At 37.4% G+C, this 144,179-nt stretch overlaps 8 protein-coding genes and 2 long non-coding RNA genes across 11 annotated transcripts; 6 read left to right on the top strand and 4 right to left on the bottom strand.

The window, feature by feature from the left end:
• Nucleotides 1-19,979: 19,979 nt before the first annotated feature.
• LOC138126283 (fork head domain-containing protein L1-like) lies at nt 19,980-33,090 on the bottom strand. The gene is made up of 2 exons (XM_069042017.1): nt 32,535-33,090; nt 19,980-20,250 (listed from the first exon to the last, which is right to left on the bottom strand). The coding sequence occupies exons 1-2, from the start codon at nt 33,009-33,011 to the stop codon at nt 20,089-20,091; spliced, it is 639 nt and encodes a 212-aa protein (XP_068898118.1). The 5' UTR covers nt 33,012-33,090; the 3' UTR covers nt 19,980-20,088.
• On the bottom strand, nt 27,624-28,623 carry LOC138126295 (uncharacterized). Its single transcript, XR_011157733.1, has 2 exons — nt 28,521-28,623; nt 27,624-28,467 (listed from the first exon to the last, which is right to left on the bottom strand). It is a non-coding gene; the product is annotated as an uncharacterized lncRNA (long non-coding RNA).
• LOC138126289 (uncharacterized) lies at nt 28,866-30,109 on the top strand. The gene is made up of 2 exons (XR_011157732.1): nt 28,866-29,005; nt 29,055-30,109. It is a non-coding gene; the product is annotated as an uncharacterized lncRNA (long non-coding RNA).
• Nucleotides 33,091-51,448: 18,358 nt separating the features above from the next.
• Nucleotides 51,449-53,429, bottom strand: Gmd (GDP-mannose 4,6 dehydratase). The gene is made up of 3 exons (XM_069036427.1): nt 53,229-53,429; nt 52,625-53,060; nt 51,449-52,571 (listed from the first exon to the last, which is right to left on the bottom strand). Exons 1-3 carry the CDS (start codon nt 53,280-53,282, stop codon nt 51,991-51,993), a joined length of 1,071 nt encoding a protein of 356 aa, XP_068892528.1. The 5' UTR covers nt 53,283-53,429; the 3' UTR covers nt 51,449-51,990.
• Nucleotides 53,430-53,445: 16 nt separating this feature from the next.
• LOC138122262 (uncharacterized protein CG1161) lies at nt 53,446-54,730 on the top strand. Its single transcript, XM_069036432.1, has 4 exons — nt 53,446-53,639; nt 53,695-53,819; nt 53,869-54,109; nt 54,160-54,730. Exons 1-4 carry the CDS (start codon nt 53,586-53,588, stop codon nt 54,307-54,309), a joined length of 570 nt encoding a protein of 189 aa, XP_068892533.1. The 5' UTR covers nt 53,446-53,585; the 3' UTR covers nt 54,310-54,730.
• A 700-nt stretch (nt 54,731-55,430) lies between these two features.
• LOC138122260 (ADP,ATP carrier protein 1) lies at nt 55,431-59,621 on the top strand. The gene is made up of 4 exons (XM_069036430.1): nt 55,431-55,658; nt 57,910-58,171; nt 58,227-58,461; nt 59,031-59,621. Exons 1-4 carry the CDS (start codon nt 55,502-55,504, stop codon nt 59,271-59,273), a joined length of 897 nt encoding a protein of 298 aa, XP_068892531.1. The 5' UTR covers nt 55,431-55,501; the 3' UTR covers nt 59,274-59,621.
• Nucleotides 59,622-59,874: 253 nt separating this feature from the next.
• On the top strand, nt 59,875-61,098 carry LOC138122261 (protein lin-7 homolog C-like). The gene is made up of 3 exons (XM_069036431.1): nt 59,875-60,241; nt 60,288-60,688; nt 60,737-61,098. The coding sequence occupies exons 1-3, from the start codon at nt 60,196-60,198 to the stop codon at nt 60,890-60,892; spliced, it is 603 nt and encodes a 200-aa protein (XP_068892532.1). The 5' UTR covers nt 59,875-60,195; the 3' UTR covers nt 60,893-61,098.
• A 152-nt stretch (nt 61,099-61,250) lies between these two features.
• On the bottom strand, nt 61,251-141,149 carry LOC138122256 (angiopoietin-4). Of its 2 annotated transcripts, none has more exons than XM_069036426.1 (7): nt 140,803-141,149; nt 77,745-78,981; nt 70,866-70,997; nt 65,372-65,559; nt 62,398-62,541; nt 62,222-62,346; nt 61,251-62,118 (listed from the first exon to the last, which is right to left on the bottom strand). In XM_069036426.1, the coding sequence occupies exons 1-7, from the start codon at nt 141,012-141,014 to the stop codon at nt 62,027-62,029; spliced, it is 2,130 nt and encodes a 709-aa protein (XP_068892527.1). In that variant the 5' UTR covers nt 141,015-141,149; the 3' UTR covers nt 61,251-62,026. The 2 variants fall into 2 exon arrangements, with proteins under 2 accessions (XP_068892527.1, XP_068892525.1); XM_069036424.1 differs by lacking the exon at nt 140,803-141,149 and adding an exon at nt 114,161-114,506.
• Nucleotides 114,799-116,141, top strand: LOC138122258 (coiled-coil domain-containing protein 42 like-2-like). The gene is made up of 5 exons (XM_069036428.1): nt 114,799-114,970; nt 115,018-115,219; nt 115,266-115,439; nt 115,491-115,643; nt 115,698-116,141. Exons 1-5 carry the CDS (start codon nt 114,855-114,857, stop codon nt 116,073-116,075), a joined length of 1,023 nt encoding a protein of 340 aa, XP_068892529.1. The 5' UTR covers nt 114,799-114,854; the 3' UTR covers nt 116,076-116,141.
• On the top strand, nt 134,330-142,748 carry LOC138122259 (coiled-coil domain-containing protein 42 like-2-like). The gene is made up of 6 exons (XM_069036429.1): nt 134,330-134,427; nt 141,484-141,622; nt 141,671-141,872; nt 141,919-142,092; nt 142,144-142,296; nt 142,351-142,748. Exons 2-6 carry the CDS (start codon nt 141,507-141,509, stop codon nt 142,726-142,728), a joined length of 1,023 nt encoding a protein of 340 aa, XP_068892530.1. The 5' UTR covers nt 134,330-134,427; nt 141,484-141,506; the 3' UTR covers nt 142,729-142,748.
• Nucleotides 142,749-144,179: the final 1,431 nt, after the last annotated feature.

The following is a 144,179-nucleotide window of genomic DNA, read 5'->3' as shown; positions in this document are numbered from 1 at the left end:
TTTTACCTTCGCGGTTGTGGGACAACGTAGAAGACTAAAAGCAATTAAAAAAAATGCAGCTCAAAAATGAAATGACAATTTTATTTTTTCGACATAAAATTTTTTCAATATTTTTTCCGAGTTCTACATGAAGCCTAGTAGCTCGTGGTTAACATGTTGCCGCGCATTTCAGGGACATCCTGTATTAAAGAGTGTTTTAAAATAACAGGAGTAATATATGATATTTGTTATTGTTGTATTTAAAATGTGCAATTTACAAAAATGGTGCAGGCGCCGGGAGATTTTTAAAACACAAATTGAGATGTTCCAATTGTCTTTCTACCTCGATGAAATTTGTTGAGTCGCGAAAACACTAAAAAAAATTGCTATATCTTGTAAAACCAAGTTGGAAATTAAAAAAAAAAGTGGTGAAGTGGTTGTCTTGCAAAAGAAGTGACAACTTTGATATAATTTTGTTAACTATTTTTTTTTTTTTTAACTTTTTGATGCTTCTCCCTTAAATGTCTTAAATCATAGAAATTAAAAACAATCTGTTTAACGTTAATTTTTATTTACATCATATACAACATTTTGACATGTACAAATTATCATCCTTAACATCTAAGAGATTTGTAAGGTCTTGACCGATGACTCCTGGATTTAGTCCTCATGGGTCCAGCAACACTCCGCTTCTTGTTTTCTGTTCGGAGGAACCCATCAGGTGTTTGAGGTACGGTAGGTTCTCTCCATCGAACAATTTTTCGTCGATTCGTTTGGAATACACTGCCAGGTCCTTCTCGTTGTACAGTAATTGACAAGCCGGGGTTCAACATCTCGTCTTGGTAACGTTCGCGTTCCACCATGATCTGTCGTCGAACGGTAGTCCTCAAGACTGGATCTCCTTTGCAAACGGAACTCCAATAGGAACTGGTTCTAGCAGCGGTCAGTAACGAAGCTGGATCCAAGAATCTGAAACAAAATAGATTAGTACAAAATAACAATAAAAAATTATTGAAACTTACCTCAAAATCAAGGCCCACAGCTCCACCGGAAGACTGTTACGATTTGGTAAAACCAAATTGGAAACAGCAAGGAACGGTAAAATTTGGAACATCTCGAACACTTTATCTTGCAGAAGCAGAGGATAAACTGACGTCGGGGCGATGTGTCGCGGTTTATATAGCTCTGGAGGTACCCCCTCCTACTATACGAAAGAGTGGGAAAATTTGGGGGGTGGGGTGGGGGTATAGGCAACCGGTAAGTGTCTTCATGGTAATAATTTTTCCATTTAAATCAAAGGTGTTATTAATTTATTCTGGAAAAGAGTAAATCTACAAATTGCAAAAATGGTGGAGGCGCCGGGAGACAATGATTTTTGAAAATTGACAAATTGTAGTATCATTTATGTAGAAGAGGGCTGCTGAAGAGGAAAATTGCTTATTAAATATTTTGAATCTCTCTTGAAACATAGGAAAGATAATAAATAACTGTTTTTTATTTAATTTATTCTTAGGCAAAACTTTAAAGTGTTTGTTATATGTGACAGGATTTAGTTATTTGTACAACTAGTTATGAAAGTCATACTTTTTTTCACGAATTTGAATCAAGCAAATCAGGGAAAAAAGAAACTTGCATAACGTGTTAAACACACTATTTTTTTGCATATCAATGTACTCGTAAGGTGAGAAATTTAGTCTAAACGGATTTATGAAAAATTAAAAAAAAAATAGGTATGCTTTGAAAATCATCTCCTAAGAGATGGAATAAAATGATGCAAAAAAGTACTAGACTACGTCCACTGATAGAATGCCGCTTTTTAAATATCCTTAGATAACAAAATCCACAAACCACAACTTTAAAAGATTAACAAAGTATCATAGACTGTGTTGGTAATATTATGAAACATTCGCGCCACTGATTCTCATTGGTTGTTATGAAACCCACGCCAAAAATAAATTATGACATTTCAAATTTGAAATTGTCAGTGCTGTCAAGTAGTTTAAGCATTTAGATTTGCGGTTTTTCATCTTTAGAGCTTTATTTTGCGTTTCTCTGGTTTTAAATAGTTATTAGTTTTAATCGTGTTGCTGTTTTGATCTGTTCCATTACGAATTTTTGTTGATTTTTTTGAATTTGTGAAGTGAGTGCGTGCCTCAAGAATCTAGCATAATGAACACTTTAAGTGACATTACATTATTGTTTGTGTTTAGCCATTTCCGAAAAAAGCTGGATATTTTAATTTCAGTAGCCAGCTTTTTTCGGAAATTCGAAATATTGTGGGTTGCATTTTTAATTCCGTCGGGCACATCATCACTGGTGAAATACCCTGTATTAACAAAACCCAATATACAGGCTGTCTCAGCTAAGACTTTTGAGCTTAATAACTCAGTTATTTTCCAGCGGATTTTTGTGAAACTTAAAATTCAGATATTTTAGACGGTGAAGAATAAAATCCCATTAATGCAATCACCCAAATCTTAAAAACAGAATTTTTACATGCCTTTTTAAAATGTTGGATCAATTAAGATTTACCTACATAAAAAATTGATCGTCAATAAAAAATGCTGTAGGGAAAAACTCGTCCCTGAAAGACGTCTGGTTTGCAAGAAAAAAGGAAGAAACCGTGTTAAACCTAGCTGCAGATGCGAAAACGTAGAAACAAAAGCGCAATTTTGCAGAATTTTGGTCATCCCTTTTCGCAGAAGCGCAGGTGACATATTTGACGTTTATCTTGCTAACCTTACAAACACTTACAAAGTTAAAGACAACATTTGGACGTAATTTATTATACTGGATGCTTTAATTCTTCCATAAAGGACTAAAACGCGATCGGGATATTTTAGCAAAGTAATTTAGTTCACGTACGCTTCCTGTGTCTTCAAATAAATTGACGACTCTCTTAAGCCTGGATTATAGTGAGCATAACAGAACCGTAGCCGGATCCGCTTTCCGTACCGTAAAGTTAAACTCTGTGCCAGGCAATGAAAGCTATTATAGTGACCGCAGACCGTGCCGCATCGTATTGTTACCGTCCGAAATTTCGCCAACTTTTTGAACGCAACAGAACGGTAGCCGCATCCGCTTTCCGTACCGTAAAGTTAAACTCTGTGCCAGGCAATGAAAGCTATTATAGTGGCCGCAGACCGTGCCGCATCGTATTGTTACCGTATGAAAGTTCGCCAACATTTATCTTATATGGGACGGGTACCTACGAAAATGGCCTTGAGCTGTAACAAATAGCCAATCAGAATGCAGAATGTGAGAGTGGAGTGGCAGTGCCTATGGCATATAATGAGTAATCTGTCCTATGGTGCCGACAGCACAGCCCACAGCCCGACAGTTGTTAAAGAAACAAAGGGTAAACTGTTTGACATCGGAAATTCCCGTCAAAATTTCTAACCTAGTAACCAGTAATCTATTAGTTATTTATTTAACGAGTTCGTGTGTAATTTTGGCTTTTTTTGGCATGAATGGACCAGTTTAAAACTCGAGTGAAACGAGAGTTTTAAAGGTCCACGAGTGCCATAAAAAGCCAAAATTACACAAGAACGAGTTTAATACAACGTTTTTTTGTTCGACGAACCCCTTAAAGGTTCCAAATCGCTAAAAATCTTTAAAATTAGCTTGACGTTTCGTTTTGACAAGTTGTCAAATTTATCAAAATCCGTTCACACAGGAGAAAATTCTCAAATTCTGAGAGTGTTGAACCAAAAAATAATTTTATTGCCACGAGGTATATTTGTGGCTATAACAAATAACTAAAAAAGCAGGTTACTTTAATTTAACATGAGTCGTGGTAAAATTGTGGCAATATTGTTAGAATCTATTATCTTATATTATTTACGTTTTTTTTTTAACTTTTATAGAACAACCAAACCTGGGCACATTGATTAATCTAGTTGCGCTCGTTCCGAAATCTTGCCTTCTCTCAAAATAAAATCTTACTTTTAACACTTATATCACTAAACTAAACTATATTTTGTACCTAATTTAGAATTTGTCATACTCTCGTGTCAAAAATGGATTACTCCCTAGGATTTAGGGATCCAATCAGCTTTAATTAGGTTTTCATTTCCACAATGCAAGATGTTGTTTCTCCACAGTTGGGTTAAAATCAGAAACGTTTTTTGTTGAAGGGATGGCTTTATAATATAATAATTTGTTATGGCCCTTTTCTCTCGCGCCAATAGAACCACCACAGTTCGTTCGAACTTTCCATTTTAAACTTTTTACAAAATGCACTTAAATAATTTTGCAATTTATTTGACAATGTCTATTTAAACAAATGAATAGTTTGAAAAATCAAAAAAATAATAGATATCAACCGGGCAATATGAAAATAACTAGTGATTTAACCAACCTAACAACTGCAATTTTGATTTTGACAGTCCAAATGTTTTTTGAATGGACTTTATGCGAGAACAGGCATGGGACGAAATAGGAAGGACCCTATCTACTGAATATAACATTTTAGTGGGAACGCCTCATCAGCAACAATGACATACGGCAATTCTATATCTGTTCCTGGAAGTTTTTCACTTCCCAACATTTTTATTTGCTTTGCTAAATCTGTCAAATATTTACTGGTATTAAATAGGTATTACATAAATTATTATTAATATTACTTTATGTCTTCTGGGATCTCTCTGGCTTCTCAACAAAATACGAATTGGAATAGCATAACCTACAATATTTAACATGAAATCTGTCAATAACTTAGGGGTACGGCAACGTTACGGGTCACTATAACTAGCAACGCATTTTTGCGGGGACGTTGCGATTGCGGGGAAGGGCACGGTTCGGGATACGGAAGCGTTCCGGTCACTATAATCTAAGCTTTAACCTTATATTTTGTAAAGCCTACATTTGGATAGTGTTCCACGAGAAAACGAACTGTGTCATTGAAGTTCTTACGACACTCTCCATAGGCAAATTTTGAAGTGAAACTTTTTATGGGAGGGTCTTGAAATTCTGATCGGCAACCTTTTTGTGTGACGAAAAGTGGTGGGGGAAACACTATTGGGTGGAGTGGGAGCAGTGTCTCTGTCTTTGTCACACTCACGGCATTTATCGATAATGTCCTCTCTTTGATTAAAAATGAACAATGAGTTACGCATTTCGATATTGTTTAGTGTTATCGTTGTTTATAATTTATTTTCTTCATTAAAATATACAATTTTGTTGTGAATATGCTATTTAAAAGTGATTGATGAATAATTACAATGTTTCCCTGTAATACAAAAGTTTCACTTCTATCGTGCGTCTTTACGACACATTCTGTTTTTTTTTTCCTTTTTCAACAATATTGAAGTTTCTGCCGCTGTAGTCTATTTTTAGAGTATTTTCAATAAATTTTCACAATTTCACGTTTCTAATAAAGCGCGCCCAATTTTGACAGACCTTAAAGGTATACAAAATGTTTTTTAATTATCAATTGTTTGAAAAGGTAACTGCTCAAATTTTATATTAAATTTTTAACGACAAAATCTAATCTTTTCGTTGAATCAGACAAGTGATTTACTTAATTGTTTGTGTAGACCCCTATTTTTTAATGTTTAACAATCTAATAATAAATCGCGCATAAATTTCGATAAATGAAACATGTGTTAAAATTACATTTTTTAACTTGAAGTAATTTTATTATTACTAATTGAACCTTCACGGTCTAAAATATCTGCATTTTAAATTTCATAAAAATCCGTTGGCAAATAACCGAGATATTAGGCTCGAAAGTCTTATCTGAGACTTCCTGCAGTGCAGTATTTTATTTTTGTTTTGTTTATTATACAAAGTAACCTCTAGGAAATATGCTTTAAAACAAGGAAACCGCATTGGTGTACATTTTATAAAATATGATATACAGTATTTTTAAAATATGCCGAAATTTTACCTACGCGGTTGTGGGACAACGTAGAAGACTAAAAGCAATTAAAAAAAAATGTAGCTCAAAAATGAAATGACAATTTTATTTTTCGACATAGAATTTTTTCAATATTTTTTCCGAGTTCCACATGAAGCCTAGTAGCTCGTGGTTAAAATTTTGCCGCACATCTCAGAGATATCCTGTATCAAAGAGTGTTTTAAAATAACAGGAGTAATATATGATATTTGCATTGTTGTATTTAAAATGTGCAATTTGCAAAAATGGTGGAGGCGCCGGGAGATTTTTAAAACACAAATTGAGATGGTCCAACTGTCTTTCTACCTCGATGAAATTTAAAAACAACATTTGTTGAGTTGCGAAAACACTAAAAAACATTTGGTATACCTATTTGAAAGACTAAGTTGGAAATACAAAAAAAGTGGTGAAGTGGTTGTCTTGCAAAAGAAGTGACAACTTTGATATAATTTTGTTTACTATCTTTTTTTTAACTTTTTTGATGCTTCTCCATTAAATGTCTTAAATCATAGAAATTAAAAACAATCTGTTTAACGTTAAATTTTTATTTACATCATAATATACAACATTTTAACATGTACAAATTATCATCCTTAACATCTAAGAGATTTGTAAGGTCTTGACCGCTGACTCCTGGATTTAGTCCTCATGGGTCCAGCAACACCCCGCTTTTTATTTTCTGTTTGGAGGAACCCATCAGGTGTTTGAGGCACGGTAGGTGCTCTCCATTGAACAATTTTTCGTCGATTCGTTTGGAATACACTGCCAGGTCCTTCTCGTTGTACAGTAATTGATAAGCCCGGGTTCAACATCTCGTCTTGGTAACGTTCGCGTTCCGCCATCACCTGTCTTCGAACGGTAGTCCTCAAAACTGGATCCCCTTTGCAAACGGAACTCCAATAGGAACTGGTTCTAGCAGCGGTCAGTAACGAAGCTGGATCCAAGAATCTGGAACAAAAAAAGATTAGTACAAAATAACAATCAAAAATTATTGAAACTTACCTCAAAATCAAGGCCCACAGCTCCACCGGAAGACTGTTACGATTTGGTAAAACCAAATTGGAAACAGCAAGGAACGGTAAAATCTGGAACATCTCGAACACTTTATCTTGCAGAAGCAGAGGATAAACTGATGTTGGGGCGATGAGTCGCGGTTTATATAGCTCCGGAGGTACCTCCTCCTAGTATACGGAAGAGTGGGAAAATTTGGGGGGTGGGGTGGGGGTATAGGCAACCAGTAAGTGTTTTCATGGTAATAATTTTTCCATTTAAATCAAAGGTGTTATTAATTTATTCTGGAAAAGAGTAAATCTACAAATTGCAAAAATGGTGGAGGCGCCGGGAGACAATAATTTTTGAAAATTGATAAATTGTAGTTTCATCTATGTAGAAGAGGGTTGCTGAAGAGGAAAATTGCTTATTAAATATTTTGAATCTCTCTTGAGACATAGGAAAGATAATAAATAACTGTTTTTTATTTAATTTATTCTTAGGCAAAACTTTAAAGTGTTTGTTATATGTGACAGGATTTAGTTATTTGTACAACTAGTTATGAAAGTCATACTTTTTTTCACGAATTTGAATCAAGCAAATCAGTGAAAAAAGAAACTTGCATAACGTGTTGAACACACTATTTTTTTGCATATCAATGTAAGGTGAGAAATTTAGTCTAAACAGATTTATAAAAGAATTTAAAAAAACATAGGTATGCTTTGAAAATCAGCTCCTAAGAGGTGGAATAAAATGATGCAAAAAAGTACTAGACTACGTCCACTGATAGAATGCCGCTTTTTACATATCCTTAGATAACAAAATCCACAAATCACAACTTTAAAAGATTAACAAAGTATCATAGATGATTGTGTTGGTAATATTATGAAGCATTCGCGCCACTGATTCTCATTGGTTGTTATGAAACCCACCCCAAAAAATAATTATGACATTTCAAATTTGAAATTGTCAGTGCTGTCAAGTAGTTTAAGCATTTAGATTTGCGATTTTTCATCTTTAGAGCTTTGTTTTGCGTTTCTCTGGTTTTAAAAGTTATTAGTTTTAATCGTGTTGCTGTTTTGATCTGTTCCGTTGCGAATTTTTGTTGATTTTATTGAATTTGTGAAGTGAGTCCGTGCCTCAAGAATCTAGCATAATGAACACTTTAAGTGACATTACAATACGGATGTATTTTTTGTTAATGCATTAAATATTAAATAATCTCTTGTTTGTGTTTAGCCATTTCCGAAAAAAGCTGGATATTTTAATTTCAGTACCCAGCTTTTTTCGGAAATGTATTGTGGGTTGCATTTTTAATTCCGTCAGGCACATTATCACAGGTGAAATACCCTGTATTAATAAAACGTAATATACAGGCCGTCTCAGCTAAGATTTTCGAGCCTAACAACTCAGTTATTCTCCAGCGGATTTTTGTGAAATTTAAAATTCACATATTTTAGACGGTGAAGAATAAAATCCCATTAATGCAATCACCCAAGTCTTAAAAACAGAATTTTTACATGCCTTTTTAAAATGTTGGATCAATTAAGATTTACATAAAAAATTGATCGTCAATAAAAAATGCTGTAGGGAAAAACTCGTCTTTGAAAGACGTCTGGTTTGCAAGAAAAAAAGAAAAAAACCGTGTTAAACCTGGCTGCAGATGCAAAAACGTAGAAACAAACGCGCAATTTTGCAGAATTTTGGTCATCCCTTTTCGCAGAAGCACAGGTGACATATTTGACGTTTATCTTGCTAACCTTACAAACACTTACAAAGTTAAAGACAACATTTGGACGTAATTTATTATACTGGATGCTTTAATTCTTCCATAAAGGACTAAAACGCGATCGGGATATTTTAGCAAAGTAATTTAGTTCACGTACGCTTCCTGTGTCTTCAAATAAATTGACGACTCTCTTAACCTTATATTTTGTAAAGCCTACATTTGGAAAGTGTTCCACGAGAAAACGAACTGTGTCATTGAAGTTCTTACGACACTCTCCATAGGCAAAATTCTTTTCCTTTTTCAACAATATTGAAGTTTCTGCCGCTGTAGTCTATTTTTAGAGTATTTTCAATAAATTTTCACAATTTCACGTTTCTAATAAAGCGCGCCCAATTTTGACAGACTTTAAAGAGTGTACAAAATGTTACTTGGCAATTAATCATCAATTATTTCAAAAGATAACTGCTCAAATACGTTCAAATTTTACATTAAATTTTTAACGACAAAATCTAATCTTTTCGTTGAATCACACAAGTGATTTACTTAATTGTTTATGTAGATCCCTATTTTTTAATGTTTAACAATCTAATAATAAATCGCGCATAATTTTCGATAAAGGAAACATGTGTTAAAATTACATTTTTTAACTTGAGGTAATTTTATTATTACTGATTGGACCTTCACGGTCTAAAATATCTGCATTTTAAATTTCATAAAAATCCGTTGGCAAATAACCGAGATATTAGGCTCGAAAGTCTTAGCAGAGACACCCTGTGGTGCAGTATTTTATTTTTGTCTTGTTTATTATGCAAAGTAACCTCTAGGAAATATACTCTAAAACAAAAATACCGCATTGGTTTACATTTTATAAAATACGATATACAGAGTGTATTTTTAAAATGTGCCGAAATTTTACCTACGCGGTTGTGGGACAACGTAGAAGACTAAAAGCAATTTAAAAAAATTGTCGCTCAAAAATTAAATGTCTTGTATTTTTGACAGAATGTTTTAAATATTCTTTCCGAGTTCTACATGAAGCCTAGTAGCTCGTGATTAAAATTTTGCCGCGCATTTCAGAAACACTCTGTATTAAAGAGTGTTTTAAAATAACGGGAGTAATATATGATATTTGCAGTGTTGTATTTAAAATGTGCAATCTGCAAAAATGGTGGAGGCGCCGGGAGATTTTTAAAACACAAATTGAAATCTATCTATCTTTTTACCTCGATGAAATTTAAAAACAACATTTGTTGAGTCGCGAAATCACTAAAAAAATTTGCTATACCTATTTGGAAAACTAAGTTGGAAATAAAAAAAGTGGTGAAGTGGTTGTCTTGCAAAAGAGGTGACAACTTTGATATAATTTTGTTTACTATTTTTTTTTTAACTTTTTTGATGCTTCTCCATTAAATGTCTTAAATCATAGAAATTAAAAACAATCTGTTTAACGTTAAATTTTTATTTACATCATAATATACAACATCTTAACATGTACAAATTATCATCCTTAACATCTAAGCGATTTGTAAGGTCTCGACCGCTGACTCCTGGATTTAGTCCTCATGGGTCCAGCAACACTCCGCTTCTTGTTTTCTGTTCGGAGGAACCCATCAGGTGATTGAGGTACGGTAGGTTCTCTCCATTGAACAATTTTTCGCCGATTCGATTGGAATACACTGCCAGGTCCTTCTCGTTGTACAGTAATTGATAAGCCCGGGTTCAACATCTCGTCTTGGTAACGTTCGCGTTCCGCCATCACCTGTCTTCGAACGGTAGTCCTCAAAACTGGATCACCTTTGCAAACGGAACTCCAATAGGAACTGGTTCTAGCAGCGGTTAGTAACGAAGCTGGATCCAAGAATCTGGAACAAAAAATAGATTAGTACAAAATAACAATCAAAAATTATTGAAACTTACCTCAAAATCAAGGCCCACAGCTCCACCGGAAGACTGTCACGATTTGGTAAAACCAAATTGGAAACAGCAAGGAACGGTAAAATCTGGAACATCTCGAACACTTTATCTTGCAGAAGCAGAGGATAAACTGATGTTGGGGCGACGAGTCGCGGTTTATATAGCTCCGGAAGTACCCCCTCCTAGTATACGGAAGAGTGGGAAAATTTGGGGGGTGGGGTGGGGGTATAGGCAACCGGTAAGTGTCTTCATGGTAATAATTTTTCCATTTAAATCAAAGGTGTTTTTAATTTATTCTGGAAAAGAGTAAATCTACAAATTGCAAAAATGGTGGAGGCGCCGGAAGACAATGATGTTTGAAAATTGACAAATTGTAGTATCATTTATGTAGAAGAGGGCTGCTGAAGAGGAAAATTGCTTATTAAATATTTTGAATCTCTCTTGAAACATAGGAAAGATAATAAATAACTGTTTTTTATTTAATTTATTCTTAGGCAAAACTTTAAAGTGTTTGTTATATGTGACAGGATTTAGTTATTTGTACAACTAGTTATGAAAGTCATACTTTTTTTCACGAATTTGAATCAAGCAAATCAGTGAAAAAAGAAACTTGCATAACGTGTTGAACACACTATTTTTTTGCATATCAATGTAAGGTGAGAAATTTAGTCTAAACGAATTTATGAAAAATGAGAAAAAAAGTAGGTATGCTTTGAAAATCATCTCCTAAGAGATGGAATAAAATGATGCAAAAAAATACTAGACTAAAACGAAAATTCGCGAAAACTTCTTACCTAACAGAGTCTTTGATCACTGGAATGGACTATCAACTGAAATAGTAAATTCGACAACAGTAAACTTTTTTAAAAATAAACTAGATGTGCTCCCCAGATAAGTAGACCTACGCCACTGAAATTTTACCTATCGAACACTTTATAAAACAATTTTCCTAGCTGTCACACTGTCTCCCGTTACTAGGCATAATAGGTTTTATAAACCTCTGCCTTTATTTTCTTTCAATAATAATAATAATAATTATTATTATTATTATTTTAAATAAACAACAAAAGCAAGCATATCTTTTAGATATAGCTGTTCCAAATTCACATAATATAACACAGACATATAACACAAAAATTAATAAATATTTAGAGCTCTCCGTTGCTATGAGAAATCTTTGGTGTTTAGAAAAAATTTCGATTTTACCACTTGTAATTTCAGCAACGGGAATAGTACCGCAATCTCTTTTTAAAAATTTAAAAATTCTGGATTTAGATAACACATTGGTAGTTGAAATTCAAAAAGGTATATTATTATACTCATGTCACATCGTGAGGAAGTTCCTTAACATTGACACAGAACATAATACACAACAAAGTCAAAATGCGGAGGCGAGACGCCGGTAATTATGTTGATAAGCACTGCACTATTACTTGATAGTAATATCCGTAATAGTGTATGTACTCCGGCAAAATTGCCGTGCCGCCGGGTGGAGGTGGGATAGTAGTATAATAATAAACTCGGTACAGGTTGCAAAAACACACTTGTCATTTGCAACAGCATTTTTTTCATATTTCTGAACCAAATAAAAGCACAAAGGGATCAGAAAATCATAGTTTGGGTTGAATATTTTCCATATAAGTACAGTTTTAAAGTAATTTCAAATGACTAATGCCATTAAAGTGCTGTTGAAAATGACAAGTGTGTCTTTGCAACCTGTACCGAGTTTACGTCCACTGATAGAATGCCGCTTTTTAAATATCCTTAGATAACAAAATCCACAAACCACAACTTTAAAAGATTAACAAAGTATCATAGACTGTGTTGGTAATATTATGAAACATTCGCGCCACTGATTCTCATTGGAAATTAAAAAAAAAGTGGTGAAGTGGTTGTCTTGCAAAAGAGGTGACAACTTTGATATAATTTTGTTTACTATTTTTTTTTTTAACTTTTTTGATGCTTCTCCATTAAATGTCTTAAATCATAGAAATTAAAAACAATCTGTTTAGCGTTAAATTTTTATTTACATCATAATATACAACATCTTAACATGTACAAATTATCATCCTTAACATCTAAGAGATTTGTAAGGTCTTGACCGCTGACTCCTGGATTTAGTCCTCATGGGTCCAGCAACACTCCGCTTCTTGTTTTCTGTTCGGAGGAACCCATCAGGTGTTTGAGATACCGTAGGTTCTCTCCATTGAACGATTTTTCGTCGATTCGAATGGAATACACTGCCAGGTCCTTCTCGTTGTACAGTAATTGATAAGCCCGGGTTCAACATCTCGTCTTGGTAACGTTCGCGTTCCGCCATCACCTGTCTTCGAATGATAGTCCTCAAAACTAGATCACCTTTGCAAACGGAACTCCAATAGGAACTGGTTCTAGCGGCGGTCAGTAACGAAGCTGGATCCAAGAATCTGGAACAAAAAATAGATTAGTACAAAATAACAATCAAAAATTATTGAAACTTACCTCAAAATCAAGGCCCACAGCTCCACCGGAAGACTGTTACGATTTGGTAAAACCAAATTGGAAACAGCAAGGAACGGTAAAATCTGGAACATCTCGAACATTTTATCTTGCAGAAGCAGAGGATAAACTGATGTTGGGGCGATGAGTCGCGGTTTATATAGCTCCGGAGGTACCCCCTCCTAGTATACGGAAGAGTGGGAAAATTTGGGGGGTGGGGTGGGGGTATAGGCAACCAGTAAGTGTCTTCATGGTGATAATTTTTGAGTAATCTTTTCCATTTACTGAGAATTACTATTAGATACAAGGTGTGGATATATGAATATTGCATAGGAAAAAATTAGATGAAGGGACTTAGTACAAAGCTCTATTTCTTGTTTTATTAACAATTAAACAAAATATTGAACCAAGTTTAAAATAATAAGATTATCTAATAATCAAAAGTATTATTATTTATTCTGGAAAAGAGTAAAGCTAAAAATTGCAAAATTGGTGGAGGCGCCGGGAGGCAACAATTTTTGAAAATTGACAAATAGTAGTATCATCTATGTAAAAGAGGTTTGCTGAAGGGAAAATTGCTTATTAGATAATAACTGTTTTCAAATTTTGTATTGGCAAAAACAGCGAAGAAAAATTGTTGTTCATTGTGTTTAGCCATTTCCGAAAAAAGCTGGATATTTTAATTTCAGTAGCCAACTTTGTTCGGAAATTCTAAATGTAATATGTGTTGCATTTTTAATTCCGTGGGACAGATTATCACTCGTGAAATACCCTGTATTAATAAAACGTAATATATTACTACATACTACTATACTGAAGTTTTCTTTCGTTTTTCCTAAGTGCAAACATCCAGAATAATAATAAAACATCACGTGTAAACCTACTCTTTCCATTTTTTTCAAATTTCGCGCGGGATCTATTTGTTGTAGCGTAGAGTGAACATTTTTAGTATCATTTATGTCAACCAAGATAACCAATCTATGAGTGGACAGAGTTTTCGTGTAAAAAAAAGAGCTACTTTCACTACGATTTTGCGTGTATAAAAAAGTGCCAGTTTCATTACGATATGCAAAAAAATGATTATTATTTGTTCTTGAAAAATGCACGATTAGATGTTACACAAATGGTGGATGCGTCGGGAGATATTTTACTTGATATTATAATATGTAGATTTTGTAGAAGATAATCGATTGCTAACCTGGCTTACAATTGGTCGTAACTATTAGACAGCCTATTTCTGACCGTATCGCGTCATGAAATTTTTGTTAAAACTTTAGCTCAATTTATTTTTAAGTCTCCGATTTGACAAATACGGCCAATTTATTTCCCCGACTTGAGTGGAATTTTAATGTTTGTTAACCCGAGTGGGTCACTCAGTAAACCGTGCGAGTGCAATATTTAACGCAGCGCCTAATAAACTAAGTTCCGTCGACATTTTTAATCTCTTCCGCCTCCACTCGGCCTCATTTTTCCCGCAACCCTTCCACTCTCCAGTTGCACTGTTGCACTAATCCGGCCGTAATTGTTTAAACCCGGCATCATGAAGTTAAGCCCGCTTTACGAGGTAATAAAGATGTCAGGCTGTGTAGCGACCCGGACGACGTTAACCTGACATGTTCACCGTTGCATCCGGCCTATGGAGGTGGCGGCGCTGATGGTCACAACTTCCGCACTCGTACACACTCCTGCAGTTAACATTTAATTATCGTCCTCGCAATTAGTCTGAGTCCGCTCATGCGGCATCATATTTCCACGAGCTGTCACGGCAACCTGCCCCCGGCCAAGACATCCCTTCGTTTTATCGCGAACACCCTGTACCGATCCGCTTCATTTCCGATTGTCAAAACTTTCCCAGTCGGCTCAATAAAACCTAATGGAACTTTCAAAAATTAGTTCGGACGGCACGCACACCAACTTTCATTACTGCCGGCGGCGGGATCACGTGCGAATAACGCCGCCCCCAAGTCGATATAATATAATAACTCGGCTGCGTTCGCAGGTGAAATCATTCGAGTTATGCAACCAGTAATACGCGTTAAAGAGATTTGACCGCCCCGGTGGCGGTTTTTTGTCGCGTCGTAAATAATCGTCGATTAGAGCGTCCTCTGCTGATATTGTCTTGCGTAATGGAGGGCTCGCCGTCCCTTTTCGCAGCGGTGGGACGCCGGCGGTCATCCGCAAACTAGCAAGTGTCAGTTGGACAGCCGCAAACTAGTTATTTATCACCGTCTTCGGGGCCCGGCCATTAGCTACACCGCCGCACGGTCAACTGCCCTTAATAAAGCTATCATAGCTGAATTACTGGCCGCGCCGACACTGCCAGAAATACACACACGCCGCCTCCAGGTCGACAAATTGCGTCACCGAAACTGTACAAGAAATCACTCGGCGGCGGTCCTTGATTGCTGCGGTTATCGCTGATTGCTTCCGCAAAAAAGGGAGAGGGTTGTGGCGGCGATTTATGACGGAATGGCCGAGATGGGATCGATACGACGTAAGACCCCCACAAAAATCCTCCCCTCCAGCCGACCCCAAAAACAATCACGACATTTTCACTCGTGCCAACACTTTTTCACCGATGTCAATTTTTGTCAAATAAAATAATTTGTGTTGTTGCAGTTGCATCCGGGGGTGGTGCATGAATTTGGACAATATTGGTGTGATCTGTTGCGGCGATAGCGTCCTAATTGAAATAAATTCGTGTTCGCATAAATACCGCCCCCGATAAGATCTCCAGCGCCTCCAATAAATACAGTGGTGGGGGGCAGCCCGCCGCCCCAATTCAGCGATTTGCAATTTCAATTGCGCCACATTTCGTTAAATAATGCCCGTGTACCTGGGCTTATCTCTCGCAGATAATGTATTCTGGTGAATAACAATCGTCCACGTCGACGTCTAGGTTATGGCGGGATCGCATGCACGGCCCCCGGCGGCGGTGTCAACGGCGCGCATATTTCACCACCGGCGGCGGCATCAAAGCCGGCCGCGAATGGTACTGAAAACTGTTGCTAAGAAACTCGTACCACGCCGTTCGAAGCCTAATTAGCGGGTTAGGTGGCCGCCCCCGACGGGGGCCTTAAAGCGGATGGAGCGCTTCCGGAATGATGGATGGGGCCGATGGCGAGGAAATGTTTACGATAAAAGTGAGGAATCGCCGGCTACTTTCACCGCCGCCGGAATTCGTCGACGGCGGATTTGAATTTCTGGGCCGGGGACGGGGCGCATAAATTTCACATGCACGGGCCGTTGCCTCGGCCCTAACGCAATTATTTATTGCGAAGCCGCACACTTCCAGGGTGGGCTTTGACACGGTATGCAGATGCACTTGAGCGGAATTTAAACCGGCCCGAGGGGGGTGTTCTACATGGAGGCACGGGGAAAACAACAGATTAAGTGGGAGTGACAGTTGGAGGAGATTTAGACCGATGCGGGGAAGCACACTTTTCAACAGCGATGTCATAAATACAATTTAAAAAAAACAGTTTAACAAAAATAATTTTTGAATGGTGGATGCGCCGGGAAATTTTAGAACGAAATGTATTAAAGATATCTCAGGTGTTGTGATAACAGATTCAAATGAAATCCTGGGCTGGGCAGGCGTTGAAAACCGTCAATTGTTGTGCTTTTTTACAGCGTGGATTAATTGAAGCATCTTGACAGCTAACCTAAAATTTAGAGCCAAAAAAGTTTTCTTTTTCTCTTTCTTAGCAATGTTTTAGATTAAAAATAGAATAACTTAACGATTCCTATTCTCGAAGCAAATATCTAAGGGCACCCTTTGCTGAAAACAAACATGTCCCAATTAAACATAAATAAATGTCATTCGTGTCAAACGGCGGGAAATTCAAACTTTACACTGTTCTAAACGGCTTCCTTTTTTCAACGCGCGAAACTTTAAATCACTGCGAACCATATAGTTATGTTATTTTTGGAAAAAAAATGAATTTTGTAAAAGTGGTGGAGGCGCCGGGAGATAGTTTAAATTAAAAAAAATTGGATACCTCGATAATTTCTCAACAAATGTTAGATCATTGTCTGCCAAAAAAAAGTTGCACATCTCTTGGTATAACAGTAAATTGTCTTAAACTATAGAAATAAAAAACAAAATATCTTTTACGAAATATTTATTTACATTATATGAATACAAAATTAGTAAATTCAAATTACCACCCTTAACATCTTAGGGATTTATAAGGTTTCGACCGCTGACCCTTGAATTTATTCCGTAGAGGTCCACCAACACCTTTTCTGTCTTGGAAGAACCCATCAGGAGCATGACTTCATATCCTTCCCGTTTCACAGTTATTAACCGACCTGGGTTCAACATTTCTTCTTGGTAACGTTGGCGTTCAAGTGCCAACTGTCTTCGAACCTTGGTCCTCAACACTGGATCCCCTTTGCAAATGGAACTCCAATGGGTGTTGCTTCTAGCGGCGGTAAGAAGCGAGGCCGGGTCCAAGAATCTGGAACAAAGTAGATTAGTACAAAATGGCAATGACAAAAATTGTTACTTACCTCAAAATCAGGGCCCACAGCTCCACCGGAAGACTGTTACCATTTGGCAAAACCAAATTGGAAACAGCAAGGAACGGAAGAATCTTGAACATCTCGAACACTATCTTGCAAAAGCAGAGGATAAACTGACGTTGCGAAGACAAATCGCTGTTAATATACGCCCCGAGGTACCCCTCCCTACCATAAAGAGGTGGGCGTGGAGTTGAGGAGGGGGATGAAACATTCCATCAAATCTACTGCTATGGTTCAACTCCTTCTAATCTGCTTCTATTTTCACATATTTCTTCATGTATTACCTTTCCTTCTGCTGCTATGGAAAGCTATAGCGATTTCTTCTCTGAAGGCGGATTACTTTCCAGACCAAATTTCTGTAGATTCAAAATTGAAAATCTGCAAATAGTGAAGAACAACTTTTCTATTTAATTTGAGATGACATATTGAAAAAAAATCTTGCAAATGAAGACTTGCAGAAAGTTGTGACTAGACTGGCATGAACTGAAGAATTTGAAGATCTCCTGGACACCATGGTGTCATGGAATTGTAGCTGTTTATGAAAGGAGAAATAATCAAAAATAGTGAAAAGAAAACACCGGTCGAAAGAAGATATGGTGTCACATTTGACATTATTTAATATGAGTTATTAGATCTCAAATTAATGGCTCATCCTCCATGTCGTCCAGACTTAATCCCACCAGATTCTCATTATTACAGAAATGAAGATATGAAGATGAAAAAACTTTATGGAGAGCGTTTTTTCAGAGAAAAGGATTATTGCATTGTGATTCTAGATTAGATTTTTCTTTCATCACTGAAACTAGAAACCCTTAGGGCAATTTTGCGCAACCTTCGCTACCAATTTAAAATTCCTCATCGAGCCAATTATTAGATGATAAATTAATCTGCAAAGTGTACCTTTCTAGCATTCCTCTCGCCCTTCGACGCCCCAACCACCCTCTCCACCCTCACCGTGTCGCAATAATTCGCAACTCTCACCCGCCACTTCATCCGCCCCATTTTTTGCCGCCCCTGACAAACCGAACACGAGTGGTTTTCGCTTAGATAATTAACCCAGATAAGCGCAATAAATATCGAAATGACGAATATCCCGGATCGAAGTAGCTGCAACATGTGTCAGATGTCGGGCGTCGCCCGCTCCCCTCGCGGTTACTGGCACAGCCGTCCCCCGGAGGCGGCCCCTCCAGCGAACAGGTGAGACTATAAAGCGCCGATCGCACCCTTCAATGCCGCCGAACAATAATCCGTAATTTCGACGCCCTTTCACCACGCCGATTAATCAACGGCGGTAATTTCAAGGGGTGAGAATTTTTTCGGGGGTGTTGGCACCTCGCGCAGAATTCGAACTTTTCCACGTAAAACATCTAGAGGAACATGCGATAGAACGATTCGGGAGGGGTAGAAGGCGATTCAATCGAAGGGGTGGAAATGAGGAAAATTGGGAATAATTTCGATTTGGGGTGGACTTATTTCAAAGAGTTTTTTTTTAGATTTTCACAATTGGGAAAGTTTGGAGAGTGAAACTGGATTGCGGAGGCCTCTAGTGGTCGAGGGTGGAAAGTGGCGCAGCTAGTAAGGGTTGTCGGCTCGAATTTAGCACAAAACTGAACTTCACAAATTTATTTCTGTTTTACATTTTTCGTATTCTTTTAATCTTCAACGATTGATTGGTGTTCGTGCTATGTGAGCAGCAGCTGAATCTTGTTGAAAATATCCGTTTGTTATTCCAAATCATCCAGTTCTATCATTTAGAGAGTCAACGAAACCAGAAAGAAAAGTGAAACCAAGCCTCGTCACTAAAAAAGTTATGTCTTGCATGTCACTATTGAGTAAATTGTTGTAATAATGACAAAACTGATTGTGGAGATAAGAGTTGTTGACCCAAGGAAGGATGAGGACATAAATATATTTTTTTTTATGATCATGCGTGGATTTTGTTGAACAATTTGGTGAACATTTTCCTCAACATCTGGTGTGGCTATTTTAAACATCAGCTTTACCAAAGGAGCAGCCTAACAAAAATTGTGACAAACATTTATAGTACAGTGTAGTGTCAAATTTTCCGACTATAGGTCCAAAATTAAATAAAAGTATCAAAGTTGTTTGTAATGTTCTAGGAGTGTTTACAGAGTTATTAAAAATAATTGTAGAATTTTTCCCACGTGTAACCTGAATAACTGAAGATTGTTAATATTGAAAATCGTTTGAAAATAAATAAAATCATTCTAAAATTAGTGGAAATGCAATAAACATTTTTATGGTGATTTCGCAATAAACCGCAAAATATGTATTTGAAATTTTATTGGCGTGCAGACTGACTTTTGTAAATAGCCACCTGTTTATTTACCGGAGTGTTGATCACTTTGTTTTTGTGCAGAAAAATGTCTTTCTGGAGAAGCGTCCGTGAGGGATGTGGAACATCGTTTCGACTAATATTAGATGGTACACACATAAACGGCATTTATATAAACATCTTTATTTGTTGAGAAATCCTCAAAAACTAATACAAATAATTTAAATCACAAAAAACATGGTAACATCAAAGAAAAGCTGGCAACCTCGTATTTATTTAACCAATTTTATTACTCGAGTCGTTACTTTTAATTAAATTCTCGATGGTAAATAGACTGGAATTCTTGCTTTTCCTCTGCGATTCGGCCGTCCGTCCCTCGTCCTGTGCCTGGTCGCCGCCTCCGTCCGCCGTCCTCGTCACCAGGCTGAGGGCCTGCTCCTGCAAAACGAACACGATTATTTACGAAATAGTAAACGGGCCGTTAAAGTCCGGCTCCAGATGGCGCACCCGAAAAATCACGCCGCCGATTCATGAATCAATCGATCCATTCAGAGAAATCGGTGGCGAAACGGCGTTCGCTGAATGAAACTGCCGAAGCGGAAACGGCCGTCCGTCATTAATATCGGACGTAAAATTTTCTAATACGGCTTTTATTGCCGCTTGCAATAACAGAGGGAACAGTAAAAATGGAATGCGGCGTGGGCGGGGTCACCGATACGGGGTGGCGACAAAAATTGCAAGCTTTTGCAAAATACTAACATTTTTCTCGTTTCCTGTTTCCGGGATGGTCGGGAAAACAAGGCAGCTCCGAGGAGCGTTTACAGTTGGTCTTTTTGCGATGGACAGTCACGTGGTAACATTCTTGTCAAAGACGTTCGATCAAAACGAAGATGCCACTGACGCCATCGAAGAAAATTAAATTGCGCTTAAGCGAGATACAATACTGAAAATGACATAACACTGTAATGAAGTTTATTTCTCTTATAATATTATATCAGATGTTCATTTAAATTTATCCTCAAAGTAGGCGTTGAAGAGTCGATTGTGATCGCATCACGGATTACAGATCACGGATTAGCTATCTAAATCTAACCTCACTTTTTGCGTTGTTTATGGTTTTACTCTGCAGACTGACGAGTGGTGCGTTCACAATCAACTCTTCAACGCCAACTTTGAGGATACATTTAAATGAACACCCGATATGTTAGCATCAAAGTACAGTATGTTCTTAAAGAAATTTAAGTTATCTTTATTAATTTAAAATTTAAAATAACAGGAATTGTTTGTGAACAAAATATATCGGGTGTTCATTAAAATTTCCGTCAAAGTTGGCGTTGAAGAATCGATTTTGAACGCACCACTCGTCAGTCTGCAGTTTAAAAACATAAACAACGCAAAAAGTGAGGTTAGATTTAAACAGTTTTATTAGAGTTGTAATCCGTGGTGCGTTCACAAGCAACTTTGACGGGAAATTTTAATGAACACCCCATATTGTCTGAATGTAAGTTATTTTAGTTGAGAAACATTGAAAAAATCAGGATACCATTAATGTTTCATTAGAAATATTCTTTTTGGGTATATCCCCAGAAATATTTAATAAAAGATGGTTTTTATCAAAGCTGAAAAATATTTCTGTGACATTCTATAAGAAAGCTTCTTGATTACGTTTTATGAGATCTCATAGATGTCATGTGTTGTGAGAATTTATGAATATTATTTTTTCATTTACTGCACCTCAATTAACATTATGATCTGAATAAAATATGGTAAATACGTTATTTTAGTAAGATTTAGGAATATGGACTATTCTTATAAACTACTCGTGCTCTACCTCCATTTCAATTTTAAAAATTTTTATCCTGTCAAAATACTTTTGTTTCTACTGAAAATTTAATAACAGGATAAGATGTAAAAAAAAATTCATGATCACTCATATTAATGGCAAAAGTGTCACTTTGTTGTAGAATGCAACAGTTTAAGCCTTGAAAACAATAATAGCTATTTATGACACTAATGTGAAAAGTGTGTACTTAACGCACTTGTGTGAGACTTAGCAATTCAAAGTGTCTTAACAACACTTTAGGCGAGAATATCATACACGTTTTTTTTTTTTTCTAGGAACTATTAAGAGTTAGAAAGAACTTGAATATTAAATATATAATTAATTCTACAAAATGTCAAAATAGTACGAAAAGAAGTTGTTTTTACACGAGTGCGCCAAAGTAACATTTTTTAAACTAAAATATTTTAAAATCCGATTTTTCAATCATAAGAAAAAGTAACTTTTATCGTTCAACTTTATTTTTATAAATCTAATAATTTGAAATTACCTTGTTTTGCCATAATAGAAGGCCATGGAAATTTTGCATTTAATTTGGTAGTAATTAGGTTATGTTTTTCTAAGTTGGAGGTTATAAATGGCGTTAGTGCATTGTTGTCAGTTTTACTAGATCGGAATAGAAAAATACTCAGACATCCCGGGAAATTCAGCAACATGTTTTGTACATTTTGATAGGTCCGCATGTCAGGCACTTTAGTGACAGTGTATCCAACGTTAAAAAAATAAATCATGGCCTCCCATCATGCCAAAACAACGTGAACGTTGTTTAAGTGTCAAACCCTTGCAATGAATAATAATTATTCATCTTGAGCTCATTGAAAAAATTATTTTCTGACGTAAATAATCTTCGTTTTGATTAGATATCAATTAGTTTGGAAAGAAATTTAGGGATTTTTGTGGTGGTTGGCAATGTCTTAATTTTAAACGTAAAGATTTGATCTAGTCGCCTTTTGTTTTATCCAGATTCTGTCACAAAACACGAATATGGAAGATAATCAAGATAATCTTGCATGTACGCCCCTTGAAATACGTAAAATTGCTAAAAATACATGACAAGATAATTCCGCATCAAGCTTTGCCAACCTAAAAATTTTCGTAAAATGTTCCGTGAATTAATAGCTATAATGGCATCGCAGATGATGACGTCGCGTTCGTTAATATGTCTATTAGAGAATCAAAATGGAGGCAAATTACAAAAAAAAGAATTTTTAGAATTTGCGTATCTAATAGGTTTATTATTGTAATCAATTTGGAGTCGTTTATGGCTATCTATTAAAGCACTCGTGGTTTAATAGATCTCTAAGAAAAATTTTATCAATATTTCAGTGTATTATTGTCATTTACACCAAAAAACTTCCAATTTTAATGTTCAAACTCTACTTTTTAACATCTGTTGCAGATGTATTTGCATCTGTTACCTTGAATTAGCAATTAATACAAAATTCCCTAGAATTTGAAGATTTAATTTTTTTATTTAAAAATTAAAACAAAGGTGCAAATTCTAAAAAATAACATAAAAAACTCGTTTTATAAGAGCATTGACGCACTCGTCCCATAGAAAACTTCCCTACGGCTCGTTTTCTACAGTTGGGACTCGTGCGCCAAATCAACCCTTATAAAACTCGTTCTTTAATATACATACTATTATGACACCACGTACTTGACCAGATTTTGATTCAGAAAACCGATAAGTGCGAAATTACCCATATTTTAAAAACATTTTTAAAAACTACAATTTGCATCAAAATTAATAGACTTCGAATTTTTACTAAAACAAATATTTTTCACAAAGAAACATTCAAATTGGTGCTCGTGGTTATCGTGAACGAAAAAATTCCATAAAATTGCCTACATTTCAAAAACATAAGGTCTATTGACACCAAAACGGGTCTGACGCTCCAACAGAGACAAACATTTTATACAGGATATCTATAAATGATTGTCGGGTCAAACCAGCTTTGTAGAAAAATATTATTGTGCCGCCTTTTTGAAACAGATGGCCAATTTTAATTTATTATTAACTGTCACTTCCGACATGGCATTTTATTGGCACTTTTGAATCCAGTCAGTTTTCGTTCCTTATGTTCATTTTATCGCAGTTAACAAACACCAAAAATCTGTATTTTTCAATACAAATTGCAAATATGTCCGGTTTTACAACAAAACAAAATTTGTGAGGGCAGGATTTTGCCAACAACCTAACCTGAAAATGTGACATGCAGAATTTGCCGAATTTTACATACATATAAAGCGGCACATTCAAAATTTGACAAATTTTCATAGCAAGCTGGACCAGACAATTATTTATAGATATCCTGTACAATTATTAATTAATGCCAACAAATAGACACAGAGACAGACCAGAAAACAAATAAAGGTAAGTAATTAAAAAAATTGGTTTATTGCAATTATATTTGTTTAAAATATTTGAAGCAACCAATACCTTTCGAATAATTGCTACCTTAAGAGTGTGGTCTGCTTCAAAAATAATGATTACATTGTTCTTCAGAGGATCCCAACAGAAACATTTCATTATGGAGAATTATGTGACTAATCTGATATTTGTTAAATTGTGGTTTCCAGCTTGAAAACTTTTCCAGTAATAAACATTTATGTAAACGTAAATTATTTGTTACAAAAGATCATCCGATATTATCGATACATTTTCCATTTTTATTTTTAGAAAGTCAATGATCCGGGAACACACGATTCTGCAAAGAGTTAATTTAATTTTCCTAAAACAATATTTTTGAATGTTTTTCTACCCAAATATTTTTCGATTTATGAACATCCCAAGTGGCATCTTGTTTATTTGCTCTGATAGATTCATTTTCAGTTCTTTATAGGCCGGAAACTAATCCAGATAAATTTATTCCTCAATAATACGTAGAGAATAAATGTGGCACTTTTCTCAGTTTGCCATCGACAAAAACGTGCTTCCTCTTTTTACAGCGATAAATACATCTGCTGAAAGTTTACCACAGCAACACCATTTGTGTCAACGAGTGATCAAATAAATATCGTAAAACAAAACTAATATTTTTTAATCCAAAATTATCTGGTCTGAACTTGGAACGTGTCGAGACTGGTTGGAATTTGCCTTCGAACAATGTAATATTTCAACAAAACGGTGCGCTCGCTCGCACGACTCATCTTCGTGTTTAAACCTTTCTGTCAGGTGATCTCTCGACATTTAATAGTTAAAATTTCCCGGTTTGTGGAAAATATGTTCGATTTTGGAAGCGGAATCTGTAAACAAGAGCGACAGCAGTGGCATTCACCGAATTCGTAAATAGAGAGTTTTCAGTGTAAAAACGATGATTCAGTGCGACACCCGGTGTTGAAAGTTTACGAATTTGTCTAACAGACACTGTATTAGAGAGCACACATTGCTCCAGCGAAAGCCAACAAACACGCCGAATTTATTTGAAAAAGAGCTCGACTCCTCTGTATATTTTCGATCGTTTCGGCAAACTTTTTCCAAATAAATTTCGCCCAAACAAGGTAAAACCGTTAAAACGTCGAAAACAAACAACTTTCGCCATATGGGATCTGTGTATATATTAAAAATGTCATAAAATTAAGTTGTTGACACTTTACGGCCATTTTATTTTACGGCCAGCACATGTTTTTTGTTTGAAAAGTGTAAAATTTTTTAAACAAATCGCTCCGTCCGCCGCGTCCGTTTTGTTCGTTTTCGGCATAAATTTCAATAATTCCCAGTATTTGTTTATTTGGAACGTTTATGCCGACATAAAGCGGTAATTGGTTATGAGCGCGCTAAATCACCGCTCCTTGCACAGATGTTCGCCCCCGATGGCGGCCGCCCCCGCCGCCACTTTTTCCGAAGCTCCAAGTCGATGGGTTCGCTGCGGCGTTCGAAAAAGCACGCTTAACAAGCTAACGGAGCTTTCGGTTACACACGGAACCGGCTAATTTGTTTTATATTTGCACCTCATTATTTCAGCGGCGAAAGTCAGCGAAAAAACTTCTAACGAGGAACTTTGGAAAATTCCAAAGCAAACTGCCCTCGAATTATTAGCGTCGCTGGAGCGGCGCGTTCTCTTCTCGAGATACTTTTTTTTTCGGCTTTTTGTTTGCCTGGAAAATAAATAGCGGGAGAGTTCATGTTTACTGGGCTTTATGCTCCTCCTTGGATGTTTAAGATGCAATAAAATGCACGTTACTGGGTGTTAATTGCGGAGCATCTCTTGGATGGTTAACGCGGATGGCATTGTGCCTTCGAACTTTATGGACCTGGAGTCATTTTTTTTTAAGCGCAGATCACCGCACTTTTTCAAATCGTTGTCTTCGCTCGTCCTCCAAATCTTTTCTTGTTCTCAAAGAATACAAAACAAAAGGAATACAATTCGCTTCTTATTTGTTGAGCGACCAACAGAAAGAACCAACATTTTTAAAAGCACATAATTAATTTTTCAGTAAGTACATTAATAATTACATCGCTGACTGAAATTACACCCGAAACTCAATTTGACATAATTGCAAGTTCCAATTAAAATGTACTAATTTAAGTATGTAGAAGTAATTCGTTTTTTTGAACTCACTACCTTAAAAATGATATTTCGCGACCGCATACTAGTGTGCGAAATCGATGTTCGCGCACTAGTGCGAATGCTTTTTGGATGATGTTGAAGCACTAGTGCGCGAAATCGACGTTCGCGCACTAATGCTTCAAAATCAGCATTCTGAAAATAATTTGACTTAATAATAATAAACTCTGGTTTACAAAACAGCATTTCTCCAATTTGGATGATGAAAATTTCGATAGACTGAAAATATTGTACGAACTTCGATGCGACAAGACGTATTCGGCACATTCGCGCAAATGAAGCACTCGCTCCTTTGTCGCTCGTGCCTCAAATAATGCGCTCATGCGCGAAAAATCTCTAATTGTAAATTGCTCGTGAATAAGAAGTAAATAATGAAAATATATTTCAATTTTAATTTGAACTTGAACTTGGCCCAGTTAGAATGAAAGTGATAAAACCACAAAACTAATAAAGAGATAAGAACCTTGCATTAATAGTCTTTACAAGAATGTCGTAACGTTCTTCTCTGCAACGTAAATTAACGTTAATTACCAATTTGATCTGTAGATTAGTCTTAATTCCCCTATTTAGCAAATAAATTACTTCTAATTCTCGCTTGAAACTAGGAATTAAAACTAATTTACTGCTAAAGCTGTCAACTAAGTCTACTTCAAAAATTTAACTGTGAACTAATTTTAACCCTCAGGTATGGTTACACTAAAATTAGTTTAAATTGTTCCGAAACTACTAATTTGTATAATTTTAATTTAATTATAATTTTTAATTACAGAGTGTTGTATTATCTAGATTAAGATAACCATTTTGTAATTAAGTGATTCAGTGTAAAATTTTTAGTAATATCAAAAAAATTATGATTAATATTCATCATAGTGTATTAATTAGTGAATTTTTAAAACGATTAATGCATTAATTACATGATTTTTTATCCTTAGGTACTTACTTCGCTGGAATAATTAGTCGAGATTTTAAAAATTCAACATAATTTAGTGGGTAAGAATGTATTTGAAATAATCATTTTTAACAGAAAATAAATTAAATTTAAGATCAGTTCTTATTAGGAAGTCTCATAAACAATTTTCAACAAGGAAAATAAAACCTGCAATATACAGGGTCATTATAATTATAAATTATTGTAGTCAAAGCAAGCCATGCCCATGTTATGGAATTTTTGCCGCTTCACACAAACATAATTGTAGTGTGGCGACATTTTGTGTGAACTGTCAATAATGTCATATTATATAGGGTTTGTCAGGTCCAGCTTTATATGAAAACTTGTCAAATTTTGAATGTGCCGCTTTATATGTAGAATAAATTCGGCAAATTCTAAATGTCACATTTTTAGGTTAGGTTGTTGGCTAATCCTTCCCTCACAAATTTTGTTTAGTTCTAAAAACCCGACGTACTTGCAATTTGTATTGAAAAATTCAGATTTTGGTGTTTACTAAATGTAACGAAACAAATATAAGGAACGAAAAATGACAGTTAACAATAAATTGGGCATCTGTTTCAAAAAGGCGGCACAATAATATTATTTTCCAAAGCTAGCTTGACCTGACAATCATTTGTAGATATCTTGTATAATATGTATAATTGTAGCAGGTCAAAGTGCCACTATTCGTTTTGGCCGGGGTAGGAGGCCAAGAGGTCCTACTTATGCTCGCGGGACAATAAGATCGCTGTTCGAAGATCAGGAACAAGCAACACTACGCACGGCATATGACGTCGCGACGCGCCCACCCTGCCGTAACCTTTTTTGGGGACGCTCATTTCGAAATAATTCAGTTTGTTTGTGCCGTCAGTCAATTCATTTTGAGTTTATCGGTTCAGGGTTCATTTTTGTTTATCGGATCACTTTCAGTTTTATTTCGGTTTCGCTTTCAGTTTCACTTTCGGTTTTCGTTTGTTTCTTTCGCGGTTTCTTTAGAGTTTTCATTGTAGAGTCTTTGTGCCAGCCAGTTTTGGGGCGGCTGGAATCACACATGTTAGCCCCTAAATTTTAGGCTGAGGTGGCCTCACGCCTCTAGGCTGTCTAGCTGCGGCCTATCTATTCATCGTTCGCTTTTTTCTTCTTTCTCCTTTCCTTTTCCTTCAATCCTTCCTCTTCTTCTTCTCAGCTCGGGTAACCGTACGGCAAAGTTAATTCCGATTCCCTTTTGTTCCCGTGACTTGCCGGAAAGTTATCTTCTTCTCTTCTTTTCCCTAACCTTCTTCCTTCATCCTTGTGGTGTCCAACCTTTTGAGATCCTGCGGGAAATTGCCGTCAACATCTATCGTGTGTTACGCGTGGACTCACCGACACATTACCGCTTCGACATCCGGATTTTTCGATCGGTGAAGTCCAACGTAAACAAACCGGCGCCATGTTCGACCATCTGTCATTTAGCGCGCAAGTGTAGGATCGCCGGAAGTTGTCATCAAGATGCGCGGTCAGTACAATAACCGGGACGCCTTATCGCCCAACGGAATAAGGTCCAGATCTTTCGGGTTGATCTCCTAGAGCCGGGGGTAGCCAAAAAAAAAAAACCGATCGCGAGCGGAAATTAAAGAGGACTCGGTCGGCGACCGCCGAGCGGGCGGCAGGTGCCGCAAGTCGCGAGCTGCGAATCACGTGCGTGGCGTTCGGGATCCGCAATCATCCCTGTGGGTGGATTGCCGAACGCCATGGCGCTTATCGTCCGGCGCTGCCAGCCTTCGGGGCCGTCGAGGAGCCCGAAGATTTACCGTTTTACCGTTTACCGTTTTGCCGTGGTCGAGAAACCCCTCGTCATCTAGCGAGATAGAGGTAATTATCCTTCATTAGCGAATTCACTTCACTAATTTTCGTCCGTTAGGGGTAGTTCGAGCCAGATTACCGTTACCGTACCGCGAAGGAGAACCGGAAAGTCCTCCTTCGAATTATCGAGAAGCAACCCCTTTCAGCGGAAAGGTAATTACCGAATCGATTGAGTTTCGCAACACTAACGACAATTCGTTAGGGGTTGTTCTTTAGGGTCAGCCGGACCAGTCATCGTTATTTGGGGCGATAGTTCGGACCAGGAACGTTGTTCTTTAGGGTCAGCCGGACCAGTCATCGTTATTTGGGGCGATAGTTCGGACCAGGAACGTTGTTCTTTAGGGTCATTCGTCGCCGCGTCGCTTTTAGGGTGATTGTTCACCAGGACTATCGTTATATGGGGTGATCGTCGCCACATCGTTCGTCAGAGTGGTCGTCGCCAGACCGCAAACCGTCCATTAAGGTCATCGGACCACGTACCGTTTCACCAAGGACTAAAGAAAATCGTCAAGGTCACACCACGTTACCGGCGTAAGATAAGTCGCACAATTTAATTGCGGATTTGCGAAAAATCAAAGAACGCCTCAAATATCCCGCTTCTCAATATTTAGAACCGTTTCAATTTGTAAAAATCTCGCATTTCAATAATTTCAAATTTTTAGAAAGACCTCACGAAGCTCAAGTTTTCAAATTTCACATTTCAATTATTAGTAGCAGTTCTTCTACTTCCAGTAAATTTGCAATTTTTTCAATTATAGAATCGATGTTAAATTAACGTTGTAAATTTATGAAAGCAGAAGACTGCGCTTCATTCTTGTTTCACGCATGCAACAGATTTTCCTTTCGTTTTTTTTTCATCGGAGTTGTATTAATTTTAAGTTTATTCACAACAATAATTTACAAGGTCACCTGTAAAGGAAAGCTTTCTTGATAAGACCAGAATAAGGTATTGAATAAGATCATTAATGTGAACTGGTTCGAAATTTCAATTAACAAAATTACGTAGAGTAACGTTGCCAATTCCACGGACCAGTGCACACTTAAGTAAGCATTTCGAATTTCCTGGACTGTTGGACAAAAATTGAATAAACCAATTATTTAATTCGCAAGGAATTAAGTTCTTTCGTATTGACTCCGAAGCATCCGAGAAACTGAGCACTTGTCCCGGCAGCTGGACAAGCTTAACAACCAGCTCAAGACAATAGCTGCCTGGCGCCCATTTTTTTTATAATCCGAACCCACGCCCTATGCCCCGAAAACCCCCTGAGAGCCCGGAGCTGTCATTGGCCACTTTATGGTCACATAATATATAAATAATTTTGATCATTTTCATATGAAGCGGCAACCATAAATTCTACATTCACTTTTTTCATTTATAATGACCGTGTATTATTAATACAAATTGGCATTAATTCAATAATTAATTCTGTTAAGATAATTTAGAATTTTGTAATTACTTTAATATAAAAGTAACATTTTTGAAACCATTTTTTAAAATCGAGAATCAAATTTAATGTAACAAATTTTTGTACTTAATTGTGGAATTAATAAATTAATCATTTCTAAAATTATTATATTTTCGATTTAGCTAAGAATGAAGGTTTAATCTACTTAGATAGATTATCAATTAATTAATAATAGTTTTAATTTAATTTCATAAATTATGTAATAAATTTAAATAAATTAAGACTAATGACATTATTTAATTATTCGTTCGATTGATCATCCTTTTAACAATAATAATAATTAGTATGAGTAATAAAATTAATGACAATTAATCGATCTATACTGTTACTTAAAAATTGCTGAAATACTCAAAATAAAAAAATCATCTATTAATTATTTTTTAAATTAATCTTGACATTAATTAATTAATCAATTAAAAATTTTAAAATATGTATTATAAAAAGTTGTACAAACTGCATATTTTAAAGACGTACCCTGTATAATAAATTAATTTTAATTTTGACAATTTTTGTCATCGAAATGGATTTAAAAAATCTCGGTAAAAACATGTAAATATTCTTCCACGTGGTAATATAAAAGAATAAACAAACCAAGACCTAAAACTGATCCTCGTGGTAATATGAGGCCAAAATCCAAACATTTCGTATTTTTTAATATTTGTAAAAACAAAAGATCAAATTTAAGGTAAAACAATGACGCAATCTGACGCAAGATCTTGAAAAGTTGTTTCATCATGAAATATTTTACAAGCATTTGAAGTCACAGTGTTCAGGTATGAAGTGTACCGGGTGGGGCATCGTATACGCGCACGCGAGAAATCGCGACTTCTAATTAAATAAAATTGGCGAAATTTTATATCCCTGACTAATTATTGATAAGGTATATTTGAGAATTTTTAAAAAAATTTTTTGTTAATAAATAAGCCCGTAACAGTTGTATTAGTTTTCTGAAATTAACTGTTAATTTACCTATAAAGTTTTTACACTAAATGAATCTGTATCTGCTAGCCCATCAAACCCTGGTGGCACAATTACAAATTTTGACTTGGTTAGCTAAATAATTCCCTTTTTTATTTAAACGTAAACCAGACGGGTGATTTACGGCACAATGGTATAATTTCCCAACAAAGGTATAGCCGACCGTTTTAAACCTTTTTGCCATAAAATTGACAGTTTCCATTGTCACCTAAATTTACGACAGCACAAGTAGCAGATCATAAATAAAAATGATTTTGAAAGTTGAAATGTAAAACTGCGTTTAATTCAAAATCTAATTGGTGTTTTTTTCCGCTGATTTCGTAAATAATAATAGGAAGTGAATCTGGATAGGTCAGTATAAAAATCAGAATTTGACTTTTTGGTTGAAATTTACATTTTAATTTTTTTTGGCTTTGTTTGTAAGTGAAAAATTATCAAAAAATTATGAAATGTACCTTACCAATAGCCAGGTAAGTCTGAAAAATTTCGACAATTTTATTTAATTAGAATGAGGGATTTCTCGCGTGCGCGTATACGATCCCACCCGGTATAAAGCAAACACTGTGTATTCGTGATTTCCAAAAAAATGTCAATTGCAGTAAAGTCAAAATAACACATTGTATATCAGGATGTTACAATTTTCACACAAATTAATGTCTTCACACTTTCAATCGACAGGTGCGCTGAAAATATAAAATATGCGTGTCGCGTACAGCGTGATCAAATAAACTTTCAAATTACTCGGACGTGAGAAACTAAAGTGATTCGTAGATTAGTTCATACGGACGTTAGTTGTCACTGATTGTCGTGACTCAATAAACTAGTCGAACCGCACAACGTAAAAATTCAGAAAAAAAATCCAAAAACAAATTCTTCCAAGTAGTAACATGTAGATATAAAATTTTTGTGACAGTTGTGATCCACACAATCTTTAAAAGTTTGACAGTTGAGCTTTGTACGAATCAATCTACGAAGCGACTACAGTTTTTCAAAACTTTAGGATTGCCACATTTGTTCACTTATCAACACGAAAAACCTGCGAATTAGACACTGCCACCCCTTTTTAGCACCACAATCACCATTTCCACCCTTACCTGGTACAAACTGGCCGTACAATCCGCTATCCGCTGCCTCCGCGTCTTCCTCCTCCTGTAGTTCCCCTTTTCGAACATGTTCGCCGCTTTGGGATCCAACATCCAGTAACTGCCCTTACCCCCGGCCTGCTCCGGCCCCCCTGGCGACACCTTGTCTCTGGGCACTTTAACAAAACAATCGTTGAGGCTGAGGTTGTGCCTGATGGAGTTCTGCCAGCCTTGCTTGTTCTCCCTGTAGTAGGGAAAGTTGTCCATGATGAACCTGTAGATCCCGCTGAGGGTGAGTCGCTCCTTGGGGGCAGAGCTGATGGCCATGGCGATGAGGGCGATGTACGAGTAGGGCGGCTTCTCCGGCCTGGGCTGTTGGAGCTTGACCGGCAGCGGTAGCCACAAGGGCGGAAAATAGGGGTTGAAGAGGCGGCGGTGGCCGCCGTACCGGTCGCAGTAGCAGGAGTCGAACGGCTGAAGGGAGTACATCGCGCTACCGTTTATTCACTGGAGGACGTCAAATTTCGGCTAATGCATCTTGACTTAAGTCGGTTCCGTCCCCACCACCGGCCGGAGACGCCCTCGAGTCTGCCGCATCCTGACTAAACATTGGTCGGAAGGCGATATAATATCTGTGACAATTTGTAAACATCGCCGGCAATAAATAGGCTTAGTTTGTCGTTAAACACTGTGTAAATAAGTAATGTGTCATCATTAAGGGCTTATTCGTTTGTTGTTTTACACTTTGCTAAATGGGGACGCGGCGCGGTTATTATATTTTGATTGCCGTTTGGGGACGAGGGTAAACATCGTAAAGAGTTTTCCAAATTTTCGAGCGGGGGCGGCTTCCGCCTTTTTTTTCACAAAGACACAAATACGTCGTGCCGCTACACTCGCCAAAGAGAAGCTCGTCACCAAAACTTAATGAATCTCGAAGTAATTTCCAAGAAATTTTCATTTTTCAATTTTGAATTTGGTGGTGTGAGAGCGCGAACAATTCTGTTGATGGATATTTGGATGTAAAAAGGCAATGGAGTGATTAGAGAGAAGATAAAAAGGGAGAAGATAAGATGATGGGAGAACGACGGGAATAAAAGTGGTTCCTTGAGAAGTGGAATGACCACCATTAACCACATCTTTAATGATTACTTGGATGTCTGGAAAATTTGTTGTTGCTAGGTGCTCTATCTTTAACAGATGTTCAAAAGCAACAACGTGTTGAATGTTGTAAAATAAATAAATTATATGGAAGTTCAAAACAGGTATCGTGGCCTTCAAATACGACGGAATTGGAAAGTTTAATACAATACTATAAAAATAATTTTGAAAAATAACTACAATGAAGATACTAATGTATATAAAAATTTAGAGATAAAAACAAATGAATTTGGGCAATGATCCATTACTTTCAATATGTCCAAGGAAAATCAAGCATAAAGATAAAAACGGCACAGTTCTGAAATAATTTCAACAATAAGAAAATGAAGAACCGAATATTATTTGTAGGTCCAGGAAAATGCTGCGAGATCTATCACTTGAATTTATTTTTATTCTCATCGAGTTATTCTTGAAGAGTACTAGTGTGAAGTTCAATCTACGGAAATTCCATCGTACTCAAGTCTGGATTTTGAAAGGACCATTGCAACTTTTGCCAAAGACGGCAACGTAAAATGTGATCATTATAAAATTTGTTGCTTCTATATTGACTTCCCATTATCTTTTTAAAATTATATTTTTTTACTGCTTTAGTAAAATTGAAACAAAGATCTGAAGCTAAAGATGCATATAGGTATTTGGTGACAGATTTAATTTTAAAATGTCTCAGTTCAGTAAGTACTACTTTGATTAAGTAATGGCAACACAAAATAGTACATTATTCGATGAGCGGATAATTATGGCTGTTACTCGTGAGGATGATGGCACGAGCCGCAGGCGAGTGGCGTAATTCATCCGAGCGAGTAATAGCCATTATCCGCGAATAGAATACTATACTTTTTCTACGACTATAAAGAGAAATTGATAAGTTTCATGATTAGACAAACTGAAAGTGACCGTGGGTATTATGCACTAGAAGTAGAAAAAATTCTTAATGATACCTATCTGTGAATCGTAAAAAAATCACAGTAACTAAATAGAATGCAGGATTTTTGATTAAACTGTTTTCAGTATCAATTTTTTTAAGGAAAATGAGTCAATGTTAATTTTTATTTCGCTTAAAAAAGTAGTAGATGGGTGTGTGAGCAAGTAAATATTTATTTGTATTTTAAGTATTTTGAAAGTACATATCTAGTATTACAGAACAATTCAAACTTCTCAGAAGACAACTTTACTTCCTTCCAGAGAAATTGAGTGAATGGAAAGCCTTCTGCCACTAGTCGTACTGCTTCTGGTGTCACATTTAATTCACTAACTGAACTAGACATTTTTTTTTTCAGTCCATTAACACACCAAAATCAAATTTCAAGCACTAACAGTGAAAATTTAACCTAATAAAGACAGCAAATAATTTGTTTGGAAAAAAACAAATGAGCGGTTACCGTCGTCAAGGAATTAATTCCACAGCATTCGATTCTTTATTTACAATGTCAAATTCTACAATAAAATTAGTCTTGATTTTTTAAAAATATAATTTTTCTGGTCAGCTGAAAAGTCTAATACAAATGTCGTACGGGAGGTATTTTCCGGCGCTCCAACTAATCAGACACTCGGCTACGTCATCGTGCCCGAAACTTAGTTGTCGTGCCGAGAAAATTCACCTCCCGTACTCTAATGTAAATAACTATTTGTTTATTACACCTTGAGCTTTAATAAACCTAGTAAAAAAAAAAGAAAAAAGAAAAAAGATTTCTCAGACTTAGTACGAGGACGTCGATGGCGTTTGAAAGCGTATCCTGCAATTTTCTCTGAAATAAGAAAACGTAAAACTACGACGAACTGATTATAAGAAATTTTGTCCACACATCAAACTCTTGTGAACGATATGTCCTTAAAAATTTAATTTCTTTTCTTCTTCTTTTCCAAAGGACCTAGGACCTGTCTTAGGTGGACATGAAAACACTTCCACAAAAACATAGCACTCGTGGAGAGAAGGTGAAATGAAGATATGTTTTCAGATTTCTGCTAGCCAGGTTGTCATTAGAAGAAAACCATCAAAGGAATAAACAACCAAGCCACTTCTTTCTTTTTATAAAAAAAATTTTTTATACTAAATAAATAAATATATTTCCTACAGGAAGAACCCATTTACAGGAAATAATGTTCTGAAAGCACGGTACGTAAGACACTGAAACAAAAGTATATAAAAAAAAAGATTAGAATCTAATAATTTTACAAAATCAAAAATCCACCAACACTGCATTCTACCTGGAAAATATAACCGACAACGTCGCCAACTTTTGTTTTTAGTGTGTTTGCAAGTGTCAGAAAAAGTGGGGTTATGAAAGAAAACTGTTGACGATTGTTTAGGTCGTTATTCATCGTGTTTTTTTATTCTCATTTTATTATATGACTCAAAAGTTATGATACGGTAGCTACCCCTACCACCTTTTTGTAAATAATAATTATTTTGTGTTAGTTAAATAAACTCAACAGTTCAATGTCAAATTTTGCCGGGAGTTTGGGCCTACCCAAAAAATGAAACTTATTCTAGGAATTTCTTTTTTCTTTTGATTTTGAAACAGATTATAACAATCGTAATTTACGTGAATTAAAAAAATATTTCGTGTGATTATTAAAATTTAGAAATACATCAGTGCTTATCCCCTACAATGTATTTTTAACTTAAACCTTGATCCCTCCCGAACTGGATACGGTAGAGCAATTCTTCTGCTGGATTTTGGTTTAGCACACTTGAATATATGAAGGGCGCATGAAATATTCAACGAGAGCCAAAGAAAATGTTTTTTGCAGAAAATTAAAACCTACTTTATCAAAGTAAAAAAGACAAAACATTTTTTTATTTCCATTTTTTTTTATTTTTAAATTTAAATTTAACACCTTTTCACGTTTTGTAACAAAGCTCTTCTAAAATCTATCAGAGGAAAAAATTCTTTGCAAATTTATCCTCAAAGTAGGCTTTAAAAAGTCAGTTGTGATTGTGAACACACCACGAATTACAGATGGATCACGAATCAGCTGTTTAAATCTCACCTCACTTTTTGCATTCTTTGTGTTTTTACTTTGCAGACTGACAAGTGGTGCGTTCACAATCGACTCTAACTTTGAGGATAAATTTAAATGAACACCCGATATTATGAATTAGGTTATTATTATATTTACACAGGGTGTCCCACCTAAGACTTTCAACCCTTATATCTCTATTATTATTGTACATAATTATGTAGTTTTGGATAAAATTTAACACATAGATAATTTAAAGGGTGGAGATTAATCTCGCGTTACTCAAGAACCTTCAGTCTTAAAAACGCCATTTTAACTTCCTTTATTTGTGAATTAAATCCTTTAAGGTTTACACTAAACTGTATAAAAACAATAAACAATGAGTTTCGCAAAAATTCGTTCCCTAAAGGTAGTTGTACTACAAGAAAAAGAGGAAAAAATGGTGTTATTTTATTTAATTTTTCGCAAAATTGTTCAATACATTCAAAGCGATTTGACTTGAATGTCTCCAAATTTTTAGCACATTTTTAACAGAATAATTGATGTTTTCTTGAAGTAGAAACTGTTAATTTGATAAAATTTTTGTGTAGACACATTTTTTCTAGCCAGTAACAATCGGACACTATTTTGTATTGTGTAGATTCAAAAAATTGCATTTTTTATTAATCGGGCATTTTATTACCAGTAATTTATTCTTCATTCACTAGAATACCTATCTTCCAAATTTCACAAAAATCAGTCCATAAATAATAGAGATATAAGACCTGAAAGTCTTAGGTGGGACACCTGATAGTTTCTTTTATTTTAATTCATCAATATGTAATTAAAAGGCTATTTGTATTTACAACCATATTTGAAAATTTTACAAATTACACGACTAAACTAAATTTTAAACATATAAAAAACTTCTTCAAGTCCTGAACTTTTGGCCACAGTTCCCAAAACACTGACAGTTTTATATTCTTTTTACTTTTATTTATACATATTTTATTTCTTGTTTTATATTCCAAAATGGGGAATTAATCTTTTTACAACTTATCAGTCTATCAGTGATTTTTTATTACCTTCAGTTCCTTTGTGCATAGAAAAAAAAGCTCAATTTGAACCAAAGAATTTATTTTATTTTACCAAATTATAACCATAACAAGATTGCCACGATTGTGTAATAAATCCAAATCTGCTGCAGTTCAGCGTCACTTAGAAGCATCAACTGTAATAAAACAATACACTTACTTCAAGTATTATTGTTTTAAATGTACTAGTGCGGTAAAGTGTCGTTTTATAACACCAATGCGGTAAAGTATGTAATAAAGTTATGTGTTGGTTATAGATGACATATATTTTTATAGAAACAATTTGAACTTCCTGGTGGTTAAATCGGTCTCCGTGTTTATGATAAAATAAAAATCCCGTTGACAAGCAGTTTTATTAGATAAAAAACAAACAAGCGTTTTGGTTTCCTCTGTTTAATTCTGCATTCGTCGGAAAATTCAGTTGTGTGACACCTCGTTTGCGTCGACGAGCCCCAGGAATTCGCCACTTCTTCCCTTTTTGTGTCACGTGCAACAAAATACCGTCACATTACGGTTGTCAGCACGGCCCAGTAGCGGTGCGTGCGTGTGTGGTCCAAGAACAAAATAATTCCAACAGTCCCGATGAATTATTTGTGCTGTTTTGCGGCTCAAAGAGACACAAATAAATTTCGTAAATTTATATTTTACGGTTGTTAACAGGAACGCAACACATGTTTACGGGCGAGGGAACGTGTAAAAAAATGTTGTTTTTTTAAAATATCCACGAACGAGCTAGAAATGTATTAATACTGTTTTATGAACGACGAATAAATGTCAGCTAGAGAAATACGGCTATTTACACAAATACATCGGAAACGCCGTAATTTACTGTAAATAATATAAAAAGATTTGTGGGGGTGGTTTCTAAATAGAACGTGATCCAGGAACTTCAAACAAAATTTTATTTGGACGGGTCTATTAAAAATCCAACGGGAATGGGGTTATCGCTGCTCTCTCCTGTCGGACATTTCAAAACAGACGTGACGGGAAAAATGACGGCGTCCTTCGAGGAAGCGTCAATGTTTTTCATAAAAATCCTTTAAGGCTTAATTGTGCGGGAATTTAATGGAGTGTTAAGCGGTAACGAGCTGACACGGGACTCGCTGCTAAAATATTGTTGTAAGGAGGATTAATGGCGAACTTGCAGGACAAGAATAATTAAAGGTGTCGGAAACGGGACTACTTTTGCGTCCTCAAAACAAATATTTTTTTCTTAATTATTTGTTGCCTCCAACAATATTTTTAACAAGGTTGGGAAAGGAACAAAAAATGTTTCAGCAAAGATTATTATTTTTCTATAAAATTTTATTTAATAAAATTAAATTTCCACTGAAATAATGAAAGTTTCGTATGTACAGTCGCGAGCAATAAATTTTAGTCGTCGAGGTCATTCTTTGACACAATGGAAAGTGCTCTAATGTGAAACGGGCATAACCTCTAATGAATTCTATTTGTCTTGTCTTGGCAAGATCTTGCCAACATTTGGAAGTCCCAACTGGGTCCAGAATAAAATTTTGACAATTTTTTATTGACGTTTTATTGACATTAGCCTTAATTAAACAGGCAAAATTTTTAATTTGTGACAGTTGCCGGAAAATTCAAAATTACCTTGACGACCAAGATTTAATGCTCGCAACTGTACCTACATATTAAATTTGAACGTAATATTTTTTAGATTGACGATTTGGACAGTCCAAGAAAAAATATATCTTGAGGGTTATACCTATTAACAAAAGAAATATGGCAACTCTAAATGAAATCGACAAAATAAAATAGCTGAATTAAAATATGTATTAGAACAAGAAGGGGAATAATAAAAAAAATGAAACTACATATTTAATTAAAAAATTAAATCCAATAAAAATGTTTTGAATTTAATTTAGATATTAAACAATTTTTTTACGATTTTTCTGGCAGTTTAACGATTTAGACGATTCAAGAAAAAGTGATAATAACAAAATCTATCTGCTGGGTTATATTAATTAAAAATGTCAACTGTAAAACAAAACAAGGGATGATGGAGTTAAATCCTTAAAATCGGCAAACTAAAATAACAGAATTAAAATATTAGAAGAAGAAATTATACCACAGAACGAATAAAGAAAAGAATTTAAATCAAAAAAAAAAAAAATAACGTAATAGCTTTCTACGATAACATGTGATAAAAAAGATGTGTGGTCAAGTGGCCTGGTACTGGCATTTGTTTCTGTCAACGTATGGCGTAGCTTCATTAGCTGTCAAACATTTCGTGAAACAGGAAGCGTAAAACGAAGGAATAAAAATGGACGCCACCAATAAGAATTTCAGAACACGTTGAAAGAATTAAGGAAATAATATAAAATGAACCGAAAACTTCAGTTTGTCTTTTATCACAACATGGTTATGCGATAAAATCTGAAAGATTTGTCAACTAAAAAACGACCTACGTTTGGAAAAAAAAAGAAAATCTCAGCCTGCTTGTTCTTAAATTTATTTGAACAGTTGTCACATTTGATCAAAACGTCAAAAATCTAAATTAGTTTTTGATTTATTTTATTTTGCATTTGTCTCAACGTGACTAACGGGATAACTAGTTTTTTAAAACTCGGAAAAAGATGAAATCATTCTTAAATTAATTCTAAGCGCTAGTGAAATATTTTTCGTGATGTTTACAAATGTACGGCCCACAATCTGTCACTTGAGCTCATTTTGTTCTACTTCTCATTTCCCAGTTGATTTATTAATTATTTTGACACTTTTCAAACATCAAAGAACTAAATTCGCCAAAGAAAGCTACGTTGCAATTTGATACAAAGTGTCTATTAAAAAAAACGTATATCAAGAGTCCTGTGGAATTATGCGGCTCTATAATTTTATTGCGTCGAACTGTGTCGAAACGTTGAAGCTGTCAAATCAAATGTCAACAGTCAAATGTCAAATTATTAAATCGCGTCAGTTGCGAGATCGACGCTTAGTTGTTTTGCTTGTGATTTTCATCAGTTTTTCTATATTCTAATTACTTTTCATCTTACAACAGTTTTTATTAAAAACCTGTCATTAATGGAGTTACATAACCTCTGTTTTTCTATTTGGTACAACAATAGGCTACAGAGCGGCAAAAATCAAATATACTCAAATTCCTTAGAACTTTTGATATAGGTTCTTTTATCGACATTTTGTACAACGGTACTATTGTTTTTTTTTTTTGTCATTTAATGTGAAGTTTTTTCTGCAATTTATTGACGTTCATCCCGATAAACTATTTAAAAAACATTTGTTGTTAAGAGAGTTTCTTTGAAACTTTTAAGTCGGTACAACCACTTTCCTAATTGTGTTCTTCTCCACGAAAAATATTTCAACAAAAATTCTTAACTATTTTGGGGTTTTTGTAAAGACGTCGCCGTGCATTTCATTTTCATTAACATTGAACGACCATCTTGCTTGATAATTTTGACATCACATCTGACAGCATGGACACGCCCAAAACGAACGACACGGGAAATTCCACAGTGGCATCGGTTAAATATTGGGTAATAATTTCGTTATTTCGCTTTTTTAGAGGCTCTATTTTAATAGCGATTATTTCCTTCATGTGTTTAGCAACCAATTGCGTGACAAATATTGACCAATCAAAACGAGAAAACAAAAAATAACCCGATAAAATTTCTCTAAAATGCACACTGTGCAATAATCTGATAAAAAATGTCCGTACCTGATTTTTTTTTTAATAAATTATTTTGAATAAAAAGGATTGGAAATAATGCGTTTGGTTTCATTCTATTCAGGAAATAATCAGCCGTATACCACTCGTGCAAAATTTTAATATCGGCAAATTTTTTGCTAATGAACTCAAACATCCATAAATTATTCGGTCAGAAGACCAATTATTGTCAAATAAAATCCCTCGACTTCGTCTCGTGCTCTTATTTGCTAATAATTGGTCCTCTGACCTCATTTATGGATGTTTTCGTTCATTAGCAAAAAAATTTCCGATAAAAAATTTTGCACTTGGGCTATAATATGTGATAATTTAATTATTAAATATTTCGTGTAACTATAAATAAAAAAAATGCTTCAAATGACCTTACATTTGACTCGATCGAGCCGCCTGTGGACACTTCTACTCCTAGGACTTGAAATACTCCTACTCCGCTCAGAAAAAAAAGACACTTTAACCGTCCCTATGGAGATACACAGAAACATTTTTTCGTAATTTTAAAATTGTTTTTGGAAAAGTTGGGATAACACGTGTGATCTCCCTAAGTAAGTTTTTAAAGTCGAAATAAATGAAAATATTAAATGAAACATTTATGAGAGTGGCGAGGTCACGATTTCATTCACTTTTAGAATTCCAACCAAGTCGGCAACTGTCAAACGAGACGTCGTATTTGTTGGCGAGGATCAGCGAGGGTGCATCCCCTAATGAATCGTTCGTCAGCTGAAACCGCACAAAACAAACACTTTCAAATCGGCACCGACTTCCTGCATACCAAATCCGGATCAGAAGAGGAATTCCGTCGATCTCGGCAATTACCAAAATTAAAGTTTCAGACAAATCAATATAATAATAAATTTGTTCAGGAAAGCTATTTTGTCAATTGGCAGTTCGTACAGAGAAAGAAGGAAATGATTGCAAAATTAAAATGATTTTAAAAAATTTAAAACAATAAAAACTAGAAACCTGTGGTGTTTCATTTTTATTGTAATTTTTGCAAATTCGAGGCAAATTAAATTTTCAAAATATCAATTTGGTTAGGTCCCTAAGTGGATAATTCTTGCTATTTTCTAGAGAAATTTAGAAACATTTCTTAGTAGGGACAATAATGTAGAATTTATGCAAGTGCAGTTTCTGTGCGTCGGATTTTGAAAAGGCAAAAAAATGTTTTTTAGAAATAACCAACAAGAAACATTTAGTTATTGCCAAACGTATTGATTTTAAAACGTTTTGAGAGGTCATAGACAAAATTTTAAGCGCAACACTTAACTTACTTATGTGATTGCTCGGCCATGCCTCGTTGTGCAAACCTCACATTCGACCGATAATAACGTATATATATCCCGCTCGTTGCGTAAATAACTATTATATTGCCCACAAATGTAGTGTAAATGTAATATTTTAAACTAAACAGATATGTACTGTTATTTTATTATGTATCTATCTACATATTAGTAATAATTATAGAAAATCTTGAATATTCATAAATATCCATAAACACCATGTATCACAATGGCTAGACCAGAGAAGCATTTGACCAATTTTTTTTTGTCATGGGTGTGTTACACAATGTGTAGCAAAAAGCTACCATAGACGATTACTAATTTTATTAAAAAATATGTTAACTTGTCTCCTGTTTGGCAAATGGCCACCGCGCCTTGCGATTTCACTTTTCAACAATAATAAAAGATCTATAATATTGCAAAACATCACAGAAAGTTTGGCAGTTCGCTTCGTTCAGAATTTATCCGTTGGCGCTGCAGTGGTTATCTACTGTCATTAGACTCTAATAACATATTGTATTTTATGAAACTATATTTTTTTTGTGAAGATTTGTGAATTGATAATTACGTCAAAAAATATAATGCCTTCAATAGCAAAAATTTTGAAACAAGTATGTAGTAGTTTTGCAACAAGTGCCATGAGTTGTTGATTTGTTTGTTCCAAAATACGTGTTAAAATCGTTAACCTCTGCCATTGTCGAATTCCCTAACATCTGCGCCAAAACGTATCACGCAATAAACACTATCATCTCAGCTCCATAAAATAAAAAAAAATCAAATATCCACATCCGCTCGCTTATTCATCGCACCACAATAAAACACCACCAACGATGTCATCTTTTTATCGACAATAAACCGCTCAGTTTATTTATGGCAATTGCAGGATTCGCCGGGGCGTGTCCCACCGTTCACGTGACATTTCGCCGCGAATCCCGCGGGCGCTATGTGCGCGAGAGGCGTTGCCACCCCCACTCCCCGTCGTCGTCGACACCTTCGGACGACACCAGGTGACATTCTGTCGTCGACGGTAACGTCGTCGCTCGTCTTCGCTTTCGCGGACCACCCGCGTCGCCGCCGCCTCCTCGCGGCGCTCCCATTGGTCCGCCACCAAAATAGAAAACATTCGGCAGTTGGAGCAATAAAGGGGATCCACATAAATAAGTAAATAGTAATGTTCTAGAAAATCGAGTGTTTATTTGTGAATGTGTGTGAACATTAAACGTTACACAAACACGGTCCGCGGACGCACAAAGCTGGCCCTGTCGCGTTTTACGAGCCGCCGTGTATACAAAACACAGCGGCGGAACACGGCCAGGGGGCGGGCATCCATCAAACACGCGCATTGAAGTGACAGTCATTATGTTATTACAGGCGCGTTACATTTGATCTACGGACCGGATTATTACGATTCTTCGAAATAGAGACGGCCGTTTTTATCTGGTTGCGTTCCGACTGGGACCAGAAACAACAAACAAGAGTGAGCTTTAAACATCATTACTGTGCTACCACATGTATGTGCCGGTTTATGGCTTTACGGCGCTTTGAATGCGAGCTGCGGTCGCGGACAAAACGTAAATCATAAGAGACGCCGGATTTAGACAAGACGCGGACGCTACACTCGCTTTTGGACATTTACGGAAAAATGGAAGGGGGCGCTCGCTGGTGGCGCACCAGTCGCTACCACCAAACAAATACATATTCTATTCATTTTGAATGAGACCGCAACGAAAAAAATAGTAGGCGCTGTTGTGTGGTGTGAACGTGATGTGAAAATGTCATAATTGTCAAAACTTGACAATGGTGGTAAAGCAATGAGGTCAACGTATTTATCAATATTAATAACGGAAATTAATATTTGTAGTAGGAGAAACTAAAAACGTCGGTCTGATTCTGTGATTACGTCTGTTGAAAAGTGGGGTTATGTCCAGATACAGATCATTCATTGTCAAAACATCAAAATCACTTCATCCAATTGTTCTCGATAGAAATGAAGGAAATAGGCATTTGGCACTAAGAGAAATGGGAACAATACCTGGAGATTACTAAAGGTAATCAATTAATTGCATTCATTAATGCAAATATTTTCAAATAAAAACTAACGGGACAGCAAGAAACATGAAGTTTAGAAAAATGTTTTATAAGGAATGAAAAGGCAGAAGACATCAAACTACAACACTAGCCAAAATAACACAAATGCGTTTTGTTAACTTTATTGGCGATGTTCATTTCGGTGTGTTGTTTTCCGTTAGCTTCAATACATTTCTCGAAACAGTCAATATTAACCGTTTGGTCTCAACTTTGAGAAGACGACGTAGCATTTTCTTTTTGGATTCTGAAATTTCGTACTCAATTTTAGAGATAGGCGCACGCAGTGTATTTACGACGAAAAACGTTTGCGCAAGTTGTTCCGTCTGCGAAACGTTTCTGCCAAAATGGCGCCTCCGAGAGTTGCCAACTGCGGCGGGATTTAGTGTTATCTAAAATTCCCTATCAATAACCTGGCACCTGAAAAGTTACTACTACTAGGGACTAGTCACAATCAAAATGAATAGATTGTACTTACCTACTTTTCGTCGACGCTAAAATATTTACGTGACAATGTGAAGGTCGGTGTGGTTGTTGATGTTTCTGCAATGGTTGGACGAGAGGAAAACGCGAGTTGCAGTTGGGGTAGTCCTAGGTGCGGTCAGTGAGGAAGGAATCGGTCTTGCAGTTACAGTGTACCTACATTTTGGGATGATTTGAGGTTTCTACAGTTCCAGATAAATGTAGAGAAATACATCCAAATGGTGATCAAATAAGTTTCTACACAGTATTATCTTCCCAAAGAGAGTCAATTATGTTTCCTTATTATATTGAACCAATTAATAATAATAATAAATCACAACCACTATCCACAACTCAAATGGATTTTAAAACCAGACATTAGTAAAGTTGAAACACCATCTGCATGTTTAATTAAATACAACAAACGGTGAAATGTACAGGGTCAGGTTGTGAATTTAGGTGACAATGGGAATTGTCAATTTTGTGGCAAAGCTGTAAATAAGAGGCTCAAAAGGGTCGGCTAGTTCTTTTGTTGGCAAATTATAGCATTTGGGCCATAAATCACGCGTCTGGTTTGCGTTTAAATAAAAAAGCGAATTATTTAGCTAACCAAGTCAAAATTTGGAATTGTACCACCAGGGTTTGATGCGCTAACAGGAACAGATTAATTTAATGTAAAAACTTTTAGGTAAATTAACAGTTAATTTCAGAAAACTAATGAAACTGTTACGGCCTTGTTTATTAACAAAAAAAAAATAAAAATGTAACTCAAATATACCTTATCAATATAATTATGTAGTTAGGTACCTATATAAAATTTCGACAATTTTATTTAATTTAGAAAAAAATTCGATTTGACCACATAATTTCAGCAACGGGAATAGTACCGCAATCTCTTTCTAAAAATTTAAAAATTTTGGACTTAGAGAACACATTGGTGGTTGAAATTCAAAAAAGTACCTATATTATTATACTCATGTCATATCGTGAGGAAATTCCTTAAGATTGACACAGAACATAAAACACAAAAAAGTCAAAATGTGGAGGCGAGACGCGGTAAGCACTGCACTATTACTTGATAGTATTATCCGTAATAGTGTACGTACTCCGGCTAAATTGCCGTGCCGCCGGGGGGTGGAGGGTTAAGATTTAATTAGAAGTCGTGAGTTCTCGCGTGCGCGTATAAAAAAAAAATATACGACGCCCGACCCTGTAGGTACATACCTACAGGGTGGTCCATCGTATAGAATATTTGCGATAAAACCCTTTTTTAATTGTCAAAAAAAAAAAAATTAGAAGGTATAATCTTAAATTACCGATATACGAAATGGCCCAATCGTTTTTTATAAAAAAAATAAATGTGAAATTTGACTTTAATAGCGTTTTATTATCAAAGTAATAAAGCAGTCCGGATTTTTTTTCTTACAATCTCACCTACAGGACAATGTCGATTTTGATTATACAAAAAAAATAAATCGACATTTAACATCTACGAACAAAGTAGAAGCATTTTTATGGTGGTATTTTAAAATGACGGAAATTCGCTGATTTTAATACATTATTTATTGTCTTTGTCTTTCAGAAATAAAGTCTATATACAACATAAGTACATTAATTTTAACCAGTGACAGTTCTCGTCAAGAACAACAAAATTTTTATGTATCATTTTTTCGAAATATAATTTTCCTTTCACTATTTTCCCCCCCATAAATTAACGAGCTGTCTATTTACTCGGATTTTCTAGTTATTTGACCCAATGATAGTGACCGTGAAAGAATACTTTTTGTAAAATCACCGCAAAACATTGTATTTTTAGAATACAGTTTTTGCGCTCTGCGGCCGAGGTGTAGTTTTTAGTTAGTTTTGTCAGACTTTACAAGGCAGATGTTCACGTGTTGATTCTGTGATTTAAGATAAATTTTGTGAAAATGGCGAGTTTATTTTCGAATAGTGAATACATAGATATTGTGATGGTGCATGGTGAAGCGTCGGGAGTGCTCCTCGAGTCTAGAGAATTTCCGTGCTACTTCTTGTGGGGGTGCATGAACGACTTGGTATATTCGATCCCAATTGACACAATTGAAGTTTTAAGAAAACGGGTGGAAAATGCTACCACAACAATTCACAATACAGAGGAATGCTGGAAAGAGTGGAAGAATCATTTCGTCGGCACCTTCATTATTGTATTGACAATAACGGCGGTCACTTTGAACACTTTTTGTAATGCTTAGTGATTACTCCAATTACTTCGTGAGAATTTTTACGGATTAATACACTAATTTCAGGAAACATTTTGTCAATATTTGGGCGATTTATTAGGGTCAGTTTAAAATATTTATTATTAAAATTTTCATTTAATATCTACCATATGATTCTCTTTTTTCTCTTCCACCCTTATCATTATAGGTTACAGCAACGGGCACAGCAATTAGCCGCTGTACTTAAGTTCGCAAGAAACAAGTGAAAGTTTTCTTGCATTTGTATTTTGTTCTTCACTTATCGGCATCGGCGAAGCAAGTAATCCCCATATGTTTAAATGTTCAAAATGGCGGCCTCATTATTCATGCAGGCTTGTGTCCTTCGAACCAAAAAAGCCTGTGTTCCCACTAACATTTCCAGATTTTCACATATGTTTTCGGCCGTTTGCATCACACGGGCAGTTAATTCAGCACATTTTCAAGAAAATCCAAATACGCTGCCCCATTCAAGCGTGGAGCTTGAACACTTTGGACATGGTAAAGTTTTAGGTAATCCTTGTTCATGTAACGTGCGATGGACAATAAAAGTGGAAACACCGACACATAAAGCAAGTCTTCTGATACTCAAATTTGGCTCTTCTTCAATGGCCTGTCAAATTTCAGGTTCTATTTTCAAAACGTGGTCACTTCTTGGATGTCCCAGATCATGAGTTGGTTAATCACATTTTCCGTGATCACGCACTCGTTAAACAGTTGCCGAAAAAGTTCGCGAATCCGGAATTCTACGATTCGGAAATCGCTCCGTGTATACAACCGCCGGGCTTCGACCGCATTAACTAAAGCTTTCCCAATAACACCATACCGGTTAATCAATTCGGCATTAGTGAAATTCATATCATTTTTAACAATTTTAAAACAATTATTAACTTCGGTTTAAAAATCGGAGTTTTTAATATTGATAACGTTAACATTGGGAAAAGCGGTCGTTCTTGTTTCAAAAGAAACTGCAACCGTTTTATCGCACAAAAGCATTTTCACTTAAGCTTTCGTTTCAATTGATGTTTATCCTATGAGCGAAGTGTCGAATTAGGGGTTAGAAAAATGTAAAAAAAATATTCGATCAAAAAAAGATCAATATTTTAAGAATGTTTTTTTCACTACTAGTCTCAGAAGGCGTCATTATTGACTCTCGAACCGACCCCAGAAGTAGAATTTCTCTCCCTAGGTTAATAATTTTCATTATTAACCAAGGTCAATAATGAACAGCCGTCACTTAGCAACGAAAGATTTTCGTTAATTTCATTGGTTAACGTAGACGATTTTCATAGCAAGCGTTGAAAATGAAAACTCGGATCGTCGCATCAGACAAAATAATTTGATTAATAATTATTATCAGAAAGAGTTTTAACGTATAGATATTTTCATATTTGATGGCGGAAACAAAAGACTGAGAAATGTCGCAAAATTGTTCTATTGGAGACTAAATTTATTACGTGGACTTCCAAAACTACCCCCACGAAGCAGTTGCCGCTCCTCAACGAGTGTACGTTGCATCTCTTGCTCGCGTTAATTATGCAGGCGATTAGATCTTTATTGGTCTACGTGGTCTTATGACCTCTTGTCCTGTTCTTATTCGCTGTTGAGAATGAAGTCCCCTCTATTCTGCGCTGCAGTAGCATGTGCCAGATCTAACTCGACCTGACCCGACCCGACCAGAAGCCCTCCCGGAGCCGACCCAGAGGCTACCCTGAGGAACCGACCCGGAAAGCAACCTAAGCCCAATCGGAACCCATCCGGCACCCACCCGGAGCCGATCCGAAACACACCAGGAACCGAGCCGGAAACCACCCGGAGTCTACCCGGAGACCACCCGGAGTCCACCTGAAAATCGACCCTGAGCCGACCCGGAACCGACCCGGAGTCTACCTGGAGCCCATCCGGAGTCTACCCGGAGCCAACCCGGAGTCTACCCGGAGTTTACCCGGAGTCAACCCGGAGCCCACCCAGAGTCTACCCGGAGTCTACTCGGAGCCCAACCGGAGTTGACCTACAGCCCACCCGGAACCGACCCGGAACCGACCCGGAGCTCACCCGGAGTCTACCCGGAGTCCACCCGGAGCCCGTTCGGAGTCTACCCGGAGTCTACCCGGAGTCGACCCGGAACCGACCCGGAGTCCACCCGGAGTCTACCCGGAGCCCAACCGGAGTTGACCTAGAGCCCACCCGGAACCGACCCGGAGTCTACCCGGAGCCCAGCCGGAGTCCACCCGGAGCCCACCCGGAGTCTACCCGGAGTCCACCCGGAGTCTACCCGGAGTCGACCCGGAACCGACCCGGAGTCTACCCGGGTCTACCCAGAGCCCACCAGATTTTTATGGCATGAGTGGGCCAATTTAAAACGCGAGTAGAACGAGCGTTTTAAAGGTCCACGGGTTCACACAGGAGAAAATTTTCAAATTTGGAGTGTCGAAAAAATTGTTATCTAAACTTACAGACGCCAAAAAAATGTTGTATGCGTACTCGTTAGTAATAGTATCTTTTTGAAGTGAATTTTTTAAGGGAGGGTTTTGAAATTCTGATCAACAACCTTTTTGTAATCGAATGCAGGTTTTCACGGCCGTTGTCAATAGGGTTATTGTTTTCCGGGTTGTGCCGCGGTCGTCTGGATTGCTGGGTAGCTGACGTTTCAATAGCCATGCTGCTATCTTCTTCGGAGCTTGTAAATAAACTGTAAATATAATATAAAATAATATAAAATAAACTTATTTACAAGCTCCGAAGAAGATAGCAGCATGGCTATTGAAACGTCAGCTACCCAGCAATCCAGACGACCGCGGCACAACCCGGAAAACAATAACCCTATTAACAACCTTTTTGTGTGACGCGCAACGGTTGCGCCAATATTTCCATCTCACTTAAATGTAAGTTAATCTGTTTGACACGATACCAACATCCCTTGAAATTGTGTATACTTCTGTCTTTGTCACACTCACGGCATTTATCGAAAATGTCCTCTCTTTAAATTTGGAGGCTTAAAAATGAACAATGAATTACGCATTTCGATATTGTTTAGTGTTATCGTTGTTTATAATTTATTTTCTTCATTAAAATATACAATTTTGTTGTGAATATGCTTAAGTCAGGCGCAGAAAGAACAAGAGCGTGGCGTGAGAGAAAACGTACGAGTGAAGTGACAGTTCAGAATGTGAAAAAAAGAAAAGATAGATCTGAAATTGAATGAGATAGAGATAGTATAGAAAGAAGTAGAATACGTGCTAGTTTGGACGGTGTAAATAATAAAGGCAATGAACCAGCAACTAGCACCTCGGCTCAGCCACCTCCTCTTGCACCTATCAGTGATAATTTACAATATTCTGATTTCCCTGTATGTAATACAAAAGTTTCACTTCTATCGTGCATCTTTACGACACACTCTTTTTTTTTTACTCGACGTATTTGCGCACTCGCTTCCCTCGAACGGCAAATTTTCCATCTCGTAAAAAAAAGTATCACTTTACTCACTTGTTGCATAAATAACTATTGTCCCATTTTATTTTGGTCAAATCACAATAAATGTCATATTATTAATGAACGACTTTAATAAACTATAATTCAGTTGGACGTTAAATTTTGAGTGGAGCAGTGGTACGGGAATCCCAGGAGAGGCATAAAATGCTAGATTTAATAACAGAACAACAGAAACTTTCACAAATTAATGTATCGTCGTTTAAACATCAAAAGTGTGTTGCTCTGTCCTCTATCGTTAATTTTACTAAACCAAAATAGTTATTTTTTCTGCTCTCACGGTCATCCAGTATTTTACATAACTCTCATTATTACCAAGCTTACAGCAATAACTGATTAAGCAATTTTAACGCTAGAATTGAACATTTTCGCACCCCAATAGGTAATATTTAAATGGTGTGAAATATGTTTCAACGACGAACGACGGTATCCACTCTGCTTTTAGAACTGAATGAGATGCCAACCACGCAGATAAATACACACTAGAAAATGTCTTCGACTTTTATTTATCTTATCTTACATCATCCAACAAAAACTATGTACAATAACAATGAGCGACCCTCCTCACTGCGTCAACTTTGGTTTTTTACAATTGGCACACAATTCGAAGACTGTTTGTGTACGTTGTGCGCTCACGAGTGCACCATTAAACGAAACAATTTCCTCCAAGGCAATCAGACTTGTAAAAATACTCTTATTTGCATATAGATTGTAATATGAGCCATTAAGTTCGTGGGTACTTACGTGCACACAAACCACATAAGAAATAATTTATCCGAGTTATTACTTTGTCAGGCCCTAAAATAGGTACATTTCTTTCTGAACACACAAGAAAACTAAAACAATCAATACATGTATTACACGCTATGAAGGTAATAAGGCAGTCATCGCTTAAGTGGCAAAGTGTACCTACACTATTAAAATTATCATTTAACATCTTGGACTGACTTGTCCGGTGTAAAACAATTAAGTAAAAAAATAATTAAAACGTCTCGAGAATGTGAAGTAACAATAAGAAAATAAGAAAGATTATGCAAGGGGATTCTTCTTCATCAGTGCAATGTCCGAGTCCATCATGTCCTTCACCAGTTCCTTGAAGGGCACTTTCGGCGCCCAATTGAACTTCTTCCGGGCCTTGGAGGAATCCCCCAACAGAAGATCCACTTCCGTCGGTCGAAAATATCTGGGGTTCACCTTCACCCGGACGATTCCGGTCTCTTTCTCTTTCCCCACTTCGTCCAGACCCGACCCCTCCCAAACTATCTCCTTCCCCACGTGCTGGAATGCCGCTAGGACGAATTCCCTCACGCTGTGCATCTCTCCGGACGCAATGACGTAATCCTCGGGGGTGGCTTGTTGCAGCATCAACCACATGGCCTCGACGTAGTCTTTGGCGTGTCCCCAGTCTCGCTTCGAGTCCAGATTGCCCAACTCGAGGAACTGCGACAGGCCCAGATGGATCTTCGCCACTTCGCGAGTTATTTTGCGCGTGACGAAAGTCTCACCTCTTCTGGGACTCTCGTGGTTGAAGAGGATGCCGTTGCAGGCGAACATGCTGTACGCCTCGCGGTAGTTCACCACGATCCAATAGGCGTACAGCTTGGCGCAAGCTGGGACAACACAAAATAAAAAATCTGGGCAAAATGAAAAACGATTTTTTTACCGTACGGGGACCTGGGGTAAAACGGCGTTTTCTCGTTCTGGGGGATCTCGGCGACTTTACCGTACAGCTCTGACGTCGACGCCTGATAAAACTTGACTTCTTTCTCAAGGCCACAGGTTCGAATGGCGTCCAAGAGTCTCAACGTCCCCACGGCGTCCACCTCCGCTGTGTACTCGCTCAAGTCGAAGGACACCTTGACGTGACTCTGGGCTGCCAGGTTGTAGATTTCTACGGGTTTGATCTTGTTGATGAGCTTCACAAGGGAACTGGAGTCAGTCATGTCCCCATAGTGCAAATGCATCTTTCCGCCTTTGTGGGCGTACAAGTCGGTGTGCAAATGATCGATTCGGCTCGTGTTGAAGCTGCTAGACCTGCGAATGATTCCGTGGACTTCGTAGCCTTTGCCCAGGAGAAGCTCCGCCAAGTAGGAACCATCCTGGAAATTCAAATTTCGCGGATTATCGACAGAGTAGAGCGCTGATTTACCCACATGACACATAAACAGAAAAAGCCGGATCGGAACAAATTTGTAATTGATCTACAAAGGGTTGTTAAAGTTGGACACGGGGGTAAAGGGACGTGTTTGCCACATTAGCTCGATTACCTGGCCCGTGATTCCTGTGAGAAGGGCCACTTTCCTGTCTTCACCGCTTGCCATCACGACCCTCGACACTTTCTAACCCAAATGATAAACTATCGGCGAAACTTGAGACGTTTAAACAAACACAACGCTTGTCCGGAACCGATTCTATGAAGTGGATAAAGATAAATCCACAATTCAGGTTAAATGTTTTGTAGATTTCTTTATCTATTTGTTTTGACGTTTGCAGTAGGGGGCGCCCTGATCTTGACACTTTGACGTTTGATATGTTTGACAACTAGAGCAAAAAGTGAGAATAATTGTATTTTGCGATTCCTTTCACAAATTTTCGTTTCCGTTCGATGAGTGGATTCGACTAAAATGAAGCAGGCTGTCGCGCTTCTGTGCATTTTTTCCGCCGTTGTGCTGTCACAGGTAACCCCCCAACAAAGACACGAATCTTGCATAATCTAACGTTAACAAATGCCAGGCGCAGTCCTACGACGACAAAAGATGCAAATGCATCTGTCCCAGCATCTCGTCGGTCACCAACAGCACAGAGACGTCGCACATGGCGCGGATCATGTACATCAGCAATGTCCCCCCAAAAAAATGGTACCTAACAAATCCTGCTTTTCCTTGTTGTAATTTGTTGATTCTGCAGCAACTGTGACGGCGTCATCCTTCCAAAAATCGGCAGAGAACTGCAGGGCAAAGAACAGGAGTTCTGCCCCAGGTGTGAGTGCAAATATGAGAACAGAAACACTGGCATCATCAAAGTTGTTGTGATTATCGTCATTTGGGTCATCTCCATTCTTGTGATCTACATGGCGTTCTTGATTATACTGGACCCCTTGTTGAACAAGCGCATCAAGGGGAACTACCAAGAGCACACCAATGAAGATGTTTGTATTTTGCTTTTGTGGGGGGTGTGAAATTATGAGGGTTGTTGTAGGATGAGGCAAGCACAGCTGGTCCCATGTACCACAACATGAGTCTCAGAGGGAATGTTTTGAACAGAGTGGGGCACCAGCAGGACAAGTGGAAGAAGCAGGTGAAGGAGCAGAGGCGCAATATTTATGATAGACACACCATGTTGAATTAAAAGAGCTCCCATTTAGATAACATGATTAAACACTTATCATGATTTTTTCAGCTCTCCAAGAGCTTAATTGGACTTTAAAATAATTTATAATTGAGTGACGTCAGAGGCGCGTTTGAGCAAAAAAAAATAGATTAAGTGATTATTTTTGATAACTTGGAAATTGTCAACTTGGTGAATGAATTTGAAATCATTTGGGCAGTTCTTATTTCAGATTATGATTCTCATTTCCATATTTGTTTTGTATTAGATTTGATGTACATTGTGATATAATCCAGATATTTTTAAATCATTAGATGAATACTTATGTAATAAGAAAAAATCGTAGATGGAAACTGGAACAGTTAATAAAAGAAATGCAAAGTTGTCTTCTATGTAAATTGTTATTAATTTTTAGTGTAAATATATTTCATTTTTAACTTTTCTTTCGTATTATGATTTATGCACACAAGTAGAGCTTTCTAAAAACAAAATTCAGGTTAAAAGGTTAAAAACTGATCTGAGAGGTTTCTTTTCTAAATGAGAAGGTCTCAATGATGTATTGTTCTGTTTTTTGTACGTTTTCCCCCCATAATTCGCATTGCGTAATGATTCCAATTTCGTTTTTTCTTAACAAAAACGAAGGTCAATACTAGTGGAGAGTTTATAAAAAGATTCTGCAAGAGGTCAGCTTCTGGGGGAACCATGAAGGATTTATCAGATTTGACTCATTAGGCGGATTTCATATCAAATTCACGCAGTCATGTGACGGGTCTGCTTTTTACTTTTGAAGACAAGAGAGACGTAATAATTGCTGATAACGTGGCACACGATCGTCGGACTTTGAGGTCACGCGACACAGGCCACCATCTTGGAATACGCCCACAATAAACCCATCAACTGTCAGTATTTATTTACTCGAGTAATAATTGCCCATTACGCGCTGTTTAGTTTGGCAATTTGCGAGTTTAAGACGTCGTAACTCCTCCGTTACGTAACCTGCAAACTTTTCAAAAAGTCGCGCCGCAAAATCACGTGCGTTTCGAGGTAGAGGGCGCGCGTGCTGTCCCAGTGTCGCGCTGTGATTGGGCGAACGTGACTGTGACGTCACCGCGGTGCCAGCGCCGGATATCAGGGACCGTACTGTCAAAACTGCCTCTTTCGCTCGCCAGGAACCAAGCAGTGTTAACGTGTACGAGTGTAAAAGTCGACGAAAATGCCCACAGATCCCGTAAGGTTTGCCAAGGATTTCCTCGCCGGAGGCATCTCCGCCGCGGTGTCCAAGACGGCCGTCGCCCCCATCGAGCGAGTGAAACTCCTGCTGCAAGTCCAAGCCGCTAGCAAGCAAATCACCGCCGAAACGCAGTATAAAGGTGAGTGGCGTCCATTTTTAATGAAGGCCTAGTCCGAGGAGCTCTGATCCTTCGACGGCGGTCGAGCCGCCACCGACGATCGATACTTGCGTGCCCCAGTTACCGGCCTCGCCTTGAACCCGTCGGAGGCATCGCCGTCTCCGAACATGCCCTCGTTACGTAACCGTTTTCCCAGCGGCGGCGGAAAAGGGGGCCGAGGCTGGCGTTACGCAGGAGGGCTAAAGGTCCGTCTAGTTGGCGTAGTTAACACGTGGTAATCGCAATGACGTCATGGGTTTGACCTCTCGCCGGAATGTCGGATTATTTTGTCCCACCAAGAGGAAAGATATGAATGAAAGTGCGACGAAACTCGCGATCTTACAAATTTCGAAAGCGGGTTCGATTTCTTGTCGCTAGGGGTAGTTCCACGGGGACGACGCGAACGGAGATGGCGAGATAGGCGTCCGTGCAGGAGAGAGCGAGACGGAGACTCGCCACCCCAAAATGTTTGCATAATTTTTGGACCAAAAGTCCCATGTTTCAATCCCAATCGATTCTCTAGTCGTGTTTCAATCCCTAATTGGTCCCGATTCGAGTCTCGACAGTACGTTTCAGACTCGTCGGTATGATTTACCCCCAAGTAAACACTTTTTTTGCTCATAAATGATGCATTATGTCGTTCGTCGGTCATATTAACCCCAGTCGATGGTTCAATAAATTTACCCCACAGAATAAGTCTTATAAGCGGTCTCAGGTATTGAGAATTATCGTGGTTGCCATGAATTGTAGAATATGGCGGATGGTTGACATTTGCATTTTAAAATGGTGGTTTCAATTCAGAAATTGCACGTTTTCGTCGTCTTCGATGTATTTTTTTTATTTCTCAATAAGAATGTAATCGGTCACTTATCGGCCATTGTTAGAGTGCATTTGTTTTATTTTTGTAAGCGTTATCGCGGAGAATTCTTCGTTTCAATAATGAAAAATCAATAAATTCTCATTAAGTTCCACGAACTTAATATAAAACGTTAAATTGTTTACTCGAAGCGTCTCATGTACCGTTTTCAGCTACACGGTGCGATTAGTTATTGTTTCGTTCTTCAACTGTTACGAGTACGATCGAGTAGTCTGTTCTTGATGCGAAAGAAAATCCTTTTCAGTAGCAAAAACCTGTTAGAATTCTGTTGTCCGATTTGTAATCCTGTTTTCGAGATACAAAATTTGGAAAATGTCAAGTTTAAGATAAGTAAAGACGCTTACTATTACGTTCAGCCGCAGTATCTTTGGGAAGAGTGTTACTTAACGATTTGTCAATGTTGCGGTTGTTAACTAAATTGATGCATGATGAACAATTCTGTTTTCAATAGACTGGTTGACATAATTGATTAGATTGTCAATTGATAATTCTTAAAATTATCTTGGAATTATGAAACTTCTCAGAATCTTGAAATTTCCGTTATCCTTATTTGCTGCCGTTCGTACAAGTTCTTGGAATATTAAAAGTAATATTCGGATCTCCCCTCTCGAGAGATTATAATATAAAACTTCACCAATATTTGACATTACTTAAGTCATTATTGCAGTATACCTCTGAGAAAAGAACAGCTTAATTATCTGTTTTAATTTCTTAACGAATCTGGTGGGTACTGGAATGGCCAATTTTGTTCCCAACTGGACATCAGCTTAACAAGTATTCATCATATCATAAGTCATAACTTAAGCCACATTTGTATTAAGTCGAGCATTACTTAATTGTTTTTTACAACCGAGTTGGGACATCCCGACACAATTGATTCAGCTGATAGCGCTTATCTTCAAAATTATCTTACGATTACGACGCTCGTAAGATTCCACAAATTTCCATATTTTTAGTTGAATAACTGCTATGGAAATTGTCGGAAAATTACATTTATTGTTCCATGTCCTTGATATCCATATCTACACTCGTACATAAGATTGGCTTCGCCGATGTATGTTTACAAGTTTCGGATAAACTCGAGAACCACCGGATCGATTTCCAAAATTCTTTCACTGCTAGATAGTTTGGTTCTTCAGAAGTAACATAGAATAGCTTCGTCACTATATCACGTGAGGGAAACAAACAGTGAACGAAAATGTTAACAAAGCCGCAGACAATCGCGAGGTCGTTAAAACGTCACAAGATTCGTAACGCGACACTTGCACCAGATCTTTGAAAAAAAGTATAATTTTGATCGTTACAACATATTTCTCCTTTCGATTTCGTTAATTTTTTTTTTTTTTTTTTTGTTAGGTATTGTGGACTGTCTCATCCGCATCCCCAAGGAACAGGGTTTCATAAGCTTTTGGCGCGGCAACCTCGCCAACGTCATCCGTTATTTCCCCACTCAGGCGCTCAACTTCGCCTTCAAAGATGTCTACAAACAGATGTTCCTCGGTGGCGTCGACAAGAACACCCAATTCTGGAGGTACTTCGCCGGTAACTTGGCGTCAGGTGGCGCCGCCGGTGCGACGTCCCTCTGCTTCGTCTACCCTCTAGATTACGCTCGTACTCGGTGAGACACACCCCCCAACGCGTTGGGGTTGTCGTGACAGTTGTTTTGTCGACAGTTTGGGCGCCGACGTCGGCAAAGGAAAAGCCGAGAGACAGTACAGCGGTCTCTTCGACTGCATCAAGAAGACGGTCAAAACAGACGGAGTCATCGGTCTTTACAGAGGCTTCTTCGTCTCGGTACAAGGTATCATCATCTACAGAGCGTCCTACTTCGGATTCTTCGACACTGCCAAGGGAATGCTGCCCGACCCCAAGAACACACCCTTCCTCATCTCTTTCGCCATCGCGCAGGTAAGGTCGCGAAAAAGGTTCAGACTCGGGCGGAGAAAGAGCTGAGTCGCGAGGTGCGCTTCAAGAGTCCCCAGAAGCTCAATCCAACCAGTCCCGTTCCTGTTCTCCCGAAGGACCAGTTTCCCAGGTACCCAGACTTGCAAGGCACCGCACTCGTACTTTCGACCGATTGCGAAATCTTCCTGTCCAAATATAGAGGAAGTCTAAATTTCGAAAATCGCATTGTGACATTCCGAACTTATCTCGGCTCTCGATTCTAGTAACAAGTGACGATTGCCGTTATCGTGACCTTTGTGGGGTCAAAAATCGCGAATTTTTCGCACCGTTACCGATGTGCAACCGTCAACGCACCGATAAGATAAGACAAGATATTTCGTCTGCGAGATCGTCCACCGACTTTGTCCTTGAGCGATTACGCGATCGTCACGATCACACATGATGTTGTTTTACGTAACTGAGCCTATTTTGATGACTCCAGTTTACCACTACCCATTCACTGATGTCCCCCCGAATTCAATTCGGTTCGAAAGACCAAAACTCGACAGTCACTTGTTGTTTTTGTATGTTAGATCGTCACGACAGTCTCCGGTATCACGTCATATCCATTCGACACTGTCAGGAGGCGAATGATGATGCAGTCGGGTCGGGCTAAGGCCGACATCATGTACAAGAACACGTTGGACTGCTGGGTCAAGATAGGCAAGACCGAAGGGCCAAGAGCATTCTTCAAGGGGGCGTTCTCCAACGTCCTGCGCGGTACTGGCGGAGCATTGGTGCTCGTGCTGTACGACGAGTTGAAAGCACTCCTCTAAAGAAATAGTAGAATTATTTCGGATTAAATTAACGATAATTGTCTCATAATTTATTATTTCATTCCGTGGTTTATGCATTTATTAGGCCGACACATTCCTTTTTTTAGACGTTTTACCATTGATTTAGGCGCAGGAAGGATACATTCCACGTAACCAATTTTTCTTTTTGTTAAGGTTTTTAAAGGCAATTATAAGCTGAAGTATTCATAGACCTGTATTTTAAATTCATCTGTATATTTTACAGCCGTTTACCAATAAACAGTTGTGATAATTTACTTTATTATTGTTTTCTTTTTATTTACTTTGTTGTTGGTAGTAAGAGACGTAATAAAGTTGTTCTATAGTTGAGGTCACGTGTTTTTGTTCTTTCGGTTCGCTGTAGAGCTTTTGTTCGCTTACAAATATTGTGAACGACCGCATTCGATGTAAGTGACGAGCTTTAGTTGAATTATTCTGCAATAAAGACGAATCCGTATGAAATCGTTTCCTTCAATCCCACCTCTTAGAGACGCCCATGGCTTGTTGAATGTTGAATCAGCAGTGATGTCAGGTGCAGATTCAGTCCAGAACCGACGAAAACCAGTTCTACGAATAATAATTAGCTTAAATGAGCAATATTTCATTCTGAAGACCGTAAAATTATGTCTGGAAAAACATTCGTGACGTCACACACCACCATTACTGTGACAAACCGCAAAAAAATTGTTTATTGAGATTAAATGATTTGTAGTGGTTAGTGTTTGTGGGAGTGTCTTCTGAGTGGCGTTTTTTAGTGTTTTCTGAAAAAAGGAATTCTTTTGAAAACAATTTGATTAAAACGAGTGGTTCAACTTCTGGGGAATTTAGGTTTCGTTGGGCGGACGTTAGGGAGCCTGAGCTGTCAGTTGTCATTCACCTGTCAAACAAATCGGGGCCCCTTTTCATGTACGAAATGGCCCAAATCGGCGAACCCTTGACTCTCCACAGAGGTGAGTCCCCACGCGCCACCCCCACAAGCTAACCTTTCATTTCCAGACATCAAACGCTCCATCGAACTGTTGGAGAAGCTGCAGAAGAGCGGCGAAGTCCCCGCTACGAAACTCGCCGCCTTGCAGAAAGTCCTCCAGAGCGACTTCCTCAACGCGGTGCGGGAGGTGTACGAGCACGTCTACGAAACCGTCGACATCCAAGGCTCGCAAGACGTGCGCGCCTCCGCCACCGCCAAGGCAACCGTCGCGGCGTTCGCCGCCAGCGAGGGACACGCGCATCCCCGCGTCGTCGAGCTCCCCAAGACCGAAGAGGGACTCGGATTTAACGTGATGGGGGGCAAAGAGCAGAACTCGCCCATCTACATCTCCAGGATTATTCCTGGGGGCGTTGCAGACAGACATGGAGGGCTGAAACGCGGCGACCAGTTGTTGAGCGTGAATGGAGTGGTGAGTATTGTTGTGGGTTAGAAAATGTAACCTTGACGCGGTTTGAAGTCTGTTGAAGGAGAGAATCATGAGAAGGCTGTGGAACTGTTGAAACAGGCTCATGGGTCGGTCAAGTTGGTAGTGAGGTACACTCCCAAGGTGCTGGAGGAGATGGAGTTGAGGTTTGACAAGCAGAGGGCCAGGAGGAGGCAACAGTACAACTGAGGCAGGCATTGAGCTGATATTATAGAATGTCGTTATACTCGAATAATGGGGCGCACTAAGTAATTGGATCTGCAACTGAACCACATTTATGATAATTATTGATGACAAGTATTAAGTGTTGCGCAGGTATTATTTTTATGATTTTTTATTTATGCTGTGAAAGTAAAACGTTAAGACAAACGAAAGAAAAACTATAATTGACCTGATACATCCAGCGATTCCTCATTTCCTTACTCGAGATCTAGAAAAAGGACCGCTTAAAGTGTATTGTTGGTTGCATAGTTTGAATCGTTGATACATTATTGATTGCGGTAAAAGGATAAAAGAGAAATGCGGGAGGTAATAAAGCGTCGTGAAGTAATACTTAACATAATTTATTATATTAAAATATATTTAATTTATACAACTCTGGAAATATAATATTTACAACAACCATATAAAACGCTAAAAGGTACATTACCTAACGTAGGATTTGATTTTTAAACCTGCCTAATACGAACATTGCAATTCATGTCCCATTAGCCTCATAACAAAATACCTTACATTAATACAGACCTATCGGTAGAATTTTTTCGAAAAGGAAAAAAATAGTTCCGATAAGCGACACAGTCTTAAATTTCCTTTTTTTTACGTTACATATTATTTGTTTCGTTGTTTTCTCTGTTTTTGTTTGCAAAAAGAATGTTCATATCCCAATTTATAATCAACGGAAATCGTTCAGTTTCCACGTTAGTAGCTTGTTAGTTTTTGCAAATACCGTGCAGGAAATTGGTTGTGTGTGTATTAGTGTAACTAATGAAAAAAACATTACAAAACCTCTCTTAATCACTAGATGGGATGCGGCGTATCAAATAATGTACAAAACCTAACCTACACTTATTACATATTAGCATCGTACAGTGCGACACGAGCCTAACGTCCGCGGACATTAGGCTCGTGTCGCGCTGTACGTTAGAATTGTAAGAGGAATAAAAACTGTTCGGACTAATCTATGAGGTAATTTTAAATAGGTAAGAGTGTCGGATGTGTCGAAATAAATATTGATTATGATTCGATGAAATTTCAATAAAATGATTCAATGGACCGATGATTATAAATTGGCTAGTTCGCTTCTCTCTCGCACTCGTTACGTGATTATGTTGTTGTAACCGGTCCTTTGGGCTTGATCATCATCATCGCCTTCTTCAGCGTGTAGTCCCATCCCCTCCATCTGAACCAGACGATGCCTGAAACGTAATTACCCCTTCACATCCAGTTCTCGTACGCGTTACGCAACCAGTCCAGATCGTTACGTAACGCAACGCAAGACGCTCTCGGTTTCAACTTTACCTTGTCGGGCCGTCAGGTCTTGAGGGTCATTGAGGTAGAGGCCGTTGAGGCCCCGTCCGCACGACTTCCACCACCAGCCGCCCTTCAGCATGGAGGCGCAGTTGAGGCTGGACCTGTCGTTGTCTCTGCGCAAACGTGTCAGATACAAAAAGACTAATTTTTCTGTTCGAATTTACCTATTGTAAGTGGAGAAAGGACTGTTGTTGCTGCCGTACCAGGGGTCGTTGAGGGAGTCCCCAGCGTTACCCTCGTAACCGTCGATTTCTAACTTGTAGTATTCACCTTCTGAGAATATCTTGAAGTGGGAGTATTGGGCAAATCTGTGAACACACCGGCCATTCTACACATCTAATTGTTTGTTTGGACTGTCGATTTCGTCAACTGTTTGTTTGGCGATCGATAAATCATCGGGCTTTTGTTGGTTGTGAAATTTAGTGAGTTGTTGTGGCTTTAATAAGGTGTTTAATGGGATGACTTGCAGAAAAGTGAGAATAGACGATCCAAAAATGGTTTTTGAAGGACGTAATTCGACGGAAATTGGATTGTGCTCCTGGTTTGGCCCACTTAAGGCAAGAAGAGACACAAAATAGATGATAATGGAAAAAGAAGAAAAAGATGGATTTGGAGTTGATCAAGTTAAATGAAATAATGAAAAGTAGAAGAATGTGGAAAAAAGAAGTACATCTAAAATGAGAAGAATTTAAAGGTGATATGAGTTGAATGAAGAAGAAAATGTAAAGATAGTACTTACCTAAAAAAGAAAGACATGCTAAAAAGTAAAAAAAAATATACTTTTCAAGGCATAATAAGGAGAAAAAGAAACCAAAGAAATAAATAATATTTTGTCGCAGTAATTTGCGTTAAAGATTGAATAAATGTATTTACTAAAGAAACAGATGTAGGAAGGGCGTAAATTAAAAAAAAAGATTCAATCTGTCTAAACAAAAGGTGAAATCAAAGCTGAAAAATGGATACAGAATGAAAAAAAGGAAAGCCAGGAAGTTGTTTCTGTTTTTGAAACAGGAAAATGATAAAGAAGGATTTAAGCAGCAACTGTAGTAGAAGTAAGGAAAAATATGAAGAAAATAACAACAGATAGAGAAACAAAATACTATAAGAAATAAATTTTAAAGGATTTTTGGGATTTTTTTAAAGTGGTAAAACAAAACAAGAAAAAAATTATGGAAGAAATATAGAAATAGACTTGAAAAGTAAAAAGTAAATATTATTATGTTTGTAAATAAAAAGGAAGAAACATAAAAAGGGCATTCATAGGTATTAACGGACAATGGGTCAAGAATATAAAAGAAGGATCGGTTGAAAAATGGCATTATAACGATATTTGAAATATAATTAATAAAAGGGACAAGAGTAAGTAAGAGTGTCTAATACAAAATACAACAAAGTATAAAAAAGAAGAATTAATTTAACTCGGACAAATGTGCGATCAATAATAAAGAAGCGATATTTATGGGGAGTTAAATAAAGAAATTAAAGAATTTTATCTCATAAAAAAACAGAAGAAAAAAATAAATAACTAAGAAAGAAATATAACAGAAATACAGAACATAGACGTACAGAAATGTAATAAGAAAATTATTTGTGAGCACTGCATTCCTGCAGTGAACTTCCTGTATTTGGTATGGCAATAAAAAAAATCTGGAAAATTTTGACCATTTCAAAAAAATTAATAAATGAAAATTGTTTTCGTGCTTTCCATTGGCCAGCATTTTTGTATTCACTGTTACTCGAACATTTTATTTTGACGCTTAAAATGAGTACGCCTCCTCACGTAATTACGTGGTGTTGTGCAATTTTCTTATGGAATCTCCCACGTGCATGTGAATTAGTTTCCGGAAATTTTTCCTTGCTTTTCACTCGGGCCTTTGTTGCTGAGGAAATAAGCAAAAGTCGCAGACGAGTTGGGAGGCAATTCATACACTAAAAATGTTTAAGAAAAAAGCAAGGAAAAATGTTTTGGCGTTTGGAGCAAACAATTAGAAAGTAATTAAAATCAAACATAGTTGTGTTGGAGATTTCGAATAAATCAAGGTTCTCACTTCAACGAGAAAGTTTGTAACAGAGTTAGAAAAATAACGAGAATTATGAAGAAGAGTTATGTTATGTTAATTGAACAAAATGAGAAAAGAAACGGTTTAAAATAATTAAAAAATGTTCAAAAGGATCGTAGAGAGTGAGGACGTGTTGGATAATTAACGATGACACAAAATAAGATTTGTTTGAGACAAACAGAGAAGAAATACATTTAAGTAAAATTAGAGCAAAATCTTGAACGTGCTTCAAATTTGAAGAAACAAAAAATTAATACGTAAAGATGTATTTATTAAGAGATCTTCAATAAATTATGTTTGAAGAAGAAAACCTAAGTTCTAAAAGAGACCGTATAGTACAGTTTAAAAAACAAGAGAAGAAACGACCATAAAAATGAAACAAAATTTAGAGAGTACAAACAGAATAAAATTAAAGACAAACTGTGAAATTTTATTTGTGGAATTATGATAAAAACAACGAAGAAAAAAGTTCGGAAATAATTTGACGGTTGGTTGCTCGAGAAAGAAACTGTGAACTGGTTAGAATAAGAATAAATAGAGGCGGCCAAAAATGTTTTGCAGTGTACGACGTGGTCAAGAAAAATATTGGGCAAAAAGTAGTCGAGAGATGTACCTACAGCAACAACGACAGTTGAAATGGTCGAGAGTACTAAATTCGGAAGGATAAGAAGAGGTCCGCATCTCTTGCGAAGCCTCGCACCATCTCTCGTTGTGCGCCATTTCTGACATTTAATTAAGCGGTAATAGCACATCCATCTAAATACCACATTCATGATCCATCTAACGACTTCCTTCGCCTAACGGTTACGCTTCGAATTAACCCATTACGACTCCCCTATCACGATATTCCGAGTCTCACAATTCGTCCGGTTTCACAACAAACCTAAACAAACATCTCTGGCCTTAATTACGCCTTCGCGTCCGCATAATCGGAGCGAACGATTTTTTCCACCTCCTCGGAACCAATTAAATCGAGTGTCGAGAGTGAAAGTGAAGATGATGCCGGTTCGCCTTGGACATTTATGCATTTGGATCGCGAAATGTGGCAACCGCCGTCGCTCCACCGAGACGCCTCTACCTTTTGTTCCCTTCGAAGTCCTCCAGCTCGACCCGCAGGATGTACTCTTCGTTGTTGGTCAGCATGTAGATGTTCTCGTTGCCCAGCCAGAACTCCTTGGCGGGGTCGCCGAAGCCGTTCTTGTAGTCGTTCCAGTCGCGGTTGAAGTTCTCGCGGGGGTCGCCGAAGTCGTCGCGGCGCTGGATCACCTGCGAAAGGACCAAGAAGTGAAGAACGGATTTCTCCGGGGACCGGCGAATTAAAGCGACACAAGAGATTTATTCCGAGCATTTCAGGATAATTAACAGCCGTGGAAAGTGTGTCTTTGCTGGTTGTCGCGGGACTCATTTTGCCGCTATAGATATTATTTAATTGACATTATTTGCGGTGCACCTGCGAGATTAAGAGTTGTTTAGTGTCGCTCTTATTAAGCGGATTTTATGGACAGGTTTTCGATTTACGACGGCGGGAAACAGGGAGGGACATGGAGATGAGGTCTAGGTCGAGACATTATTCAAGTTTTACAAAACGTTTCGGATTGATTTAAGTCTCTGATGATGAGCAGCTGGCATTCAAAGAGTGTAAGAAATATATCTGAGGATAATTAGCTGTCACTAAGTATTATAAGAAAAATTGGAGAGAATTGGACGAATTCGGATTTTTTTACAAAAATTGTTGAACATGAGAAGGTTTTTTACCCGAAAACCATTTAGGGCAAAGTGGTAAGAAGATTTCCAAGGCAAGGAAAAATGACTTGACAAAGATTACGTGGTGTGCACGTGATTATTACACTGGTCAAGTGAACAGAGTATAGGTTAATCCTATTGTTGCAATATCTACTCTACATTTTCCAAACATGCTTCATTTGAAGAAATTCTTTCAGAGCTTTGAAAGACAATCAAAGGATGATTACTTTCAAAAAGAAATAAAGCCAGCAGAAAAGATGTTTTTAGCGTGTTTAACGCCTTGATCATTTCCATTTTGTGAGAAGCTTTCGAAGAAAAATTGCAAAGAACCATTACTTTCGAGAAAGAATGAAAGCAATAAAAAATGTATCTAGAGTTTTCTAGTGTAATGATTATCCAAGAGGATGAAAATTCCAACACGAGCCGTAGGCGAGTGGTGGAATCGTCCGAGTAAATAATAGCCATTATACGCGAGAAACAAATTTAGTTGTAATTTTTAGCTTTAAATAAAAATTAGAACATTCATTCTCTCGCCAGTACTGATTCTTTTACCTTGACAGCTTAGATCTTCATTGCCCACATCTTATTTTCTCTTCAATTACCATCCGAGTCACGCACGCGTTTCGAAAAATGTGTCAAACCATTTTTCAAAATCTCGACGTTTCGTCAACAAACGTGATAGCTGACAGCCACGTACGCGAAAATTTCACTGCTACAGTACTAACCCAAAAAAACATAATAACTTCATATTATCTAAATTTAAGTGCTTTCGACACGCGAATATTACTAAGTAAAAGGTTGAGTAACACCTACTTATTGCTATACCTGACACGGGCCCAAGTTATTTCGTTCATTAAGAGCGCACCAAAAAAAAAGGAGGAGAAGAAAACCTCAGGTCAGAGATAATTTACAAAGCGATTAATTAAATTAGGAATCGGCACGAATCGAGATGACTTAATTAAAACGGAACGGATCATTTAATTATCGGAGCGGTTAGTCAACATGACATTTAGTGTTTGACATTTTTCATCAGCATCATCATTATTTTTTTTCAGTAATAAGCGTTTAATGTGTTTCCTCCTTGAATGATATAATTCTTGGGATAATGGAGGAGATGGCCTTGTCGCTGTTTCCGTTGAATTATCAAATAATGAGGCGAAATTCTTGTGAGATGATTGGACCACAAACACAAAATTGAGGAGGGAAGAATAATGAAAGGGACGCATGGAAAATTACAGTAGCGAATAAAGAAAGAAATGAGCATTTGGTGTTGATGGGAAAAAAAATTTTGGTTTCGCCGGAAGACACGTCAGATTTCTTTTCCCGTCCGGGACCACCTCGTCGGCGAAAACTCGTTACAAAACGCCTCTTTCATAATCCACCACCAGGACTCCGCATCGGTTTCACTCCAAGAAAGGTCACACGTCGGCTCGCCATGACGCATTGCCCCGCTTCCGTTAATCGAGGAAATAACCTTATTTTTCGCTTTGTATAATGCGTCCTTATCTCGCGGTCCGGGCCGCGCTCACCGGAGCCGAAATTTGTCCGCTGCTGTCGCATAAATTTTCCGGTTTGGACCGATCGAGATCGCCTTTTCCTGATTGCTCCTTACGCAAGCCGTTTCAGGAAACTGAAACTGTTACAGATCGCCGATATGTAGGTGCGCGCGTGTGATACACTTCGTACGGCGGAATTGTGAAATTCACACAGGACAAAGACGGAAATTTATACGTCTGTCTTTTTAAACTTGTACTTCTTAATATGGAGTAAAAAGGTCGTGAGTGCTTTCGATTGAGATTTCACGGGAAGCGGGCCTAAGGGGGTTTGGGTCGGCGGGACAAAGAGAAAAAATGGAAACAAATTCAAATAATTGTGGAACAGCAAATGCATAGTTAAGAATTATAAAAAATTATTGTGGAAGGAGAATGGGTAGAAAAGCAGAAACAATAGAATCTATACAAAGTAAGTGTGAAAATAAAAGAAATAACAGACAAAGTAACAAAAATAGAAAACCGTTAAGAAAGTCGGAATATTTAAAAAAATTATTTACCATGAATTTAAAATATTGAAAAATCTAAAAAATATACAGCTGGAAAGGAAAATGATAAGCTATGAAAAATGTTATTTGGATGATGCGCTTTTTCATTTCAGTTCTCAAAAATATTTTCGAAATTTTGCTGCGAAAAAAGAATTTGATATTAAAAAATAGAAGTAGAAATGGATAAGTGAGTGATGATAAAAAAAATAATTAAAACATACAGGGTGTGTCTGAAATACGTGTGTTATTTTTAACCAGTGGAAGAACTCACCAATTTATGAAACTTTTCTCCATAACCTTTTGTAAAATTCGTAAAAGTTTTTTTGTCCTCCAATTTTTACAAAACGAGTCGTTTTGTGTGATTTTGACAACGCTTCGTTGCTATCACAACAGAAAATTTCCTTACCGATAGGCGGGTATACTCTTTGATGGCAAATTTATTGCAACTTTTAAATCAATTTGTAATCCTTTTTCGTAAAAATGTTATAGAGAAAAGTTTTTAAATTGGCGAGTTCTTCCACTGGTTACAATTAACATACGTATTTCAGATACACCCTGTATATAAGGTAAACAACAAAAATATCATAGAAAGAGAAATAAGGCGGGAAAATTTGAAAAACATGAAAAGAGATTATCAAATGAAATCAAGTTATGAAGAAAAGGAAAAATATTTCACAGTGGGAAATCACAAAGAAATCAAACGGAAATCTGAAATTAGAAAGATTTTCAAATAAAAGTAGAATTCATGTGTCACATGATCCCCTTACAACGATTTTAATTGGCTGAAATGGGGTAGTAAGAGGATGTCATAGCGATAATATAAAACAAAAGAATCACCTTATTTCTGTTTCTAACGATAACGGCATTTGTCAGACTTGACTGCTAAAAACGTTTCTTCAAATTGCGCAATTATAAGCTGAAAAAAAATACAGAAAAAATTATCAAAATGCAAAGCCGGTGGTTTTAAATGTTCCTGATTCAGTATATTCTGTCATGAAACATAAACTCATGATATGAAATAATCGGCGATGTGACTCGTGAAACCGGAGCAGCACATTATACCGCTTGTTACATTATAAGTGATAATTTAATCATCTAAATATGTACGGAAAGGACAAGAGAGTCAAGACAGTGCTGATAAATCATAATGTTGTGTAAGAAAATTGTAACAAGAAAAATACGTGTGAAGATACAGTTACAAAATTTTCATGTGATACAAAACAAGGAAATATGATATATTCATCGTTACAGCGATAATAAAAATTCTCAGAGCAATTATGGGAACTCTTCTTCATTCCATATTGTAGCAAAATCGGAAATTTTATAGGAAAACAGGAAACTGAACGTATGTGAATCTTTGTCCAATTTTTACAAATATGTACAACTCAACTTTCGCCTTGTTAACAAAGTCTACATTTTCATTTTCCAAAAAGTCTTTTATTTACGCCTGTGCCATATACATATCGGGTGTTCATTTAAATTTATCCTCAAAGTTGGCGTTGAAGAGTCGATTGTGAACGCACCACTCGTTAGTAACAGAGTAAAAACACAATCAACGCAAAAAGTGAGGTTAGATTTAAACAGCTGATCCGTAATCCGTGGTGCGTTCACAATCGACTCTTCAACGCCAGCTTTGAGGAGAAATTTAAATGAACACCCGATATAACAGATGAATAAATGAAAGAAATTTGACCCGTGAGGGACGAAAAAATGACGATTGCCGCTGTTGCTTCAACATTTGAAGACAGATCTTCATCTGAAGGACCCATTCTCTATTTTCAAATTTTCACCAAAACGAATATCTAATAAATTTCACTCTTTAGTTTATTGCTAAGGCGTTTCTAAAACAATCAAAGCCTATTTTTACTTGGACTCTAAATTGAATTTTTATTCAAATTAAAATGTGTCGACCTTAAAACATTCTTCGCGGTCATAGCCATTTTGTATGCAACACGTGACATGATACACTACTATCGCACTTAGTGATTACACAAACTCGGCCTACAGAGCCTCGTTGTGCAAACTTCACATGCGTGCCACAATAACGTCTATATCCCTCTTCTTGCGTAAATAACTATTAACAACCTTTTCCTTATCATCTTTATTGTAACAGATTACAATCACAAAGCAATTCTGCAACAATTCCAGGTACTTTGTCTTATTTTTCGACATCTTCACTCACTTCTGCTTTCCTAAACATGTTAAAAAATTCAGTACGCTTTTGTAACAGCGTGATTCAGTAATAGATCACTTTGTTGCAGAGAAAAATCCGAGTTTTCTTCTTTTATTGTACAATTGACAAATCATTTTTTTCTGTCATATTTAGAGAGTACAAAATGACCCATTTTTTTTTCAAAAATTTTGAAGATCGCTGCGCACGCTCCGTATCAGACACCGACAGTAACGATCGAACATAAAAAACAAAAACAACTCCAATCCAATTGACAGAAAGTCACGAAGCATAAAATAATGAATAAGTAAAACGAGCCACAAAAAATTAATAGACACGTAAAGCCGACCAATATTCCGTGAAGCAATAAACGTAGAACGCCACACATTCCTGCCGCAGCTGTAATTTCAGTCAGTTTTTCGACACGATCATTGATTTTTTTCCTCTCGAAATTAAATTAAACGTCGTTTTCTCATCAGAAACGCTCGCTTCTTGCGCCCGCGAAGAACGAGCGAGCGCTCGCGTCTCCTGCGGCGGATATCTCCTGCTGAACGTCGAGCGAGATGATCCGGTTAATCCGGGATTCGGGAAGTCACTAGAAAAGCAAAATGGTCTACTCACCGTCCATCCACCGTCGGCGACTTCTTGTTCGCAGAACACTTTCAAGAACCAGTAGGTCGTTCCGCGGATTTGCAGATAATAGACGCCGGAGTCACGCATGCCCGCGTTGAGCAAGTCCACGCAAGAATAACCCTAGAAATAGAAGGAAGTGGTTATTGTTAGAGCGAGGCGGTCACTGTACAAAATGGATATAAATTATGGAAAACAGAAAAAAACGGGCGATGTGTTGTAACAGGTGATCGATAAGTATTTACACAACGTTTGCCTGTTCCGGGCAAGAAAAGCAACAGAAAGGACGAGGTGTTGAGTGAAAAGCGTGACGTCAGAGAAACGGAGACACGGTCGAAAATTTTGATTCGTTTTTGCGCTAATTAAGACAAACATTGGCCGAAATTTAACAGAGTATTGGTTACAAGAGGTGATTATCATAAAAAGGTGCATGGAAAAAGTGAGGAATTTTGAACACGGTTTTATTGAATAAATTTGAAGTATTCGTGAGTCAATTAATAATCTTACCAATAGTGGTGAAAGTAATACATAACTAACGACTAAATTCAAATGATTTTAAATTATATCATTCCTGGGTAATTTATTACTTACAAATTTTAGAAGTCAGCTCTAGATCTCTTGCTGTATTGGTTACGCTTGGCAGAACGAGAGAAGCGATAATATTTGAGATTTTTTAAGCGTTTTAAATGACGCATTTCGACGAGAAAAACAGAAGAATGATACCCGCAGGAGGCGACTTTACAAAATTCTGCTATCTTATTGTTGTATACTTTTTATCAATTACGAATTGTGTCGTTCAGATTCAGTTATTCAATTTTAAAAGTGTCCTTTGAAGCATTTTGAAGATTTTGCCAAGGTTATGTTTTTCTAAGTTTGAGGTTATAAATAGCGTCAATGTCTAGTGCCTTGTTGTCAGTTTTACTAGTTTGCAGTAGAGGAATACTCAGACATCGTGTGCAATTCAGCAACATGTTATGTTCATTTTGATAGGTCCGCATGTCAGGCACTTTAGTGACGGAAATCAAACAGTGTGTCCAACGTTAAAAAAATAAATCATGGCCTCCCATTATGCCAAAACAACGTGAATGGTATTTAATCTGTTAAAGACAACAATCTTGATGTTTCTTTCAAGCTAAATAAAACTATGACAGTGGATTCGACCAGCCATCTCGATATTAACAAAATTTTTGGAAAAAAATTATCATAAAATTACATAAAAACTGACAGTCGCCAAAATTTCCAAACTTTTAAAATTACATATTTTAAATAATTTATTATCAGACAGTCACATGACAATACTCGTTTTTGAAAAAGTAAATTAATTTAATCAAAATTTAGAATTTTTTTATGCCTTAAAAAATCTTGAACTGTTTGAAAGGTCCAAAAGTCTGGAAATTTTCCAATTTTTTTTTGCAACATTTGATAAAAAACTTTCTTTTTCTCTTTCAGAGTCACATTTACGTTGGTGGATCTGACAGTCTTTGAAAAGATTACAATTTTTTGTAAAAACGAAAATACCGCAAGGATAAAGAAGTGTTAATTGAAACAGCTGCAACACCGAGTAGGGAAATCAGCGAATGAAGAGATTACAAGTGGACTTGTCGTCTTCACCTCTTGTACAAGCCCACTGGATCCAAATTACCGACTTACGGTCGATTTTCGCTCGATCGAAACCCGATAAATCACGACGCAGCCTCCATTACAAGCCACTTATCTCCCAACAGAAAAATCCCAGATAAGAACCAGTCCCCGGCGCTCCTTCACTCCCGCCACAAAAGTAAGTCCCATTCATCACCATCATCCATCTTTCAATGAAACCCCGAATCTTCACGTTTGGACTTTCACGTCAATTTGCTCTCGATTGCTCAACAGCGCCGTTTGGGTTGAGGGCGTTTCCGGCGAACCCTAAGGCCGACGCACACGTGCGTGCGCTGACCGGCTGACCTTTAGCCACGAAAATAAATCCGATTACGTACGATATTTAACATTTACAGTCTAATGGAAATTGATAATTAGTGTCGGCGATAAATCATCCAGGAAATTGCCGAAATTATTGATAAGCGCTCGAAAATTGACATTTAGGCGATGGCGAAAAGACGTCGTAAATTCCCATTGGTTATTGTTATTGTCGGCGGCGGCGATAAATCACGACGGAACCAGATCTGGTGGGCGGTCTGAATTATTGTGATGGTCGTAAAGACTTTGATGGTAATTGACGTTTCTATTAATAATCGCCGCTGATGAGTCGTAATTTAATTATGCAACGGACGAAAAAAGTCCACGAAACAGACCGATCTGACATACAGACTGACCGATATGTCGGTTTGCTTGCATTGCTCAAATCGCATTTAAATTAGCTGAATTAATCGCGGAATTTATGTAACTGTAATGCTAATTGCGAGCCAGTCGCCAGTCATAATAGATCATTTAGCTGCTTTTTTCCATGAGCTGAATGTACCAAGTGTAAACATCGGGTTCAACGATTCAGAATGTCGTAACTGATTGCTCTGAAAAATTACTAAAATTATGTCACGCCAATTAGCATTACTAATACTAATGTGTCATTCACTATAACTGTCGAAATTAAACTGTTTGATCAGATAAAAATGCTAAATCGTCGTTGGTGACAAATTTCCTGGACTAAGTAATTAGCAAAATTAGTTTTATTATTACGAAAAAAGAATGTCTTCAAGCAAACTGTCACACGTTTTGCTCCAATTAATTTTTATAGTCAAAACGTACTAACAATTCATTCGATTACATTTTATTAATTAGCAAAATTATGTCATGTAATTAGCGCTATTTTTTTTCTTTTTTTGTATCAGTCAATTTTATTGCTTTACCAAAACAATTAATTTTTATATTAATTAATATTATAAGCAGTTTAGCAGATTCCAAAAGTAATTAATTTAATTAAGGAATTAGTAAAACTTTAATATTATAATTAGTATATTATGTACTGAAATTGAGCATTTTATCTGGCATTATATAGGTCAGTCACGTGTAAGGTTTTACTTGTTGGATTAAGTACAACAACTAATTCATAATTGATGATTTTAGAAATTAGTACCATTTATTAAGTTTTGCACATATCATAATAAGAATTTGTGTGTATTATTACTTTACTTTTGATAATTTTTCTCGGATAGATAATTGGAAATAATACTAACTGGATCTTATGAATTCAAAATTTTGTAACAAATTAGTAAAATTACTTAAAATGATTGTCTTCATTATCATCACTAATTCTTTATTACTGCCTCATTGGACGCAATTGGAAGTGGGAAATTTAATACGGCTAAATTTCGCAGACTAATTTACTAATTATAGGTACATTCGACTAATACAAATATTTATTCTTCAGAAAATTAAAATATTTTGGAAATAAAAAATAAATGAATAAATTGTAGCATTTTAAGTTAGAATCTTAAATAATTGCCACACAATTTAGTCCACCCTGTATATGCTTCTGAAACGATTATATCTCGGTTTTTATGTAATTATCCTCTGGAAACGTTCCGTCCGTTGACAAATGTCGCAGAGCTTCTAGATTTGACAGGTCCGAAGCTACTTAAGAAATTTAATAAATTATTGAACCTGTTTTGCCTAGTTTAATATTTACATGTATTATGTCACATATTAATAATATTTTTATGCGGTATAATTTTCCGCGCAAACGTGAGCGTGCGAAAAGACCGTCCTTCTCCGGTTTCCAGCTCGTTTTTCCACCATTTTGCAAAGTTCAACCGGAAACGCCACCGACTTTTTTTCGCATTCCCGCCAGGATTTGCAGATCTCGACGTTTGATAAATTGCACCGCCGATTACGTAAAGTCGACGGAAACATTTGATTTTGTTGTAAAAATGGCGACTTCTAAATTGAGAAACAGAAATGAAAAATGGCCGGGCGAATTAACATAAATTTGTGGCAAGTGCAAAAAAAGACATTTAGAAATTTTTGCTCAATAAATCTGCCGCCGGTCGATTTATCACGATTTTCTGGTGTCGCAAACAACTCGGAGGGCCTCTGCGGAATCTCGCGCCTCTCGGACACCGGATGATTTCTCGTCTAGGAGCTTCTCCGGCGCGTTATCTTGACCGACACTCGGGAGTCGCAAAATCTAGAGATGGATGGAACCGATTAGCGCGTTTTTTCCCCTAGGCGGCGATAAATCCGTTCGTTAAAGCCGCCTTCCTGACGTATCGTCGAAATCTCCGCCGCCGCCTCGACTTTCTAACGTGCGTGCGTGTCTCGCATGTGGCCGCCGTCCATCAGAGGATTTAATTAAGAGCAATCGGGACCGATCCGTGGCACATAACTCATCCGAGACGGAAAAATGCCGTCGATTTCCGTTTCGAGACGCGGTGGCCGAAATACACGTTTAAAAAGCGGTCCGAATAGCGAACGCCGGTCCCAAAAAGGACCTCTCGGCGAGGAGCGGGTGTAACCGGTCCTTAGCAGGAAGTGAAAACCGCCGGCGATTCACCTACCACAGCGCGACGACGGTTTTTTCGCAGGAAACGGGAGAAAACGATTGTTCGATGAACGGTTCTCAGTTGAGAAATCGGAAAAACCACCGACAGGAGACGAAACGAGAAGGAGCTGCAGGGAATTGGCCAAAGGTGGTATTTTGAAGGTGCTGTGGGAAAAATTTCTGATTGGGACTAAGTGGAAGTAATTATCCAAAGTAAGAAACCAACATATGTAAAGGAAAAAGTTTCGGGAAATACTGAGATACAAGCTGAAATTGATTGGAGTTAATTGAGATTGATTAGTAAGAACTAGAAGAAGAAACGTTTAATAAGTCGAGACTTAAAAGGAGAAGATGCCACAGAACGAAAGTTGAAAATGATCGAAGTATGTGAGAAGTTAATTAGGACTAATTACTTCAGTAAAAAATTAACGTAAATAAAAAAACGTCCGGAGATGTTTAGTTTGAAATGAAACGAATTTGGAACAAACACAAGTTCTTTTTTCTTAATTGGAGCTATTAATTAATTAGAATTAATTACGTAATCCAAGTGAAAAACTAGCCGGGGAAGAGAACTAGTGAACAAAAGTAATTTTTCTGATTGGAACTAATTGCAATTAATTGTTTGACATAACGCATCGTAGAAGAAATAAGTATAAAATTACTAGGTGGGTAAAAAGTTTCTAATTGGAATAAAATAAAACCGAATAATAAATAAAATAATAATAATAATAATAAAATAGAAAAGACGGGCCAGTAAAAGAAGGTCTTAACTGAAATGAGGAAAATCTGGAATGTATCAGAATCTGAGGTATTTCTAATCATTGAAAGTGATTGAAAACAAGACATAATAATAAAATTTGACGGAATGAATTTAGAGCAAACAAAAAATGTGTAGAGATGATACCTATATTGAATCAGAAAGAAACTTAGAATCTTGTAAAAAGTGATCTGAAAAAATTGGATATAGAAATATCTAACGATAATAACGATGTTCGAGTGTAAATCGAAAATACATGTCCGAAAAAATTTCTAAGTGACATTAATTGGAATTAATTAGTTAAAAAATTAATCAATTAGCATTTAGAAAGAAAATCCGTTAAAAGTAAATTGCAAATGAAATTATGAATTTGGAAGATATTTTGATAGGACAAAAGCTGTAAACTTCTAATTAGAACTAATTGGATTAACTGATTAATAAAGATAATCAACTGACCGTTAATTAGAAGCAACAAACTAGTGAAGAAAAGATGTGTGCAAAAATAGAACGAAATCAGCATCTTCAATATAAATATATTTTTAAAAGAAATAATCATTAAGAAAGAACTTTCGAAACAGAAGATCGAAGCGAAATGAAGATTACATTAAATGGAAGAAGACGTGTCAAAAGTTGAAAAGTTTGCAATTTCGATTAATTCAAATTAATTTATCGAGAAAAAGAAATGAAAAAGGAAGTGTCAATGAAGAAACTGATCATGGATATGGTGAAAAGTTATCTTACGCAGTATATCCAAACTAACACTGATCTGAACAGTCGAGAAAACGAGGAAAAATTACTGCCACAAAGGCAACAATTAGCGAAAGGGTTGTATGTGAACAAAAATGATTTTAAATTGCAACAAATAAAACGTGCAGATGTGAAGGATTTCTAATTGGGACTAATTGCAATTAATATCTCAATTACGATGAAAAATCGCTCAAGATAAGTAAATTCAAGTTAATTTAATCTGGAGACGGCTAAAGCTTGTAATTAGAACCAGTCCGTGCAGATTAATAAGGTGCGACAAAAAAGAAGCTGAAACGTTGCTGTCTAATTAATTGGAAGTAATCAGGATTAATTAATTAGTAGGTTAAAGATGCGTGTTGCAGTCGTCTGGAAATGTCATTCGGTGCGGTTTAAATCATCGGATTGTCGTCGCCGTTCTTAGCAGTTGGTGGTTTCCACATTTGCGCTTGACATTTATGGCCATTTGCAAAATTAATAAATAATTAAAGCCTTAACAAGATTATAACAAATTAGTCGTCGGCTACCACCTTTGATATTTTTCCCATCTCCTGTCGCTTCCCTTTCCAAATGAATAATTCAGAAAAATTATGAAACAACCGTCGATGACATTTGCTCGCAACACATATAATTAATAATTTTTGGGGCCCTGATTACGTCAGCGCGCTCAGGAAAACCGCCAGATGGTCCGACTGAAGAAAAATCACTTTCGCCGGAAATCGGGTTTTCGACTGTTAAATAAATGCGTTTAAATTAAACAAAGGCACCGCCATAACGGTTCTTCGCGGTGGTAAATTAGGTGCATTCACCGCATGTCTCGTTGCCGATATTACGGTAATTGGTCTTTTAATTCGGCGAAAGTCGCACCAAATCGATCGACTCTTCCGCTTCTCACCTTGACGTCTTTGATGTTGGCCAGCAGCTCCGTCGCGAAGGTGGTGTTGGCCGGGGACGGCTTGTTCTTCACGCTGGGGAAGATCAGGCCGCTCTTGCGCTTCTCGGCCCTCTTCTCGGTGGTCTGCTGGGTGGACGCCGTCATCGGAGTGGTGCTGCTCTGGTTGAGGGCGACGCTCGACGTCTGGGTCGCGACGGTCGGGGGCGGCAGCGTTGTGTAGGTCGCGGGGAGGGTGGTGTCCGTCGCGTACTCGTCGACGTACCTGCTGGGATCGTACTCCACCAGTCTGTCGATCGTGGGGTCCAGGAGCAGCTCGGCGGGGACGGGGCGTTGGGCCAAAGTGGCCACGTCGTCCTCTTGCTTCTTCAGCCTCTTCTCGACCTTGTCCAGATTGGCGATGATCTTGTTGGTCTTGGTCCTCAAGTCGCTGTGGATCTCGCCGATGGCGCGCTCCTGGCGCTGCGTCTGCGTCAGCAGCTCGTCGGATTTGGGCACCAGGTCGTCAACGGAGGACTTGGTGCCGACCACCACGTCCCACACCTCGTCCATCTTCTCCGACACGGAGATGATCGGCCGCATCTGCTGCACCAGCGCGTCTATCTTGTTGTTTTTGACGTCCGGCGCCGCCGTCGTCGTCTTGTTGTAGTACCCGTAGGACCTGTCCTCCACGATGGCCTGGTGCACGTCTGTCATCATGTTCAGCACTTTGCCCAGGTTCTCCTCGACCAGGGTGATGTGGAACTGCAGCTTGCGGTCCACGCTTCCGGTCGCCTCCCTCAGCTGCCCCAGCTCCTTGGTCACGTGGTTGATCACCTCGGTGTTGAGCGCTTTGGTGATCTCCACCACGTTCATGCTGACCGGCTTCTTCTCGCTCGCTTCGGCGTTGATGTCTTCGCCTTGGAGGAAGTTGTTGTCGAGTTGGTTCTTCAGCACGTTGAGCTTGTTGTCGATGTCGCTCACCTTCTGGTCCAGCGAGACGAGTCGCCGACCGAGGTTGCCGTTGTCGTTCCCCATCGAGTCCGACTTCCTGGAGTCGAAGCTGAAGAGTTTGCTGTCGAGGAGCGACAGTTGTGCGATCACCGATTCGGTCTTGTCGATGTTGTTGTTGACGCGACTGTCGAGGCCTTCGACTCGTCGCATCAGGTGCTCCACGGCCTTGTCCAGGTTCTCTATCCTCTGGAGCTTGGACTCCAGCGTGGAGATGATGGCCTCGAAGACGTTGAAAAGGTACTGCTCTCTGCAACAAACGAGACAGTTTCAGACACTCGCTGGAAGACATTGCACGACGTGCGGCCTCTTCGCACGCAACATACACCGGGTAGCGCGATAAATTACGGTAATAACGGCAATTTGGGCGCATAAATTGCTGAAATTAAAGAGTCCGCGCGCATTACATCCGTCAAAGTGTCCAACAACTCCTGCGAGTTTCCGCTTTCTTTTCTTCGCCGCTTTCTGCGCCGATGAAGCTGTTAATAGCTTGCCTAGGTGGTAATAACGTGCCTGTATGATTAGGGAACGAGCCAAATTATACGGTACGATGGGTGTTGGGCGGTGTGGTCTATTATTATCCGCGAAATCGTTACAGTTGTCGGCGGCGAATCTGCTTTGCGTTACGTAACGGATTCGAACGTTCGAGGATGAGGAAAAGTGCCGGCGGCGGCGGCTCCGGGCGGAATTTTCCAGGCGAGTTTCTCTTTTCGCCTTTTTATGTTAAAAGTGGAGATTAAAAACGTGTACGACAAATTGGATGAATATAATTAAGCTAATTTACGGCCAATTATGGAGAAATTTGATTTTCTTGGAAGCGGAGGTGATGGTGCGTGCAGCTCGAGGGTGAACGTCGACGGGGTCAAAGTGACGATTTGCTCATTAGGAGAATTTGCATAGTTTATTATCGTGCAGTCTCCGAAGAAACTTTTTCTATTCACATCTGAGCAACGCGGGGACGAGATAAAATCTAAAAGTTGGACGAGAGATTTTGAGACATCTGTGTGGGGTTTAGTAAATCAGCATTCTTTTGGAATTGATAAGCGAAGATTGTAGATTGAAAAGTAGGAATTTGAAGAAGTCGCCAACGAAAAAAAAAAGTAAAAAGTATTTGGAAATAATAAATCGCAACTGAAAGATCTCTAGAGCTAATTGGAATTGAAAACTGAAATTAAAACCTATCAAGAAGACAAATATGAAAGAAAGAAAAAAATTAATTGCATCCGAAACGAAAAAGATGTGATGACAAAATTACTAATTGAGTCTAATTAAAAATAATTAATTAGAAAAAAAAAGAACTAGAGAAAAACGCGTCGAGCAGGAATATGTGGAAAGTAAAAGGAAGACTTGGCAAAATGGAAACTCAAAATAAGTATTTTAATTAGCATTAATTGGAATTAATTAATTAGAATAAAATCAAAAGGGAAGAATTAATAAGTACAATGAACACAAACAAGGTTGCCAGGAACAATAAGTCCAAAAAAGGAAATAACCTGTAAAGTTAGAAAAAGCGGTAAGTTCGAATTGAAAACCTTCCAATTGAAATTTATTAATTATTATAATTAATTCAAATGAAGAAAATTATCAAAAGAAAAACTAACAAATAGCTTTAAATCTAAAAAATTAACTAATCTGACAATTTAGAAATGCGGCAAGACACAAGCTAAAAAGCTTCTAATTAGGTTACAATTACTTAAAACTGAAACAAAAAAGTCACGCCTTTTTTCAGAAGGTGAAAAATGCCTAATTACTAATGGGTGAAATTAATTAATTAAAATACAAACATTATTTAATAAACGTAAGGTAAAAAATTGACAGCAACAGTAAATCCAACGAAGAAACTAATTGGAGTTAATTAGAATTAATGAAGAATAAAAGAAACTAAGCACTAAAATACTAAAAAAGAAGAATATGTAAGCGCTACTAAGTTAAAAGTAACAAATAACTAATGAAAGCAACTAACTAATTGAAATTAATTTATTAACAGTAAATCTGAAAATGAAACTAATTGGAACCAATTAGAATTGATTAAGATAAAGAAACAACAAACATAAGAACTAACAAAGAAGGATTTTTAAGTGACAATCGGTTGAACTTTAAACAAAACGAAGTAACTGGACAGAAATTGAAGAATTCTTAATTTAGATTAATTGGAATTAATTAATTTGAAATTCAGAAATCATCAAAAGTTGAGAACTCGAACAGATCGAGTATAAGTAAGGTAAAGAAGCTAAATAGAATTAATTAAAATTTAAAAAAAATTGATAAGAGAAAAACTAGCAAAGAAGGATAAGCAAGAGTATGTTAAAAGTGAAACAAAGAAGATATAGCACAATAGAAACTAAACAATTCCTAATTAGGACTAATTAATTAGCTCAGAAGGTTAAAAAATGGATTGTGGTCTCTAGTTTCACAGCTGATAGTTTCCCAGGTACACCATAAGGAAGGAAAATCTTCGAGAACTATAAAAGAAACACGAGGAAAAAAAGGCTTCATTTGGACAGCTTGAAGTAACAGAAAATCGTAAAACTTACAACTCTTAAAACGGTTACGAAAACTTGATTTAAATTTATTTGCAGGAATACATGACGTAACGAGTATGGTTTGGAAAAGTAAACAATAGAAAAACTCATGGATTTTCAGATTTTTACTAAATAATTTGTGCTGACAGTGAAGGAGCTCGAAAAATTAAGAAAATAAATAAAAATACCAAAGTAAATTAATAATTAACGAATAAATACTTTCTGGTTCGTTCAAAAGTGTTACAATAATTATTTTCATATAAGTAGCGCTGTCAGATTACTTTTCAGGTATGAGGCCGAAATTTGAAGCACGAGGCGTCAGCCGAGTGATGAAAACAGGCCGAATACCTGAAAAGTGACACCCCACAAATATTGAATAACGTTTTTCGTGTTCGTTTGGGCGAAATCTTAAAAAACATTAATTAATTGTAAATTTTGAGGTTATCTTTGACAGTTGTCAAGTTAGGTATACAGGGTGTCTCAAAATTAGCGAATTCCGAATTCAGAGCATTGTAGGGGATCAGGTCAGTAGTCCAAATATGGAAATAAAAAAAAGGGACTCCCCCCACAAAGATACATTGGTCTGAAGGTGCACTCTTTGAACTGCGTTTTCTTAAAATACACGCTGAAAAGTTCAGTGTTTATTGTTACTTGGAAAATAATAACGTAAAACATTTTGAAGAATAGCTTCACTTTGGAGTAAAAAAATCTTAATTTTTTGTAATTTTTCTTAAAAATGGAACGGCAACGTAGCTAGAATAGAATTTTGTCACTGTGGATATGAAGGCTGCTATGTATTGAACAAAATTAAAGTGCTTATAACTTCTTCAGGAAGAGCTTTTTTTTTTCTTTTCGGAATTCGCGAATTTTGAGACACCCTGTATAACCGGCAAAGTTTATACATTTAGTTATATAAAACTTTCCCGGTTATGTATCTCAGAAAACGAACATGAAATAGTTATTTACATTAGAGTACGGTAGGGGTATTTTACAACGCGAAAACTAGGTTTCAGGCACGAGGCGAAGCCGAGTGGCTAATTATTTGGAGCGCTGTAAAATACCTACCGTACGACGTTTGTATGAGACTTTTCGGCTAACTGAGTGCAGATTTTTATGAAATCACAAATGTCAAACTTTTTGACATACAGAGCTGCCAACCCGATAGGTTGTATTTTCCCTATTATGGCGATGATTATTTACTAGTCAACAAAAATGAAAAAAAAACATTTATCAGAAAAATAATAAATGTAAAGTTTATTTCCTTTCAGCAGATGATTCTAACAATAGTTAAGTGTAAAACGTTTTGAATAAGTATTAATTTATTAAAAGAATTAATGTTCGCTTAAACGATAAATAATAATAAACAATAAATTCTAAAGCCTTTTTTCTCCTTGAGCCTGACCACAAACCGCAATTCCCCAAATCGGAAGTCCCTGAACCCCCCCATGCATATTCATCTTTCGTCCTCTGCGACATCATTTCAATTAATTTTAATGTCCCTCGATGACACAGCCGCATCGATTAAAACGATTTAATAACAATAAAAACGACAACAGATGCGGCGACCACTTTCAACTCGCCGCCGCTAGCATTTCAAAAAAATGATGCAACAACAACCTGATCCCTCATCTTCATTGTATATTCATAACGACTTTTCGCAAATTAACAAATCAACAAGAAAAACCCGATTGTTCCATCGCTGTTACCGCAAACGTTGTTGTTGCACAACGCCAACTACCTTCACTCGGTTATTAATCGGATCCGGGCTCCGGAAGAATCCTTGTCATCGCGTATTGGTCCGGATCGATACCATCGGTATCGAGAGTAGAAAGCTCGAGGCAAGCGCGGGTGCATCTGGGGTCATCCGGTTGACCCCTCTCAACAACGGAGCACGTCTTCGTGATGGACCGAAAGTAATAATGCATCGTGAAGGTCCAGGTAATGGCGAATTAGAAGGGGACGGATAGCCACATAAATTTTCACGTTGATAGTTTAATTTACAAAGTGAATTAAAGTTATGTAAGCCCACTTGCGGCACATTTACCGTAAACATGCCACTTTCAGTCGCATTGTGCAACAACAATCAACAACAATCGCTTTGTCCGCTGTATTATTAGGCACTTTTTGCCCATAATGGCGTCCGACAGAAAGAAACGGTGAAACCTTGCGGAAACAAATCCATTTTATGAAACCGCTCAAAGAAACAATATTATCGAATTGTTGAAAAGTATCGGTCGCCAGTTGTGCATAAATTAGAAATTTCTAATTTTATTTCTTAATTCGACGGATTTTTCGAATTCGACCAATTAGGAATTGTGCACTTCCGCAAACAACCGCCCGTGGGAAAATTATTACACAGATATTTTAATTTTCAAATTATGCAAATCGCCGCGAAATTTTCTCTTGTCGCAAATTGATTTTCGTCATTTGGATCGAGTTCGTGTGACAGTCCTGTGCGCGATGCAGTTGCAACATGCAACGACAAATTGGTCGCATCGTAAATTGATGGGTTCTGGGGTCAGATGACAACACGGCGTGCCATTACCATTTCGGGTTCACGAGAACCTAATCGGGTACCAAGAGCTGACATCGTAAAATGCGGCGTGTTGCGATTTTATTGCTGAAAAAACAGCTCGTTTGAAGGTCTCTTCTTCATAAGAAAAATTGTGTTAATGGACCGAGTGGAAGCTGAATTCTTCAAATAATAGGTGGGAATAGAGAAACTGTTGAATTTAAAGATGGAATAAAAAGAAATAAAAATTGCAAATTGTAAATTGGGAGAATTCGAAAAATAATGTACTCGTAATTCCATAAAAATATGCTCAGGATACTTCTCGTAAAAAATGTCACATTAAACTAGGCCAAAGAAAAATTTCCAAGTCTGAAACATTACTGATGAAAATTGCCTGAAAGAATATATAAGTTGACGATTTTCAGTCTAAAGCTGAAAATACCATGTGCTTTTATTTTCAACTGGAGCTTTGTTCATGAAATTATTAATTATTTGACAGAGCACCAAATGTCTTCAGTGAGTTGTTATAGGTACATATATTTGATTGCTACGCAATTTTCCAAGAAAAAAAGTCTATTCTATTCAAAAAATGTAAAAATACAAAAAAGTAATTGGTTGAAATTCTGAACGTAACAAGAAAAAAAAATATAAAACCAATCGAAAAAAAATTGATCCTAACTCGAGGGGTTGCTAACGGAAAATATTTTTTCCATGGATCTGACATCCAGGGCAGATACACGGAGAGTTGTGGGAGATCCGGAAACAGGGAGATCTTGTAGAAATGGAGGGAGATTTGGAATGATAATTATGAAGAAATACGAAATGGAGATATTGAGAGATTCGTGAAAGATAGAAATGGGAGATGTAGGGAGACTCATGAGAGATACAGGAGATCTTAACGATATACAGGAACACCAGGGGGAGATACAGATCCGGGAATATACAGAGAAATGCGGGATGAGAGGTCTATGAGAGATATACGGAAAAGTCAAAGTTGGTGGTGTATGGAAAAGTGCGGAAAGTACAGAAAGGAACGGGATGGAAGATCCGGGGAAAGATGTGGGATGGGAGATACTGGGAAATCCACAGGAAATATAGGCAGATCCGGGAGAGATACAAAGGGATCCGGAATGGAAGATACAGGGAGATGCAAAATACGAGGTACAGAGAGATAATTTTAGGATACAAAAAGATTTGAGGAAGACAAAGAGAAATACAGGAAGATACTTGACAGGGAGACACATGGGAGATACAAGAAAGCCTACGGTGGCACAACAAGATTGGGGAGAAATACTGGATGTTACTGAAGATCCATGAAAGATACAGGAAGAACCAGACTGAAAAATGCAAGAAAATCCATTGTAGATACAAGATTCGAAGGAGATAAATAAAGTTCCGGAACGGGAGGTGTGAGGATATCCCTGGGAAATACAGAAAATTCTAGGGATGGATCTGAGATCCAAGATAGATACACGGAGAGTGGGTACTAGGAGATCCGGGAGAAACAGAGTGGAAATAGAGGGAGATTTGGGATGATAATTATGAATGGAGATATTGAGAGATTCGTGGAAGATAGAGATGGGAGATTTATGAGAGATACAGGAGATTGGAATGATATAGAGGAACACCAAGGGGAGATACTGGGAGATCGGGGAATGCACAGAGAGATGCCGGATGAGAGGTCCGTGAGAGATATAGGGAAAAGTCACAATTGGTGGTGAATGAAGAGGTGCGGAAAATATAGGGAGGAAAGTGATGGGAGATCCGGAGGAGGTAGAGGGAGATATGGGGGAGATCCAGAACTATCTGGGATGGGAGATACTAGAAAATTCATAGGAGATATGGACAGATCCGGGAGAAATACAGGAAGATCCGGGTGAGATACAGAGGGATCCGGAATGGGAGATACAGGAAGATGCGAAATGAGAGATTCAAAAAGATAATTTCAAGATAGAACGAGATTTGACAAAGGGAGATACACGAAGATCTGTGACAGGGAGACATAGGAGATACAGGAAAATCTAGGGCGGCACAACAAGATTGGGGGAAGATACTGGATGATACGGGATGGTAAATATAGGGAAATTCATAAAAGAAACAAGGATAACGGGACTGAGAAATGTAAGGAGATTCATGCTAGATACAGTTAGATTAGGAGGAAATACAGGAAGTTCCGGAATGGGTGAGGAAATACAAGAAATTCTAGGAGGATGCAGGAAGATCTGAGGGAGATACAGAGAGATTCATGGAAGAAGAAGGACAAGCAGGAGAGATATGGGTAAATAAAGATAATTGGAGACAAAGGAGATCTATGGGAGATACAAGGAGATTAGGAGGAAGAGAAGGAATATTCTAGAGAGAAGATATCGAATGATACAAATTATCCTAAAAATCTCAGTAAACAATTTTAGAACATAAAACTATAACTAAAGAAGAAGAAAACTGTGGAAAACTGTCTGTGGAAAATAAACTTTGACAGATAGGTCAGGTTAAAATTAAAAAAAAAAAAAACAAAAAAAAGTGTATGTACCAAAAAATATCTTGAGTAAAAAAGTCTTTAGCATACTGTAATATTTCAATAAAAATTGAAAACTAACAGGAAGACCGGAAACTTAATTAAGAATTATTTTCAGAGACAAATTAAAAGACGAAAACTTTGAATTTAGTCGAACATAATAAAATACCTATTGAAATAAATAAATAAATAATCTGGAAAGTCGATTAAAAATAGAAATGTATCCAACTAAATACTTGAATAGGACGTTCATCAGCAACATGTCTCGATGAAAAACTAACCTTCTTGTAAAGAATGACGTAACTTACAAAAAACCTGAACAAGACAAATGCTAAGAATGCAAACCATACAAACGCAATCTCAAAATGTGACAATCCTAATTGTGAGAAAAATTCCGCAGATTTTATCGCTGACTCAGCGCAAAATTCAATGACACCCGTGTAGAATGTCACTCTTTAGATAAAACGCACCAAATTAGCGCCAATTTAAAAATTCCCTCGCATTCTTATCGTTCCGAAAGAATTTGAGAAAAAACTTGTGATCCCAGCATACGGCTATTAGAAACCCATTCGACCACGATTCCAAATGCTAACCCGCGACCTTTCGACCTCGCTCGCAATTATTTTGACGTTTTTATCGTTCCGGCCCACAAACTGTCTGAATTTTCACCCAATTCTCATAGGCCCGTTTTGACGACTCTATTGTCCATCGCCATCGATGTCGTCACCTGACACAATCAAATTTAACGGCGTAGAAATTCCTGGAAACGAGTCAAATGTCAAATTTCTATTAATTTTGTAATTAATTTTGAATAAATTATCAATTTAGAAAACCTTCGACTCGGTCCGCGGACTCCACATCGCCACGAATAATAACAGAGGAGATAAATAATTAAAAGTTACGCAATCACGTAACGGTATTGTTTACGTAACGCAGGTGCAATATGCACAACAAATTGCAGTGTTGTGGAGGAAAGTCGAGGAAAAATCGGTTTGATTGACGATTTCCTCGCGACTGGGAACTGAAATTAATCGATAGAATTCCAGAACATAACTTTTGCAATTTTAAATATGCGTCGCGTTTAATCGCTCAAAAAAGGACTGAAACGACAGGATAAATTACGAACGCCGACAAAGCTTATAAATTCTAATTAAAGGGAATGTAATTTGTGTGATTTGTACTTGTTCGGAAATTTATTGGACAGAATCGTACTTGTAATTACGGCTTTAACGTATAATTTATTGCGGATTTTTCGCTGTTGGTACAAGTATGGTGGGTAATTAAGTCGGCGATTTTTGCCAAAAGAGGCCGTACACGCGGAATTGACATTTTTTCCAGTTGGCTTTCAATGAAGGTAGGACTGAAAGGTTCCGGGCGGTTGACCTGCATAAAGAAATTTCTTGGTGAAATCTTGAATATAAAATATTTTGGTGAGGCTGAATCGTCTGGTTGGTAAATTTCAAAAAGGGCAAAAATAAAAAATCCTGTGAAATATTTCCATGGAACTAGTTATTAGATCTGTTAAAGTTGAAAATTTTCGATTAAAAATTGTTTTCTGAATATTTATAAGGCAGTCCTTCGGAAATCCTGAGACAATATGATAAAAAAAATTAAGAACTAGTGGTAGAATTTGTATTTTTTTATATTGCTACATCGATAACAAGTCTTCGCTTTTTGAGATTTATTTAATTTTTTATTCTTCTTAGCATCTTCAAAAATTTTATTAAACTGAGAAGTCTTTGCCTCGACACAAATATTCACATTTTCTAAATACACATTTTGTCCTCACATTTCATAAAAGCTGTATGACACTAATAAATTTTCCACTCGGCTTCGCCTCGTGTCTGAAACCTAGCTTTCGCGGTGTAAAATACCCCTACCGCACTCTAATGTAAATAACTACTCTTGCATGTGAGTAAAAAACTTGAAACATGAATTGTAAGAAAATAAAAAATCTCAAGAAACTTTGGATCGAATTTGAGAAAAATGTGGCTATATTACCAAGTAAAACATTAATACCATTGCGAAAAGTCTTTGAAGATCAAAGAATTAACAACAGGATTTATCTTTTTCCAAGTGGGTAAACAGTTAAAAAAAAAGTATAGCTCAAATTTAGTAATTTAAAAAATTTACTGTTTTATCATTCATCAAACCAAACTAGAGAAAGTACTAATTTTAGTTCAAATTTCTTTATTTTATTTTTATCGATTCGGATATTTTTTTTTTAATTTTTATTACTACTTTTGGTTTTATTTTCCGCTTATAAAGAAATCTTGTTTTTGTTGACAATTTAAAAAAATATAGTATTTCTATCACAATCAACAGATTTAAAAAAGTAACAAAAATTCAAAATAAAAAATAACGTAGGTATTCCAAAAATTAAACAAAATATTTGGTGAAAAATTTGAAAATAGAAATTTAATCTATTCACATATTATATCCCAAGTGCAAAATTTTTAACGGAAAATTTTTTACTAATGAACGAAAACATCCATAAATGAGGTCAGAAGACCAATTATTAGCAAATAAGAGCACGAGACGAAGTCGAGGGCTTTTATTTGATAATAATTGGTCTTCTGACCGAATAATTTATGGATCTTTGAGTTCATTAGCAAAAAAAATTTATGATTGTTAAGAGAAAAAAAAATCTTTTTTGTAAATTAGGATCTAGGTGATGAGTTTATTATAACTGTTTGTAGCACAATAAATTTTGAGAATTGTTTACAAAAATTCTTCATTATTCATTTGAAACTACTTACTCAAAGTAAATCTTGCCGACGAAATCTTGTAGAAACCGTTACCAAGGCAATTATGTTACAAAGGACGATCAATTAGTTCTCAAAGGACTAACTGTAGGATTTGTTTCTTTTTTGTCAAATTAAAAATTGATTTTAATATTTTATTAAATTTCAAAATGGTCCACTGAATTATTTCAGTGGAAAATTTTTAAATATGTACATATATTCATTTTGCTCTAAAAATTATCTTGTCGTTTCACTAATTTCAATTTTTTCAAATTTATACTGCGAAAGAAAAATAAAAAAATTGCATTTGCGCCAATGAAAGGCGTTGAAAGTTTAAAAAACATGTTTTGCGCTTTTCCAGCAATTCAGGGTTACCTTTGGACCTTTGACTGCCGCGCGATGGGGTCGCTGCCAATAAATTACCGCGAATTAGGATGCAAATATATTTATGTATTCGCATAACGCCGGCATAAAATCCACAAGTCGTTATAATAACGTATCGGTTTTCTTATTTGCTTTTATAATAAATTGATTTATAAAATAAAATAAATATAAATTTAATTGGCTTTATCGTTTCGAAAGAAACCCAGCCGTTTACCATATTTTTTTCCTTCTATTAAAATCGTCTCGAAGACGAATAAATTCGAGATTTTATTACCGAAAAATTTCGGTCGGAACCGGATTTTCGAAACGAGTTCCACAAATCTCGTTAGAAATTTCCTACAAAAAAGAACATCATAATAGAAATCGAAGAATTGTCTCAAAGTCAAGGTCCCTCATCCCCGTCCCGTTGTTCAGTGTCGTCAAAAAATCCCCGTTTCGCAGAAACGCCATAAATTTTCCTCGCAGAAAGTCAAACTGTCGTATAAAATTTTATTGCCACTTTACTCATTAAGCACCAATAACGCGACATTAGAGATAATAGAAAGTGCCCGAGTGGATTTATTACTCCCATAAAGAGAGAAAAGTGCAGGATTTTTTCACTTGCTCGATTTTCGGACTTTTACGACCCTCATTACCGACGATCTGTCCAGTTTCTAACCCCGAGGACGAACACTTCTTGCATCCTGTCCTGGCGTCGAAGTCTCCACCCAAAACCTCCAAACTACCGGAAAATTAAATATTTCCGGACGAACACTTCTTGCATCCTGTCCTGGCGTCGAAGTCTCCACCCAAAATCTCCAAACTACCGGAAAAGAAAATATTTCCGGAAGAACACGTTTTGCATCCTGTCCTGCCGTCGAAGTCTCCACCCAAAATCCAATCTCAAGTCCAGTTTTGTTCCTGATTTGGCATTCAGGTCCCTCGAGACCCAGTCCCGACCGAATATTTTTGCATAATGCCTCCATTACCATTTCAAATTCCTTCGACCATCTTCCTCTTCGTCGATTTGTTCAACTTTTTCTCGTCCAACAAGTGAAAGAAGTGTTATAAATAAAATCTCGTTACCTAGATCTACCCAATCGTAAATTACACACCCACTCGCTTGGCGACATAATGATCTGCTCCTATATCAGCAATTATTTTTTATTTCCTCAAATCGTCGACAAGATTTAATGTCGGCCGGGGCAATTATCCGAATCGATTTGTTAATAAGACGTGTCCGGCGTACTTTTCCTGTATCTCTTTAAACGTACACGAGTGGCTGAAATTCTCCAGCTATCTTAACGACACTATTTATTTCAGCGATATCAGCACACCTTGCTCATTACGCGAGACTTCCGCGGAAGATAATTGCGCGATACACGTGTAAGATGTCTTGCGAGATGTGTCACTCGCAGAAAAACAATCACCTGGAAGCCGAGAAGTGTTACATCATATGTGCTGTTATTTAATTCCGAATGGCATCTCTTACTACTGTTGAGAGTTGTTGATTGTTTTGGGAATTTGACATTTGGCTCGTTTTGCCATCTGATACAATCAGCCCACGACCACTTCTGCTGTTCCGTCTGGAGGTGCTGCGTTACGTAGAAGAAGCTAAAAATAGTACCCGGTTGGAGGTCGAAGCGCCAACCGTGCAACGAGAAGGAAATATTTTTCAAAAATACAAAATTATTCATTGGGGGAGTTTGACGGTTGGTAGGACTGGGGGGAGAAAAACTTGGGAAGCTGTGAAGTCTTCAAAAAATTCCTGAAGCCACAAATCTGCAATCTGACCAGTTAGAGTCTGGAATTTAGAAGACACTTTGTTGATTGAATTTGAAGGAACTGAAACGCCCGAAGAAACGAAGAATGCAGTTGGACGAATTTTTCCCGCGTCCTTGAGATTTCAAAATTTAAACGACTCCATCAATCAGCGCCTAGATCCGTTTTGTGAAATGTATTTGTCTCTCCGTCCTCGTATCAAAAATGTTTATCACTCGACCTTCACGGCCAACTGCGTAAACAATTCGATCGGTCGGCAAACATCCTCGTGGCGATTTGCACTTACGCCGGAAGTGACCTCAACTCGGCCACATTTTTCGCAAAAAAAAATCTACTGCACACGTTCCAGCTCTCCGGGACACCTAATCTGAATACAAAACAATTTTTCCATTCGACAGATTCCGGAATTTATCGCCTTGACCACAAGCGAAAGAACAATCACCAATCGCAAAAGCAACCTCGGCCTTAGCACATATGCGAGAGCGCAGCAAATTTCTGAACGTAATGTGTCCGTAAATGCGGGCTTAAGTGTAATGGAGTCGCGCTCCATTAACTTAACACTTAGCGTAATGTTTTAATTAGTAAATTGCGCTCGTAAAACTCCAAATGGGTTACTTCGACCCGTCGAAGATAATTACAGCGAGCGCTGCAAGTGATTGCCGGACGTGATTGCGCAGATTTCGTCCTTCGTCCTGAAGGACCGCCGTGGCGCCCTTGGTTTTGCCTCAAAACAGTCAAAACCGAATCGGGAGTACCCCAAAGCTCCGTTCTTGGACCAACTTTATTTCTAACATATAATACAGAGTGTTCCAAAATTGCAGCCAAAATTACACTACGTGATAAAATATGCTATACTGAATAGCAAATCATTTTTAAAAATCCGTTTTTGGCGACAGTTTTGGAACACCCTGTATAAATAATCTTTCAACAGATATTCCCAATTCTGAATTTATTTGTCTTTATAATATCCCACTAGAATGTAGTAAAAAGGAAGGTGGCCACCCATCCAAATATTAACCAAATACGGTGCTGCTTAGTTTCTGTGATCGCTGTATTATTATCATTATGATTATTGTTGTTGTGAAATCTTCGTCATTGAAATCGCTAAAAAATAATCCAAGCAAACACGATACCCTTTGCAAAGAGCAACCCCTCCAAAAATAGACATGATGGGGCGTTTACAAGCCATAAACCAATCAAATGCAATCTGACATTTGTTGCCTCGATATGCCACATTTCCAAAACCGTATTTTTATCGATGACTTCGAGCCTTCGGCGTCGTCCGAGCGTGGGCCCCCCATTCTTTCCTCGATCGATCAGAACCGCAGGAAAATCAATCAAGTTCCTGGTCACGGCGAAGGTCGCACCGTTAAATTACGAAAGCCCACTCAACCTTGTCCGTCGGCGGGACAAAAGGACCGCCAACAGGTGTCCCACTTCCAGACGTCCAATTATTAATCGGTAAAGCGGAGCGACGTGACGTTCCCGCTGTTCGAAACACAAAAGCTCCATAAACTTCCGGCGAAAGCGCGCCTCGCCGTATTTGGCGTCGGTCCCGCTGGGCCGATCCTGCGGGAGTCGGTCGGAAGAGAGAGACAAGGATTTGAACGGGGTCGCCACCTGCGGACCCAAAGACGTGATTGTTTCTCAACGGGGCCATAAAAAGTTAATTGGACGCGTGTGGATGGAAGTATGGAAATGTTTACATTAATTAGAAATATTATATAACGGCAAATCTAGATCTGGCCAATAAATTAAAGAATTGTACTGTGGTGAGGTTTCGACATGCAAGAAATGTGTTGTGTAACGAAACGCCAGGTCGGAGTGATTTTTGGGCGTCGGACGAGAATTACCGTTTTGTTTTTGACAGATTTTTTTCAACAAGGTTAACGCGGAGGAAGCAATTTTAAGAAGGAATCAAGTGACCCGGTCGAGCTTTTTTTCTAATTATTATGATTCATCAAGCTATGGTTCAACTTTTTTTCCTGGAGACAAATATCACAAAATCCTGCAGGATGTTAATCTTGTAAAAAAAAATCCTTGTCAAAAGGAAAATTCGAGAATTCTATTGTTGCAGAATGCAACCAAAGCATTGAAAGTGCCTTCACGTCGGCATTTTAGCAAAAATACTATGATTCATATGGTTAGAAAAATGCTAGTTAACGCCACGCCACGCGGGCACCATGGTGCCCACGCCGATCTTTTCACATGGTGGAAGTTTTCCAACCGTTTCTTCTCAAATATCTTCGCATAAAACACTCAAACTGTCCCAACGGGTCCATTTCTGCGAAGATCCGTCAAACCGGTGGGTTCGCCAGTGACATTTACCAAGCAACCACTCCTAACACCGACCAAATTTATGCAAACCAAACAAACACACGCCGACCTTGCCCTTTTTAACAACAACAATTATGCTAATCTCCGAAAATATATTAGCCGAATCTGGTGCACCTGACCACTTTTTCGGCACCCGATCAAAAATAGAACGCCGCACGCGCACCCATTAAAATTAGTCGCGAAGCCACTTTTGGCCAAAAATTAACATTCCCAGCACGCGAACCGAGAAAGTCCCGATTCTAGTTTCTCGACTTTCTATGGTCCATGTATAGGTCCTGAAAATTTTTTCTCGACCGCACCCGTGACCCATCAGACCCGTCCATGGGAGTGGCCGGCGAGGATTAGGACGTTTGGAAACACTGGAACGGCTTTATCAATTATCGATCTCTTTGTTGTGCTAATTGCGCAACGGATTAGAATGACAGCGGAGCTGACGCGAACGAGAGAAATTGGCCCGACCACGAGACGACGATCGGTGCTGAATCGGGCGGACATGGCGGCCGATACTCCTAATTGAGAAAACAAATTTATTCAAACGGGCGCCGATTAATCACTTAAAAACAACCAAGAGAAACCACCAACCTCACACCAGCACAAGAACGGGGTAATTATCGGGTAAATTGACTGTTATAATAGCGAAGCCGTTGATTTATGTCGGCCGACGACGCAACTGATGGGTGTTAAATTTATGTCTGCAATTAAAGCCAACATGAAAGTGTTTCCATCTCGATAAAAATAATTCAGGTTTACCTTAAATGTCGAAATTTACAAGAGCGGAGTACGTGAAGTAATGCGGTGGCGCAACTCCTCATCCTCTGCAAGACCAATCGAACCAGCGGACTCCCAAATCGGACCATCGATCATCTGTCATTATCGATAATGGCCGGTTTCTAACGTACACCATATATGACCATGGGAACACCTGTGTCGAATTACCCATCGCGGACCCAGATAAAAGAAACAAATTATCTCGAATGAGATCGATAATAATGAGCAAAACTCGACCGATGGGAACAATCCAAGAGCGACCGTTGCGCAAGCTGCGATTAGAGGAAAAGCTCGCCATCCGCGTCTTGTAAGGCGAGGAGAGCCAGTTTTCCACGACACGGCGTACTTCTGAAGGCCGTATTGTATGCAAATGAGGCGGAGTGACCGCTGACAGGACCAAGATAACGGAGGAACGAACACGTTCTCAGCTACTTACTGAGTCACTTCTTCGGTTCACACGAGTGCCTTGGCGAATTTGTTGTCGAAGAGTTTTGGAAAAACGTGCGAGTACAGTCGATACTTTCGATTCCGGTTTTGCGCAATTTTCATAATTGTGGAGCCGTTTCTATTTTCAGCGTTTTAATCGAGTGGTGATTGGTGAAATCACGACAGGACAATGCGTACGGTTGCGACAAGAACACCACAAACATTTTCACAAGATGCGTTGCAGAATTTATGAAACGGCGGAAAACGTTATTTGAGGCACGGATTTTACACTTAATTGGGGAGATATCGCGAGTGACTTCGATGCCAGAGCAGACGCCTAAATCCTGTCTTTCTCGCGACAAATATTTTAAAATTTCGGTGGGTTTAGTACTTACGTAAAGGTTTCAGGTCTTGTCCTTCGTCCTGAAGGATGAGCGTACCGAAACGTTTACTCCCTGTCTTTTACAGGGTCCATTCTCGGGCCAATTTTATTTCAAATATATTTTATAAATTTTGATTTTTTTTTCAAAAGTGTTATGATTACCCATAAGAAACTACTTCATACCAATTGTAATAACCCAAATTGGTGTTTGAGTCAAATATTTTCCGGTTAAATGCTTAGTTAACACAGATTTGAAGCAGTTCTGTGGTGATTTCAACACTAGATCAAGCACCGAACTCGTACATTATTAGTGGCGCCATTTTAAAAAAATGTCGAGATTCTAGCACAAGAACAAACGTCCTGACGAGTCCTTTAAAAGCAGATTAATTTTTAACCCCGACATTTTCTCTCGATTCTCCTCACCCTCGACCTAACTCTACTTTTGCAGATTTTGCAAATTTTTCCACCCCGTTACGAATCCGGCGAATTTCTCCTCGCCTCCGAGGTGGGCGTCCCCGTGGGCCCCGCACCAAAATGGTATCACAGTCGCCTCGGCCGCATTGTTCTCGAACAAAGAATTACCATTTAATTTGACACTTTCGTCTCGACTGTTTGCAGACGACTATATTTACGGTTGACACTTTCAACAATGCAAATATTTCACCGGTCTATAATCTCGTCTCAATTAATTCTGGTTTCGATCGGTAACGAGCTTTTACCGCGGCGACAGGATGGGACCGAGGTTTACAGGTACATGGTTTTTTCACGCAATTAGAAAGGTAATTTATAATCGACGGAATTTGAAATTTGATTGTCGCGGCTTTCCAATGCGATATACGCGGTGGTCGAGACGCGATCATGGGTGGACAATGGGTTCAATGGAGGACGAAATGTGTATAATGAGAAGAAAATCGAGCCGGCAGCTGCAGATAATGGGACTAATTATGGTTCAGATTGAGACGATTTAACAATGGGCGATGCGTGATTGGGAAAAGTTTTTGATGATTGTGATTCCGAAGACACGCACAATAAAGTGTTTCGCAGCGAAGAGTGCGTAAATAGTTACCAAATCGGTGAAATAATTTTATTTGTTCTTCTGTCAAAAGTTCTGAGTGTTGCGTATCGAATTACACCATTTGGTCGCGAGGATCGATTTCTTTGGCAACGTCGTCGTAATATTTACGTTAGAATCACTCCGGCAAACTGTTTGCTCTGCGTGTTTGCCCCGCATTTCGATTTCTCAAGAAAAACAGTAGGATCCGGCTCGAAGGACCATCGGAGAAAGAGTAGAAAGTTGTACGATTACTTACGCGTTTAATTGAATAGACATTCGCAAGCATTACCCAAATTGCCGCAACCAAATTATACACATTGCTGTGACCTCATCCATCACCTCGCGCTAATAGATCAGGCGATCATGTAATCGATAAAATATCGATCTATTGTGCGCAAATCGATCGATAAATCAGCCGATTGTGGGATTTTAGGGACAGAGGAGACCCTCCGGCTCTCTCCTTGAGAGTAAAAGTCAGCGATTAGGAGGTGACATCGATAGAGGGTCCCGATTGATCGCGGTGTGTCTGTTTTTTTATTTATTGCATGCAGGACTGGGGTCAGAATAAACCAGTTGGGCAACACCGTGCAGTGATTAATTATGTAAAGTTAGATTTTTATGCGGGACTGTCAAATACTATTAGATTACTTTTACTCGATTACATTTGCGATTTTACGGTTTTGTGACGTGACTAATTTCGACCGTAATTAAAAAATTGTGAAGTCCGGACGAGTTTCGCAAGCGGATAGGGCTGCCGAGGCAGGACCGGCTCCAGGTGGCAGGAAGTGTCTATCTCAATTTAAAAAAAAATTTACTTGGGTAAAATCAAAATTAAACTGATTTTTCCAATAAAAAAGTAAATAATAATAATATCTAACGATAAATAAAAAATAAATGAAAACATAAAAAAGAGTGCTTAAAAAGAAATTATATATTAAATTGAAAGAAATATCCGTAATGGTAAATAAATCCGGCCTCGATGCCGTGCCCATTTGTTTATAATAAGGAAGTGCGATCTTGCAACTGAAATTGTGTAAATTATATAATCAGATTGTTTTGTGTTTGTGTGGGTGACACCTTCTATTTTTTTTTTTTTAAGAAAATTTGGTAATTTCGTGGGTGAGACCTGGAGCCGGTCCTGACTCATATTTCGTTTCATCTTGATCTTCTTGTAGTTATTGTTGTGTAAATAGGAAGAAAAAGAAGAGCAAACAATAAAAACGTCCATCCACTTCTTGGAGATGCTGAGAACAATGTTAATCGATTTTAAAGCAATTTGTTACGATCCACGATTACACGCTCAAATCGAATGATTCGCTTTCTTGGTACATAATGGGTACATGTCCGACAAGGTTTGCAATTTCTCTCGTCATGTACTGTTCTTAGATGGTAAAGAGTTTGTGAGTACAGTCGTGTTCTAAAATTCAAACAGACTGTCAAAATATATTATAAATGTATAAGCAGAGTTGATGTCAATTCTGGTGAAGTAATTTACGAGAACGTATTGCTACGAGTGAATTAGTTGTTTTAGAGTACACCGGGTAGATATATGTACAAAAGTACTTCCATTTTTATTTGATAATTTTTTTTATAAGACTGAAAAAAATTAAAAACTTACGCTTAATAAAAAAAAAGAATGTATTGTCATAGCTCGCTTATGTTACGTTTCTGTAATCGAAGGTCAAATTTGAAAAAAATAAGCCTGCGGCTAGTCCACTTCTTCGGATAGAAAAGTGGTTCCTTTCAAGAAATCTATTTTTACAAAGTTCAAAAGTATCTAGACGACAGAAATTAATCACTTTTTTAATCAATAATGTAGGTAATGAATTTTTCAAAATTGTTTACAGGGTGATTCATTTAGAACAATAAAAGTGTCACTTGAGATTTCCAAAGGTCTATTGTTGCACTTTCTTTGACATCAACAAACACGTTATTTCTAAAACAAAACACAAACCAACAACATTTTTGGTACACTCTGTATAAACTGGACTTTCAATTTTGATCCTTTTGATCTATTTTAACACTTGTCTAGTCAACTTTGAGTCCCTGTTCCAGTTTCTTTTAATTTTTTTCCTAATTAGGCCAAACAAAAGAAGGCCGTACGTCTCGTTAGAGCTAATTTTAGATAATTGTACCTTAAATTTCATTACGCCTGACGTAAGACTCCGAAGGCGTCACTTCTTTGTCTTGGCCAATCTTCGAGTGCCACTTGTCACGAGGCCTAGCGACCTTAGTGGAATTATTTTTAAAACGAAACGTTATACAAGTGGGCAATGGAAAGTTGTTAGCTGTCCTCAGTGGTTTTATCAGCGAGTCTAGTTGACCGTGATTGGTGCTTTTTTCGCTCTTCATACAAATGCGGTCCTGAAGCGGGCCGACCTTGCGTCCTGCTGAAATCCGAACCTGCACCGGTACCATATCCATTTCGATTTTATGCAACGGACTGGTTTAAAAATAAAATCCATTCGCGTGGCGTTTCGTCGTTTACGTAAGCGTCTTCCTGTCTCGATTCGGTAATAATGGGAACGGTGCAGGATTGGTACTCTCCGCACTTAGTACTTAAGTGGATGGGACGCCGGGAGGGACTGATCCGGCCTTGGCTAATAAATAATATCGTAATAACACAACAATAGAGGAATTGGTGGGCGGAGGAGAATAAATCTCGTAGAAAAGCACAATCTAGAAGAGTGACCTTGACAGTTGAGAACTTGAACGTGAAGTATCGGTAATTGTTCTGTGGGCGCTACTGACTCCTTGGTACAAATTATGGCAAATTCGTGATGTTTACAAATCGTATCTGGGGATAATTGTTGTTGTTGACGGTGTTGCTGTTTGGAATTCTTCGGATTCGTTCGGGACGTGATGGCTCCACCTTGTTCCTTGAAGTTCAAGCGCTAGATAGCGATTATGCGATACAATTGGGTTTGTAGGTTTGTGTTATGTTGCACTGTTGGTGCAGCTCCAACAAGTTGAAGTGCATTTTTTGACCTTCGAGGACTCGCGAGTAAAATTTTCTCTGGAACTTCTTCTAGCACCGTAAACCGTCAAACTTTCAAAATTTCCACTTTAACATTCATAACGTGTAGACCACACTGTACTACTTTCATTTTATTAATTGTAATTAAGTAATTCAATTTCCTGTACTTACGACTACATTTATTTCAAGACATTAAGCCAGTTCCGATCATAAATGGGCACTGGACAAAATTAATTAATTTGAAACGATTACAATTTTTATTATTTTCCTCTTTAGTTATTATTATTTATCGTTTAATAATAAATTAATTTGTAATTAAATACAATTGGCTGCTTTTTCAGTTTAATCAGGTAAATTAATTAATTAATTGGAAATTAATGGTACGTTAAATTAATTTATTAAATTAAGATTGTTATAATTTTCTTCGTTAATTATTATTACTAATTTTCCAATTAATTAAGGTCTGAATTGGAAAACTATATTTTTTCATTTGTAAAAAAATAATTTAAACTAATTCTAATATAATATGTACAAAATCTTTTATACTAAAACTTCACTAATCTAGAAAGTCAAGTAGATACTAATTACCTTTCTAATTAGTTTTGTTAGATATAATTTAATTTTGAAATTTAAACCGCTTGTTGATGTTCACTTAAATAAAAATTTGGTTCTTTCTATACTAAAGCTTTACTAATTTCACAATTCTAGTATTTGAATTGACTTTTTTATTAATTGTATCGGAAATAATTTAATTATGAAATTGTACAAAGCTTGTCGAGCACACTTAAACAAAACTTTTCCCAAACAAAATCCTTCCTATTGACGATTTCTAACAGTGTTAACACCATAAACACCTCCGCAGTTCTCTTATTATTATTGACACACCGTGTATATTTACGTTCTTAATATTTGCCATGTAACACTTTCGATCTCTCCAAACGACGAGGTCAACGGACAATCCTGTGAGCCTGTCGTTTTTGGAAACGCGCGACGCTTGTTCGACCACCCTGTATATAATTACCGATCGAGCACACGCTCGAATTACACAACAGCCGCAACGCCTCTCTATACGTACGAATTTCACGATGGATTTTTTAAAAAGAAATATCAATCCTTTCACTTTCGTGTCTATAATGTTGGCAATTATTGGTGTCATAATGGCGACTCGGACGTGTTATAATTCCGCAGTTTAACTAATTTGATGGCTATCGTCGGATTAACTAAACCCGGTCCGCCGGTTCGACGATGGCTCGTGCTATCCTCCCGTCATTATCCTTTCACCGGGCAACTGTAAACCGCAATTTGTGCTAATCGACGATTAAGCGCTTCTCTTGTGGTTAGAAACAAGCTTTCAGGATCGATCGAAGGCCAATCGTGAAAAAGTTTTCAGAATCAAGGACCAATCGTGACGTGATTAAGGATGATCAGGATCGTTCGTTAAAGAGAGTGAGTCAGTCGGTATTGTTTTGCAAAATGAGAAATAGACCGAGCGAAACTTATTATTTCGCGTTCGTCACGATTCAGGATGGTTGCAAAAGGATGAAGATGGTGAAGGATGGAATTGGTTTTGCGAAATGGTAACGCCGGCAGCGATTAATTAATTTAAATAATTTTAAAGATCAAGTCGAGAGTGAAATTGAAAAATTAGAAAATTAGAATATCGACAAACCTTCAATTTTAAATCGCTTATAGATTTATAATCAATTTGCCAAAATTGGAAATAATAGCGCCGATTCTTACTTAGTTAATTGTGGCAATTCGGAACTAGATTATGGTGTGATTGGACATGGCAAGTTGTGTCAATTAGTAAATGAAATAATTAATTATCTCCAAATAAAATATCTAGAAATGTGATGGTAAATGTTAAAAACCTTAACATTGCTAAATTCCAATTAAGAACAAAATAATACTAATTACACCATTACTACCAATTCGTAGTTAGTCGATTGGAAATGATTCAACACCACGGTTACGAATTTGGATTATTATCATAGGTCTCAGCTTTATGTAAATTAATAAAATTAATTATTAATTCTGGAATTGATTAGTCAAATCCAAAGCGAATATTTAATGTAAATAAAGAATACAAAATTTAGTTTGAAAATATATCAGGTAAATCAAAGTGGTTGACTTTGTATAAAATCGGAATAAATCTGAATGAATTAGTATTACTAATTCACACTTGTAAACTTAAATAGAATTAAACTTTAAAATATACTTTGTAATACAACGATAGAACACTGTTTTCAGGCCATTATCACCAGTCACTATTTATATTTTATGGACACAACTCTCATTAATTAATAATTCCTGATGTAATTAATCAAATTTTTCAAGGCAAATTTGACTAGTTAATGTCAATTAAAGCAGAAATTTAGATAGAGCAATATTACTAATGCTGTAGTACGAGTTTTTGTAAGACAAAGACTACCACGAAAATTTTAAATTACTACCTTTAAGCAACAGAATTACAACAGATTAGCATAGAATAGTTATAATTATTTCAATTTAAGTCATAAATAACTTTTAAGAAGGGAACTGTGATAGCCAAGACTTGCTTACCTAATTAATGTATGATTCTAATTAAAATAAAATCAATTAGTAGTAATACTAATTAGTATTTTCTAACTTGTTTCAGGAACTTTTAACCACCACATTCAAACCATCACCGCTATTCTTTACTTATAATTAATGAAAATTAGTAAAATTAACTACAAATTTTATTCTTGTGAAAAATAATATATTTTTTATCCTAATTATTATCAATTCAGGTCATTATTACTACTCTCGATTTATAACTTATGCAAATGAATAGCATTAATTAATAATTCCTAATGTAATTAATCAAATTCATCAAGGTGATTTTGATTAGTTAACGTGAATTAATTCAGAAAGAATTGGAAAGCATTTTTTAAGATAAAGACTACCACGAAAATTTTATTAATTTATAATAACCGCAATAAACTGGTATAATTACAATTTGTAGTCTCAGTATTTCATTGTAAAAAAACTGCAATGTTTAGCTTCTAATAAAAATAAAAATATGTGTTGTAGTTATTAGTAAAATTAATTACAGATTTATTTGTTTCAATTTAAGCAGAGGCAAATAAATAAATTCCCACGGCAAAATATACAAAAGACAAGTTTTTTAAGTTTCAGTTCAAAATTGGCTTCACTTCAGAATTAGAAATTAGTGTTAATTATTATCAATTCGCAACGAGTTGAATGGAAAAAATTGGTACAGTTTTTGGAATACGGTTAAGCAACGCAACTCTGCTTTCAGGCCATTATCACTACTCTGATATAATTTATGTAAATTATCGTTATTAATTATTAATTCCGGATTTAATTAGTCAAATTCGAGCGACTTTGCCACGATTTTTTTCACCCGAAAAGGCAACATTTAAACACCGCTTACCAACAAACAATCGAAACCATATTGCGAAGTAGACACAATAAAAAAAATGCCCGGACAAAAACAAAGTCGGATTTATGTAATTTGCAATTCAATAACCGATCATATCTCGGTGCCTATTCTGGCAAACTTAGAATCGAGAGCCGTTTTTATCTGCTTTTATAGAAAGTTGATCTCGGTCGTAGCTGCAAATTCTTCAGATCGAAAGATACATTCATAAATATTTCTCAAAATGACCATTATATGTAGTTTTATGGATAACTAGTCGGTCCCGGCAATTATTTCGCCAGCTCGCCTTTCTAAACGTGTATCGACCAGGAAAAAACCATTAATGTGACTCGTCTAATCGTTCCGTGCACGCGCTTAACCCAATTAATTAGGATTATTGTCTCCTTCCACCCGCAACGCTCACAACATACAATTTTTTCCCCCAGACCGGAGGGAAACTTTTTAAAAGTCACATTTTCAGAGAAAAATTAAAAATTTGTCGCAGCCGCGAAATTGCTCGTTTAACAAATCGCGTGATCAGTGGGCAGCCATTATGCTCCTCGACCGTTAATCCGAATGGCTATTCTTCTGCGGAAAAGTCGCAGGTGTGTCCTTGATCTTCGATTTTTTGCCACCGAACAAATTTACATTTTTAAGCGATAAACGCGAACGTTCTTTCCTAGAGAAATTGCTCTGCGCAAAAAACGCACGCGACCCGGCCTGGATACCGTGCCAGGAACACGAACTATTCCCGCAGCCGTCTATTCTCAAAATCTAGGCAACAAAATACATTTATTGACATATTTCACTTGTCCGAAGAGTACTTGTACAAATTTCTATATTGTTGTTATTACTTACTATTATTTTTATTTCTTATGCATCCTTGTTAGTGCATGATTCCTTTTCAGCTTCAATCTATCTTGAAAGGAGTCCTTTTGTGTTGTTATAATTATTAGCATTACTATTATCAATAGAGAAGGGGATGACGTCGTGGAAGCAGAAAATTTCGTTTTTAATAAAATAAGAATGATTGGTGATGGCGGTCGTGAATTTGCATGTTTGCAAATTAATTTCTTAATAAAACAGTCCCATCGTCAAGGTTTATGGGCGATTGGTTGCCCATCAGTGTGGGAAACGAAAACAAAAACCAATCAATTATTCTAAAGACGCTTGACATTCAGAACCGCTGTGACAGCTCCGTCAGCGATGCCTGAAGGATAACGAATCAATTATCCTGGCTATCGACTTCCTATTTGTTTTGGTAATCGGATGGTCGTAACAGATGGTCGCGAAAAGTAGAGCATCAATGCGGACGTCCTTGGATCTTCCGGCGAACAATTAACATAAAATTATTGTCGAACGGTGGAAGAAGATGGCTCAGGATCAAGGTCGAATCGTCCTTTCGAATCCGGCGAGCTGTCGGTGCATAGGTCGACGGGGTGATTGATGGCTGGTTTGGTGTGGTGTTGCGCAAGAAGAGGAGTTTGGAGGAGGAAATGAAGAAAGAGCAAGACAGGTCATGCTGGTGGATGAAGAGTTGGTTTACTTACTATGAAAATAGCAGAGAAGATATGGTATTGGAATCAGTCTAAAAGAAATCAATCGGGGAGCAATCTGGCGAAGAGAGGGGTTCTTTTCCAGAGCAACTTGACCGATAGTTCATCAAAAGGAAGAGTTTGCAAGGAGGAAGTAAAAAGATCGGAGAATCGGTGGATGAATAAGAAAACATACAAAGACATAGTTGACTATTAAAAATTTACTGTTACTAATTTTGTTAATGTTTCTTTAAAAAAACAAAAACAATATACTTACTCAGTCAACATTTTGTTTTTTAAAAATATCCTAAAAACATGGAAATTAAGCTTGCTTTCTGTGGAAATTAGTAAAGAAACGAGATACTCTGATTGTTCTAGACGAACTCAACGAGGGACAAATCGAGCGTACGGAGAGGTCGTTTTAGGGAACAACTTGACACTGCGACGTGCCCGAGGACTACTCTTCAACACAATGACAGATCAGCAAACTAGGTAAGTGTTACGCTCTTGCAAATTAAAATAATGTTCAATTAAAATAATTTCCAAACGCAATAGATCAAGGCCAGAATGCATGTCGCGATTTCTTAAGAGTGCGATCTCACTCGACTAGTTCTCGTCCATCTAATTCGGCAACGGTGTCACCCCCGAAAACCACCCGAATCTCTAGCAACACTCTCGCTTTCGCCCCGGCTCTCTCGACCGTTGCACGAAGAATCGACAACCTTGATCATCTCCCGATAACAATTGCACACTTCCATTCGATGCAGTTCGATCTGCGATGGCCTTATTTCGCCATCCTCCGGGAAATGCGTCGAGAAATTTCGATTATCGGCGTCGGCCTTGCCGGGAAGGTGAACCACTTCGGACCAAACTGACTTTCGATCGAATTTCGTTTGTTCGTTGGGTAACAACAAACCGAACGCCCGGAATACCGGCGCTGGGCTGAATCTGGGGCGAAACACCAATTATTTGATAAGCTCCAGTTGGAGCCGCCACACTGAAGGAACACGCCTCTATTAACCTTAATTAGTGTTGTTATATAATCGGGTGATACCGGTGAAGTGTGAGAAAGTCCATCGGAGTGCAGCGGCGAGACCTTGGCATCGGTGCACTTTTGCCGAGGTTTTGTCAGTTATTTTAGAAATTTATGGCCGGCAGTAACGATTCGAATCGGAGCGATTGCATAATTGCGCTTAAAACATTCTACATTCGAAATACATTGTAGTAATTATAAATAAGTGTTCTCTATTTATGGTAAACTCTTATGCGAGCAAGATACTGCACGATCTCACACTCTTCGCTACAACACGACGACCTTGAAAAGGTATACTTTTTGGTAACGCAACAATGAGCAAACAGATATGGTGAGATTCAGGAAAGTGGAGGTCACGCTGGAAAAAAATGTTTGGTAGATGGTAAAGGAGTGGAGAGAGTCGCTTGACACGCCAGACATGTGTCCAGAGGAAATTAAAGCCAAAAGTGGTTCTTAGACGCTACTCTAAAATGGTCATAGAATGATATAATACCAGTTAAAGTCACCAAAGTTCGTTTAAGAAAAGGAAAGAATTGGTTTTAAAAACCTCTAGGGTGATGATAACGACTGCGGCAGCTATTGATGTTTTTTTTTCAATATTTTTAAGGCATAGGAAGCTACCTATTTGCACGAAGGTCTTTTATAAAGTAGGTGAAAACTACATTCAGAGAGAGAAATTTTTTGAAATGTCTTAAGAAAAGGACGTACCTGATATCCAAATAATTAACTGATGGTAATGTTAAAATTTCAGTTGTAAATACTAATTTGTAAGATTTAACCAAGTACTTCATTTGAAGTTGATTTTGTTGTTAATCAAATTTCAATGTTATCAAATTAAACAAAATTACTAATTGAAAATTTGTTTCAAAATTAGTAGAATTACTGATTAGAATGGCAACATATAATTATTATTAGTGAAGAATACAATAGTTTACTATGCAATTAAACTTTTAATAACACTGTAATTATTTTGGTAAATTAAAAAAAATTAATTACATATTGTATTTATACCAGAAGCCAAGTTACGATGTTAGTTAACTATAAAGTAATTAGGCAGCAACTTGAAACTGAAGAATAATTTGTTTTTGTTCGCTTTTCAAAACTATTTTTCCAAATTTCAACTGAGAAATAAAAACAATGGTATAAAGCCAATTGAGAAAATGAAAAATTAGTAATAATTAGCACTGAGTAAAGCACATATCGCTAGTACTGATACTTGAAGTAAGATTAAGCAACGTTTTGTTTAACCTGTGACTTTACTATTCACTTGTAATTTATGCAAATTAGTACATTAATTATTGATTCAGGATTTAATTTAATAAAATTTTAGGCAATTTATCAAACAGTTCCTGAATGACTTAGTTATAACATAATGTGATTTCAGTGCGACATCCAAACTGAAAATTTTCCTTGTCATATTGTTGCCAAAAATTAGTTTCGTGTTTTACTAATTCACAATTCGTTGGGGCAAGTATTAAGAGTGAAAATAATTCAGTAATTGATGACAGTTTAATTACGTTCCTTCAGTACTGACGCTAATTTTGCAATTTATTAGTCAACGCATTTCGTGTCTTTAAATAATTAATTAAGCAAATTCCTGTCACTTGATTTTTTTCGATAAACATTCATAACCGTACCGCTAGTGACTAATTTCGTCTTGCAACGAATCCAACACCAGATGATTTAATTAAGTTGTTGTTGGTTAATCGAAGCAACAGTGTTTCAAATTGTTAAATCACGCATTTGCGGACTGGCGCAGCGCAACAAGTGGGCCAACTGTTAGACCGTCAAATTATTCAATTCCTTACGTCATCATTTTCATTCGTTACGCTCATTCTCCTCCATTCAAGTTTTGAATATTCAATTTTCTAACCAAATCTCAATTGGAACGAAAGTGAAACCGCCAACGAGACCCGATCCACATAATTACCAAAGTACAAAGTGTGGCCGGTGCTATCACGGACTTGGTACGCCTCTGATAGCACCAGATAGCGTTGCATAACTTTCGGGACAACCTATAAGTGATGCTGCCCCCGGGCCCAGTCTACATCACAACATCCATAAACATGATACGATTGTGTCCGATCGACGTGTGCACTATTAGAAAGAAAGTAAAAGCATCAGATTGTGTCTTGACATTAAACAAACAAAAAAAAAAAATTGCAGTGTTGCGTAATCCGTCACGGGTCGGATTTCGGATAAGTCGCGAATTTATTATTTGCGGTGGGTGGCGAGTACGTGGAGGTAATTAGAGTTCTTGAGCAGGAGTGTAGAAAGTGGAGTTGAGCGAGTGAAGTGTTTTGGCTGAACGTGAGACGTCTTGGTCGGGATCAGCGCGGAAGAAAAAGAAGAGCGATCTGATGAGGTCGCGGTAAAAAATGAAGCGCTGCGGATTGGACAGGAAGGAAAGGAGAGTTGCGTAATGGATCGGTTTGCCGGATTTGGGGCTTGAAAAAGAGGCAAAGGTACACGGTTGTCAGTCAGAATTGGGTGAAGGAGCAAGTGAAGCGAAGAGGTGGGCAAAAACAAACTCAAAACAAAAGAAGATAGTTGGGTGGTTCTGGTTTTGTGAAAAGCGTGAAAATAATGTGGCGACAAATCGAAGGCTTGAGTGTCAGGCAGGTAAATTCAGTGAAGGAGGAGTTTGTGTCAGTTTGAAATTAAAAAATTACATGGGGAAAAGATGAAAAAAAGTGAGTAAAAAGGAAAGATAGAAGATAAAGGAAATCTACTAAGTACCAAAGAAAAAAATTATAAGAGTTTGAAAGGTTGGGACAACGAAAAGAAGTGAAGAGAGTTGCTTTAAACCACAGAGAAAAATCGAAAGAAACTAAAATCAAGAAAGGAAACGGGTACAAACATTTTTTAAGAACCACTGAGGCAAGGACTGCAATGACTTCAACAGCCAAAGATTCTTCCTGAAATTGTGGCTACTAAACGTGGAGTACTTAGAAAGAAGAGTTAATTATTTCGGAAAATTTTTGAGAGCTTGCTAATGCTTTTGTTGTTATGAAAATAAGCACGAGTCGCAGAGGAGTACTTTATTTCCGAACAAGAACAGAGCATGAATGAAAAATGAGGAAATATTTACGGAGATTGATCCACATGCGCGTGGAAGATCCTACAAGAAAATCGCAAGTCAAGAGATTACTTGAGAAAATGTTTTTTTTTTTAATGTCAAACCTACAATCTTCGAATTTTCGTGAAAAAATGTTTTAGCCGATGACAAAAAAATCAAATTTTTGAAATGATCAAAGAATATCTAGAAATTCTTGATGTTGTTTCCATGACAAACGTATCTACCAAATGCAAGGTTTCTATTTTATGTTTGTTGAAAGTGTAGTACTATTTAAAAAAAACTGAAAAAGGATTTAAAACATATATGATATCTTTATAAGAAATCGATAGATTATTTTAAACTAATTGACTAACTATTTTTGAAACTAATTTTGATAAAATGAAAATAATTTTAGTTTCATTTAGTTGGACAAAAAACTAAAATAACTAACTAAAATGGAATAGAAAAGCAAAGCAGAATTCAAGTAAATAAAAAAAGAATAAAAATCCGGCGGTAGTCCATAGAGAACAAAATAACATTTAAATTTCCACACTTTTTTAAATTCCTTCGAAGGTCAAAGCTTTGAAAATCATATTCTTGTAACATAGTTTTTAGACACTCACAGAAAAAAAAAACATGGCAATAGGCAATGATAAAAATCAAAATAAACTTAAACTGACACGTTGAATTATTTTAGTTTCATTTGATTTTAACAGTACCTAATTTAAAAGCACGTACAGAATCAAAGTTGTCCCAATAAATAAAAATCTGAAGAACGTCTCTTAGTGTGTATTAATTCATTTGTTATTATTATTATCCAAAGTGTTGGCCGATTGATCTATTTTTGCTTTGTAAAGCTTTCAAGAATGATTTAATATCAAATAAAGTTCAAGGACATTCTCAAAATAGAGAAAAAGCAAACAGACTAAATATTTTCAATTGGAAACAAATATGTCCATGACAGGGGGCATAGAAATAAAATTACCAAATGTTTGAAAGAGCAGAATGAAGAATATTCTTTTACTCGCATTATGCATTTCAATAAACTTCTCGAACGGTCATAATAACTTCAATTAGAAATATTTTCTAAAAATTTTGGGACTAATCCACCATGTACAGTCGCGAGTAATAAATTTTGGTTGTCAGTGTCATTCTTTGATGCAATGTAAATATCATAACCGATCATCATGTTGTATGACATTAATTGTCTTTTTTTGACACTTTGTTGACATGGGCATAATCAGACAGGGAATTTTTATTAATTTGTGACAATCTAACCAAATTTTGAAATGATATTGACAACCAAAATGTATTGCTCGTGACTGTACATCGCTTCGATAGTTGCTTGCACAGTTCCACATTCTCAAGACACTCCAACACCATCAAAGAAACCAGACCTGTATTTCTGTAGTATTGCAAAGAACATTTCTACACAGAAACATTTTTTAATCTTGTGATCCGGTTTCAGCTCCAACTTCAAGGCAGTTATTAAGTCTTGTATAACCTGTATGTTTCACCATTGTTTTCATTTTTTTTCTCTTTGCCACTATCGCTTCTCTTAATGTTTTCGCAGATTATGCAACGCTTCAAACAAACTATTTTATCCTTGCATTTTTTGCACGATAGAGAGACACTCTTAACGATTTTCGATTGAAAAATGCCACACACCTTTTGTTGAATAATCACTAACAACTGGGCGCAAATTAGACGCTTCCAAAACCCAACGAAAAAATCATTAATGGTAATGTGAACAAACGTAAAAATTGAACGTCGGCGGAATTTACCTTTGCCCCAGAATTGGCCGTCGGTGGAGTTTACCACTGACTGATTTTATCCCAAGTTCTTGCAGTTTTGTTTTACTTAGTGTTTTTGAAAAGTGTCTCACACAAACAGACCAGTTCGGTCCTGTCGCAAGGAGACTGATTTTTCTGGAGAAAAAAATCTCTAAATAACAATTTCAGAAAAGTTTAAAATCTGAACCGATTTCTATTCAAGAAGAGGACCTTTGCAGGCGAAATCTGCGTCGATCCGGTCCTCCCCGTTAATTGTTACCTAACACGTGTCGAAAATGTAACGTTAACCTTTTATTATCTTACACGAATCTAGAAGACGTTTACAAATTTATGCTAAACCGGAGATTTGTCCGAGTTAGTGAAAGCACGAGCGGTCATCGCCGCCTCGTCTGCGACAGTCTATCGTCATCGCCGATAAATCTTCGATCGCCGCCAGTGACCTTGAACCCCGCCGATAACTCCTCGATAAATCATCGCCGCTTTGGGACTTTCGTCGCCGTAAAACTCTTCGCGAGACGGTGATTTTCGTGGCGGAAGATTCTTCGACTTGGGTGTTGTGTCTTTAACCTCGACTAGGAAATCGCGGCTACTTTCGACATTTTTTCGGCAATTGCCGATGAGAAACCCATGTCGGGCGACGGAATGCCGACGTTACACCAGCTACTAATGCACATTTGTCGGCGGAATTATGTAAAGTCGGTCCTGGACAGGCGTCAGTCCCTCGTAATTGATTGGCGATCGAGGTGTCCCAATCGGGAGCGTTGCCATTTCAGTCGACCGACCTCGACTTCTGCTTTTTCTCTCTTAACACACTTAACTCGCAAATATCAGCTAAAGACGAGCGACCTCAAGGCCGCGGCGAGGCTCCGGAACCGACGCCCGAAAGCTCCGGACTTCGGGCCGTTGAACGGCTCAAATGTCAGCCAACAGATGTCCTCCAATTTTGCAAGATTTTTCGTCCTTCCGAAAAGATGTTGCTCTGGTTGCGTCACCGCGTGTGCATCGAATTTCGCGACAGATGTACGAGATGTCTGTAGCAATAGTGTTGCCAGGATAATTGCAGCAAAGGAGGGTTTTCCTGGGGGATATCGAGGTCAGCGTGCGAAAAAACTGACATTTTTGAAATAGCGAATTTGGCAACTCCGAAAATGTCACGAGAAAATCTCAAGGTGAAACTTGTAGGCGCGTGAGTTTCCGTTGACATTTTTTTACTTGTTTAGCCCACAAAGTGGGCTCGGATAACGGGTTTCTAGGCACCTGTTGCCGATTTCGAAAACACAAAAGCTGCGAATTTTAGTCTCACGAACTAAGAAGAAAACTTCGGTTTTTGTTTTGGCCTGGACGAGAAAAAATGCGTTTGGATCGTTAATGGGTTTAGAGACACCTGTTATTTTCGTCCTGCGAACAAAAATCTAGAAATACTTGTTCCAACATGATTCCAAGAATTCCATGTTGGGAAACATTCCAAATGAATTTTTAAAAAGTTTCTGAAACTAAAAAATTTCCGGAAAAAATTATTGCCAATAAAAGTGCATATTGTCCAAAGTTTTCAAAATTATTTTAAAAATCTGTTCTCTCATTATGTTATCGACATTTGTTTTCTACACTTTGCGTGTTGCAACTGTGACCTGAAAAAATTAAATATGAATCTTCAACACTAATAAAACAAAATTTTGGATGTAAAATTTTCAAAAATTATTTCTTTTATCGAAGGTAAAATAACAAGACCTAATTTTTTTATCGGATAAATTTTTCAATTTTACGAAAACTTTTTGCTTTGACAATTTTACGAGCTGAATTTGGGCAGTTTTATTCTGGTTAGGTCCGAGAGCTTTAGCTCGAGGGTTTAACCTTTGAATAAAAATGCCCAAATATTAACGAGTACAATTGTCTAAAGTAAAAAAATTTGAAAAAAATCTGCTTCTGTTTTTATTTCAGTCCACAATGAAAAAGTGAAAAAGGTTTATTACTTCGGTAACACGCTATGTAGAAAATACAAAATATTTATTGTATAGGTATTTCATCATCATCATCATCATCATCATTACTTCTATTTAAAATTCGATTAAAAATTCTCAAATTGTTCGTAGGTACCGAAAAATAATCTTTAAGAGCAAATACACTGACCGGCACAAAAAATGACTCGTTATGATTTCTTTAATAAATGACCTTGAAATTATATTTGTGCTTATTTTTCTTTATTATAGTTAAAATTGGGATATTTTCAATGATCGGGAGTGCTATGGTCACCATGGCAACCGAATTATTTTGTTTAAATAAATTATTAGAAAATTTGTGCTAAGTACTTCCATGATGTGTTTTTGTCGGTTGATTTACGTGTTAAAGATTTAATTTGACAATACGAAATACTAATTCAAAATGCTGTTCAAATTTTGTCAATTTTTCATAACAAATTTTTTTCTAAAAAATTCATTTTTTTCATTAAAATTTTATTTGCTGCGTTTAATGTTTTGTTTGTCGGATATTTTTTGGCAAAGAATAACTTAAATAATACTTATCAATACAACATGATATCAAAAAATAAATTCTAAGAAAATGAACTACTTAATTATATTAATAAAATTCAAAGTGAGTCGTTTTTTGTGCCGGTTAGTGTAATTATCTAATAAAAATTTCTCAAACAGAAAAGAAATTGAAACCAACAACAAAACAAAAGAAAATAGAGAAACAAAAAATTAATGAGAAAATTGAAATTTTTGTTTATTAAATTGAAATTTTAATTCTAGAGACTTGAAGTTATGAAATACTAATCACCAATCAACGAATTAAAATTTTATTAACTGAAAAAAGATAAGCAAATAAAACAGAAAACAACTCTGGCAATCTAAACTGGTGATGTAATGCTTCCATAGAATATTTTGCACTTATGTATGTTTAAAAAAATCTATTAAATGACGAAAGGAAAGATAAATAGGATAAAAAATAAAAAAAAACCTTAGGCCCTTGGTGCAAAGAAGCCATCAAATTCATTAATGTCATCGGAAACCGACTTATTGCGGAACCAGACGATTCAAGAAATTCCTTTTCGACAGTATTTCCCTTGTAGAAAATAAAAAACATCATAAGATAATAAAGAGAGCTATTCAGAAATAATTGTTTTTCCTTAAATTTTTGATATTATTATAGACCAGGAAAACATTGATTTTGGGTCCAAGTTTTCATGAAAAAATATTGTTTTCAAAATTTTTCAAATTTATTCAAACCTTATCTTTTGGAAAATTACAAAAATAAATCAATTTTTGAAAGATATTTCATGATTTTGACTGCTAATACAAAATGCCTTGACTTTTGATTTTTTTTACTTTACATTATGTGCAATTTATGATTGCTTTTACTTTTGTTTGTTAATTTGTTAATCTTTTATCCAAATTTAAAAAATAAATAGTTATCAATACCCATTTACAAATGGTTTCCTTGAGATGACTGTTTTCGTAAGTTCAGTTCTAAGTAGGTGTCGACAAAAAAAAAATCAGTGGTAAAAAAATGAAAATAAACTTCGGAAAATTATATTTCGACAAAATGTTTAGTTTCAGTCAATTCAATGTACGTTTTAATAAGACCCTAAAAGATACCAAACCAATTTTGATTAATGTTCAAAAAGCAAGGTGTAAAAACTGGTTTAACAAGAAAAGGTATAAAAGAAAATTGGAACTAGTTAAAGTCTTATTTCAACAGATAGAATCCAGTTTTTGAATGTCAAACTTTAAAATTTGAGAAAATATGATTGTTTATTTATGATATTTGAAATAGCCGTCCAAAACTATATTGATCAAGGACATCAAATTTTCACATTTATCCCCATAAAATAAATAACACTTTTAACGGAAAAATATTAAAGAGAGTGTCGCAATTTTCGACATAGTGACCTTGATGGCATCTTGTCAGCGCTTCATTACCATTTAATTCTATTGTCTGATGTGTTGGCGATATTAATTCAAATTTTCTTGTGTAAAACACCGCAAACGACTTATTAATTTTCTTAATAGGAACAGTCAAAGTTGATGGCATTTCCGATAGGACGAAAAAAACTTTGTTTACATAAATGGCAGTTAACGACATAATAACTTAGCGTAAACGAGAGGAGAGAGACACGGACGTGGACGAAAACACAATAAATTTGCCAAAATATGTTCGGATGCATTTGACATTTCCCCAGCGCCATAAACCACTCCGCCTTGTCTCATGAGGTCGTTCTGCCTCTTACCTGACTCTACTGCTGGCCCCGCGACCCGGAGGCGGCCCTATCGTCGCCTGGGACGTCCGGTTGCCTCTCAGCTGAGCGGCGGTTTTGTTCTGGGCGGCGGCGGCCGCCGCCAACTGTCCCGCACTGGTCCTCGGCAGGCGCGAAGTCACCCCGGCGCAAGCCGCAACACCCACCAAGAGCAGGCACCACCCGACACCCCTCATGGCACAACACTTCGCACAACACAAAAGGACGAAAGAGCTCGATTGTCGAGATGTCCGCACGCGGACGCAATAATCCTGGATCGGTGTCTCTCCGGAGTCTACGGGAGTTGGTGTGCTACTGACCGCGAGCGGCCAGACGCGGTCCGGGGCCGAAACTTTCACTCGGAGTTGGCAGGAGTTTTCAGCAGGTGCCGCGACATCAGCTGGGGGGTCAACGAGCCTTCTCGCTCGCTCCTTCTCGATCGCGCTCTCGCTCTACTACGTTCATTCAAGATTCAAGAAGAGTAAGAGCATCCTAGGTCATAGTTGCGTCACGCCAACGGAACCAGCGGAGACGGCGTGGCGCCGCGGTGGGCGGCGGAAGCCCGGACCCCACCAAGAAAAAACTCCAAATCCAGATCAAAAACCTAGTCTGGTTGCCAAGCACCGACGGACGACACATAATAGAATAATTTTTTTTGTTCACAGATATTTTTTGTTCTACTTATAGGATGGCGTACCGAACGGGCAACAAAGGCATATTGAAGTTGACCTACCCCCGAAAACCCCCTTATAACAACTCCGGCGACTACCTCCACTCCAAAGCTACCCTGAGCCGCTTGCAATTGTAGGTGTGACAAACGTCAAAAAATTTTCCGGCAACTTCCCTTTCAGTCGAGAGTACGAGTGGGACAAGCCCCGACACGATCCGGAGCTTCACCTGACCGCCGGACGTCGAATCTTCGAAGCTACCAAAGAAGCTTTGAGCAGCAAGAGAGAATGGGCGAAGCACGAACACCTGAAGCTCGAAGCCCAATGGGAAGACCTGTACGAGAAAGAAGAGAAGTTGAAGGATACTTTCGTAAAGCTGAGTCAAGTGAGTGGAGCTCGATCTCGAGTGCGCTAGTTGAAGGTGACTTAAGTTCATCAGGTCGAACCAAGACAAGAGACGGAGGGCGGAGCAGATCCGCCAAGAAGACTACATCTTGCGAATGCAGCGCACCAAAGAAATAGAACGCTTGCAACAGAAGATCGCTTTAGTGGTGGAGTCTAAAAAAGAAATGGACGCCAACATCTGCTCTTTGAAGATGTACGAAGTAAACACTCCATACCCGTGTTAAACCACTCGTCTTTTGTTTGCCTTGTAGCAATACCTCAACCAAGTGGTGAGCGCGTCCGAAGACTTCAAAAACGCCGACGACTTGATCATGCGGTACGAGGCCCTCGTCAACACCAGAAACATCCTAGGCAGACGCCAAGACGAGAACTTGAGGGAGTTGGAGATGGCTCGCGCCAAAACTGTAAACTCCCGCTCCTCGTGAAACTGGAGTTCACTTTGCTTAGCTCGTTTTTAGGCGAGGATGGCCGAGGAGAACTCTTTCAGGATTCTGGGTTTGAACAATATGGTCGCCGATCTCAACTCCCGGTACAACACGGCGTTCCGCGAGGCGCTCCACTGGGAGAACATCGTCTTGGCCATCAAAAGCAACTCCTTCGAGAAGTACCAGGAGATAAACCAAGTGAGGCGGAGCTGTTGGAACATGTACTTGTTGATGTGCAAGAGGAAGAGCGAAGTGCCGAAGATCTCGGAAGACGACTTCGAGCAGCAGCTGCTCTACATCAAGAAGACGCTGCAGGAGTTGGCGACGGTGAAGGAGTTGGCGGCTCAGGGGAAGTTTCACCTTACGGAGAAGGCGCGTCCTAAATGGAAGAAGCCGGCGCAACCGTCGTGACTATTTTATTATTTTAATTATTCTATTTATGTTATTATTTTAATAAATGGATAGTATTAATATTTTTATGGTGGTCGAGGTGCAACAACCGACAACCATTTAACACTTCACTATTTTCCGTAATTTTAATTAAACTGCATCTGCAACTAAGCGGTTACAAGGTCGGCAAATTTACACTTTCAAATGCACCAAATCAGTTCCTTCTTCCTAATTTTTTCAGTCACCTTCGTACTTCAGATTCTTTTCCGTTACGTTACGATCAGATAGCTCGACGAGCCTCTTCTTCGCCCGATTTGAGTCCAATTGCACGCGTCTGGACGCATATTATCTCATTTCTTTATCTCAAAACCGCTGTAATCGCAATTATTACACAATTATTAATAATAACACGAATTTCGAGTGATTCCCATGGTACACCCACTAAGGTCGGAGAACAATGCTCGGCATAGTTTCGAACAATGCAAATTCTATTTCTGATGCTAATAAACAGTCGCTAAATGGGTTTTCAGGTTTCCGCCTTGATCCTTGGAGATCCTACCGATAAAAATTGTAATAATTTAAATGATAATGGACATGAGAAAATCACAATCTAATGAGTTGTCAACACGTTTTTTTTAATTCAATTTAATTTAATTTGCTGGGAACTTTTCTAATTGCCATTGTGTCTTAAACGCGTACACGAGCAAGGCGAGATTAAATCGGTGACAGAATTTCATCAATTCGTTAATTTTTATTGTCGGAGCGATAATAGAATAAAAATTTCGTTTTTAATTTGCTCGTTGTTATGAAATTGTCTCGAGGAAATCTGTTTCATTTCAATGGAGTTACATAATTCGGTGTGTGTATCACGACTTTTTTCGGTAATAGGCAATTTAATAGATCCACAAACGGAACACATCTCGGGCGTGGCTCCACACTTTTTAATTATGGTCTGCAGCAGAGCAAATCGTCCAGAAACTGGAATTTTTTCAAGTACAAATTGCTGAAATTATCTCAGATAGCCGAGCAATTATCTTCACCATTTCCTGTTTTATGTTTTACAACGGACCAGATGTAAGAGTTTTTTGCCTCAGCTCCCGCTAAGGCGACGTTTACTTTGTTACTTAATAGAGCAACCTGCGAAAAATCGAAATCCACCGCCGCACAATAAAATTTTACCAAAAATCTTCTGCACTTTCTCTCAAATTTTCCCCAAGTTGACACAACCTTTTAACTTCAAATTTCCGACGAGACAATTTATCTTCATTACCACATTCGGCCAATTACCGCACTTATGACATTGATCTCAGTCTCCAATTTCTAATCCTTGCCTCCTTAATTATCACCTGGTCTGGTAGGCGAAGATTTTCTTCTCGATCCGTGGACCCGTGAAAGCAAAACTCCGTGATTATTGCGTTATCTAACGTCTCGCCCTGAGCCTGTTGCTTAACACACGTTTAACACCTAATTCCGATAATTTGCATTTAGAAAAACTGCATTGTGCTAAAACTAGAAAGGTAATTAGTCGCAAGCATAATTTCCGCCAGAGTTCTCTAAAAGTCTCGCGTCCTGTGATATAATTAAACTTTATTAATTTGCATTTTTTGCATAAACCGACTTTCCAAAAAGCGAGTGAAAGAACATTTGATAATTGTTGTTGGGTGATTATGGTGATATATGCGAGACTAGGAAGTCGTCATGGATCGGGAAACAAAATGAGTAGAAAGGGCCGAGGGCATTTTGCTCTCAAATTTGGGCATCTGCAGACAAATCCACTAAACTAGTCGACCGTGCAGATCTGGTGCATTTTCCCCGTTCTGCATGCGTCAGTCGTCCTCGAAAATTCTGAGAATGATTTGTGGCGATTTGGGCCTGTCGATGAAAAATCGCCGAGAGAAGAGAAAGCGGTGGCTCATTAGCTTTTGAAAAATTCTTATCCGATATGTGAAATTATACCTAGCAGTGGTGCGATTGTAATGGTTAAGTAATGATTTTTTCACTTCTCGGATTGTCTTCTGACGACATTAATGATTGCCCCGGGGAAGCATTGGCAATGCTCCAGACAAGAGAATTATTCAAAGTGGCACGATTGAAAGATGCAATTATGGATTTAGTTAAGGAAGAATCATTGAAACGTTCATAAATGGTCCTTTGGGAGGTAACAGTGAAGGCGAAATGAATTTGGTAAAGGAGGAAGCTAAAAACGATTAAATAATACAGAGAGGTTATTAGAAAAAAACTTGAAGCAAATTAGAGCGTTAATAAAAAAATAATGAATGGCTGAACAACACGACATGGTCATAAAAATGCTTTCGCTGATTAAATTCCGTCGGTTTTTGTGTTTTCTGAAAATTTAAATAAAATATAGAGATGGACGAAAATAATATTACTGAACAATATAGCGAACAAAACCAAAATGTTGGCCAAGATTTTCCAATTTTTGAAGTTCCGGAAGTAACAACTCAGTTACCTCCTTGAGAATGACGATTTTCGATTTACTTTAAAAAGCAAAAAGATTCAGAGAGATTCATGGAAGACACGAGGAGGTCCGAAGGAGATAACAAAAGTTTGGATGGGAGTTGGGAGGAGAGACGGGATGGGAAATACAGAGAGATCTGCTAAAGATTCAGATCTGGAAAAGATAAGGGAAAATCTTGACCATGATCCAGAATACAGGGATATCATGGGAATATACAGAGAGAGAGAAGCGGGGGAGATACAGGAAGATGCAGAGAGATTCGTGTAAGATATAGGGAGATGCGAAGGAGATATCGGGGCACCTACGAATGATACTAAAGGATCCGGGATGAAAGATCCATGGAAAATACAGAGAGATCAGGGGGGAATACTTTAAAACCTGGAAAGGAGATGCAGGTAGATTCCGGGTGGAAGATACACAAATGCTTACGAAAGATAGTAGAGGAGATTAAGGAAGATACATACAGGGAGATCTGGAGGAGATATAGGAAGATCCGGTATACAGGAAGATAATGGGGACACGCAGAAAGAGCGAGGAGGTAAAGATATATGAAGATTTAGGATGGGGATACAGGTGGGTACAGATCTAAATTAAAAAAATTTGACTAAATTTAAAAAAAAATTGACCTAGAATAATTACGACAGCTGGACCTCGGGACTCGTAAAATTTCGGAAGTTTGCGTAACCGCCTCTCGATCGAGATTAAATCTTCGCGACAGAAAAATTAATATAACGTGTATAGATTTATATAATTGCCGATTTTTTCGCAACAACTTTCTTCCCGAAGGAAATTTATCATTCGGTTAATTAATTTGCAACAAACTTTTTACAGCTTCATACATTATTCAACTTAGTACAACAAACAGTTTTTGAAAAGTTCCTCGTTACAACACGTCCGTTTTCAGGACGAACCGGCGACTTAATTAGCCGAAGGAGAAAAAAAGTGTCAGGTCGGCACCACGACAGGTGTTCAAGACACAACAAATCCATGATAAATCGTCGATCTTCGTGAATATCAATATGTAATTCGCATTTGCATAAATTAAGCCGTGTTCCGGAAACACCACAGAAAAGGTGTGCGATCGTGATTTTTCCGGAGCAAAATCGCATGTGCAATTCTGTTGGAAATTCTTCACGGAACAATGGTAAAGGCAGTCTCGGAGCGAAACACTCCTGAAGTCCATTGTGCTGGATAAAAATGGCGTTCAGGAAGAGAAACCTGCACTCTCAGTTGAAGTTTAAGTGTCAAACACCCGCCCAGAATGTTTTGGAGGGAGTCGAATCGATTTTGATCGATGGTCGAATTTTCGAGATTTTTTCGACTCAGGTAAACTGGTGAGGAAACTGAATTTTCAATTAGTACATCACATTTGAACGAGTAAAAAGCTTTCACTTCGTCCGAAATCGTAATTCCATGTAAACCGTTTAATTGCTCGTCATACTTTTCGATCGAATGATAACTTATCGACTCTCCTAATATTTAGAAGACTTCTTCTGTACGCTGAGAATTAATCACCCAATAAATAAGATCGATTCAAAGCGACACACCGTAATAGACCAATAAAATTACTAATCGTCCTTCGGGAACAATTCCACCGATCGAATTTTCGATCGCTTTCGGCCATGCGAGTAAATCATTCTCCTGGCCGTGGTTATTTATGGGCGTGAATTTTTTTCTCGGCGAGATGTCATCATTTTCGTGTTTGGGAACGAGCCGCGCTGTTATTTTAACGTGTGTGTGCGGATAAGAAATCATGATTAGACCTAGAGGGGACTAGGTGCGGTTTTAAAGAGATGTTTCGATCTGGACCTGTCGATGGTTTCACTTAATTTTTTACTAATGATGTTACATCAGGGTGGTCTACAATTCAATTAGAGGTCGTTAGTCTGGCGAGGTTTCCAAAAAAAAAATAGATACAAAAAATAAAAGACCGACTGGTTTTAGCTTGTCCAAATTGGATCTGATTGAGATTTCCAAAGCCAGATACCTAGACAGGTACAATGGTAAATCGCCTGAAAACTACTTGGTGGAACTAGAATTTTGTGTTCCATTAAAAAAAAAACGGTTTGTTGGCCTTGTATGTTACGATTCAGAATAAAAATAAAGGAAATATAAATCAAATAAAAAATACTATACATGTTTAAAAGAAGAACTTTGAAAGTGTCACCAATTACTCGTAAATCATTTTCAAAACACAGACTAATACCTGTCGTAACAGTCTTCAGTTTTGTTATTTCAAGAGTTTTAAATACAAAAAGGAAACTCAGATATATGCAGCACTCGGACGATTCCACCACTCGCCTATGGCTCGTGTTGGAATTTTCATCCTCTTGAATAATAGCCATCATTATACGCTCGTTGAAGAATGTACTATTGATAGAACTAACTTGGAATATAAAAATTGACATTAACAAATCATATTACATTTTTCCTAATGTCTAAGGAATCATATTGACTATACACATGTTGCAATTTTGCTCAAAATTTAGAAAAAGTAAAGTTATTTTTTCATTCGAACAAAAAGAATTTTGTTCGTCATAAACTTAATGTGAAAAACTTTCTCTGTAATATATTATTAACAAAAATTCACTCAGTACATTATTGACAAGAAAGAATCTATTAATAGATGAACCAAGTCAAAGGAAGAAATTTGTAATTCAAGGGACCACATTTTTTTTACGGTTTTTCTAAGAAAAACAAAATTTTCAATAAAACAAACATATTATGTCTTTTCATTTGCGAAATAGATTTAATTTATATCTTCACGAATCACCATAGGATAGATTTTATAAAAAATAGTATCCATTAAATTTGCAATTTTAATTTTCAACGAGCAAATAGTAAAATATAAAAATATACAGTGAAATCCAATCCTGCAGTCGTTTTGAAATTGAAGCCATCAAATCTAAACGAGGAGATTCAGTTTCGAGTTTATTTTCCAGGAAAATTTCGTAAACCGCACCGATTCTGAATGCGAAACAAGCACTTTACGTCGACAGACATCCATAAAAAATCCAAAGTGATATTTCTACAACGACTTCTATCCTTCATCGATTTTATTAATAAGATTTTGCAACCAGTCCGTGAAATTTCTGTGATTTTTTAACAACTAACCGAAAAGGAAAAGTCCACCGAAATCGTTTCTTACGTTAATGTCCTCGTTCTCGCGGTTTTGTTAAAATATCACAACAATCTGGTTCGATTCATCGACATAATATTTTTTCTAAATTCGCATTTTCATTTCTTCTACATAGAGCACCATCAGCCGTAGATTGTTAATTGCCAATTTTTAATTCGCAAAAAATTCGATTTTGCACTTATCGGTTTGTTTTCGTTGTACCGTTCAATTAAAATTCCGTCCTATAATCGATTTTGCATGAAACCGACAAATAAATTATTGTTATTATCATTTTTATCCTGTTATTAATTTCACAACCGACACTTGCGAGAGCGACTTTGCAGTCTAGATTCCGTCGGGTAATTATCCTGTAATGAATATCCTTAATGATAGTGGCTCGCTGATTTTACAACTCCGGCGTCGAGTCGTCCTTGCGGCCAGCCTCGTTTCGCCTCATTATCCTTACCGAAAAAAATCAGTTCCTGAGCTCCACCATCCTCAACAACGCAAACAGACGAGATCACGTTCTCGCGATCGATTTCTGCACGATCCGTTGGGCAACGAGACTTCCTTTCGATTTCGGAACTGGCTCCGATTTTTTCCCGCCGATTGCTTTCTACCGGACAATTTTTCTAATTGCGTCTTGGAATTATTGTTCTTATCAGATTTCATCTAGCTTGTTTACGACACTTTTACAATCTAGAAGAAATCGAGGAATACTCGCCGTCCCACGCTCGCCTCGCACGATCCTAATAAATTGGCGACGTTATTGGTTCCGTGTGTTTGTCAATTTTTGACGGATGAATGTGTCGAAGGATCGATTTGTATTCGGGAGGGTCGATGACAAAGTGACACTGATAGCGACACCGGAGTGGGCAGGACGACTCTCCGTTCATGATCATGTTCATGTTTGTTTGTTGTGGTTTCGCCTCAATCATGTTGGGTAAGTGCGATTTGTAACCGATGAAAGTCCGTTGGCGGACGGAAAACTGCAGGAATTCGCTAATAAGACCGCGGCTCGCAGGTGGTCGCACGTCTGAACACACTCGGATGTCAAAATTTCTTTTTTTTTTCTTTTTTACAAACACTCAGTGTTTGTAGTTTTATTAAAACAAAAATAAAAAATATAATTCGAAAAGCTAGGATGTAACATTTGTTTTCGCGCAGTTGCGACCTCGACTTCGCCTCGATCTGCAATCTCTGGGCTTAGCAGAAAAAGTCTCACTTCTACTCTTAATGATATAATCTACTATTTTGAATCTTTGTACATATTTGTATGTATGAATTGTTCAATCAATTTCCTGATTATGCAAATGTACAACAACGCCTAATTACATTGATTGATACAAACAAAATTTCAATTTGACTGGACCATTATGACTATTTAAAATTCCATACTTCACCTTTGGTCGATTAAAATTAGATGTCAAAAGAATAAATCAAAGTTGTGTGTCAAATTGAAACTCTTTTCTCCTCTTAATCGTAGCGTGCACTGTCGCAAAATGCATAATTATCTCGTGATTTCTTTGATTTATTCCCGCACAAGTCGCTCCAACCAGGTCACAATTTATCGTCGAATATTTGTAATTTTTGCGTTTTCATTTGTGGACGTCTGTTGTTCGTTAATTTTTATCGCACTTGCGAAACGCTAGCGCCATATGTGTGCCAATTTAAACTAACGAGACTATCAGCCATTTAATTGAAAGACAACACCTTTATGGACGAGCTCCTTTCACCACTCCCAAAGAAATCTAGAAACGATTATTTTTGGAGAAAATTTATTAAACCACAAAGCTGTCCAATTATCCATTCATATTTCGGTGCTGATATTGGCACCTCGACGATTTATCGTTGCCCAACACGTTACCAATTCTAACTAAATAACTAACATACGCAAATTACAAAACCGACAACCATAATATATATTTTTTGTCGACGCTGCCTCATCGTTAACATTATGTAAAGAGCGTTCCGAACCGATAAATATTCCATCGTGACAGGTTCTTCGCATTACCTCTTCGTTCTGTTCCAGGTGGAAGAATGATCAGAATCCGCTCTAGAGGACGCTCTAGAATCGGTAAGATTCGTACCGCGATTAATTTCTAATTAACATTAGCACCGCGAGCTATGCAACAGTTTGTCGTTTATCACTCGGTACAACTTTCGTTCTAAATGAGTAGGCAAGTACGTTCGGTGTGTAATTTTGTTGCGTAATCGAATTACACCGGTTGCTTTCGTACCGATGTGAAACGCATGTGTTGACAATAACACTAAGTCATTGTCTGGTGTATGGGTGCACTACCATTGAAGGGAAATGGGCAAAATGCGGCTGAAAGTAAGCGGATTGAATGGGCGAGGTGGTTGGTACCGTTTTTCAGTGACGCTTGATGGATGGCGACCACGGACTGTCAGTACTATCAAACGACTTGTCCGGTGCCTTTCAGTGTCGGCGAGTTACTATTTATTTGCCAATTTGCCATTTGCCCCCGATACAAACATTTACTTGTTCTTTCTTTTGCTTTTTTTTCATAAGAATTATTTTGCATCTACAAATTCCATTTCATATTCGACAGTTCATTCTAAATACACATTTCGTCCTAACATTTCATAAAAGCTATATGACACTTTAATAAATTAACCACTCGGCTTCGCCTCGTGCCTGAAACCTAGTTGTCGCGCTGTAAAATGCACCTACCCTACTCTAATGTAAATAACTACTTCCGTATTGAGTTTTGCAAAGAACAAAAACTGAAAATGCCAACTCAAATGATTTTTTTTTTATTCTTTCTTAGATAGTGGACTGATTTGTTCCCAAATCTGTAAAGATGTGCGTGAGGTAAGGCGGTGGCGCAACTCCTCATCCCCAGCAAGACCAATCGAACCAACGGACTCCCGAAAGTGACCATCGATCATCTGTCAATATCGATAATGGCCGGTTTCTAACGTACGCCATATATGACCATGGGAACACCTGTGTCGAATTACCCATCACGGGCCCAGATAAAAGAAACAAATCATATCGAATGAAATCGATAATGAGCAAAACTCGACCGATGGAAACAATCCAAGAGCGACCGTTGCGCAAGCTGCAATTTAAGGAAAAGCTCGCCATCCGCGTCTTGTAAGGCGAGGAGAGCCAGTTTTCCACGACACGGCGTACTTCTGAAGGCCGTATTGTATGCAAATGAGGCTGAGTGACCGCTGACAGGACCAAGATAACGGAGGAACGAACACGTTCTGGGCTACTTACTGAGTCACTTCTTCGGTTCCCACATGCTTCGCACGAGTGCCTTGGCGAATTTGGAGGTGATTTGTTGTCGAAGAGTTTTGGAAAAACGTGCGAGTACAGTCGATACTTTCAATTCCGGTTTTGCGCAATTTTCATAATTGTGGAGCCGTTTGTAGTTTCAGCGTTTTAATCGAGTGGTGATTGATGAAATCACGACAGGACAATGCGTACTGTTGCGACAAAAACACTACAAATATTTTCACAAGATGCGTTACAGAATTTATGAAATGGCGGAAAGCGTTTTTTGAGGCACGGATTTTACACTTACGTAATTGGGGAGATATTGCGAGTGACTTCGATGCCAGAGCAGACGCCTAAATTCCATCTTCTCACTGAAATATTTATTTACTCCCCTGCTTTTAAACTGGGTGGACCCCAAACGTTCATTCCTGTACCAACTTAATTTCTGTATTCATACAGGGTGTTTCAAAATTCGCGGAATTGCGAAATCAGAGCGTTGTAGGGGATCACTTCAGTAGTCCAAATATGGAAATTTAAAAAAAATCGAGACTCCCCCCACAAAGATACATTGGTCTAAAAGTGCACTCTTTGAAGTACGTTTTCTTCAAATACAGGCTCAAAAGTTCAGTGTTTATTGTTATTTATTTTATGGTGTAGATGATTGTGGAAAATAATAACGTAAAACAATTTTTTGAGGAATAGCTTTACTTTGGAGTAAACGTAGCTAGAATAGTATTTTGCCACTGTGGATATGAAGGCAGCTATGTATTGAACAAAATTAAAGTGCTTCTTCAGGAAAAGCGATTTTTTTTCTAAGTATTTTTCGAGCTCCACTGGGTCCTTCCCTACCACGCTCTGAATTCGAAATTCGCGAATTTTGAGACACCCTGTATATTCCACATTTAGAATTTTTTTTCAAAAAGTGATGATTATCCATAAGGCCATTTTTGAGACCAGTTTTAATAAGCGAAAATTAGTGTTTTAATCAAATTTTGTCTCATTAATAACGTTTTTAAACAGATATTAAGCAATTCTGTGGTGATTTCAACGCTAGATCAAGCGTCTAACTCGTACGCCATAGTGCGACTCCTCTAAACGCAAATTAATTTTTCACTCAGAAATATTTCCTTGATTATTTCCTTAGTCCTCAGACCTGTACTTCTGCGTAAAATTTTTATTTTTCCACCCCGTGACGAATTTCTCTTCACCTCCGACGTGGGCGTCCTCGTGGGCCTCGCACCAAAATGGTATCACAGTCGCCTCGGCCGCATTGTTCTCGAACAAAGAATTACCATTTAATTTGACACTTTCGTCGCGACTGTTTGCAGACGACTATATTTACGGTTGACACTTTCAATAATGCAAATATTTCACGGGTCTATAATCTCCTCTCAATTAATAATATTGGTTTCAATCCGTAACGAGCTTTTACCGCACCGACAGGTTGGGACCAGGGTTTACAGGTATGATTTTGCATGTCCTCTAAGTGTAATGCAAACGTAAACATTGTTTTATTATTTGTATTTTGTAACACAACTTACTAAAACCGAATTTTTTTTAATTTTATGGTATTAATCCTTTATACATTTACTCATTATTATCCAATTTATTATCCATATTTTGGAAATAATTACAGTTAGAAATGTTTTAATTTTAAAACGAGTTCGGTTAAAATGCACAAAACGTTACGACTGGCGCCACCTCGAGCAAAAGAAATGTATCGTAGCAGACACGAGGACGGAGGAATACAGTTCCCGTTAACATTAATGGTTTCGACTTTCGGTTCTTTCGAATTTATTTTCATCCTCCATCCTCAGATGAATCCATGTCACATTTTTCTATACGTTTTGTGTGGATTTTTTGAGCGTATTCAATTGGTAACTAAGATTTTTCAATATTTAATCTATGTAATACATCTTAAGGGGCCTATTCGGTGTGTGTAACAGTAAAACCCTCGGTAATAGTTATTTACCTAACTTAGGCGGGAAGAGAAATTTCCCACGTGAGCACTTTATTTGCTCGTATTAGTGCTAACGCGGGAAATTTTTCCCGCAAAAGTTAGGTAGGATAATGGACTCATTAAGTTACAAAGTACTTCTTTTCCTGATTTGCACGAAACTTACAATAACGTTCCTTTGGAAAGAAAATGATACATAATTGAAGGACCGATTTTTTGGTTATTATTTTTTAGTTATTTTAAGTAAGTACCTACTTTAATATTTTTCAAATGATAACGTATGCTCAATAAAAAAAAAGAATGATTTGTCACAGCTCGCTCAAGTAGTAATGATTTCACGTTTCTTTAACCGAAGGTCAAATTTGAAAAAAATAAGCCTGCAGCTAGTCCACTTTTTCGGATAGAAAAGTGGTTGCCTCCAAGAAATCTATTTTTACAAAGTTCAAAAGTATTTAGGCGACAGAAATTAATCACTTTTTTAACCAATAATATAGGTATTAAAATTTTCAAAATTGTTTACAGGGTGATTCATTTAAAATACTAAAAGTATCATTCAAGAATTTCAAAGGTCAAGCTATTTTCCTACTTTCTCCGACACCAACAAACTCCTTATTTCTAAAACAAATTACCAGTTTTCGAAATTTTTGGCTCACTGTACAAAAACTAGACTTTCAGTCTTAATCCTTTTCATTTATTTTAACACTTGTGTCCCTGTTCCAATTTTTTTCTAATTAGGTCAAACAAAAGAAGGCTGTACTGCTCGTTAGAGCCAATTTTGGGTAATTGTCTCCGGTACCTTAAATTTCATTACACCTGACGCAAGACTCCGAAGGCGTCACTTCTTTGTCTTGGCCAATCTTCGAGTGCCACTTGTTACAAGGCCTAGCGACCTTAGCGCAATTATTTTTAAAACGAAACGTAATACAAGTAGGCAATGGAAAGTTGTTAACTGTCCTCAGTGGTTTTATCAGCGAGTCTAGTTGACCGTGATTGGTGCTTTTTTCGCTCTTCATACAAGTGCGGTCCTGAAGCGGGCCGACCTTGGGTCCGGCTGAAATCCGAACCTGCACCAGGACCATATCCAATTCGATTTTATGCAATGGACTGGTTTAAAAATAAAATCCAGTTGTGTGGCGTTTCGTTGTTTACGTAAGCGTCTTCCTGTCTCGATTCGGTAATAATGGGAACGGTGCAGGATTGGTACTCCTCGCAGGATAGTACTTAAGTGGATGGGACGCCCGGAGGACTAATCCGACCTCGGATAATAAATAATATCGTAATCATTAATAACACAACAATAGAGGAACTGTTGGGCGGAGGAAAATAAATCTCGTAGAAAAGCACAGTCTAGAAGAGTGACCTTGACAGTTGAGAACTTGAACGTGAAGTATGGGTAATTGTTCTGTGGGCGCTACTGACTCTTTGGTACAAATTATGGCAAATTCGTGATGTTTACAAATCGTATCTGGGGATAATTGTTGTTGTTGACGGTGTTGCTGTTTGGAATTCTTCGGATCCGTTCGGGACGTGATGGCTCCACCTTGTTCCTTGAAGTTCAAGCGCTAGATAGCGATTATGCGATACAATTGGGTTTGTAGGTTTGTGTTATGTTGCACTGTTGGTGCAGCTCCAACAAGTTGAAGTGCATTTTTTGACCTTCGAGGACTCGCGAGTAAAATTTTCTCTGGAACTTCTTCTAGCACCGTAAACCGTCAAAATTTCCACTTTAAAATTCATAACGTGTAGACCATACTGTACTACTTTCATTTTATTAATTGTAATTAAGTAATTCAATTTTCTGTACTTACGACTAGCTTTATTTCAAGACATTAACCCAATTCCGATCATAAATGCCCGTTGGACAAAATTAATTAATTTGAAGCGATTACGATTTTTATTATTTTCCTCTTTAATTATTATTATTTATCGTTTAATAATAATAATAACCCAATTCCGATCATAAATGCGCATTGGACCAAATTAGTTAACTTCATGCGATTACAACTTTTATCATTTTCCTTTGTCATTCTTTATCATTGAAAATGTAATTAATTAATTTAATGCAACGATTATAGTTAAAATTATGATTATTTGAATCTTTGGTAAATACAAGTACATATTTCAATATACTAATTAATAATATAACTGTCTTATAAATTGGTATACAATTAATTGGTAAACAAAGTATAGGTACCTACTAATTAATTTAATTAAGTAATGGTAAATTTTGAAATAATGTATAATTTTAATAACTTCGTAATTAATTTTACATCCAACATCGAAATACACAATAAGTTATAACTACATATGTTAGCCATACAATGTTTTTTCAATTTTTTTTTAATTAATTAATTTCTGAAATGTAAACTTTGTAATTTTTCATAAAAAAAAAATAATTTAACCGAATTTTAATCTAATTCTGTACTAAAACTTTACTAATCTAAAAACTCAAATGTACCTTTTTAATATAATTATCATTTATTTAATTAGTTTAATTTTTTAATTAGTTTTGCTGGATATATGTAATTTAATTTTGAAATTTAAACCGCTTGTTGATGTTCACTTAAATAAAAATTTGGTTCTTTCTATACTAAAGCTTTACTAATTTCACAATTCAATTACTAATTACCTTTGTTATTAATTGTATCAGAAATTATTTAATTTTGAAATTACATATATAGGTACAGCTTGTCCAGCACACTTAAACAAAACTTTTCCCAAACAAAATCCTTCCTATTGACGATTTCTAACAGTGTTAACACACCATAAACACCTTCGCAGTTCTCTTATTATTATTGACACACCGTGTATATTTACGTTCTTAATATTTGCCGTGTAACACTTTCGATTTCTCTAAACGGTGAGGTCAACGGACAGTACCGTGAGCCTGTCGTTTTTCGAAACGCACGACGCTTATCTCGACCACTCTGTATATAATTATCGATCAAGCACACGCTCGAATTACACAACAACCGCAACGCCTCTCCATACGTACGAATTTCATGATGGATTTTTTAAAAAGAAATATCAATCCTTTCACTTTCGTATCTATAATATTGGCAATTATTGGTGTCATAATGGTGACTCGGACGTGTTATAATTCCGCAGTTTAACTAATTTGATGGCTATCGACGGATTAACTAAACCCGGTCCGCCGGTTCGACGATGGCTCGTGCTCATTATTCATTATCCTTTCACCGGCAATTGTAAACAGCAATTTGTGTTAATCGATGATTAGGTGCTTCTCTTGTGGTTAGATACAAGCTTTCAGGATCGGTTGACGAAATCAGAGGCCAATCGTGAAAAAGTTTTCAGAATCAAGGACTAATCGTGACGTGATTAAGGATGATCAGGATCGTTTGTTAAAGAGAGTGAGTCAGTCGGTATTGTTTTGCAAAATGAGAAATAGACCGAGCGAGACTTATTATTTCGCGATGATCACGATTCAGGATCGTTGCAAAAGGATGAAGATGGTGAAGGATGGAATTGGTTTTGCGAAATCGTAACGCCGGCAGCGATTAATTAATTTAAATAATTTTAAAGATCAAGTCGAGAGTGAAATTGAAAAATTAGAAAATTAGAATATCGACAAACCTTCAATTTCAAATCGCTTAGAGATTTATAATCAATTTGCCAAAATTGGAAATAATAGCATCGATTCTTACTTAGTTAGGTAATTGTGGCAAATTCGGAACTAGATTATGAAGGTGTGATTGAACAAGACAAGTTGTGTCAATTAGTAAATGAAATAATTAATTATCTCCAAATAAAATATCTAGAAATGTGATGGTAAATGTTAAAAACTTTAACATTGCTAAATTCCAATTAAGAATAAAATAATACTAATTACACCATTACTACCAATTCGTAGTTAGTCGATTGGAAATGATTCAACACCACGGTTACGAATTTGGATTATTATCATAGGTCTCAGCTTTATTTAAATTAATAAAATTAATTATTAATTCTGGAATTGATTAGTCAAATCCAAAGCGAATATTTAATGTAAATAAAGAATAAAAAACTTTGTTTGAAAATACATAAAGCAATTCAAAGTTGTCGACTTTTTATAAAATTGGAATAAATCAGAATGAATTAGTATTACTAATTCACACTTGTAAACTTAAATAGAATTAAATTTTAAAATACACTTTGTAGTACAACGATAGAACACTGTTTTCAGGCCATTATCACCACTCACTATTTATAATTTGGATTTATAATATGGAAACAAGTCTTATTAATTAATAGTTCCTGATGTAATTAATCAAATTCTCCAAGGCGAATTTGACTAGTTAATGTCAATTAAATCAGAAATTTAGATCGAGCAATACATATTACCAATCCTGCAATATAAGTTTAATAAATTTTAAATTACTACTCCATAACAGAATTACAATAGATTGGAATTAAGTATAATTATTTCAACTTGAGTGATAGCCAATGTAAACTAGGCAAAAATGAATAGGGAATTTTTCCTTTTTTGAATTTTTTATAAATACCGTTTAAAATTTGTAATGAAATGTGTTACAAATATATTAATATACACATTAAATTTAATGTTTCAAGTACTTGTAACATTTTAAATTTATCTTGGGTTTAAGAATACGTGGGAGGATTGGGGCAATTATTTTGCTTCCCAAGAAAAATTGTGGAATTCCCTATTCACTTTTGCCTAGTTTATAAGAAATTTCGACTTGATTAATTATGAAAAACTGTACTAAGTCATGTATTATTCCAATTAAAATAAAATCAATTAATAGTAATTATTACTATCTAGTAATATGTACTAATTAATATTTTATAACATGGTTTAGGAACTTTTAAGCACCACTTTCCAACATGTCTAAATTCACGAGATAAATAAATATCCATCGAAAGGGTTACTTATAAAAAATAATATATATTTTTTTTTTAATTTTAGTTCAAAATGCTCTTTACTTCAAGACTAGAAATTAGTATATTTTAATTATGTACTATCAAATCCTAAGAAGTTGTGCAACTTAGCTTTCAGGTGATTTATAAGTTATAACTTATGTAAATTAGAATAATTAATTTATCATTATTCCCAATGTAATTAATAAAATTAATCAAGGTGATTTTGATTAGTTAATGACAATTAATTCAGAAATTTTTATATAATAAAAAACAAAAAAACAGCGTTTTAAGAGAAAGACTACCACGAAAATTTTATTAATTTATAATAATCACAATAAATTGGTACCTATTAAGTATAATGTACAGTCTTAGTAGAATACAAAGAAATGTATATTAAATTGTAAAAAACTGTAATGTATCGTTTCTAATTAAAATAAAAATCAATTAGTAGTACATAATTCTAGTGTAATTACTTAATTAGTAAAATTAATTCCAGATTTAATCGCTAAAGTTCACGCCGAGGCAATGAAATATCCACGTGAAGAGTTATGAAAAATAAGTTTTTTTTTTTAAATTTCAATTCAATTTCACTTCAGAATTAGAAATTAGTGTTATTATCAATTGGCAGCGCGTTGAATTAAAAAAATTGGTGCAGTTTTTGGAATACGGTTAAGCAACGCAACTCTGCTTTCAGGCCATTATCACTACTCTGATATAATTTATGTAAATTATCGTTATTAATTATTAATTCCGGATCTGATTAGACAAATTCGAGCGACTTTGCCACGATTTTTTTCACCCGCAAACGCAGCATTTAAACACCGCTTACCAACAAACAATCGAAACCATATTGCGAAGTAGACACAATTAAAAAAAATGCCCGGACAAAAACAAAGTCGGATTTATGTAATTTGCAATTCAATAACCGATCATATCTCGGTGCCTATTCTAGCAAAATTCGAATCGAGAGCCGTTTTTATCTGCCTTCATAGAAAGTTGATCTCGGTCGTACCTAGCTGCAAATTCTTCAGATCGAAAGATACATTCATAAATATTTCTCAAAATGACCATTATATGTGGTTTTATGGATAACTAGTCGGTCCCGGCAATTATTTCGCCAGCTCGCCTTTCTAAACATGTATCGACCAGCAAAAAACCATTAATGTGACTCGTCTAATCGTTCCGTGCACGCGCTTAACCCAATTAATTACGATTATTGTCTCCTTCCACCCACAACGCTCACGACAAACAATTTTTTCCGCCGGACCGGAGATAAACTTTCTAAAAATCCCATTTTCGGGGGAAAAATAAGAATTAAAAAATTGCTCGTTTAACAAATCGCGTGACCAATGGGCAGCCATTATGCTCCTCGATCGCCATTAATACGGATGGCTATTCTTCTGCGGAAAAGTGGCAGGTGTGGCCTTGATCTTCGATTTTTTTGCCACCGAACAAATTTGCATTTTTAAGCGATAAACGCGAACGCTCTTTCCTAGAGAAATTGCTCTGCGCAAAAAATGCACGCGACCCGGCCTGGATGCCGTGCCAGGAACACGAACTATTCCCGCAGCCATCTCACAATCTACGCAACAAACTAAACTACTTGTACAAATTCGTATTGTTATTTTTTCTCTATGCATCCTTGCATCCTTTTCAGCGATATACTTCAATCTATCTTGAAAGGACTCATTATGTTATTTATTATTATTAGCGTTATTATTATTAATGGAGATGAGAAACACGGACATAGTTGAAGTTGAAAAATTTGTTTTGAACAAAATAAGAATGATTGGTGATGGCAGTCGTGAATTTGCATGCTTGCCAATTTATGCCTAAATAAAAAAAGTCCCATCGTCAAGGTTTATGGGCGATTGGTTGCCCATCAGTGTGGGAAACGAAAACAAAAACCAATCAATTATTCTAAAGACGCTTGACATTCAGAACCGCTGTGACAGCTCCGTCAGCGATGCCTGAAGGATAACGAATCAATTATCCTGGCTATCGACTTCCTATTTGTTTTGGTAATCGGATGGTCGTAACAGCTGGTCGCGAAATGTAGAGCATCAATGCGGACGTCCTTGGATCTTCCGGCGAACAATTAACATAAAATTAGCGTCGAACGGTGGAAGAAGATGGCTCAGGATCAAGGGCGAATCGTCCTTTCGAATCCAGTGAGCTGACGGTGCACAAGTCGACGGGTTGATTGCAAGGGCGTAGCAATGATTTTTTGCTGGGGTGGGCCAGATTTTAAACCACAGACAAATGATAGATAGATATTGCAGATGTATCTTGTTTTTAATGTGTTTTACTTTTATTCTGGGGTGGGCCAGAAGGATTCTGGGGTGGGCCGGGCCCACCTGGCCCCCCCCCTTTGCTACGCCCTTGGTTGATTGATCGACTGGTTTGTGTGGTGTTGCGCAAGAGAAAAAATTAATAAGTCAACAGTAAAAATGTTCCCTTTTTAAAAATTGGAAACCTTAAAATATGTTTAATTTTATAATTCTAAAAAAAATATGTTACCAGCATGAAATTACCGATGAAAATTGTCGAGAAAGAAGATTACTGTGATCATTCTGGGCGGACTCAATGTAGAATAAATCGGGCGTACCAAGAGGTTATTTTAGGGAACAACTTGACACTGCGACGTGCCCGAGGACTACTCTTCAACACAATGACAGATCAGCAAACTAGGTAAGTGTTACGCTCTTGTAAATGAAAATAATGTTCAATTAAAATAATTTCCAAACGCAATAGATCAAGGCCAGAATGCATGTCGCGATTTCTTAAGAGTGCGATTTCACTCGACTAGTTCTCGTCCATCTAATTCGGCAACGGTGTCACCCCCAAAAACCACCCGAATCTCTGGCAATACTCTCGCTTTCGCGGCGGCTCTCTCGACCGTTGCACGAAGAATCGACAACCTTGATCATCTCCCGATAACAATTGCACACTTCCATTCGATGCAGTTCGATCTGCGATGGCCTTATTTCGCCATCCTCCGGGAAATGCGTCGAAAAATTTCAATTATCGACGTCGGCCTTGCCGGAAAAAAAAATTTTTTTGATCGAGTTTTGTTTGTTTGTTGGGTAACAACAAATCGAACGCCCGGAATACAGGCACTGGGCTGAATCTGGGGCGAAACGCCAATTATTTGATAAGCTCCAGTTGGATCCGCCAGACTGAAGGAACACGCCTCTATTAACCTTAATTAGTGTTGTTATATAATCGAGTGATACCGGTGAAGTGTGAGAAAGTCCATCGGAGTGCAGCGGCGAGACCTTGGCATCCGTGCACTTTTGCCGAGGTTTTGTCAGTTATTTTAGAAATTTATGGCCGGCAGTAACGATTCGAATTGGAGCGATTGCATAATTGCGCTTAAAACATTCTACATTCGAAATACATTGTAGTAATTATAAATAAGTGCTCTCTATTTATGGTAAACTCTTATCCGAGCAAGATACTGCACGATCTCACACTCTTCGTTACAACACGACGACCTTGAAAAGGTATACTTTTTGGTAACTCAACAATGAGCAAACAGATATGGTGAGATTCTGGAAAGTAGAGGTCACGCTGACAAAAATATGTTTGGTACATAGTAAAGAAGTGGAGAGAGTCGCTTTACATGCCAGACATGTGTCCAGAGGAAATTAAAGCCAAAAGTGGTTCTTTGACTGTACTCTAAATGGTCATAGAATGATATAATACCCACCACGATATAATACCAGTTAAAATCACCAAAGTTCGTTTAAGAAAAGGAAAGAATTGGTTCTAAAAACCTCTACGGTGATGATAACGACTGCGGCAGCTATAGATGATTTTTTTTCAATATCTTTAAGGCATAGGAAGCTACCCATTTACACGAAGGTCTTTTACAAAATAGGTGACAACTACATTCAGAGAGAGAAATTTTCTGAGACGTCTTAAGAAAAGGACGAACCTGGTATCCAAATAATTAACTGATGGTAATGTTAAAATTTCAGTTGTAAATACTAATTTGTAAGATTTAACCAAGTACTTCATTTGAAGTTGATTTTGTTGTTAATCAAGTTTCAATGTTATCAAATCAAACAAAATTACTAATTGAAAATTTGCTTCAAAATTAGTAAAATTACTGATTAAAATGTCGCCATGATAATTATTATTAGTGAAGAATACAATAGTTTACTATGCAATTACACTTTTAATAACACTGTAATTACACTTGTAATTACACTGTAATTATTTTGGTAAATTAAAAAAAAATAATTACATATTGTATTTATACCAGAAGCTAAGTTATGATATTAATTAACTACAAAGTGATTAGGCAGCAATTTGAAAATGAAAAATAATTTGTTTTTGTTCGCTTTTCAAAACTATTTTCCCAAATTTCAACTGAGAAATAAACAAAAGGGTAGAAAGTCAAGTGAGAAAATGAAAAATTAATAATAATTAGCACTGAGTAAAGCACAAATCACTCATAGTGATGCTTGGGGTAAGATTAAGCAACGTTTTGTTTAAGCTGTGACTTTACTCTTTAGTTGTAATTTATGCAAATTAGTACATTAATTATTATTGATTCAGGATTTAATTTAATCAAATTGTATGCAATTTATCAAACAGTTCCTGAATGACTTAGTTATAACATAATGTGATTTCAGTGCGACATCCAAACTGAAAATTTTCCTTGTCATATTGTTGCCAAAAATTAGTATCGTGTTTTACTAATTCACAATTCGTTGGGGCAAGTTTGAAGAGTGAAAATAATTCAGTAATTGATGACAGTTTAATTACTTTCCTTCAGTGGTGACGCTAATTTTGCAATTTATTAGTCAACGCATTTCGTGTCTTTAAATAATTAATTAAGCAAATTCCTGTCACTTGATTTTTTTCGATAAACATTCATACCCGTACTGCTAGTGATTAATTTCGTCTTGCAACGAACCCAACACCAGATGATTTAATTAAGTTGTTGTTGGTTAATCGAAGCAACAGTTTTTCAAATTGTTAAATCACGCATTTGCGGACCGGCGCAGCGCAACAAGTGGGCCAACTGTTAGACCGTCAAATTATTCAATTCCTTACGTCATCATTTTCATTCGTTACGCTCATTCTCCTCCATTCAAGTTTTGAATATTCAATTTTCTAGCCAAATCTCAATTGGAACGAAAGTGAAACCGCCAACGAGACCCGATCCACATAATTACCAAAGTACAAAGTGTGGCCGGTGCTATCACGGATTTGATACGCCCCTGATAGCACCAGATAGCGTTGCATAACTTTCGGGACAACCTATAAGTGATTCTGCCCCCGGGCCCAGTCTACATCACAACATCCATAAACATGATACGATTGTGTCCGATCGACGTGTGCACTATTAGAAAGAAAGTAAAAGCATCAGATTGTGTCTTGACATTAAACAAACAAAACAAAAAATTGCAGTGTTGCGTAATCCGTCACGGGTCGGATTTCGGATAAGTCGCGAATTTATTATTTGCGGTGGGTGGCGAGTACGTGGAGGTAATTAGAGTTCTTGAGCAGGAGTGTAGAAAGTGGAGTTGAGCGAGTGTTTTGGCTGAACGTGAGACGTCTTGGTCGGGATCGGCCCGGAAGAAGAAGAAGAGCGATCTGATGAGGTCGCGGTAAAAAATGAAGCGCTGCGGATTGGACAGGAAGGAAAGAAGAGTTGTGTAATGGGTCGGTTTGCCGGATTTGGGTTTGAAAAAGAGGCAAAGGCACGGTTGTCAATCAGAATTGGATAAGGGAGCAAGTGAAGCGAAGAAGTGGGCAAAAACAGAGGAAGATAGCTGGGTGGTTCTGGTTTTGCGGAAAGCGCGAAAGTAATTTGGCGAGAAATCGAAGGCTTGAGTGTCAGGCAGGTAATTCAGTTTGAAATAAAAAATTAAATGCAGAGGAGAAGATTCATAGAAGAAATGAAAAAGTTGAGGGAAAAGGAAAGATCGAAGGTAAAGGAACTCGACTAAATGCGATGGAAACAATGATAAATGATTGGGACAAGGAAAAGAGGTGAAGAGAGTTGCTTTAGACAACAGATTAAAATGTAAAAAGAAACTAAAATCGAAGAAGGAAAACAGCAAAACGAAACGAAAAGAGTTTTTAAGAACCAGTAACTGCAACAGCCAAAAATTCTTCATCAAATTGTGGACACTACACGTGGAGTACTTAGAATGAAGAGTTAATTATTTCGGAAAATTTTTGCCAGCTTAACGAATGCTTTTGTTGTTATGGAAATAAGCACGAGCCGCAGAGTAGTACTTTATTTCCGAACAAGAACAAAGTATGAGTGAAAAATGAGGAAACTGATCCACACGCACGTGGGAGATTGTACAAGAAAATCGCACGTCAAGTAATTACTTGAGAGGATGATTTTTTTTTTAATATCAAACCTGCAATGTGGAAACATGTTTTAGCCATCAATGACAAAAGAAATCCGATTGTTAATTAAATGACCAAAGAATGTCCAAAAATTCTTATTGTTGGGACCCCATGAAAAAATTCTCTGAATAATAATTTCAGAAAAGTTTAAAATCTGAACCGATTTCTATTCAAGAAGAGGACCTTTGCAGGCGAAATCTGCGTCGATCCGGTCCTCCCCGTTAATTGTTACCTAACACGTGTCGAAAATGTAACGTTAACCTTTTATTATCTTACACGAATCTAGAAGACGTTTACAAATTTATGCTAAACCGGAGATTTGTCCGAGTTAGTGAAAGCACGAGCGGTCATCGCCGCCTCGTCTGCGACAGTCTATCGTCATCGCCGATAAATCTTCGATCGCCGCCAGTGACCTTGAACCCCGCCGATAACTCCTCGATAAATCATCGCCGCTTTGGGACTTTCGTCGCTGCAAAACTCTTCGCGAGACGGCGATTTTCGTGTCGGAAGATTCTTCGACTTGGGTGTTGTGTCTTTAACCTCGACTAGGAAATCGCGGCTACTTTCGACATTTTTTCGGCAATTGCCGATGAGAAACCCATGTCGGGCGGCGGAATGCCGACGTTACACCAGCTACTAATGCACATTTCTCGGCGGAATTATGTAAAGTCGGTCTTGAACAGGCGTCAGTCCTTCATAATATTATCATAACCGATTGGTGATAGATTGGCAGGCCATCGAGGTGTCCCAATCGAGAGCGTCGCCATTTCACTCGACCGACCTCGACTTCTGATTTTTCTCTCTTAACACACTTAACCCGCAAATATCAGCTAAAGACGAGCGACCTCAAAGCCGCGGCGAGGCTCCGGAACCGACGCCCGAAAGCTCCGGACTTCGGGATGTTGAACGGCGCAAATGTCAGGCAACAGATGTCCTCCAGTTTTGCAAGATTTTTCGTCCTTCCGAAAAGATGTTGCTCTGGTTGCGTCACCGCGTGTGCATCGAATTTCGCGACAGATGTACGAGATGTCTGTAGCAATAGTGTTGCCAGGATAATTGCAGCGAAGGAGGGTTTTCCTGGGGGACATCGAGGTCAGCGTGCGAAAAAACTGACATTTTTGAAATCGCGAATTTGGCAACTCCGAAAATGTCACGAGAAAATCTCAAGGTGAAATTGTAGGCGCGTGAAGTTTCCGTTGACATTTTTTTACTTGTTTAGCCCACAAACTGGGCTCAGATAATGGGTTTCTAGGCACCTGTTGCCGATTTCGAAAAAACAAAAGTTGAGCATTTTGATCTCACTAACTAAGAAGAAATTTGTGCAGTTTTTATTTTGGCTTCGACGGGAAAAAATGCGTTTGGATCGTTAATGGGTTTAGAGACATCTGTTATTTTCGTCCTGCGAGCAAAAATCTAGAAATACTTGTTCCAACATGATTCCAAGAATTCCATGTTGGGAAACATTCCAAATGAATTTTTAAAAAGTCTCTGACATTAAAAAGTTTCCGGAAAAAATTATTGCTCTTCGAGTGTTATCGAAAGTTTTCAAAATTATTTAAAAAAATTTATTCTATATTTATGCTATTGACGTTTGTTTTCTATTCTTTGCGTATTGCGACAGTGATTTAAAGAAATAAAAAGTACATATGTAGAACTTTAAACATTATTAAAACAAAATACATACATCACACTTTTGAAGGTCAAATTACATATCAGATATTATTTATTTTATCTCAGAAATTTAAAAAACCGTAATACAAAGTATATTTTTTTATATTACATTATGTGCAATTTATGGTTGTTTTTACTGATTGACTTACATATCTATCAATTTTTTCCCCAAATTTAAAAAAATAAATAGTTATCAATACCCATCTACAAAAAGCTTCTTTGAAATGACTGTTTTCGTATGTTTAGTTCTAAGCAAGTTGTGACAAAAAAAAAATGTAAATGTTAAAAAGTGAAAATAAATTTTGGAAAATTCAATTTAAACAAATCTGCAATTTCATTAAATCCAAAATTTTAATATGTTTTAATAAGACCGCAATAAACACCAAATCAATTTTGATTATTGTTCAAAAAATAAAGTGCAAAAACTGGTTTAATAAGAAAAGATATAAAAGAAAACTGGAACTACTTAAAATCTTATTTCAACAGATAGAATCCAGTTTTTTAATGTCAAATTTTAAAATTTGAGAAAATCTGATTGTTTATTTGTGATATTTAGAATAACCGTTCAAAATTATAGTGTTCAAGGTCGTCAAATTTTCACATTTATCCCTATAACATAAATAACACTTTTAACGGAAAAATATTGAAGAGACTGTCACTGTAATTTTTTTAAATAGTGACCTTGATGGTATCTTGTCAGCGCTTCATTGCCATTTAATTCTATTGTCTGATGTGTTGGCGATATTAATTCAAATTTTCTTGTGTAAAACACTGCAAACGACTTATTAATTTTTTTAATAAGTACAATCAAAGTTGATGGCATTTTCGATAAGACGAAAAAAATATGTTTGCATAAATGACAGTTAACGACATAATAACTTAACGTAAACGAGAGGAGAGACATTGAAGTGGATGAAAACACAATAACTTTGTCAAAATATGTTTGGAGGCATTTGACATTTCCCCAGCACCAATAAACCACTCCGCCATATCTCAGGAGATCAGTCTCCATCTTACCTGACTCTGCTGCTGGCCCCGCGGCCCGGGGGCGGCCCTATCGTTGCTTGGAACGTCCTGTTACCTCTGAGCTGAGCGGCGGTTTTGTTCTGGGCGGCGGCGGCCGCCGCCAACTGTCCCGCACTGGTTCTCGGCAGGCGGGAAGTCACCCCGGCGCAAGCCGCAACACCCACCAAGAGCAGGCACCACCCGGCACGGTCGGCACCCCTCATGGCGCAACACTTCACACAGCACAAAAGGACGAAAAAGCTCGGTTGTCGGGATGTCCGCACGCGGACGCGATAATCCTGGATCGGTGTCTCTCCGGAGTCTACGGGAGTTGGTGTGCTACTGACCGCGAGCGGCCAGACGCGGTCCGGGGCCGAAACTTTCACTCGGAGTTGGCAGGAGTTTTCAGCAGGTGCCGCGACATCAGCTGGGGGGTCAACGAGCCCTCTCGCTCGCTCCTTCTCGACCGCGTTCTCGCTCTACTACGTTCATTCAAGATTCAAGAAGAGTAAGAGCATCCTAGGTCATAGTTGCGTCACGCTAACGGAACCAGCGGAGACGGTGTGGCGCCGCGGTGGGCGGCGGAAGCCTGGACCCCACCAAGGAAAAAACCCAAATCCAGATCAAAAACCTACTCTGGTTGCCAAGCACCGACGGACGACACACAATAGAATTATTTTTTTTTGTTCACAGATAGTTTTTCTTCTACTTAGAGGATGGCGTACCGAACGGGCAACAAAGGCATATTTAAGTTGACCTACCCCCGAACACCCCCTTATAACAACACCGGCGACTACCTCCACTCCAAAGCTACCCTCAGCCGCTTGCAATTGTAGGTGTGACAAACGTCAAAAAAAATTTCCTACAACTTCCCTTTCAGTCGAAACTACGAGTGGGACAAGCCCCGACACGATCCGGAGCTTCACCTGACCGCCGGACGTCGAATCTTCGAAGCTACCAAAGAAGCTTTGAGCAACAAGAGAGAATGGGCGAAGCACGAACACCTGAAGCTCGAAGCCCAATGGGAAGACCTGTACGAGAAAGAAGAGAAGTTGAAGGATACTTTCGTGAAGCTGAGTCAAGTGAGTGGAGCTCGATCTCGAGTGCGCTAGTTGAAGATGACTTAAGTTCATCAGGTCGAACCAAGACAAGAGACGGAGGGCGGAGCAGATCCGCCAAGAAGACTACATCTTGCGAATGCAGCGCACCAAAGAAATAGAACGCTTGCAGCAGAAGATCGCTTTAGTGGTGGAGTCTAAAAAGGAAATGGACGCCAACATCTGCTCTCTGAAGATGTACGAAGTAGACACTCCATACTCGTGTTAAACCACTCGTCTTTTGTTTGCCTTGTAGCAATACCTCAACCAAGTGGTGAGCGCGTCCGAAGACTTCAAAAACGCCGACGACTTGATCATGCGGTACGAGGCCCTCGTCAACACCAGAAACATCCTAGGCAGACGCCAAGACGAGAACTTGAGGGAGTTGGAGATGGCTCGCGCCAAAACTGTAAACTCCCGCTCCTCGTGAAACGGGAGTTCACTTTGCTTAGCTCGTTTTCAGGCGAGGATGGCCGAGGAGAACTCTTTCAAGATTCTGGGTTTGAACAATATGGTCGCCGATCTCAACTCCCGGTACAACACGGCGTTCCGCGAGGCGCTCCACTGGGAGAACATCGTCTTGGCCATCAAAAGCAACTCCTTCGAGAAGTACCAGGAGATAAACGAAGTGAGGCGGAGCTGTTGGAACATGTACTTGTTGATGTGCAAAAGGAAGAGCGAAGTGCCGAAGATCTCGGAAGACGACTTCGAGCAGCAGCTGCTCTACATCAAGAAGACGCTGCAGGAGTTGGCGACGGTGAAGGAGTTGGCGGCTCAGGGGAAGTTTCACCTTACGGAGAAGGCGCGTCCCAAATGGAAGAAGCCGGTGCAACCGTCGTGACTATTTTATCATTTTAATTATTCTATTTATATTCTTATTTTAATAAATGGATAGTATTAATATTTTTATGGTGGTCGAGGTGCAGAAAATGACAACCATTTAACACCTCACTATTTTCCGTAATTTTAATTAAACTGCATCTGCAACTAAGCGATTACAAGGTCGCCAAATTTACACTTTCAAATGCACCAAATCAGTTCCTTTTTCCTTATTTTTTCAGTCACCTTCGTACTTCAGATTCTTTTCCATTACGTTACGATCAGATAGCTCGACGAGCCTCTGCCTCGCCCGATTTGAGTCCAATTGCACGCGTCTGGACGCAGATTACTTCATTTCTTTATCTCAAAATCGCTCTAATCGCAATTATTACACAATTAATAATAATAACACGAATTTCGAGTGATTCCCATGGTACACCCACTAAGGTCGGAGAACAATGCTCGGCCGAGTGCTCGGCATAGATTCGAACAATGCAAATTCTAGTTCTGTTAATTTTCAAGGAGCAAGACGCTAATAAACAGTCACTAAATGGGTTTTCAGGTTTCCGCCTTGATCCTTCGAGATCCTGCCGATAAAAAATTGTAATAATTTAAATGATAAGGGACATGAGAAAGTCACAATCTAATGAGTTGTCATCACGTTTTTTTTAATTCAAATTAAATTAATTTGCTGGGAATTTTTGTAATTGCCATTGTGTCCTAAACGCGTACACGAGCAAGGCGAGATTAAATCGGTGGCAAAATTCCATCAATTCATTAATTTTTATTGTCGGAGAGATAACAGAAGAAAAATTTCGTTTTTAATTTGCTCGTTGTTACGAAATTGTCTCGAGGAAATCTGTTCCATTTCAACGGAATTACATAATTCGGTGTATGTGTCACGAGTCTTTTCGGTAATAGGCAATTTAATAGATCCACAAACGGAACACATCTCGGGCGTGGCCCCACACTTTTTAATTATGGTTTGCAGCAGAGCAAATCGTCCAGAAACTGGAATTTTTTCAAGTACAAATTGCTGAAATTATCTCAGATAACCGAGCAATTATCTTCACCATTTCCTGTTTTATGTTTTACAACGGACCAGATGTAAGAGTTTTTTGCCTCGGCTCCCGCAAAGGCGACGTTTACTTTGTTACTTAACAGAGCGACCTGCCAAAATCAAAATCCACCGCGGCAGAATAAAATTTGACCAAAAATCTTTTGTACTTTCTCTCAAATTTTCTCCAAGTTGACACAACCTTTTAACTTCCGACGAGACAATCTTCATTACCACATTCGGCCAATTACCGCAGTTATAACACCGATCCCAGTCTCCAATTTCTAATCCTTGCCTCCTTAATTATCACCTGGTCTGGTAGGCGAAGATTTTCTTCTCGCTCCGTGAACCCGTGAAAGCAAAACTCCGTGATTATTGAGTTATCTAACGTCTCGCCCTGAGCCTGTTGCTCAACA

This window comes from Tenebrio molitor, chromosome 1 (genome assembly GCF_963966145.1).
Source record: "Tenebrio molitor chromosome 1, icTenMoli1.1, whole genome shotgun sequence".
NCBI classification, from domain to species: domain Eukaryota; kingdom Metazoa; phylum Arthropoda; class Insecta; order Coleoptera; family Tenebrionidae; genus Tenebrio; species Tenebrio molitor.
The sequence above is the reverse complement of the archived record's forward strand: the minus strand, read 5'-3'. Positions and strand labels throughout refer to the sequence as shown.

What these genes read in the sequence shown, in the direction of transcription:
- LOC138126283 (XM_069042017.1), bottom strand. Translation starts at nt 33,011, where the DNA reads ATGTACTCCCTTCAGCCGTTCGACTCCTGCTACTGCGACCGGTACGGC. An exon ending in GTACGGCCAGTTTGTACCAG is followed by an intron (nt 20,251 to 32,534) that starts GTAAGGGTGGAA and finishes TTCGTTTTGCAG; the next exon opens with GAGCAGGCCCTCAGCCTGGT.
- Gmd (XM_069036427.1), bottom strand. Translation starts at nt 53,282, where the DNA reads ATGGCAAGCGGTGAAGACAGGAAAGTGGCCCTTCTCACAGGAATCACG. An exon ending in TCACAGGAATCACGGGCCAG is followed by an intron (nt 53,061 to 53,228) that starts GTAATCGAGCTA and finishes TTGAATTTCCAG; the next exon opens with GATGGTTCCTACTTGGCGGA. An exon ending in TTACCCCAGGTCCCCGTACG is followed by an intron (nt 52,572 to 52,624) that starts GTAAAAAAATCG and finishes GTGTTGTCCCAG; the next exon opens with CTTGCGCCAAGCTGTACGCC.
- LOC138122262 (XM_069036432.1), top strand. Translation starts at nt 53,586, where the DNA reads ATGAAGCAGGCTGTCGCGCTTCTGTGCATTTTTTCCGCCGTTGTGCTG. An exon ending in AATGTCCCCCCAAAAAAATG is followed by an intron (nt 53,820 to 53,868) that starts GTACCTAACAAA and finishes TTGATTCTGCAG; the next exon opens with CAACTGTGACGGCGTCATCC. An exon ending in AAGAGCACACCAATGAAGAT is followed by an intron (nt 54,110 to 54,159) that starts GTTTGTATTTTG and finishes GGGTTGTTGTAG; the next exon opens with GATGAGGCAAGCACAGCTGG.
- LOC138122260 (XM_069036430.1), top strand. Translation starts at nt 55,502, where the DNA reads ATGCCCACAGATCCCGTAAGGTTTGCCAAGGATTTCCTCGCCGGAGGC. An exon ending in CGCCGAAACGCAGTATAAAG is followed by an intron (nt 55,659 to 57,909) that starts GTGAGTGGCGTC and finishes TTTTTTTGTTAG; the next exon opens with GTATTGTGGACTGTCTCATC. An exon ending in TCTCTTTCGCCATCGCGCAG is followed by an intron (nt 58,462 to 59,030) that starts GTAAGGTCGCGA and finishes TTTGTATGTTAG; the next exon opens with ATCGTCACGACAGTCTCCGG.
- LOC138122261 (XM_069036431.1), top strand. Translation starts at nt 60,196, where the DNA reads ATGTACGAAATGGCCCAAATCGGCGAACCCTTGACTCTCCACAGAG. An exon ending in ACCCTTGACTCTCCACAGAG is followed by an intron (nt 60,242 to 60,287) that starts GTGAGTCCCCAC and finishes TTTCATTTCCAG; the next exon opens with ACATCAAACGCTCCATCGAA. An exon ending in TGTTGAGCGTGAATGGAGTG is followed by an intron (nt 60,689 to 60,736) that starts GTGAGTATTGTT and finishes CGCGGTTTGAAG; the next exon opens with TCTGTTGAAGGAGAGAATCA.
- LOC138122258 (XM_069036428.1), top strand. Translation starts at nt 114,855, where the DNA reads ATGGCGTACCGAACGGGCAACAAAGGCATATTGAAGTTGACCTACCCC. An exon ending in ACCCTGAGCCGCTTGCAATT is followed by an intron (nt 114,971 to 115,017) that starts GTAGGTGTGACA and finishes CTTCCCTTTCAG; the next exon opens with TCGAGAGTACGAGTGGGACA. An exon ending in GCTCTTTGAAGATGTACGAA is followed by an intron (nt 115,440 to 115,490) that starts GTAAACACTCCA and finishes TTTGCCTTGTAG; the next exon opens with CAATACCTCAACCAAGTGGT.
- LOC138122256 (XM_069036426.1), bottom strand. Translation starts at nt 141,014, where the DNA reads ATGAGGGGTGCCGACCGTGCCGGGTGGTGCCTGCTCTTGGTGGGTGTT. An exon ending in CCTTTCTCCACTTACAATAG is followed by an intron (nt 62,347 to 62,397) that starts GTAAATTCGAAC and finishes ACGTTTGCGCAG; the next exon opens with AGACAACGACAGGTCCAGCC. An exon ending in AGACCTGACGGCCCGACAAG is followed by an intron (nt 62,119 to 62,221) that starts GTAAAGTTGAAA and finishes ATTACGTTTCAG; the next exon opens with GCATCGTCTGGTTCAGATGG.
- LOC138122259 (XM_069036429.1), top strand. Translation starts at nt 141,507, where the DNA reads ATGGCGTACCGAACGGGCAACAAAGGCATATTTAAGTTGACCTACCCC. An exon ending in ACCCTCAGCCGCTTGCAATT is followed by an intron (nt 141,623 to 141,670) that starts GTAGGTGTGACA and finishes CTTCCCTTTCAG; the next exon opens with TCGAAACTACGAGTGGGACA. An exon ending in AGATGGCTCGCGCCAAAACT is followed by an intron (nt 142,297 to 142,350) that starts GTAAACTCCCGC and finishes GCTCGTTTTCAG; the next exon opens with GCGAGGATGGCCGAGGAGAA.